This window comes from Sus scrofa, chromosome 9 (genome assembly GCF_000003025.6).
Source record: "Sus scrofa isolate TJ Tabasco breed Duroc chromosome 9, Sscrofa11.1, whole genome shotgun sequence".
Classification (NCBI taxonomy): Eukaryota; Metazoa; Chordata; class Mammalia; order Artiodactyla; family Suidae; genus Sus; species Sus scrofa.
The window spans coordinates 26,092,465-26,235,637 of NC_010451.4; the positions used below are offsets into that span (position 1 = coordinate 26,092,465).

At 41.4% G+C, this 143,173-nt stretch overlaps 5 protein-coding genes and 1 long non-coding RNA gene across 47 annotated transcripts in view; 3 read left to right on the forward strand and 3 right to left on the reverse strand.

Moving 5' to 3' along the window:
- LOC102157509 lies at positions 1,540–10,660 on the reverse strand. Of its 4 annotated transcripts, XR_002335585.1 has the most exons (5): positions 10,498–10,660; positions 10,317–10,393; positions 7,464–7,524; positions 4,698–4,792; positions 4,012–4,259 (listed from the first exon to the last, which is right to left on the reverse strand). It is a non-coding gene; the product is annotated as an uncharacterized LOC102157509 (long non-coding RNA). The 4 variants fall into 4 exon arrangements; XR_002335587.1 differs by lacking the exon at positions 4,012–4,259 and adding an exon at positions 1,540–3,981 and having other exon boundaries at positions 10,317–10,660; XR_002335586.1 differs by lacking the exon at positions 4,012–4,259 and adding an exon at positions 1,540–3,984 and having other exon boundaries at positions 10,317–10,660.
- Positions 10,803–62,603, forward strand: CEP295 (centrosomal protein 295). Its single transcript, XM_021062639.1, is given in 31 exon segments — positions 10,803–10,943; positions 15,784–15,920; positions 17,434–17,596; positions 17,599–17,633; positions 19,017–19,141; positions 20,089–20,182; positions 23,812–23,907; positions 26,240–26,380; positions 30,155–30,338; positions 31,127–31,294; positions 33,286–33,507; positions 37,350–37,442; positions 37,596–37,699; positions 39,436–39,573; positions 39,971–40,068; positions 40,346–43,817; positions 45,278–45,443; positions 45,837–45,980; positions 50,755–50,907; positions 54,924–55,027; positions 55,527–55,629; positions 56,064–56,312; positions 57,364–57,506; positions 58,242–58,419; positions 59,719–60,380; positions 61,108–61,245; positions 61,692–61,785; positions 61,876–62,040; positions 62,115–62,214; positions 62,293–62,392; positions 62,483–62,603. Coding segments are annotated over 31 exon segments (7,944 nt in total). The 5' UTR covers positions 10,803–10,807; the 3' UTR covers positions 62,522–62,603.
- Positions 62,446–74,818, reverse strand: TAF1D (TATA-box binding protein associated factor, RNA polymerase I subunit D). Of its 35 annotated transcripts, XM_021062652.1 has the most exons (14): positions 74,668–74,818; positions 72,751–72,910; positions 71,087–71,486; positions 69,212–69,387; positions 68,855–68,912; positions 68,331–68,513; positions 67,165–67,216; positions 66,135–66,184; positions 65,884–65,919; positions 64,749–64,799; positions 64,292–64,342; positions 63,295–63,364; positions 62,870–62,923; positions 62,446–62,662 (listed from the first exon to the last, which is right to left on the reverse strand). In XM_021062652.1, exons 2-6 carry the CDS (start codon positions 72,807–72,809, stop codon positions 68,343–68,345), a joined length of 864 nt encoding a protein of 287 aa, XP_020918311.1. In that variant the 5' UTR covers positions 72,810–72,910; positions 74,668–74,818; the 3' UTR covers positions 62,446–62,662; positions 62,870–62,923; positions 63,295–63,364; positions 64,292–64,342; positions 64,749–64,799; positions 65,884–65,919; positions 66,135–66,184; positions 67,165–67,216; positions 68,331–68,342. The 35 variants fall into 35 exon arrangements, with proteins under 35 accessions (XP_020918311.1, XP_020918325.1, XP_020918326.1 ...); XM_021062666.1 differs by lacking the exon at positions 65,884–65,919 and having other exon boundaries at positions 63,299–63,364; XM_021062667.1 differs by lacking the exon at positions 63,295–63,364.
- Positions 74,877–95,163, forward strand: C9H11orf54 (chromosome 9 open reading frame, human C11orf54). Of its 5 annotated transcripts, XM_021102022.1 has the most exons (10): positions 74,949–75,015; positions 77,139–77,233; positions 77,949–78,101; positions 80,495–80,593; positions 84,017–84,090; positions 84,271–84,372; positions 85,666–85,842; positions 87,876–88,025; positions 92,214–92,330; positions 93,730–95,163. In XM_021102022.1, the coding sequence occupies exons 3-10, from the start codon at positions 78,047–78,049 to the stop codon at positions 93,901–93,903; spliced, it is 948 nt and encodes a 315-aa protein (XP_020957681.1). In that variant the 5' UTR covers positions 74,949–75,015; positions 77,139–77,233; positions 77,949–78,046; the 3' UTR covers positions 93,904–95,163.
- Positions 99,742–121,713, forward strand: MED17 (mediator complex subunit 17). The gene is made up of 12 exons (XM_003129786.6): positions 99,742–100,182; positions 103,583–103,749; positions 104,909–105,128; positions 106,836–106,972; positions 107,065–107,149; positions 107,479–107,631; positions 110,117–110,247; positions 111,105–111,289; positions 114,432–114,569; positions 118,332–118,449; positions 119,887–120,046; positions 121,118–121,713. The coding sequence occupies exons 1-12, from the start codon at positions 99,933–99,935 to the stop codon at positions 121,327–121,329; spliced, it is 1,956 nt and encodes a 651-aa protein (XP_003129834.3). The 5' UTR covers positions 99,742–99,932; the 3' UTR covers positions 121,330–121,713.
- The window catches only part of VSTM5 (V-set and transmembrane domain containing 5), a 24,784-nt gene continuing 10,211 nt past the window's right edge, over positions 128,601–143,173 (reverse strand). The window contains exons 2-4 of the mRNA XM_003129787.4: positions 131,832–132,158; positions 131,583–131,723; positions 128,601–131,189 (exon numbers count right to left, since the gene is read on the reverse strand). Of these exons, the coding sequence (XP_003129835.1) occupies positions 131,146–131,189; positions 131,583–131,723; positions 131,832–132,158 (512 nt within the window). The 3' untranslated portion in view covers positions 128,601–131,145. The remainder of the gene's footprint in view (positions 131,190–131,582; positions 131,724–131,831; positions 132,159–143,173) is intronic.

The window sequence follows — 143,173 nt, forward strand, 5'->3', positions numbered from 1 at the left end:
GATGCTCCAAAATTTGGAGAACAGGAAGACAAGGAGAAACAAGCAAAACAGACTGTGGCCAATGAAGTAGGAGAAAACCCAAGAAAGAGGTTTCCTGGAAGACACATGAAGAATTCCAAGCAAGAAAGGAATGGCCAGTATGTCAAATGCTGCCAGAAAGATGGATGGAGGATGACCATAGGGTTTGACATGGTGGCGGTCACTGGTGACCTTGACAGGAATTGCCTGTGGAGCACTGTGGATGAAAATCTGATTGGAGTGAGTTTCAGAGAAAGCAGGAGAGAAAGCGAGGCTGGCAGGTCTAAACAACTCTTTCCAGAACTTTAGGTGTCTGGGGAAAACAAAGAAAAGGGGCTAAAGCTGGAGGTGGAGTGACATCAGGGAAAATTTTTGTTTAAGATGGGAGCTATTATCTGATATCTGTTTGCTATAGAAATGGCATAGCAGAGGGGAAGAAACGACAAAGGACTTTAGAGAGATGAGATGGGATCCAGCGAACAAAATGGGAATATGCCTTGAACAGAAGCAGACCTGCTAAAGAATTGGTCACACACTTGTTCCAAGGATAAAAAACTGGAAATTGATGAAAAGTTTATTAATAGGAACTTGATACAGGGATTTAAGTATAATAGAACAAAACAATCATTAAAATCAATAATGAAGAGTCTGTATTTATCTACATGGTAATATATTCATGTAGCTACATGGATACAAAAAAAGAAAAACCCATTCATAAAAGGGGCATTCCCACTGTGGCTCAGTGGGTTAAGAAACTGACATGGTATCCATGAGGTTGTAGGTTCAATCCCTGGCCTTGCTCAGTGGGCCATGGATCTGGCATGGCCATAAGCAGCAGTATAGATCGCAGATGCGGCTCAGATTTGGTGTTGCTGTGACTGCGGCATAGGCCTCAGCTACAGTTCCAATTTGTAGTTCCTACAGTTCCAGGAACTTTCACATGCCGCAGGTGCTGCTGTAAAAAGACAAACAAAAAAAGCCCAAAAAACCACTTAAAAGTAGTATCATAGGAACCTGACTAAAAATAGTTAGAAATGTTTTACCCAGATAAGATTTAAAGGTAGTTTTTGCTTTCTTCTTTAGATAGTCTGTGCTTTTTTTTTTTTTTTTTTTTTTTTACAGTGAAAATACATATAATTTCCTTAAAGGTATTTTTTCCTCTTAGAGCAGCAATCATAAGACAGTGCCCAGGCCTGAAGCCCTATTAGGGGCTTTGAATGGTAGTTTACCACTTAATTCCAGGCCCTTACAAGACTGCTTTTTCCCATCAACTCCCTCCTTCACAAACATCAATTCAAATCCCGTACCTGGGGTTCCCGTTGTGGGTTACGAACCTGATGTAGTATCCATGAGGATGTGGGTTCGACCCCTGGCCTTTCTCAGTGGGTTAAGGATCCAGCATTGCCATAAGCTGCAGCATAGGTAGCAGATGTGATTCAGATCTGGCATTGCTGTGGCCATGGTGTAGGCCGGCAGCTGCAGCTCCGATTTGACCCCTAGCCCGGAAAGTTCCATATGCTGCAGGTGCAACCCTAAAAAGAAAGCAAAAGCAAAAACAAGTCTCGCAGCTGCCACTTATTAGCTACTTGCATTTGAGCAATATATTCAACCTTAACAAGCTTGTCATCACCTGCAGAGTAATGATTTTAAAAATTTGCCTCAGAAGGCAGTTATGAGGATCAAAGAAGGTTATGTAGGTAAATGGCCTAGCATGCTGCCTGGCACATAACAGGCACTGGATACTAGGCTGTTAGTACCATGCTCCCGGTTTGCTTCCTTAGGGCAGGCCTAGTACACTGTATACACTGAGCAAAGATGAGGAGCACCTACACTTATCTATAGCAATGGAAACGCCTTTAATTTTTCTATTTCGGGTGACCCTGGTCTCTAGTCTCTTGTCTAATGGGGGGCATAGGGTGGAAGGGATATGAAAACAAAAAAATTCACAAGGCTTCCCAATTGCCAGCAAACATTCCAAAATTTGACTAATCTGCCCTCTAGTGGTAGACCTAATAATTTCCACCACTTTCCCCTCGATTGGAGTTGAAATGCCCCTAAAAGGCTGCCTCTGATGGATGTGCTTGCCTCACCTCCCACTACTGTTCCCGCCACCACCATGTAAAGGGAGCCAAGTGCCTAAAACGGCCCATTGCTCGATTCCTTGTGTTAGGCTGTGAAGGTCCTCCTGAAAATGCACACCTGTGCCTATGCCTCGGCGGAGTGGCCTGCCTGGGAATCCTTCAGCTTGAAGGAAGCCGGCCTGAGGACTGAGACTTGGGGATGAGGTCAGAAAACTCCACGGGAAGTGAGCTGAAAGGTAAGCTTTAAAGGGGCCCCCTGGCTACTCAGAGGGTAAAGAGCAGAAGACAAGATATGTAATACCAGGCATGCTATTTATCTTTCTGAGCGTGGGTTTTCCCACCCGTAGCATGGGCATGACGGCCATAAAGGCTGCCCTCAGTGAACCACTTGCTAACCCATAGACCATGCAATGGTTTTGTTCTTTTAAGTCTTCCTGAACGTGGTATGTTAGGACTTGTGTTGAAGGTGAAAGAGGAGCATGTACTGAAAAGGGACACCCCTCTTCTGACCTGGGCCCAGTGGCTTGGAGGCATCAGGGGATGCGTCATGAAGTCCGAAGGCGCTTTCGTAAATGCTGGGGAGAGAGAACACAGGAGGAGCAGATCTCTATTGGAAAACTGGAGGGAAATTCCACAGAGTTCCAAGAGTGAAGTCTTAGGAGCAAAGGTAGGAGGGAAGGGAGAGAAAAAGTGAAAAACAAGAGCACAGAAACATGAAAGCTGGGGAAAGCTATTGGAGATGAGACAACTCATGGAAATAGGAGAGGGGCTTTTTCTAAGGAGAAAAGTCAACAGGTGCCCAACTCTGGATCCCACCCTCAGGACCTAATCACCTTCTGAAGGCCCCACCTCCAAGCACCACCGCAGTGGAGATTAGGATTTAACATATGAATTTGGCATGGGGGCTGAGGGGGGGAACACCAACATTCAGTCTATAGCACCTCCCATTGTAACTGTCTGCTCGGTCACCTGTTCACAGATGGGAAATGATCATCTCCCCCCAGCCACACACCCCTCATGAGAGGACTCCGTGTCTTGTATCTATTTATTCTCCTGGTCTAGCAAAGAACCTGGTAACAGCAGGTGCTCATTATATGTTGAATTCATGCATCTAACCAAGTAGGACAATCACCTCATGAATAATAAACAGTTAACCTGTGTGACAGAAGCTCTAGGTACATTTTGTAGGTAGGAGAAAGCTAAGCAAGAAGACTTCATAGATGGGAGAGGACATGGACTAGAACTGAAAGACACGGTAGGATAAGAAAAGCACATGCTACTAGAGTGTCACAAGTGACGTGACGTGCAAGGCGCCATTCCAAGGGCTTTATGCCAGGAGCCCATTTAGTCCTTACTACTGCCTCGAGAGCAGGTACTGTTATCATCCAGACCCCGGGCAGCCTGGCCTCCGAATCTGCTCTCTGGGGGACTGGCCTGAGCCCCAGCTCAGAGATGGGAGTGATCCCAGCATGCTGTGGTCCAGCTGAAGAGCAGTGTGAAGGGTGTCATGAAATAAGGTTGGCTGAATCAGAGCACCACCATGAAAATAACCACATTTGCACAGCAACTTTGCACTGGTGGTTTGCAAAGTGCTTTCTGATGCCTCATTTGTTCACCCTCACGCAGTCCGGTGAGTTTGGCATGGTGGATATTATTATTCCGATATTACAAATAAAGAAGCTAAGGCTCAAAGCTATTAGTGATAAACTCAAACCCTGAGCTCTGCTCTTTTTATTGCCATATCTTGGAGGTTCTTGAAAGCTATTACGAGATACCTGGATTGACGGATTATGTAGAGAATCACTGTAGGTTTTAAACAAGGCAGGGATGCTTATAGATGGCTGTCTGGCTGAGAGACTGTCCCATGTCACCACTTTCTGGACTACTGAGGGAAAAGACAAGTCCAAACATATAGAGATTAAGGCAAGCATACATTTATTCTGTCAGCTGTGCTTGGCAGTATTCTAGAAGAGCAGAATTCCCTTCAATATGCCTGTTTCACCACATTACAAGCATTTAAATAAATACCTCAGCAACACACAATGACACCATATGCATACTGTTATCAAGACACTGCTTCCTTTAAATCTGCTGGAAGATCTTAGATTCCCACCTGTCTTCTTCCTGGTGCCAAAGATTTATAGCTCCACTTCCTCCTTTCTGGAAAGCATAGAGTGTTTACCATATGTGTTGGATTTCTAGTGTAGCAGACCTATCAATTGTCTCAATAGTCATTGCTTCCTTCTTTCTGCTAAGCTGAGCCCTGAAGAAGCTCAGACTTTTGATGGCCACTCAGTAGTTCACCAGTTAGGTGGTAACCCCACTTTAAGCTTGAACTGGGCACCGGCTGGGGATAAAGGTGTGCAAGGAATGAGCAGACTGCTGCACTTCACACTAGGCATTCTGAGAGCCTGTTCACATGTCCACACTGCCTTTTAGAGGACAAGACCATGTCTGTCGTGTGCATTTGTTATAGCCTCAATATCTGGTTCATCACGTATCCTCAGAAAAAGTACCTGGTACATAGTAGTTGCTCAATGAATAGTCAATGAATGAATGAATATAATGCAACCAAAATGCCTGTAAATGGATAATTACCTTCTTATTAAGATTCCCAATAGGTAGACATATCCCAGGTTTCTGGGTGAGAGCCGATCCATCATAAAGATAACACTGACCGTCATATAACCCTCCTGCACAAGGGAGATAAAAGGAAAAATGGGTTCTCAGTTCTGTGCTCCATGCGTCATGTAAATTATAGATGTTACAATTACAATCTCCCCTGCCTTTTTTTTTTTTTTTTTCTGACCGTGCCTGCAACAGACAAGGATGTTTTCTTTCTTTCCTTTTTTTTTTTCGGTCTTTTTAGGGCCGCACTCGTTGTATACGGACATTCCCAGTTGAATGAGAGCTGCAGCTGCAGGCCTATGCCACAACCACAGCAACGTGGGATCCGAGCTGTGTCTGTGACCTACAGCACAACTCACATCAACAGTGGACCCTTTAACCCAGTGGGTGAGGCCAGGGATTGAGCCTACATCCTCATGGATACCAGTCGGATTCTTAACCCATTGAGCCACAAGAAGAACTCTGCAACTTAACTTTTTAAACTGTCATCTTTACAACTGCTCTAAAAGATAGGAAGGGTGTTAACATTTCTTTTTTTTTTTTTTTCCATTTATAATGACTTTTATTTTTTCTACCATAGCTGGTTTTCAGGGGTATTCACATTTCTGGCACATGGAGTGCCCAATAAACGTTGGGTATTTTTATTCCTATTTTGTAGACAGAGACTGAGCCTCAGAGAGGTTAACTGTTGGTCAAGCAAATGCTCAAACCCACATCTTTTGACTCTGGCTACAAAACTCTTTCTCACTCCACCTATTCCTCCTCAACTGCCACGTACATGTCTGGTTGTAAACAATCTCCTTCCCCGCCTTTCCATTCAGACTTCCCTGTCTTTTTGAGTATGTAACTCACAGTCTACACCCTTATGGCCTGATAAATATTATCAATATTAATAAATATATATTAGCTGGAAAAGATTTAAAAGGTGAAACAAAATCAATTAATTTCCCATTGTCTCTTCTTACTTATCACTCTCCTTAAATGGCCCAAATTCTCTCCAGCTCTGGATCTAGCCACACACTTTAGAGAAAAAAAAATCACAGCTTTTAAAAGCCTTTCCCAGCCCATCTTTCCTCTCCTGCTGGGCACTCTTAATCTCGCTTCTGGTGGCAGCTGTAAATTACCCTGAGATACTATCACTTGTTAAGCTCTTGTGGCGTTTATGCCAGAGCCAGAGAAAGGCCAGTTGGCAGATGGTCAGATGGAAGTTTGATTACTTCTGTTCTTGCAGAGATTCCCTTTCTTCTGGATTTTTGTACATGGAAATTATTGAGGGCCCCCCCATCCCAGCTTTAATGCCAGTTTCTCATATTGAATGTGGATAAAGATGAAAGGATCTCAGAACAGTAAAACTGTTACCAGCAGAGAAACATCTTAAACTGCTCCAATCCTGAAAAGCTTCCACTGCATTTTGAGAGGCAGCATTATACCTCGACCAGTGGCACTAATGTCATTACAGCCTAGGGGAACTCTTCCTCTTGATCCTTGCTTGTTAATGATCATTCCTAGTGGGGTAACAATACCAGAGGCTAAACATCTACATCTCTCCTTAGGCCAATAAAGTACAAAAGGATCTAATTAAAAATTAAACCCCAAACACCAATAAACACATTTTAAAGGTTCTTTTGGTGTTTTTGTTTCATTTAGTTTGGTTTTGGTTTTACCTCCTGCAGTCTAAAACGAATATATCAAAACCAAAGCCAAAAAAGATAATATGTACGGCATATTTTGTGCTAGGCATTGCCTTAAGAGCTTTAAACCACACACGCCGTTTTGAGCACCTCTACTGTATCCCTTTTGAAGATGAGAAAACTGACTTTTCAGGAAGTTGAGGAAGCAGCTCAAGGTCACAGAGTTGTTAAGCCAGAAATTTAAATCCAGGCAGTCGAACTGTAGGTCCAAAATCTTAACTTTTATTCTGTGCTATTTCCCAAGATGCCCTGAGGTTGTCTTCCTGGGAAAATTTAAATGTAAACCTACAGCCTCTTTTAATTGGCAGGGAGAGAGGGACAGAGAATATCTCCCACTCAAAGCAGCTTCTGTAAAAGGAAGGATTTAATGGCTCCTATCAGTAAGCTACAGAGCTCACCGCAGGGATGGCTGGATCCACGGACTTGACCACTGTCAAGGTTCTGTGTTCCTGGCTGAGTGCCAGACTCACTCTTTCAGGCCAGCTTGTGTGTGACCACATGGTGGAGATTCTTGCTGGGAAAGCTCCAGCCTCATATCCTAACATGAGCCCAGAGGGGAAAATATTCATCCCTGCTGGCTGCAGTAAGAAAAATTCCTGTAAAAGAGCCTGATTGACCCAATTTAAATTATGTACGGGGAGTTCCCATTGTGACTCAGTAGGTTGAGAATCTGATGTAGTCTCTGTGAGGATGTGGGTTCAATCCCTGGCCTTGCTCAGTGGGTTAAAGAGCTGACATTGCTGCAAGCTGTGGTGCAGATCTGGTTGGCATCTGGTGCTGCTATGGCTGTGGTGTAGGCCAGCAGCTACAGCTCTGATTTGACCCCTAGCCTGGGAATTTCCATATGCCTCAAGTGTGGCCATAAGAAGAAAAAAAAGTATGTACCTATCCTTGGGTCCATTTCAATGGCAAGGGACTGAAATCCCATAGAAAACTGTGATTTGCCTAGTCTGGGTCACATGCCTACCCCTGTGGCCTGGAGGGCCAGGTCTGTATGAGAAGAGAGAAAGGAACTTACATATAACACAGCTGCTAAAATACCTACCGTGGCTTTGGAGTTTACAAATGCTCTTTTTGATGCATGCCTTTTGAGTCTCACAACCACCCTGTGAAGAGGACAGGTCAAGTATTACTAAGGAAATGGAGTATATTAAAGAGGACCACAAATTCTTTGTCATTCCATTGAGAGATGGCTTTTGTTTCCCCATCACTTGCATCTGGGCTGGCCCCATGATACTTCATCAGTACCATGTGGCAGAACGTATTAGAACTATTTCTCAGCCTCACCTCTAAGAGAACTGGCATTTTTCACTTTCTTGCCTGGAAACACTCATTCTTTGGATATGCTCTCTCGAAACTTAGCAAGTAAGAAGTCCAACCCATGTGGAGGGCACTTTAGTCAACAGTTCCAACTAAATTTTCAGCTGCCAGTCCGAATCAACTGCCAGACATAAGGAATAGCCATTCTGGACTTTCGAGGGTGGTTTGGTTGCAAAATAGAATCCAACCAGGAACTAAAGCTCATTGGTTTAGTGTCCTACAGCTGGAAAGTCTCAGGGTTATGAGGTTAAACCAGCTTTTTTTGATTCCTTAGTGCCTCCTACTAAAAACATAACAAGGGAGATCCCATTATGGCTCAGTGGATTAAGACCCCAACAGTGTCCCTGAGGATGCAGGTTCAATCCCTGGCCCCACTCAGTGAGTTAAGGATCCGGCGTTGCTGCAAGCTGCAGCATAGGTCACAGATGCGGCTCAGATCTAGCATTGCTGTGCTGTGGCGTAAGCCTCAGCTGCAGCTCTGATTCAACCCCTAGCCCAGGAACTTCCATATGTCATAGGTGAGGCCTTAAAAAGAAAATAAGTAAATAAATAAATTTTAAAAAAATAAAAACATAGAAGCCTTCATGCAAAATCTCCAATTGCAGGAGTTTCCGTCATGGTGCAGTGGAAATGAATCTGACTAGCCATGAGGTTGCGGGTTCGATCCCTGGCCTCGCTCAGTGGGTTAAGGATCCACGTTGCCATGAGCTGTGGTGTAGGCTGCAGACGTGGCTCGGATATGGTGTTGCTGTGGCTGTGCTGTAGGCCGGCAGCTTACAGCTCCAGTTAGACCCTTAGCCTGGAAACTCCATATGCTGCAGGTGTGGCCCTAAAAAAAAAATTTCTACCCCAAATGCAGGTTGGGGAAGTGATGCATGTATAACCCATTCGTTTATTCACTTATTCAACAAACATTTAAGAAGCTCTACGTGGCAGGCAACTGAACAAATTGCACTCTCAGTTCTTGAGGAATTCAGAGTCTAATCAAAGAGAACCCATAAAGAGATCATTTCAATAAGAACGGGTCTGTGCCACGATGGGGAAGGTGCAGGGTGCTTTTGGGAAACATGGTGGGCAGCAAACCTAGCCCAAGGCATCACATAATGGACATATCTTTTGCTGGATGTGTGAGATGTTGAGAAAGTTAAAGACTGTTTAGAACACACTCAATTATTCATTAAGATAAATGTGACAGGAAACAGGGAAGGAAGCAAGGAGGAAGAACCCCAGGATTTTTGAAAAATACATGAATTCTAGTCATGGTTCCACCCTTCCCTTAGATGTGCTCTTGGTCCAGTTACTGTAACTCAGCTTCCTTGTCTATAAAACTAAGGTGGGTCAAACTGTTTCTTCTGTGTTTCCTCTTCTCAATTCCTTTAAGTTTTGGTGTTCCTCAGTTTAGTCCTTATCACCCTTCCCACTCTGCAAATTCTCCCTAAGTGATCTCACCCACTTCTACAGCTTTGCTTATTACATAATACAGAAATGAAACCCAAGTCTATCTGCTAGCCCAGTTTGTGGGCTGTCTACCTCTGTATTCCTCTGCTTCTCTCACCTCAATGGATGTTTCACAGGCACATGAAGCCGAACATTTCCAGAGGTGAGCTCATCGCCTTGCCCACTAAACAGACTCCCATTTCTGATTTCTCCCTTGGTGATTTCTCCCATTAACGGTGCTCCTCAAGCCAGTGGCTGTGAGGTTAACTGTATTCTCCCTTTTCCTTCAACCTCAAATGCAATTGTTTTGTCAACTACTTCTAATTCTGCCTTCTAAATATTTCTGAAATTCATCCCTTGGCCAAGGTATCCCAGAAATAGCTCAAATTACAAACATTCAAAGTTTAACTCACTATTTTCCCCACCCTAACCTGATCCTTTCTGTGTGTTCTAGGAGAATGTTATGCTCATCCATTCAGTTGCCAAATAAGGAACTCAGGAATCACCATTCATTTCTCCCTCTTTTCCGCCTTCCACAACCAGGTAACCACTAACTCTTGATGCTTGGCCTCCTGTTTGCCCTTTTTTTTTTTTTTTTTTTCTTTTTTTTAAGGACCACACCCACAGCCCATGGAGGTTCCCAGGCTAGGGCTCCAATCAAGAGCGGTAGCCACGGGCCGACACCACAGCCATGCCAGATCTGAGCCGTATCTGCGACCTCCACAGCTTATGGCAATGCGGGATTCTTAACCCACTGAGCAAGACCAGGGATGGAACTTGGGATACTAATCAGATTCGTTTCCACTGAGCCATGACGGGAACTCCCTGCCTCTTAAACGGACCCATATCTCTCTATTTTTATTGTGATCATCTTTCACGTTCTGTAGGAGTATCCTAATTGGCTTCTCTACCTTCAATTTCAGTCTTAACTTTCTCTGCCCTCTTCTCCACATGAAGCTGTATCAGCTCATACCAGCGACTTCCTCTGCCTCTCTCTCCATTTTCTAATCCTTTGATTCCTGATATGTTTCACCACCCTGGACAATAAAATCTGGGATAGGTGCCATAATCCATTTACCCTTGTCTCCCCTGCACCAAGCACACTGTATCTGGCACAACATGATAGGTGCTCAATACGAACCTGCGCTCTTCCCCTTTCTGATTAAGAGGTTATTTACAGCAGATAAATCCTTGACACGTTCTAGGTATGTCGGACCTCTAGAAGCAACATGATAAAGAGTTCACTTGTACCAGTTGAAAGTTATCACAAAAATAACTGGAGCGTGAAAAATAATACCACACGAACTGTGTAGGTAACATACAAAAGGATGCATATTCAAAGGCATCTTCAGGTTGGCGCTTAAAACTAAAGTCACCCTCGTGGTTCTGGGGAAATACCTTCCCCTTTCTGGACCTCTGTCTCGCTACCTGTAAAACTGAGCCTGCAGACAGAGGTGAACTAACCTTCCGAGCCGCGGTATGAGAAATAATGGGGCCTACGTCAGAACGGCAAGTGCGCGTGCGCATGCGCCGGGGAGCAGGCTTTACTGCGCGGCTGTCCCGGCGGCCCCCGGGAGAGGCGGGACCAGGAGGATTCCCGCCGTTCGGCCGCGCCATTGGCGGGCGGTTTGAATGACGGAAGTGACGGAAGCTCGGCGATGGCAGCCCCGCAGGCGCACAAACGGCTGTGGGGAGGCTGATGTGTGCTGGCCTCGGGGGCCTTCTCTGCCTGAGCCGCGGTTCCAGCGTCCCGGCTCGCGTTTCCCAGGTGAGTGACGGACGCGCCGTTTCCCTGCGGCTCCGGGCGTGCACGGCTCCCCAAGGCCCTGGAGCAGGGAGTGTGCTTTGGAGGAAGAGGGTGCCGCGCACGCAGCACGGCCCGCGGCTCTCCGGCCTCGGCGGGCCGCGGGCCGCTGGGTTGGGATCGGTCAGGCGGCGGCGAGGAGCGCCAGGTCAGGTGGCACGCGCGTCCCTACCCAGGCCCGTCTGCTTCGTACGAGAGGTCGCTCTGGGGCCTTTTGCGCGTCCTCCCGGGGTCGGGTCTCTCGGGGTCCCTGAGCTTCCAAGTCGGGATGGCTTGGATGGCCTTCGCGATCGCTACTGCAGATACTTCTGGGTGCGTCCTGCTCACCTGCCCCCAGGTCACCCCGCGGACGTGGTCCCGATCCTGGTAGCGGTCCAAGAGCACTGCCCCAAATCGCCTCGTGCGGAGAGCATGCTCTTTCTCGGTGTCGCTCACACTTAATTTCTCAGATATGAAGTCCTGTCATAAACTTGAGGTTTTAAAACAACGGAGAATACTCGGATCTTTAATATTTAGAAAGTGTTTGGCAGTTTATGTTTATTAGGTCACATAACCATCAGAACAACCTGTTGGAGAAGATATGATTCTCGTATAGCTTAAACAAACAAGACCAAAGTGACTTAGGTGTCTTCCTGCTGTAAGCGGTAGTGTTGAGTCCTGAACCCAAATCTTCCAATTTTCGTATTTATGACTACGAAATGCCAGCTGCCATTTAATCCTTAGGACAAAATCTTACGAGATAAGTACTATCACGTCCATTATTGATCAGTAACAATACATATAATTTGAAAATCCATATTGATATAAATAAATATAACAAAGTGAGGGAATGGGGGAAACTCTTCCTTACAGCAGGATTCCAATTGATAAGTGTAGAAGGAACAATGGACCTAGAAAATACCTTTTGACAAATGCCACGGGAATTGTTTCAGACATAGGACATTAAACTTAAAGTATGATGAGGAACATGATATTTATATAGCCACAGCTATCTCTTCACTAGACGCTCAGAAAGGAAAAGTCGTATTTACAGTGGAGAAACCTGGTAGATATCACCTTAATCAAGTGACCAAAATTCACATGATGTTAACATCATTTAGCATCTGTGCCATGCACTGAGAAGGGTTGTCTCATCACTTGTGTGGTGTTCTTGCCAAAAAGGCATAACCTCATTCTAACCACAAGAAATGATTAAACAAATCCAAATTGAGGGTCATTCTGCAAAATAACTGGCTGAAAGGCTCTTACAGTGTCAAGACCTTGGGAGGAAAAAAAAGGACTGTGGAACTGTCTCAGATTAGAGTTGTCGAAGGAGACAAAACATCCTCAGCAGCCTTTAGGATGTAATTCACAGACTCTCAGCCCCTGTATTCTAAAATTCATTTGCATAGATGCTTTCCATGGGCACTCCTAGTTGATAACTGAGCACGACATGAGCAGTAAGGTAGGTTTGTTCCTGCCTTGAGACACAAGGAATTTTGGCATAAGGACTCCCCAGAAGTCTTGTTGAAGCTTCTAAGCAGTTTACAAGGCATCCACCCAACTTACCCTCCCTGCTTCCCTCAGTGTCAGATGGGCACAGAAGGAAGTCTAAAATGCTCCCAGCTTTACCAGCTCTGTCCCCATTTTCCCTCAAATAGGCATTTGCCCTAATAAAATCTTTTTGGGTTTAATCTCATCTTGGCATCAGTTCTTAGAGGACCTCAAGTAACACAGCAATCAAAGGAAATGTGTTGCTCTTTGCTTGGGTCTTAGTCCAGAAAATGGGCTTTTGTGGGTTATTTGATGAAAGGTCTGTAGGTTAATTAAAATTATTGTGCTAATGTTAATTTCCTGGTTTTTGGTCATTTACAGTAGATGACATTTAGAGAAGTTGGGGATTCTAAGTCAGATTATTTCCAAATAAGTTTAGAAATTGAGAAAATTATATACAAGGGAAAACAGTTATATTGTCACATTTTAGGAGGTAAAAATAACAAATGTACATGTTTTCCTATAATTTGTAGCAAATAAGATGATGGATACTGAAAACAGTGAAAAGTTAGTTTTTTTCTTTTTTACTGAGGTATAAGTTAGAATTAAATACACAAGGGGTGGGGGGAGGCAACCATGTGTGTAGGTAGGAGTTATGTGAGCATTCCCTGCATTTTCTGCTCAGTTTTGCTGTGAATCTAAAACTGCTCTGAAAAAATAAAGTCTTTTTAAAAAGTTTTAAAAAAAGAATTAAATACACCTGTCACATGTGTGTAAAACCATCACACAGATTAACGTATAGAGCATTTCCAGCACCCCTTCAATCTTCATGTGTGCTCCTACTCAGTAATCTCCAGAAAATTGACTTTCGTTTTAACTTACCTCATCAGGGATTGGTCTTGCTTGTTTTTGAGTTTCATGTAAATAGTATTTTATAGTATGTCTCTTTTATGCTCTTTTTTCCACTCGATACTGTATCTTCATGATTTATCAGGAATTACTTTTAATAATTTGAATGTGAGTGAATTTGCAAAGGCCTACAGACAAGTGAGTAAAGATAGATTGTGAAAACTAAATTTATTCTTGTTCAATTTTTTCTTCGTTTAATTCTTACCTGTTTGTCATTTCCTACTTGCAGCAAATACCAACTTTAACAGTTTTCCTCACTCCATGTATTCTGGCATTCCAGAAGGTTAGGAACCAGGAGTTCCTGGTGTGGTGCAGCGGATTAAGATCTGGCCTTGTCTCTGCATTAGCTCAGGTTTGATCTGTGGCATGGGGCAGTGCGTTAGGGATCCAGCATTTCCACAGCTGTGGTGTAAGTCGAAGCTGCAGCTCAGATTCAGTCCCTGGTGGGGGAACTTCCATATGCCAGGGGTGTGGCGAAATAAACAAAGAAAAAGGAGCCACATGGACTTATTCCAAAACCAGATTCTTCTCTTGGCACTGCAAGTAGATATTGTCACTTAGGTTGAGTCCTCTGACATAAGAGACCTTTGTTTCTTCATGTATGAAATAAGGAAAACAGTTGTCACTTAACCTACTGTTACTAAAGCCTTGTGAGTATCAGCTGAGTGGAATGTATTGGAAAAGATTTACAAATGCAAGTAATTATCTAGTTTTGACATTAGATAGTAATAGTGATTGCATATACCTACTTGCATGCAAGGCACTGTATTTAGGTTATGGACATAAAACCAAGAAGACCATTCCAGCCTTCACTGAGCATATGTTTTGATGGAAAATTCATTAAGAAAGTGTTAGTTCCAGAGTTCCCGTCATGGTGCAGTGGTTAACGAATCCGACTAGGAACCATGAGGTTGCGGGTTCGGTCCCTGCCCTTGCTCAGTGGGTTAAGGATCCAGCGTTGCTGTGAGCTGCGGTGTAGGTTGCAGACTCGGCTCGGATTCCCGAGTTGCTGTGGCTCTGGCGTAGGCCAGTGGCTATAGCTCTGATTCGACCCCTAGCCTGGGAACCTCCATATGCTGCAGGAGCGGCCCAAGAAATAGCAAAAAGACAAAAAAAAAAAAAAAGAAAGGAAAGTGTTAGTTCCCATTAAATGAACCCAAATCCTTCTGTGCACTGTTCTGTTTATACCTGAGTGAAAACTGTATCCATCTGTAGTATGTGAAATATTGCCTAGTAGTTGTTATTCATTGTTAATTTGAATATTAAACCTAGAGCCTCTGTCCTTTAATTGTTAGCTGTCTAGCTAGAAAGGGCAAGCTGTAATTGATGAAAAACTAGAGGAAGGTAATACCAAGACAGTGTAAGATTAGTTTCCATATGAATGTGATGGTAATATACATTTTAGGTGGGCAAGTTAGGAACGCATGGTAGGCAGGTGGAGGAAGAATCACTGGAGGACAGCTTCACATAGGCACTTGAGCTTCAGAAAGGTATAAACGTTCAGTTACCCTGTTTGTCTGCCTGGTCATTGTGAGGAGACTGAGGTAATACTAACTGGTCTTGGGTGACATGATCAGGTACTGATATGAAGTGTCTCTTTTTTAGAAATGGCAGTCATGGGAACAAGGAGGTGTCTCAATCACCTGGGGAGGGTTTTCAGATTGCAGAAACTGCAGATTCTCTCCTTTCCTCCCCACTAGACTTCCCCAAGTAGGGGTATGTCATAGTCTATGGAGGAGCCTGAACACCTGAGTGTAAGCAAGAGCTATAGAAGAATAGATCTGGGAATCTAAATTCCTGACTGAGGAGTTCTAACAGAATTGTTCTAAGAGAAATTTTTAAAATTATTATTCACTTAAAAATCATTGTAATTATTGAAGAGTTGTTTTATTGTAGAGGGATTGATGAGGTTCCATAGATGCAATGACACTTAGTGATCATGTTATATGTAACAGACTGGAGGTTGAAATAGGGACCAGGAGCCTTTGTGGTTACATCAGTCTTGCTCATTATAACAAGTTATCAAATTCTAGTGTTAAATTGTAATTGTGAAAACATTCATTCTATACTAACACATCTTTTCATTCTTTGTGGTTTTTTTACATTTAAGGTAGATAAATTCTGGAAATCCCAGTTAGGAGTAAGTCAGATCCCAAATACTAGAGGTAAACAATAACCTGCCATCGAGTAGGGAAAACTTTTTCAAGTAATTCTGATTCACTCTATTAAACCCCTTCCCACCTATCTGAAAACTACCATTTTAAGTGCTGAATTAACAATTGCTGTTTGTTAATAAGTTGGACCTAGTTTACCCAAACTATTTTATTTGCACTACACAGCTCTTTAAATGTTAAACGTAATAGGAATTTAAAAAATTAATCTTTGCTTCCATATTTTAATATGTATATATATTTTAATTTAGAACCCTCATACTTAAAGTACTACATGAAAATGAGAAGAAAAGTAGTGAATCCTGGCAAGCTGAGATTGAGTCCTAATGAGGAAGCTTTCATTTTAAAGGAAGATTATGAAAGAAGACGAAAACTCAGATTGCTGCAGGTATTTGAAATTCTTTGTCTTCCTCAAATTATTAATATTTTTTATAGTAGAGTGTTCTAAATAGGGAATTAAAAAAAATCTTTTCAGACTGTACGGGAGCCCTGGTTCTTGCATATGAACTAGCTTTGGAACATTTGAAAAGTAGGGTGAAGTGGTAAGTAAATTGAAGAAGAGTTTAAGGATAAGACTCAGTTATTATTAGAAAATAGTTCTTTTTTGAGATTATTAAATATTTAGCCATTCTTCCTTTCTTTTATTTATATACGCAGTGTTTATTTCCCAAGATCTTCCCCCAGGTAAATTCACAAAATACATTGTCTGACATAAAGGCAGCCCCCCCGCCCCCAAAACCTAGAAATCAATACAAAAACAGGCAAACACCCCAGCCCTCAACCCCATTGCCGAAAATATTTCATTTTTAAAATTATGTGTACTGGAGTTCCCATCTTGGCTTAGCAGTTAACGAACCCGACTAGCATCCATGAGGACACAGGTTTGATCCCTCACCTTGCTCAGTGGGTTAAGGATCTGTCATTGCCATGAGCTGTGGTGTAGGTCGCAGATACAGCTCAGATCTGGCGTTGCTGTGGCTCTGGTGTAGGCTGGTGGCTACAGCTCTGATTGGATCTCTAGCCTGGGAACCTCCATATGCCGCTGGTGGGGCCCTAAAAAAACAAACAAACAAACGAAAAGATTGTGTACTGATGAAGATTAGAGCAAGAATATTAGAATGACTTTGAAGAAGATTTACTGGAAAGATTAGCTAATAATACAAATTTATTCAGAAGTTGTAGATTATCCTCTAGAAGTATTTTTAGAGTAACATGGTGAAAAGCATATTTAGGTCCCATTTTGCCTAGATTTGGGGATGATGTATCAGAGATTGGGAATTCTCATCTAGATCTGTCTGTACTCACTTGGGCTATAAATTTTGTTGAATCATGCTTACCATTTTCGCCTCTTACATGTTATTAGAACCATAATGGCAGTCCTGTTATATCTGCGGGGAGGGAAGATGTCACAAATCAGGGAACTTTAGATGTAGTCTTGAGATTTTAATTTTTCCTACATCATTTAGATTTTCTGCTTTAAATACACCTCGGTATTCCCGTCATGGCACAGTGGAAACGAATCCGACTAGAAACCATGAGGTTGCAGGTTCGATCCCTAGCCTCGCTCAGTGGGTTAAGGATCTGGCGTTGCTATAAGCTGTGGTGTAGGTCGCATATGTGGCTCAGATCCCGAGTTGCTGTGGCTCTGGTGTAGGCCTGCAGCTACAGCTCCAATTCAACCCCTAGCCTGGGAACCTCCACATGCCGCAGGTGTGGCCCTAAAAGGACAAAAGACAAAAAAATAAATAAATACATCTTATCTAGTATAATGTGAATATTCAGGAGAATTAATGTATCTAATACCTAAAGAGAATTCATTTAAGTTCCTGTTTTCCAAATAGCTTTTGAAAAAGTTGAAGTAAGCCTCTTTTCATATAATCTGTTAAATATTCATCCTTTAGGTTCGAGAACAAGAAAGAGATATTGCTTTACAGATAAGAGAAGATATAAAACAGAGGAGAAATAAGCAATTCACTCGTTTGGCAGAAGAACTAAGGGCAGAATGGGAGGAATCACAAACTCAGAAAATAAAGAACTTGGAAAAACTATATTTGGCAAGTTTGAGAATATGGGAGAGGGGCATCAACAGGCCAAAGAAAATGTAAGTGAGCCCTTTCTGGACTCCTGTCTGCAGTAGTGGTGCCTGTCAGATTTGGGATTGGCACATATGACATATGCACACTATTTTATATGGAATGATGGTCAAGGGGGACCTGCTGTACAACACAGGGAGCGCTGCGCAACATACTGTGATAACCTATACGGGAAAAGAATCTGAAAATGAATGGATGTGTGTACATGTGTAACTGAATCACTTTGTTGCACAGCAGAAATTATGACAACATTTCTAAATAACTATACTTCAATAAAACTTTATTTTAAAATGTAGATTAGATTTGTTAGACCTTTGTGAAAATATTTTCCTATATAGGACTTGCTGTGGGCAGCCTGAACTTTTTTGTAAATTTAATATAATTTAAGAATGCTACTAGGTTCATTTCCTAGTAACAGTCATGTCAGGTAAAATCTATTTTCCAAGATGTTTAAGTTAGCATTATTCTCTTCCAGTCCTTAACTATCTAGGTAAATAAAATAGTAACCTTCAGAATTTGAAGTTGTTGTTCCTTTCAAGCATGTTGGACACTTTCATTGGGGTGAATTCAGATTTCACATTTCATTATCAGTATCATTAATGATACCTCTAGAACATGCAGTTGAATGTGTATATACTTGAGTGTATTCACAGGCAGTAAAAATTCTTTGATGACTTTCAGAAAGGCAAAGTAGAACTTAGTATTTAAGACTGCCCTATGACCTTATTTTGTTGTTTATTGTGGTTTATTTTTCAAAAATGTTAGATTTTATTCTCAAAGATAGTCACCCAAAATAAACAAGTTGGTTTCCAAAGAAAGCATGTCCTGGGAGTTCCTGTTGTGGCTCAGTGGGTTATGAACCCAGGTAGTATCCATGAGGATGTGGGCTTGATCCCTGGCCTCACTCAGTGGCCTAAGGATCTGGCTTTGCCACAAGCAGTGGCATAGGTCACAGATGTGGCTCGGATCTAGTGTTGCTGTGGCGTAGGCCTGCAGCTGCAGCTCCAGTTTGACCCCTAGCCTGGGAACTTCCAAATGCTGCTGGTGCAGCCCTTAAAAAAAAGAAAAGAAAAGAAAGCATGTCTTTTTTTTTTTTTTAAAAATCAAACTTTTAGTGAGGAAGAGATCTCTTTAAAGAATGTAGCATTCAAAATGTTCCTTAGTCTCTGTTTTAGTTTGTATTTTTAGTAATAGCTTTAAGTCCTTATGTCAGATTTTTGTAGCTTTATTTTTTCCACCATTAATTTTGTGCTTCAGTGACTGTTTCTTAAACCTCAGTCATTTGAATACACCTTCATGATTTTTGCCCTGACTGGGTACCACCCATATTGTTATATATGTGACATTTTAATCTTGTTTAACATGACATTTTAAGTAATATTTGTTTTTAGGAGCCTGATTTGAATGCTCTGGCACACCGGGCAGCAGAAAGGAAAAAAAAAGCAGAAGTGAGGCATAGAGAGGCCCTGAAAGTACAGAAAAATCAAAAAGAAATGTTAATGAAACAAAAAACCTGGTAAAGTAACAGTGATTTTTTTTTTTTTTTTTACCATGTTCTCCACTGAAACTGATATGGCTGAAAGTAAAGTCATGTAGTATGTCCATCGTGTCTGTTAAACTTAATTTAAAAATACTGCAGTGGGGGAGTGGTTTGCTTAGATGAACACAGTAATGAATGGGCTTTCTCTTTTAGTCTGCAATTACTAACTTAGTTTCTGGAGAAGTTCATTGCTAGTTCAAAATGCATGTCAACCAAAATATATCTTCCTCTGATATTAAAAAATAGAAAAAAAAATCAAAGCAATTAATATTATGGAGTTCCCGTTGTGGTTCAGTGTATTAAGAACCCAACTAGTATCCATGAGGATGCTGGTTGGATCCCTGGCCTTGCTCAGTGGGTTAAGGATCCAGCATTGCTATGAGCTGCAGCCTAGGTCTCAGATGTGGCTTGGATCCAGTGTTGGTGTAGTTATGGCATAGGCCAGCAGCAGCTGCAGCTCCACTTTTGATCCCTAGCCCAGAAACTTCATATGCTGCCGATGCGGCCCTAAAAAAAGAAGAAGAAGAAGAAGAAGAATATTATAAGAGGTTGTAGACCCTTTGCATGTCATCGATGAATATTTTTATGTATAGTAAAAATGAAGGCGCCTGTTACTAGTCACCAGTAGTCATTTTATACAGTGGCTCATCTTTCATTTCTAGTTGTTTTACTCTAAAGAGCATTAGGTGTCTGCTGGGTCAGTCCCCACTGTGGAGCTTTATGTCTTTAGATACAGCTCTTTCACTTGGTAAATGGTTTCTTACATGTGCACTGTGTCCAGACTATTAAGCAGCACATTGAGCATATGGGATCATACTGGAGGATTTCTTGAGGTTGTAATGGCTTTTAAATTTTTAACCCTGAGAATTGTAGTGTGATTGTTACCTGAGAGGTCAGTTTATGATATCTCTTTGTTTTTTAAGGCATATAAAAGCTCGAAAAGAAGCGCTGCTTGTGGAAAAGGAGAGATCTGCCAAAATTACAAGTCTGCCACCTCCTCCTCCAAGTCTTTTTGAGGTGAGCTACTTTGAGGGTTGGTTATGGCAGCTGACTGAATGTTGAAGATAGGTTATAATAATTCTTCTTTACTATTAGAATTCAGTGCAGGTCATTATACTGTTTGTTTAAGCTTAAATTTTAACCATACAAGTAATGCATGATTATATCTGGAATATTTAAAAGTAATCCTAGATATCATTTTACCCATAAATACTTTAGTATAAGTCTCTGATGTATAAGGACTTTTTTTTTTTTTTTTTTTTTGTTGTTGTTGTTGTTGCTATTTCTTGGGCCGCTCCCACGGCATATGGAGGTTCCCAGGCTAGGGTTGAATCGGAGCTGTAGCCACTGGCCTACGCCAGAGCCACAGCAACGTGGGATCCGAGCCACGTCTGCAACCTACACCACAGCTCACGGCAACGCCGGATCTTAACCCACTGAGCAAGGGCAGGGACCGAACCCGCAACCTCATTGTTCCTAGTCGGATTCGTTAACCACTGCACCACGACGGGAACTCCCTATAAGGACTTTTTTTAAAAAGCACAATACTGATATAATATTTTTCCCAGTATAATCTAATACCCAAGTCTGTGTTAAGTTTCCTCCCAATTGTCCCAAAATTATTAATGTTATTTTAAAGACTATAATGTTTTTCATTTTATTGGAAAAATATTGATTATTTGCCCTAAAGACTTTCCCACATTGTGAATTTGGCTACTATAAATAGTTTTACAGATAAAGAAACTAGGTTCAGATAAGTTAATAAATTTATATAGGATTATGTAAAGTGATGAGAGAAGCCTATTTATGGGGGATAAGATGTGTGATTTCTGTTTTGGAGATTATTGTTTTTTAAAAAAATTAACTTATTAAGTAAAGTGGAAATTAGTTTTAAAAAGTATTGTTTCTCTTGTTCAGATTATTTGTTGTGGTTGTTGAAATGGTTGTTTGGATGATCAAAGTTAGTTAGTTTTATCAAAAGAATTAGGTAGAATTGAAAAAAAATCCTTATATGGGGAGTTCCTATTGTGGTGCAGCGGAAACAAATTCTACTAGTATCCATGAGGATGCAGGTCTGATCCCTGGCCTCCCTCAGTGGGTTAAGGATCCGGTGTTGCCATGAGCTGTGGTGTAGGTCACAGATGTGGCTCGGATCCTGCGTGGCTGTGGCTGTGGTGTAGACCGGCAGCTACAGCTCCAATTCAGCCCTTAGCCTGGGAACTTCCAAATGCCACTGGTGGGGCCCTAAAAAGCAAAAAAAAAAAAAAAAAAAACCGAAAACCTTATACAGACACAAGGATATATAATTTAGTTGTATAGACAAGTGTATTTTATGTTATATGTGATCAGCCTAAGTACCAGATAATCTTTTTTTTTTTTTTTTTTTTTTTTTAATTTATTTTTGTCTTTTTGCTATTTCCTTGGGCCGCTCTCACGGCATATGGAGGTTCCCAGGCTAGGGGTCGAATCGGAGCTGTAGCCACTGGCCTACGCCAGAGCCACAGCAACACGGGATCCGAGCCGCGTCTGCAACCTACACCACAGCTCACGGCAACGCCAGATCATTAACCCACTGAGCAAGGGCAGGGACCGAACACACAACCTCATGGTTCCTAGTTGGATTCGTTAACCGCTGCGCCACAATGGGAACTCCCAGATAATCTTTTCTTAAGTCTCTGGTTTTTCAGCCTTCCTGTTTTTATGTTGAGCCATCTGCCCGTGTGACATATGATCCAACAAGATCCAAGTGGAAGAGTCAGATTTCAGCCACTCCCTTAGTACCTTATTAAAAGGGAGTATTTTATCCATGTTTTTGTGATACTTTTGTCATAATTCCCAATGTTCCTAACAATCCAATGTCAAAAATTGAAGGCAAGCAAAGTGATTTGGCAAATATGATTTATATATAAATGTGTGGTTGCATTTTTTCCTCCAACTTTTTATTATGAAAATTTTTAAAATACAGAGATGTTAAAAGCATACAAAGGAATAGTTGTTTGCATTGTGTGTAGATTTCAAAGTAATTGTGTATACATTTGAATCTGTACATTTGAATGTAGATTATAGAGATGACATTTCACCCTATATACTTGAGTATTCCTCTGATAAGAATAAGGACATTCTCTTATGCATCCAGAATATCACACTAAGAAAATGAACATTAATTGTTTAATACCATTTAATATATAATCCGTAATAAAAATTTTCCAGTTGTCTCTAAATTATCTTTTTTTTTTTTTACAACTTTTGCAACTAGGATCCAGTCAAGATTTACTCGTTACTTCTGCTTGCTTTGTCTCTTGGTCTTTTCAAAGTGAAGCATTATCTCCCCTACCCTAACCTACTTTTTTATTTCAGAATTTTTTTTATAAAATAAACTAGACTAGTTCCTTTTTTTTTTTTTTTTTTTTTTTTGCTTTTTAGGGCTGTACCGTTGGCATATGGAAGTTCCCAGGCTAGGGGTCGAATCAAAGCTACAGCTGCCAGCCTACACCACAGCCAGTCACAGCAATGCCAGATCCGAGCCGCATCTTTGATCTATAACACAGGTCATGGCAACACATTAACATACCTCATGGTTCCTAATTGGATTTGCTTCCGCTGCACCATAACAGGAACTTCTTTTTTTTTTTTTGGTCTTTTTGCCATTTCTTGGGCTGCTCCCGCGGCATGTGGAGGTTCCCAGGTTAGGGGTCCAATCGGAGCTGTAACGGCCGGCCTATGCCAGAGCCACAGCAACATGGGATCCGAGCCGTGTCTGCAACCTACACCACAGCTCACTGCAACACCGGATCCTTAACCCACTGAGCAAGGGCAGGGATCGAACCCGCAACCTCATGGTTCCTAGTCGGATTCGTTAACCACTGCGCCACGACGGGAACTCCGGAACTTCTAAACTAGTTTCTTATATTCTGTATTTATCTGATTTGGTTATGTGACTGCAAAAGCTCTCTATTATAAAAATAATTTTTTTTCTTTTTAATTTCTGATTAATCTGGGAGATGATAACTTTGACACCAAATAGGTATTTGATATCCTTTTACATTTATTCATTGGTTTATTTCTGTTAAACAAAAGGGAACTTTCTCTTATCAGTGGGCATGAATCACCACAACCGAATGATCAGGCTTAGAATCCATAGTACACTGTTGTGGTTTAGTGTAGGCTACAGCCAGCTAAATTCAACCCCTAGCTCAGGAACTTCCATATGCCACAAGTGCGGCCCTAAAAAGACAAAAAAAAGTTCCTGTTGTGGACCAGTGGAAATGAACCAAACTAGTATCCATGAGGACATGGGTTCGATCCCTGGCCTCGCTCTGTGGGTTAAGGATCCAGTGTTGATGTGCGCTGCAATCTAGGTCTCAGACACAGTTCAGATCCTGCATGGCTGTGACTGTGGCCAGCAACTGCAGCTCTCAATCGACCCCTAGCCTGGGAACTTTTATGTGCCTCATGAGATCATACAGTATTCTTGTTGAACTATAATCTGGCTTTTAAACCTAAATTCCACCTTCATGGGAATACAGTACCTGATCTCATGAAAAAAGAATAAAAATACAAATTTTTTTTTCCCCCATTGGATCCTGCTTTAAATGAAAATTAATGCTTTTAACCTAACAATCTATTTTCTGTGTTCCATTTTTCAGAACATGGAAGTAACGAGACAACCTAATGTGAAAACCAATAGTTCTACCTACCATCATCTTCGTACTTTTGTGAATAGAGAGGTGGACACAAAGCAGGTGACTTACTGTTTGTTCATGACAGTTACTTTATTATTTCTCTGTTCATTGAATTGAGTTATATCTTGGTTCTATGTGATTGCTCTCAGGTATCAGAACTTGAAAAACTCTGTCACCGTCTTAGGGTAATAGTGATAAAAAAAATTTAGATATGCTTTGAATTATGATGTCATGTTTAATATGAATGGAAGGAGTTTACTACTTAAATGGTTATAGTTTATATATTTATTTATTTGTGGTCACACCTGTGGCATATGGAAGTTCCCAGGCTAGGAATCAAATTGGAGCTGCAGCTGCAGACTTAGGCCACAGCCACAGCAACACCGGATCCAAGGTGCATCTGCAACATATACCCCGCTTGCAGCAATTCTGGATCCTTAACCCACTGAGTGAGGCCAGGGATTGAACCTTCATCTTCATGGACACTGTGTTGGGCTCTTAAGCCACTGAGCCACAATAGGAACTCCCAATCTCTGCATTTTCGTCTGCATCTGAGCTCATTTCACATGCACAGTAATATAGCATCTTGCGTGGAGTAGAATAATAGGATCTTTGCAGCAGGTATTATGTAAAAAGTTCTCGCACTCCTGGAATACATTTTAGTTATTCCTTCAGCTGCTTTCTCCAAATAAGCTATTTTCATTTTGTTCAGTCAGCCTTTTAACATTTAATAAAAGTTGCCTATTCTATTTTGTTTGAATATCTTGATAAAGTGGTTCTAAAACCTCTTATATGTTATAAAATTTGTCTTTGATCTAAGAAGATGATGAAAGTGACCTGCTATATTCCTCCTTAGAGCCAGTTAGTCTCTAAATTTGTTTTGTGCTACATTTATGTTCTATATATACAGCTAAACAAAGCTTTGCATGCTTGAAATTTCTAAATTACTCATGCCCTTCATCATGCTTCTTTTGTCACTGACAGTTACATAGCACTTGTTAAAATGGATTTTTCATTCCTAGAAATACTTTTCCAATCAGACTCTCTCTGTTGTTTGCTGTAAGACCCAAAAACTCTGCAGACAAATTCAACTTACTATGCTATCGCACTTTAAAAAGATTTCTGTCTGTATGGCTGATGGAGAAGATGCAGAAGTAGCATGTATAGTAGTGTCGCTTACTGTTCTGTGCACTGCAGATTATAATTCACAGAAAAGATTTTTCAGAAATATGTTTTCTGAAAAGAATTTTGCTTGGGATTTGCAGCTTTTGCAAATTTCACATACTGAGTTTAGATGCTGAAAATGGAATTAACAATTATTTCAACCAGATTTTTGTTTAAATTTTTAATTGCATTGACACAAATTTTTAAGGGATGGTCTTCTAAAGCATTCTTGTAAAGCAGTCAGCATAAAACTTGTTTGATGTACCTAATTTTTCTCTAACCCTTTATTTTCTTGATATTCAGTGTTATACATATTAATACACTAAGTAATTCTGTAGAGACTCTAATTTTGATTTAATTTAGTCTTTGTTATTTAGATTTGCATAAATATTAGCTCAAAAGGGATATAATATTTTCATACACTTGTTTGGCTAGGGTACTTTCTTATTTAATACATTAAACTGTCTGTCTCTACCTATTTTTCTTATTATTTAAGAGTTCTAAATAATTTTAGATATATAGTTAATAGCTTTCATGGTCATAATTGTTTCACTTGACTAATAGAATATCAGCACATAAAATATAAAAAAGTTTTACTTAATGTTACATTTAGAACGATTATAAATACTTGAAAGTGAATGTTTGGGAATAGTAAATCCAAGTTATGTCCCCCCTTCCCCCTGTTCAATACTGTTATGTTAATGAGATGATGGGTTACTATACAACATAATCATTGATTATGCAGAAGTTCTAGGAAGTCAGAAGTTATATTAACATAGGCATTGTGGTGATTTGGCATTCCTGAGACTGAAGCCAAGCAGCAGATTTTGGCTGATGTAGAAGATGCAAACCAAAGACAAATCTTAGTACCTCCCCAAATGGCTTACTTGACCTTCCATGTTTGTTGTTTCTTAACTTAGCTTTGTGAATGTTTACCTTTCAACAGTGTTGTTGGAATAGAATTTTTTTTTAACAAAAAATGATGGAGGAATGTATTTGGATGAGCATAGTGTACTCTGCTTTGAAATGAACAACTTGTAAAACTTGAGACTAACAATTTGACTTTTTTCCTACATATGCTGTTGCTGATTATGGGTGTTTAAAAATATAACTCTTGTTATCATTGGATTTCATAAGTAGAAAAACACGATTTTAAGGTTGTTTTGTCTTTTAGTTATCACTTTGTTTTGGACTCTGTTTGTCTAAAATGTTATTAATTGACTGCTAGCCAGATCCTCATTTGGCTGCTGAAGAAGAAGCTAAAAGATTGCAAGAACTACAGAAACAAGCAGCAGAAGAGAGAATGGAACAGTCTGAGAAAGCACATGTACGGGGCTTCCAGGCAATGAAAAAGATCCATTTGGCTCAAGTAAGAATTAAATTCAGGCTGTGACCACTACTTATAGCCTTAGCAATGACACTTTAGGACTAACCAATAGTGAGCAGGCTTAAAAGAGTGAGATGTGAAAAATGGGAAAATACTGTCTCTGATTCATGTCATCAGGTTTCCCTCTTGCTTTTGCCTCTTGTTTCAAATTCAGGTTGGGTAAATAAACTGTTCTCACTTTCCTTCTAAAATTTTTACTAATAATGAATGTATTAAAAGTTTAATATTTTAATCAGCCCCAAAATAGCCTAAGAAGAAATTAATCACTTTTCTAATTTAATTATTTGAAATGCATTTGCACTCTGCAAATTTTAAGATTTGAGTCATTAAATATTTATTGAGCAAAGCACTTGTTGGCTTTGCAGAATATTGATTCAAAGGTAGAGTCATGATCCTTTGCTGTCAGGGAGCTTTGAAAAAGTGATTGTTGCGGAGCTGTAACATATGTATCATGAAAATTGGCTTTGGAGTTAAGGCTTTACCTCTGTCATGCTTATTGTTCTCCGTTTATTCTTGAAGCATAGCATAAAAATGATGCATCTTTTTAGAAGTCTGATTTTATTTTCTGAATTTGACTAATGCATTTGGATTAAACACTCATCTGAAGAATGGGTTTTTAAGTACTTCTGTGGGAATTAAATGCCTTAAAGTTCATTTCTGGGAGTTTTTATTGTGGCGCAGTGGTTAACGAATCCGACTAGGAACCATGAGGTTGCAGGTTCCATCCCTGGCCTTGCTCAGTGGGTTAAGGATCCAGCGTTGCCGTGAGCTGTGGTATAGGTTGCAGACTTGGCTCAGATCCCTCATTGCTGTGGCTCTGGTGTAGGCTGGCGGCTACAGCTCTGATTAGACCCCTAGCCTGGGAGCCTCCATATGCCGTGGGAGTAGCCCTAGAAAAGGCAAAAAGACAAAAAAAAAAAAGTTCATTTCTAAAGCTTGACCTGTATTATGACCTTTAAGTTTTTAATAAACTAGGAGTAACTTATGACTAAAATAACTGAATCTATGGATTTTTTTTTGTCATTTACTTATATATATTTTTTTCTACTGTACAGCATGGTGACCCAGTTACACATACATGTATACATTCTTTTTTCTCACATTACGTGTTCCATCATAAGTGACTAGACAGAGTTCCCAGTGCTACATAGCAGGATCCCATTGCTGATTCATCCCGAAGGCAACATCCTGCATCTATTTACCCCAAGCTCCCAGTCGCTCCCACTCCCTCCCCTTCCCCCTCTGTAACCACAAGTCTATTCTCCAAGTCCATGATTTTCTTTTCTGTGGAAAGGTTCCTTTGTGCCATATATTAGATTCCAGATGTAAGTGATATCATATGGTATTTGTCTTTCTCGTTCTGACTTATTTCACTCAGAGTCTCTAGTTCCATCCAGAATGTCTGGATTATTACCAGTAATTTTCATCTAAGGTTTTAAACTTGAGGGAAAAAACATGTGAAAAAAGCAGGTGCAAACTAAGCACATTCTTCCATAAGTCATAGTATTTATTGGTTAAGAAAGTGTACTCCAGGTTGGAGTTCCCGTCGTGGCGCAGTGGTTAACGAATCCGACTAGGAACCGTGAGGTTGCGGGTTCGATCCCTGCCCTTGCTCAGTGGGTTAACGATCCGGCGTTACCCTGAGCTGTGGTGTAGGTTGCAGACGCAGCTCGGATCCCGAGTTGCTGTGGCTCTGGCGTAGGCCAGTGGCTATAGCTCCGATTGGACCCCTAGCCTGGGAACCTCCATATGCCACGAGAGCGGCCCTAGAAAAGGTAAAAAGACAAAAAAAAAGTGTACTCCAGGGTCAGTCTTCCTGGATTTTCTTCCCTTCTTCACTACTTAGCTCTTTGATCACAGGCAAGATACCTAACCCCTCTGAGCTCTGTTTCGTCATCTGTTTTATGAGAGTTAAATAAGTTTAGTAAAGGCCTTAGAGTTGCTAGAATTTCATAAGCTCACAGTAAATATCAGTGGTCATGGTAGTTGTTATAAATAATTCGGGTAGAGCCAGAAATAGTATGCTTATTCAACTAATTTTGAAGTTAATTTAGTGAGATGATTTGAATCTTAATATAAGTGCAATGAATTCGTTCACAATTTCTTTCTTTCTTTTATTTTTTATTTATTTATTTATTTATTTTTTTTTTGCTTTTTAGGGCCACATCTGCGGCATATGGAAGTTCCCAGGCTAGTGGTCGAATCAGAGCTATAGCTGCCAGCCTACGCCACAGCTACAGCAACGTGGCATCCAGGCCACATCTGTGACCTACACTGCAGCTCACAGCAACACTGGATCCCCAACCCACTGAGTGAGACCAAGGATCAAACCTGCATCCTCACGGATTCATTTCTGCTGCACTATAACAGGAACTCCATTTGATTATCTTTTAGGACCTGACAAAACATTTACAAATAAGTGGTGTATTATCCAGATGAGAAAACATTTACAAATAAGTGGTGTATTATCACTTGACAGAAACTTTCTATACAGGCTCTCTGCCTTTCTCTAGACTGTCTCTTACACACGAATGGTCAGCAAAACCATACAGAGCCTTTTTGCTCAGACCCTGTTGTGCCCTGGGATCGTTTTTCCTGCTAGTGTCTATTGTATTTGGCCTCTACCTGCCTCTCCACCTTGCTCTTTTTTCCCTGAGCATCCTTGCCCTCCATACCCTATCTGTAACAAACAGTGTACTCTCCCTGACTGCCCAGGCCATCATCTCCATACTTCTGTGCTGGAGTTGTTATTTCTTTCTTTTTTTTTTTTTTTTTTTTGTCTTTTTAGGGCCCCACCCACAGCATATGGAGGTTCCCAGGCAAGGGGTCCAGTCAGAGCTGTAGCTGCCAGCCTACACCACAGCCACAGCAACACCATATCCGAGCCACATCTGCAACCTACACCACAGCTCACGGCAATGCCAGCTCCTTAACCCACTGAGTGAGGCCAGGCATCGAACCCGCAACCTCATGTTTCCTAGTCAGATTCGTTAACCACTGCGCCATGACGGGAACTCCTGGAGCTGTTATTTCTTACTTGTATTCCTTCACCCACTTATCTTTGGCTGAGTCCTTATCCCAGGGGGAAAGAGGTCTTCCCTTATCCCCTCTCCTTATCCTCCTCCACCAAAATTAGGTTAGATAACCTCACTAAAACATTGCGCTTAAACTTTCATATTTGCCAGAGTCTTTAAGCTTAAAAGAGATGCGTACAGATCCCCTTTAATCTAGGGGACTCGTAAGAGTGTGAAGTTAAGCCATGGTCACTCTGGGTCGTGGTGCCTACCTGAGACAGGTATCTGCTGCTGGCTACGTGGAGAACTGTAACAAAGTACATTGCAGGAGCTGTGGCAGCTTACGTTGAAGGTAGCTTCATGACTTCCCAAAGAAGATCTGTGCCTGGCAGACACTTTTGAAGCTTTGTGGCCTAACCAGAACCATCTTCTCCTAGTACTGACTGCGTAATACAGTTGACCCTTGAACCACATGGGTTTGAGCTGTGTGAGTCCACTGATACCTGCATATTTTTCAGTAGCATGTACTATGGTACTGCGTGGGCCACGGTTAGTGGAATCCACGGTTGTGCGGGAACCACAGATACGGAAAGCCAGCTCTAATCACTGTCTTCTTACATTTGAACAAAGTGTAGAGGGAACTCCAGTCCCTATTCTTCATGATTTCTCCACTTTCCCTCACTATTAATGTTCTAGCCAAAGTTTGTGATCAGTTGTTAATTAATTGTCTTTATTCTTGAAGAATCAGGAGAAACTAATGAAAGAACTCAAACAGCTACAGCAAGAGGACCTGGCACGCAGGAGACAGACAGTAGCACGAATGCCACCACATCTAGTTGAACTTCCATACAAACGCAATGAGATGAAAGAAGACTGGCAGAGAGAGCTGGAATTTGCCTTTGAAGACATGTACAATGCAGACAGAAGTAAGATATTTTCAGTACACTTTCAAAAATGCTTTTAAATGTTTTGGTGGGGAAATACATTTGTCTTGATGAAGCAGTCTTTATTTTGGAATGAGTTCTTAGTTTTGGAGTTCCCGTCATGGCTCAGCAGTAATGAACCCGACTAGTATCCATGAGGATGTGGGTTCGTTCCCTGGCCTTGCTCAGTGAGTTAAGGATCCGGCGTTGCCGTGAGCTGTGTGTAGGTGGCAGACGCAGTTCAGATGCCATGTTGCTATGGCTGTGGTGTAGGCCAGCTGCTGAAGTTCCAATTTGACCCCTAGCCTGGGAACTTCCATATGCCGAGAGTTCGACCCTAAAAAGACAAACAAACAAAAAATAAATGAAAAGAGTTCTCAGTTTGAAAGAGGGTCTCATATTTTAGACTTAGAAACTGATGGTCCTTAAAATCTTACGCTCAAGTTAAAATCTCAAGTTAAAATCAGAGTTCCTGTCGTGGCACAGTGGTTAACAAATCTGACTAGGAACCATGAGGTTGCAGGTTCGATCCCTGGCCTCGCTCAGTGGGTTAAGGATCCGGTGTTGCTGTGGTGTAGGTCACAGACGCGACTTGGATCCCGCATGGCTGTGGCTCTGGCGTAGGCCGGCAGCTACAGCTCCGATTCGACCCCTAGCCTGGGAATCTCCATCTGCCGCAGGAGCAGCCCTAGAAAAGGCAAAAAAGACCCCCCAAAAAAAAAAAAAAAAATCGAGTTAAAATCTTATGCTTGTTTTGGAATGTAAACATGTCTCTTTATTTCTTTATTGAGAAGTGAAAGGAAACCTGATTTTGCACCTTGAACCAGAGCCTTTGCCCGTTGTGACTGATCAGATTCAAGATGAAGAACTGGACCTCTCAATGGAACAAGGAAGTTCAGCAGAGACTGAAAATATTCCAGTGACAAAAGCTGAAACAATATGTTCTAGTGAAGCAGACGGTAAAAACTCCTGAGCTGAACATGGGTTTAAACTGTGTATTTGAAATATTGCTGTATTTCATAGAAAAAAATGCTAATCGTTTGCCAACAGTTAGGAAAGTTTGTTTTTTTAAGAGCAAGCAATGACTAATTTAATGGGAGTATTGGGAGGAAGAAATTGTTTTCAGATTTCTGTCACTAAAAATCCTTTTCCATATACATAGGAGGAATGTTTTTTGTCTTTTTGGTTTTTTTTTTTTTTTTTTGCCATTTCTTGGGCCTATCTCGCTGCATGTGGAGGTTCCTAGGCTAGGGGTCGAATTGGAGCCATAGCTGCTGGCCTACACCAGAGCCACAGCAAGGAGGGATCCGAGCCGCGTCTGCAACCTACACCACAGCTCATGGCAACGCCAGATCCTTAACCCACTGAACAAGGCCAGGGATCAAACCCGCAACCTCATGGTTCCTAGTTGGATTCGTTAACCACTGAGCCACCACGGGAACTCCAGGAGGAATGTTATTTTATTTGTATATGCTTATAGTCTGAAGATTTTTAGGTTAAGTCAGATGCTCAATTTTAAATTCATTTGAATGTAGCTGTTTTTTTACTTTGATCACATCACTTGAAGAGATCCTATTGTGTTAATTATTGCGAGGCACTTCATGTACAGTGATGAATAGCACAAACTAAGATCTCTTTTAAACGTCATCTCTGTATCCACCATTCTGAACTTTTTCACTTAGCTGTCAAACAGGTATTTAAACTCAATGTCTAACAATAAATTTATCATCTTCTCTTGCCTACTGAAACCTTATCCCACACCAGCGCCATGAAAAGTACCTCTCAAAAGATAAAGGTGTCTCTTTTACCCCACATCTTCTTAGAGACCAACTCTTCATTTTGACCTCTTTTTTCCCCATACCTATGAGTATTGTCTTTGTTCAAAACCACTCAGTCTTTCTTTTCATCTTCACCCTACACTGGATAAGTAGCCCTTTGGGATTCCAATTTTTATGTAGGTCTCCTCTTAGACTCCTTGTAAGGACTCTAGGCTTTATCCCTGTCTCCTGTGCCCACACTGCTGTCCAAAGTATAAGGTTACTGTGGTTTGGCATAAACATCAGAAAATAGTTTCAGGCCTCACTTGCCCTGAATTCCCCTTTAAACTTCATTCTGGCCTCTGCAGAATCTTTTATTTTCTTGCAAACTTTACAGCACATATTTTGAATGTTAGTCTTACCCACACATTAATTCAGAGAGATGCCTTCTGTCATCATTTAGCAAGCAGAATAAACATCTTCTTGGTACATTTTTAAGCTTGAAGTTTATGTTGCATGCCTTTTATTGAAAAATAGAGTTGACCCATAGACACTGAGGGGTTAGGTGTGCCAACTCTCCGTGCATTTGAAAGTCTGCTTATAAATTACACTCGGTCCTCCGTGTCTGATGGTCCACATTTGTGGATTCAGGCAGCCTGGATCATGTAGTACTATGGTACGTATTTATTAGGAAAAATCCCCAAATAAGTGGACATGTGCTGTTCAAATGCACGTTGTTCAAGGGTCAGCTGTAGTTGAATTTTGGTGAATTTATTTAAGTTGAAAAAATTACTGATTTTAACCAGTGACTGTTGTGGTAACTAAGTGTAAAAGTAGAATAATTTACCTGGTATATAATAGATGCTGAGGAGTTCCTGTTGTGGTGCAGTGGAAACGAATTTGACTAAGAACCATGAGGTTGCGGGTTTGATCCCTGGTCTTGCTCAGTGGGTTAAGGATGCGGCGTTGCCATGAGTGGTGGTATAGGTTGCAGACGCTGCTCGGATCCCGCCTTGCTGTGGCTGTGGTGTAGGCTGGCAGCTGTTGCTCTGATTTGAATCCTAGCCTGGGAATCTCCATATGCCACGGGTTCAGCCCTAAAAAGCAAAATAATAATAATAATAATAATAATAAAATTAAAATTTTAAAAATATAATAGCTGCTGAATAAGTTTTTTTTTTTTTTCCTTTTAGTTCCTGTGGCAATGAAAACCCACCAGATTCCTTCAAAAATTCTTTTTAAAAAATTGTTAAATAAGATCCGAAGCCAAAAATCTCTCTGGACAATTAAATCCATGTCTGAGGAGGAAAGTGAAATGATTACAACTGTTAGTGAAACTGAAAGTAAAGCTCTGACAATTGAAACAGGAGCAACTGTGAGCGAAGACGGAACATTATCCTCTGGGCAGGAACAAGGTAGTTCTCTATAATTCTAAGTTCTTTAAAAGCATGCTCATTTCTGAAAAATCAAATAATACAAATCAAAAGAAAGAACATGTTGTAAAGCCCATAATGCTGCTACTTAAATGCAGTAAATGTTAGAAACCTCAGTGAATCTCCTTCCAAGGTGCTTATAGAGTAGTAGAATTATTCATACACACACACACCTATGAATGAATGAAAATATGTATATATTCCAATGAAACTGATGAATCAGAACTAACCAGTTCCCTACTGAGAGACATTTAAGCTGTTTCTAATTTTTCTTGTTATTTCTTGTGTTGCAGTGAACATCCTTTTAGCAAAGTCTTTGTGCACGTCTTTATAATCTTAGGAACAAAGAAAAGGATTCCTTAATCAAAGGATATGAACGTGTTAATAGCATTAGAGTGTATTGTGTGTTTATTTTACATTCACATCAGAGATTTTGTTTCTTTATTTATTTTTTTATTAACTTTTTTTTTCTTTTTATGGCTGCACCTGTGGCATATGGAAGTTCCCAGGCTAGGGGTTGAATTAGCTGCAGCTGCCAACCTGTGCCAAAGCCACAGCAACGCCAGATCTTTAACCCGCTGAGCAAGGCCAGGGATCAAACCTGTGTCCTCCAGGATACTAGTCAGATTCTTAACCGGCTGAGCCACAATAGGAACTCCTATTTGTTAATTTTAAAGAAATGTTTTTGGTCGATAAATAGGCTATTTATTTCTAGGAGTTCCCCAGTGACTCAGTGGGCTAAGGACTTGGCATTGTCATGGCCATGGCTTAGGTTTGATCCCTAGCCTAGGAACTTCCATGTACTGCAGGTGTAGGCAAAAAAAAGGACAAAACAAAAGATATTTCTAGGAGCTCTCGTCATGGCTCAGCAGTTAGTGAACCCAACTACCACCCATGAGGACGCGGGTTCGATCCCTGGCCTCTCATTGGGTTAAGGATCCAGTGTTGCCGTGAGCTGTGGAGTAGGTCCCAGATGCAGCTTGGATCCTGCGTTGCTGTGGCTCTGGCATAGGCTGGCGGCTACAGCTCCAGTTGGACCCCCAGCCTGGAAACCTCCATATGCTTCAGGTGTGGCCCTAAAAAGACAAAACAAACAAATAAACAAAAAAGATAATTCTAAAAGTTAAGAGATCAAACCAGTAGTATTCCTTTGAATTATATACTCACAAATGAGAATTTGATTTTTTTTTTCTTAGTTTTATCTTCTGGATTTTTTTAAAAAATGTAATTGGATTGTATGGAAATGTTTTGCTGTCAGGCTTCTGAAAGAAGTGACTTGTTCGTATTTAAATTTTGGATTTAATCCTAGTATAACAGGACACCTTCTGGAAATATTTTCTTCACTTGATCTCTTGACACCACCTTCTTTCGGTTTTCCTACCTCATTGACTCCTCCTTCATGGTTTTCTTTGCTTCATATTCTCATCTCTACAACCACTAGTTATTGTCCCCAGAACTTGTTTCTCAGATCTTATCTCTTTGTGTTAATACTTCCCAGTTGATCTCTAATGTCTGGACTTTTATATTACCATCCATATACTGATAACTTCCAAGTATGTCTTCTTAGGCTTGGCCTCTTCTTTGAACCCCACTTATCTCTGTTTGACGTCTTGCCTTGTATATCACATCTTAAACTTCTCGAGAACTGAATTCTTTTTTTCTTTATAGGGCCGCACTCACGGCATATGAAAGTTCCCAGGCTAGGGGTTGAATTGGAGCTACAGTGGCCGGCCTCTGCCACAGCCACAGCAATTGAGGCTGAACTGTGTCTGTGACCTACACTACAGCTGACAGTAACTCTAGGTCCCCAACCCACTGAGCAAGGCCAGGGATGGAACCTGCATCCTCATGGATACTAGTCAGATTCATTTCCGCTGCACTGCAATGGGAACTCCTGGAACTGAATTCTTGATATCTCCTCCAACCCTATACCTGCTTTTCCTATAATCGTCAACATTTCAATAAGTGGCAATAAAGTTCTCTTGCTTAAGCCAAAAAGCTTGTCATTCTTGTTCCTTTCTTCTATGTCCTACATCCAAACCATCAGCAAAAATCCTGTTGGTCCTTCCCTCAAAATGTATCCAGAGCACCATCATTTCTCAACCACCTACCATCCTGGTTTAAGTGGTGTTCATTCTCTAGTGTAGATTCTTGCAGTAGCCTTCTAACTGGTCTTCTGTCCACACTTTTGTTCCTTCCTGCCATAGTCTATTTACAGAATCATCCTGTTAAAACACATTAGCTCATGTCATTCCTCTCAGGGGATCCTGTCAACAATTAGTGATTTTCCTCGGTGAAAACCGAAGTGATTACAGTGGCATTAAAGCTTTACACGATCTGTGCACACACCCCTCCCCACTACTCCTCTCACCCTCATTTCTCTGGCTTCATTTTCTACCACGTATTCCTCCCCAACCACTGCGCCATAGGTATCGGCTTTCTCACTGTTCCTCAGACACAGCAAATATAAATCACATGGTCTTTGCAATTGCTGGTCCTTTGTGTGCATGTGGGTGAGCCAGAAAAATTTCTAAGAACGCAAGTGTATCTGAGCATATGACCCAGTGATCCCACTCTTGGGCATATGTCTGGACAAAACTTTCCTTGAAAAAGACACATACACCCGCATGTTCATTGCCGCACTATTCAGTTGCCAAGACATGGAAACAACCTAAATGTCCATTGACAGATGATTGGATTTGGAAGATGTGATACACACACACACACACACACACACACACACACACACAATGGAATACTACTCAGCCATAAAAAAGAATGAAATAATGCCATTTGCAGCAACATGGATGGAACTAGAAACTCTCATCCTGAGTGAAGTAAGTCAGAAAGAGAAAGAAAAACACCATATGATATCACTTATATCGAGAATCTAATATATGGCACAAATGAACCTTTCCACAGAAAAGAAACTCGTGGGCTTGGAGAACAGACTTGTGGTTGCCAAGGGGAAGAGGGAGGGAGTGGGATGGATTGGGAGTTTGGGGTTCATAGATTGAAACTATTGCCTTTGGAATGAATGAGCAATGAGATCCTGCTGTATAACACTGGGAACTATATCTAGTCACTTATGATGGCATGATAATGTGAGAAAAAAGAATGTATACATGTATGTGTAACTGGGTCACCTTGCTGTAGAGTAGAAAATTGACAGAACACTGTAAACCAGTTCTAATGGAAAAAATAAAAATCATTATAAAATTTAAAGAAATAAATAAATATGTCAGGAATATATTTAGGAGTTCCTGACGTGGCTCAGTGATAACAAACCCTGCTAGGATCCATGAGGATGCAGGTTCAGTCCCTGGCCTCGCTCAGTGGGTTAAGAATCTGGCATTGACCTGAGCTGTGGTGTGGGTCACAAACATGGCTTGGCTCCTGCGTTCCTGTGGCTGTGGTGTAGACTGGCCGCTGTAGTTCTGATTCAGTCCCTAGCCTGGGAATTTCTGTATGCCGCAAGTGTGGCCCTAAAAAGCTATTTTCTTTAGCTTCCTTTTTTACACTTTGTGCCTTGCGTATTCTTTTCATGCTTCCCATTGTGTTTGAAACTCTGTCAGCCTACCTTTTAAGTCACTTTTCCTTCATTTTTCCTTTTCGTTTACAATTTTAGTCTTAACATTTATCTTCTTATATTAGGCCTAAGTTTACTGGATAAAGTATGTGGTCTGGAAGGTAGCTGGATCTTAATTACAGAAGACATTCTGGTGGACCAAGATTGAATTGTTAATCCGAATGTAGATTTTTTTATTATGTTGTTCACTTTTAAGTTTGATGGTGGTAATATGTTCATAATATATCTATTACAGTTGTTGAAAGTGACATGCTTACGGTTGACTCTGGACCACTTACTAGTGAAGATAAACCACTTACTTCTAATACAGACTCTGAAAAGGAACAAGGTATTTCTTTTTATCACATCCTCAAATTAAACTTGCTTAACTCTTCAGATATTTTTCCTAATAAAATTAAACGTAAAAAATGAAAAGAGGGCATTACAGTGATATCAAATTCTGAATTATTGAAACTCATTTTTGCTTTGGGGATTCTTTTAGAAGTGAATGAAACTCGGCCTATCACAGCTGTAGCTCAGAGTTCAGTTCTACTTCATCCTCATGAAGAAGCAGCCAGAATTAGAATGGCAGCAAGGCAGAGACAGGTAATTTGAAATGTTTATTTTTAAAGGTTTCTTTCTTCCCTAGGTACTATAGTTTTGTTTGACCAGTGAAATTTGTCTTAACATCTGGCTACTTTTGATACCATTTCTTCTACCTTGTCTGACACATTCATTTTACAGAAAGCACTTTATCTTCAGTTGTAGTGCTCACATGACCCATATTGTGTTCTGCTTTGTATTTTGTACTCTGGTATGTAAATATCTTCCCTATAAAATTTATCAGTTTTTTTAAAGGCAAGACTGTCTTTTTTAAAATTTCATTTGTCCTACATAGTTTCTGGTACAAAGCCTTAGATACAGTAAGTACTCAAAAAATATATGTTGAATAATGAGTGCCTGTCATAATATTAAACATTCAGCTGGACTCCATAATCCCCAAAGTTTTTTGAAAAATAGTATTTCAGGAGAAAAATTTAAAATTTATCTTCCGTAACTAGAATATTGGTTCCTTCTACTTTAATGAAAGATTTTCTTAACACAAGTTACCTTGAAAGAGGCTAAGTATTACTAAGCCAGTCAGTTTATAGTCATAGTTTTATAAAAAGAACAGCTGGCAAGTGACAGTTCTATGAGCGAGTATTTCTTCTCAAATAAATGTTTCCCAATCAGTATTCTAAAGCAGTATTGTCCAATAGAACTTTCCGCAGTACTAGAAATGTTCCATGTCTCTGTCCAGTATGCTAGCTGCTAGCTGCATGGGCTGTTGAATATTGAAATATATTAAATATATTTATAGGAGCTGAATTTTAAATTTTGTTTGTTTTGGATTGATTTAAACTGTAGTAGTTACATGTAGCTAGTAACTACTATGCTAATAGTGTAAACAACTAACTGGTGAAATTCAGTGGCTCCTGTGAGTGAGGGAGAGGAAGGAAGAGGCGACAGGAACTCAGCTGTAGCCGCTTTTGCCTGATTAGGAACAGGTAATGCCATACCGAGACATAGTTTATTTTGAAAACAAGCTCATTCTTCGTTATTGCTAGTGAAAGTGTTCCTCTTAATAAAACTTCACATATATTCCCTTTTCTGTTTATTCAGTAAATGTTTATTATCTGTGTTCTAAGGACGAGTAGACGTCGGGTTTAGCAGGCAACCAGAAAGACTAGTCCCTGCCCTCATGAACCTTGCCGTTACTCTAACATATGTTCTTATTTCTTGGATGGGTGGGGGTATAATCTTAGAGTTGTGACACATACAATTTTATGTGTCTTCCCTCTGCCTTTGTCTTCCCATCTGTTTCATGCCTGACGGTAAAGACAGAGTGTTGTTCACTGTGCTATTATTTGGCTTCTAGATAACTGCACCCTTTTATGAGCATGCCTGAGAAATCAGAGTGTTGTGGGAGGCCTTGATATTTAATTTCTTAAGCATTATTCTTACTGAGAACAATGTACAATGAGAGATGGGAACACAAAATGTGCTACCTCTCTTGAAGTAGTTCTTCAGTGGTGTTCGAGGTTTCCCCGTGCTCCTAAGAAATGGAACAGTCAGTATGTTTGTTCCCCTCCTGCCCCGTTTTACTTCTCTCCCTTCTCCTTTTCCCATCTCTTGCTCCCTTCCTCCCTCTGGCAGGAGCAAGAACAATAAAACACCACCATTTTCTTCTGGATAATTGGTACTCTTGGTGATGAGACCTGTTTCTTTTCATTGTAATGCATGTAAACTTATCTTTTGTTTGAGTTTATTGTTAATAGAGCAATAGTATTTTTGTTACTTAGATAATGGAAATAGAAGAACAGAAGCAAAAGCAGTTGGAATTACTTGAAAAAATTGAACAACAGAAGTTAAGATTAGAAACTGATTGCTTCAGGGCTCAGCTGGAAGAAGAGAAAAGGAAAAAAACTCAACAGCCTGGGGTAGGATACAGAAATCTCATCCCTGCATAGATTGTTGGAGGATAAGGAAATAAGAGCAGCCTTAGCACCCAGAAAAGAAAAATGCATTTCTACTTTGATAATTTAAACAAATATTATGTGTGTGTATAATTTTATATATAAAGTAAGTTTATGCAAACCTAATGACTTTTCTTTCTAGAGGGTACTAATATATGTGGCCATGATTTGTATGCAGTGTGTATGTTGAGCTCTTGGACTTGACACTAAAGAAGGAGAGAGGTAGATTACTTCCTTTCTTAATAACGAAAGTGTCAGTCTTTTTTATAAAACATAAAGCTATATGGAAGTTGGCAATTATAGAACTTTTTGTAAAATACTTTAGTACTCGTTTCTGGATGTGCCATTTATCTTTTCTTAGGTTGGCACTGTTCCAGCATCATGCACCATAAGTTCTGATGAAGATAATCACAGGCAGATGATCCGTAATTATCAACAACAGCTTTTACAGCAAAACAGGTATTAGTCAGGCTGCAATTTATATGTGATGGTGTGTGTGCCTACATTTTCAGGATTTTTTTGTTTGGTTTATGTGGAGATCTCATCGGGATTCCCTTTAGAACTGTGGCCTGGAGATTTCTCATAGAGCAGTGTTAATAACACTGTTCCATTTCTGCCTTGATTGCGGCCACCCCCGATTGCTCTTTGTTGAATTGAATGTATAAACACTGGAGAATATGGGGCATCTTTTTTTTTTTTTTATCAAAAAAGAATAATGTTTCTTTGTTTCGGATAGGATTCACAAACAATCTGTTGAAACAGCCAGGAAACGATTACTCGAATATCAGACTATGTTAAAAGGAAAGTACCCATGTGTATCAGCTGCACCGTGGATACCTGGTTCTGTTACATCAGCACCACCACAGAAAGCTGAACCACCTGCTGTTGCATCAGAGCATGAGGATCAAGCTTGGAGACCCACGTTGAGTCCTAACAAACATCAACCCATGCAACCCGTACAGATCTCCAAATTAGAACCAGATTTTCAGGTTCTAAGACAACACTGCTTTCCACGAAGACAGGCAGAAACAACCGAAACAATCACTTCAGATGTTTTAGCCAAGCAAGCTTTGGAATCACGAGAACAGCCAAAGCAACTCTCACAGACTGAAACACAACAGAGAGACTCCAAACTGGTCCCTGAAGACTCTCATACACTTACAAGGGCTTTCGCCTATGATAAGCCACTGATATTACAGGAGGATAAAGAAAGAGCGGAAATACCTAAGGCAACAACTTTTCAAACTTTAGACTCCCAGCCAGTGTTCTCAGAGAGCAAGGAAAGAACAGCTTCCAAGGTAATTGAACCTTCTTCATTCCTACCACTGGTAGCTGAGCATTCTTTTAGTTCTCTACCTACTAAAGTTGAGTCTGGAAAAATCCAGGAACCCTTTTCAACTGTGAGCAAAAACACAGTTTCTGTAAGCCATTCTGTAATTGGCCAAATGCAAGATAAGTCTTTGCAATGCTTGGAGAATATCACAGCCCAGCAAGGTAAATTGAAAGCTCTCCAAGAACAGTTAGACCTACAGAAGGAAGTTCTTCGGTCAAGACAGGAAGCTCAGGAACAATTGCTTTTGTGCAAACAGAAAGAATTGGAAGGGCAAACTGGCCTCTCTATATTCCTTCCGTTGCTTCCTCTGGATTCGTTTGTTTCACTGCCTTCTACCAAAGCTGAATTAGGGAGATTCCAAGAATCTTCTCCAACCAAGAAAGAGACTGCAGCTTCCTCAGGGCATCCTGTGGTCCCACAACTTCAGGATGGGCTTAATTTTAAATTTCCGCAAGAACGGTTAAATATTCAGACGGACAGCCTTCAGGGGAGGCGGGAAGCCCAGGAAGTGTCATGTGTCCATAAGCAGAGTGAATTAGGTGGAAGAGTATGGGCTGAGCAGACTGAGTCCCCTTCTCCCCCATCTCAGCTAACTCAGCATACCTTTGCTTCACTGCCTTCTGCTGGGACTCAATCTGGAAAAATCCTGGAGCAGTATTCATCTAAGAGTGAGAAGGAATGTCTCTCAGGCCCGTCTGAAATCCCAAAATCTCAGGATGGGTCTTCGAGTTTCCTACAGCAGTTCCTACCTTTACGTGATAGTCTGAAGTTGCTCCAAGAACAGCTGACTGCACAGAGGGATGCTCTTCAGGCCAGGCATGAAGCCCAGGCGGAATTACTTTTCCATCAACAAAGGGATTTGGGAGACACTAAGTCTGCGCAGCTGAGTTCCTCATTCCCACCAATGGTCGCTCACCATTCAGTTGCTTCACAAGCTTCTGCTAGAACTGAGCCTAGAAGAGTTGAGAATTTCTGTTTCTCCGAGGAGAGTGTTATTCCCTCAAGTCATCCAGTAATACCAACATTTCAGACTGAGTCTCCCAGTTTTGCACAGCTGAGCTTGCCACAGAGAGAAAATTTAACAGCACTCCAAGATCAGTCACACATTCAGAGAGTAATACTTGGTGCCAGACAGGAAACTCAGGAATTTGTACACAAAGAAAGTGAATTAGAAAAAAACAGTTTTTCTGAACAGACTGGCCCCTCCATATCTCTGTCACAGGGAACTGAATCTGAAAGGTTCCGGGAATTTATGTCAATCAAGAGTGACCGTGCAGTTCCCTTAAGCCATTGGAAGATCCCAAGATTTCAGGAAAGACATCTGGGATTGTCACAACATATACAACCTCGCCAAGATAATTTGGAAGGATGCCAAGAATGGTTAGACACAGAAGACGAGGCCCATCATTTTAGCCAGAAAACACAAGGGGATGTGTCTTCTGAACACACCGGCCCCTCATTCCTCTCCCAGTTGGGACAGCTTTCCTTGACTTTGTTGCCTTCTGCTGAATCTCTTCCCACCCAGGAGCTTCTCTCAGCAGAGAGTGGAAGTAGAATTCCCTCCAGCCACTTTCAGATCCCACAGTTGCGGGATAGGCTTTTGAAGATATCACAGCTTATCCAGCCTCAACAAGATAACTTGAGGGCACTTCAAGAACAGTTAGCTACCCAGAGGGAAGCCATCATGCAAGCTCGACAGGAAGCTCGGGAGGAACTGCATGTGCATAAACAGAGTGAGTGGAAGGGAAGACTACCCCCAGAGCAGGCCGGCCCCTCTTCCTCCCTGTCCCTGGTCATACAGCATCCTTTTGCTCCATTACCTCTTCACGAAGCTGGAAGAATCCGAGAACCTTGTTCAGCTAAGAGTGATAATACAGTCTCCTCAAGTCATTCTGATAGGCCAAGATTGCTGGATAGGCTTTTAGGTTTACCACAGCCTGTTGAACCTCAGCAAGATCATCCAGCTACGTTTCAACAAGAACACTTGGCTGCACACACAGACTCCCTTCCATGTAGCAAGAAAACCCAGAAAGAGTTGGTTTTGCCCAGACAATATAAATTTGAGGAAGAGTCATCTGAGCCTTTCATCCAACCTCACCATGGTGATTTGAAGGAACTTCAGCAGCAGTTAGATTTACAGACGAAAGCCGCTCAATCTAGACAGGACCTCCGAGAAGAACTGCTTTTGCAAAGACTAAGCAAGTTGGAGAAAAGGGTCTCATCTGAGCAGGCCAGCGCCTCTTCATCCTTATCACAGGTTGCAGTGTCTGTTGCTGACTCTGAAAAAATCCAAAAGGCTTTTCTGACCGGAAGTGACAATACTCTTCCCTCAAGTCACCCTGAGATTCCAGGATCACAGGACAGGCTTTTGAGTTTAGCCCAGGCTAGTCTACCTTGGCAAGATCATGTGTCAGCACAGTTGGGTTTACGGAGGGAAGAGCTGCATGTTAATGAAAAAGCCCAGGAAGAACTGCTTTTAAACAAACAAACAAAGCTGACTGAAGGTGAATCTTCTGAGCACACTGTTCCCTCCTTGTTTCCACCCATGGGAAAAGAGCATTCATTTAGTCCACTACCTTTTGCTGAAGTAAAACCTAAAAACATTTGTGAATTCTATTCAGCAAAGAATGAACATGCAACTTCCTCAAGTGCTTCTATGAGCCCAAGACTTCAAGATAGATTTTTGAGTTTTTCACAACCTACCTTAGCTCAGCAAGATAGTTTGGGACTTCACAAGCAGTTAGAGCTACAAAGAGAAGTTCTGCATAATAGCCAAAAAGCCCAAGAAGAATTGCTTGTACAGAGACAGATAGCATTGCAGCAGCAGATACAGAAACATCAAGAGACTTTGAAGCATTTCTTTAAAGACAGTCAGGTATATATCAAAACTTGAAAAGAATTAAACATTGGTGATAAACCCAGCTGAGCCAAGCTAAATATTTGGTTTAATCCTAGACTGAAATAAGTTCTTAGTTATTGACAATAAGTGGTTTGTTTTGTTTTGGTTTTGGCATTGCCTGCGACATGTGGAAGTTCCTGGGCTAGGGACTGAACTCATGCCATAGCAGCGACTCAGGCCACTGCAGCAACAATACCAGATGCTTAACCTGCAGCACCACAAAGAGAACTCTGAGAATAAGTGGTTTGACCTTAACTGTGCTCGAATTTTCTACCTTAATGTAGAAATTGAAACATAAAAATTGATCTACCTTGCATGGTGTTTATGAGGATAATAATTATTTGAAGCCCAACTAATTTCAATCAGTAGTTTGATACAGCTAACTCAAATGTTATTAAAACTGTAGGCTATCATTTGAAGTTTGTCGTAAAGGGTTTTGAGCTTACCACAAGAAGATTAAATTGTAAATAACTAGTTAGCAAAATTTCCCTCTGGCAAATAGAAGACTTTGTGCTTTCTGTATAGCACTTTGTTGACATTTGTATAGAATCAAAATCAGTACCATCTTTTCAAGTGACAATATTAATACCTGTTCTAAAAGTGGTGTGATTTTAGCCTGATAGATAGCTGGACCTGCTGCTTGTCACTGAATTACTGAGAGGACTCTGGCATGGTCTAGTTTCTGTATATGGAAGACAGTTTATTTTCCAAAATATGAAAGTGTCCATTTATTTTAAAAGGCTATTTACTAAATTTACGTTAGCCTAGAGAGAATTCCACAAATCCTTTGATGGTCAGGAGAGAGAAGCTGGAGTTGAGTTCACAAGGAACTTGAGTTCTGGGGATTTACTGGTCATTTTAAGGAAAAATAATGGGGAAAGAAAAGCCAAGTGGGATACCGAAGTATAATCTCTTGTTGAAAAGTGGAGTGGAGGCTAAGTTTTTAGGTCCAAGGCTCTGATTGGTTGTACTTTTCAGTGGAATTATTACCCTTTCATTATTAGAAGCCTCATGTTTAATCCAGAGATAAGGTTGTAATAATGTGGTTGAAAGACCTCTTTATTTGGTTGAGGTTCTTTTTTTTGTCTTTTTGCCTTTGCTAGGGTTGCTTCCCGCAGCATATGGAGCTTCCCAGGCTAGGGGTTGAATCGGAGCTGTAGTCACCAGCCTACGCCAGAGCCACAGCAACGCGGGATCCGAGCCATGTCTGCAACCTACACCACAGCTCACAGCAATGCTGGATCCTTAACCCACTGAGCAAGGCCAGGGATCGAACCCGCAACCTCATGGTTCCTAGTCGGATTCGTTAACCGCTGAGCCACGACGGGAACTTCTGGTTGAGGTTCTAATATAAGAAGGGGGATATGAATCTAATGACACCTTCATTTGACCCTTCATCCTGTGTTTTCCCTGCCCATATCTGTCTACTTTTTCAGACAAGTAAGCCCACAGTTGAAAATGATTTCGAAAGCCAAAAACACAGAGAATGTTTTCCTCATCTCCAAGATCTAGCAAAAGATATTCAGGAAAACATTGATCCTACAGTTAGGAGCCCCTGTGATAATCAGCTCCTTTCAGAAGATAGTAATGCCAAGCAAAGTGGTAAGACAGTTGCATTTTATTGTTATTGTCCTGGTTATCCTTTTTTTTTTTCTTTTCCTCTCTCTCTAGTGCTGCACTCACAGCATGTGGAAGTTCCCAGGCTAGGGGTTGAATCAAAGCTGCAGCTGCTGGTCTCCGCCACAGCCACAGCAACCAGGATTTAAGCCACACACAGCTCACAGCAATGCCAGATCCTCAACCCACTGAGTGGGGCCAGGGATTGAACCTGCATCCTCATGGTTCCTAGTCGGGTTTGCTAACCACTGAGCCATGACAGGAACTCCTGTACTGGTATCCTGATGGTGATTCTTTGCTTTCACTTCCTGCAGCTTGCCAGTTAAAGAAAAGTTTGTTGTATGTTTATCGTGCCTAACTTTATCATTGACTTGATAGGTGAGCATCTGGACAGAGAACTGGGTAGGAGATCCTCAAAGCCACCTGTGGCGAAAGTTAAATGCGGATTGGACTTGAACCAACATGAACTTAGTGCCATACAAGAGGTAGAATCACCAGCAAGTGGCAGAATTTCTATACTAGGTAAACAGATGATTTGATAAAACATGATATATTTTTCTTTTTTTGTCTTTTTAGGGCTGCACCCATGGCATATGGAGGTTCCCAGGCTAAACAGAGGTCAAATTGGAGCTGTAGCCGCCAGCCTACACCACAGCTAACAGCAATGCCAGATCCTTAACCCATTGAAAAATGCCAGGGATCGAACCTGTGTCCTCATGGCTGCTAGTCAGATTCATCTCTGCTAAGACGTGATGGGAACTCGTAAAACATGATTTTTTAAGTTTGCCAGTTTTCTAAATTTTTTTTTTCAGGATACTAATTTTGTTGTTGTTGTTGAAGAAACTCAGACTGATTACTCATGAAAGGGAAAAAAATGGTTTACATAAACTATTCACATATAGACTTAAACGTGTCATTAGGTAACTAGTTTATCTTACATATGGGGAAGTGCAATTTACTGTAGACAAAAACCCGTTGCTAGTCCATATTCTGACATTCTTGCTTTCCTCTTCTTCCTTTCTAAATAGTTTCTTTAGGATATAACTGTTTTTTCCTCTTTTCCCTTGCTGTTCTTCCACTGCTCTTTTCCTGTATCTTTCACGGGATAATTATGATGCTTAAAATCTTGGCTTCAAGGACAATTAGAAGAGGTAAATTTCTTCATTGTATTTCTTCCCAGATCCAGTTATCTAGAAAAAATCCTCCCTGCGAGCCATAATAAATAGCCTTATTTTAATTTTATAATTATTTTTAGGTTTCAGACTCAACCAAGTAATTTTCTTGACCCACTTTATCAAAGCAAATCCTTTTTTAAGGGGGGAAATTAGCTTCGTCAATGGAAAGGTACATTGAAGTGTAATGTTAATGTTAGCTATTTTGGTCTTAAAACCATCAAATATTATACTTTTGTTTTTAGCTGAAAGAATTTAAGAAGGTAGAGATTCAGAATAACAAGAATCATTCCTCTTTCTGCTTTCTTCTCATGTCTTAGGGAAATGATAAAGTAGTGACTTTATGACTAGGCTTTTGGATGCTTGACTATTTGGCAAACCACAGTGTTTAGTAATTGATTGGTGCTTTTCCCTAATTCAGAGTGAGTATTGGGAAATTCTCACCATGGATTCCTGTAATTTAATGTGTCTTGTTTGGGATTGCATAGACATTGGCTTGTCTAAAAGGGGAAGCTGTGTATTCCCTCATCTCCACCTCCTTATTCTTTAGCCTTTTTTCAGTGGTAAGTACCCAGCCGTAAGTCTTGACACTTTCCTGTTTTTACCTCTCTGACACCCCACATATTACCAGTTCTTCTCACTTCTACTTGGTCAACTCTGGCCACTTGTTTTCATTCCTCCTATCACTTTTAATTAGGGCTGTCATTTCTTTCTTTTCTTTTTTTTTTAATAATTTTTATTTTTTCCATTAGAACTGGTTTACAGTGTTCTGTCAATTTTCTGCTCTACAGCAAGGTGACCCAGTTACACATACATGTATGCCTTCTTTTTTCTCACATTATCATGCGCCATCATAAGTGACTAGATATGGTTCCCAGTGCTGTACAACAGGATCTCATTGCTTATCCATTCCAAAGGCAATAGTTTGCATCTGTGAACCCCAAACTCTCAATCCATCCCACTCCCTCCCCACCCCCTTGGCAACCACAAGTCTGTTCTCCATGTCCATGAGTTTCTTTTCTGTGGAAAGGTTCATTTGTGCCCTATATTAGATTCCAGGTATAAGTGATATCATATGGTATTTGTGTTTCTTTTTCTGACTTACTTCACTTAGTATGAGAGTCTCTAGTTCCATCCATGTTGCTGCAAATGGCATTAGTTTGTTCTTTTTTATGGCTGAGTAGTATTCCATTGTGTATATATACATCTTCCTAATCCAGTCATCTCTCGAGGAACATTTAGGTTGTTTCCATGTCTTGGCGATAGTGAATTGTACTGTAATGAACAGCATTTTCTGGTGTCAGGAAATAGGGCTGTCATTTCTTTCTTGAAGACTTCTACAACTCCCTGTATCTCCCTATTCCTTAGTCTGACTTTACTCTCATCCATTTTCCCATGGTGTAGTCAGACTAATTTCTCTCTCTTGCTCCCTGTTTAAAACTCTTTAGTGGTTTCCCTCTGACTCAAGGAATAAGTCTAAAATCAGTTTAAGTCCCTGGCTTCACCCACCAGGCCCTTTGTGATCTTGCTTCCTCCTTTTGGGGTGAGGTAAGTGCTGCTTGTGTGGCGTAAACTTTGCCTGAACTGTCATGTATCCTCTCATGGGGGTTTTGGGAGCTTTCATCATAGCCTTTATAATACTTTTTGGGTAATACCTTTAACCAAAATATTATAGGCAAATAGTGCTAAAGGGATACAACATGAAGCATTTCTTCCTGCCCTTTTACACCCCTACCCCTTGATTGGCCTCACCAGACTCTGTTACTTTTCAAGTTGTTTCTCCTTCTAGTTACCTCTATAGTTGGCAATGTAGCGAAAATGAAACCAAATACTGACACTGATAAAATAATTTGAAATCACGCCATTTTTCTCTGTTTCTAATTTAGTTGGAAATTAGATGACTGGTGTCATGCATTCTTAACAGGTATTTCTGTCCTCAAAATGGGCAAAAATTGGTTCTTGAGGAGATAAAAAATTCTTATTCTTTATGTACCAGAGAATAAGTGTACCTTAAAAGGTACACAGTATATCTATACTTATTAAATATCATGGAGTTAGGAGACAATTAGAAAACAGGCCTAAAAAAGGCTCCTTAGGTGGGTGAAGATAATGTTGAGAAACACTGGTATATATTGTTCTAATTTTCTTTTCTTCTTTGTAGTTAATTTCTTTTTATTTTGGTTTTACTTTGTAGGAGAATTTTCTCAACTTTTTCTTCTAACTTTTCTTAGGAATTTATATTTTGGCTCTTAAAATGTAGTTTCTAAATGCTTGCTCTCTACTGATTTTTTCTTTCCCCCAGAGCTTTATGTCATGGATGCAAAATACTACTTAAATTGAAATGTTTTTGTTTGGGTTCCTGTATGTTTTTTTTTTTTTTTTTTTTTTTCTGTCTGAAGTTTTAGTGGTTTTTCTCTAATATCTTGCATATTTGAGCGGAACACCAAAAAGCTAATTGGAAATCCTACAGGTTTATTTATTTCTGGCCTTCATTGGAAAAGGTGGCTTTTTCATTGAGGTCCCTCAACTTAGTATCTGTGGGTTTTTTTCCCTGAACAATTTACAATTTAATTTCTTTCTTTTTTTTTGGTCTTTTTTGCTATTTCTTGGGCCGCTGCCATGGCATATGGAGGGTTCCAGGCTAGGGGTCAAATTGGAGCTGTAGCCACCAGCCTACACCAGAGCCACAGCAAAGTGGGATCCGAGCCATGTCTGCAACCTACACCACAGCTCACGGCAACGCCGGATCGTTAACCCACTGAGCAAGGGCAGGGACCGAACCTGCAACCTCATGGTTCCTAGTCGGATTCGTTAACCACTGCGCCACAGTGGGAATTCCCAACAATTTAATTTCTTAAAAGAAAGATCCTCCAAGCTTTATACAAGCCTGACCATTGCTGGAGCCAGACCTGGGGGATCTGAGTTGAGTGTGCAGACTTTCTTGTAAAACCCCTACTTTTCTTTTGGCATTCTTTTTCTTCCTTCCACCCTTGCTCCTTTCATTGCCTGATCTCCCTAAATTCCAAGTGTATTAGGTTCATGTAGTTGTGGCCAAGGTTAAGAGAGGGAACTAGAAATCTATTGGGGATTCTCCACAGAGGTTCGAATCCTATCAACTATGCCACCTTTCCCCTTGGAAAGGGAATCCTTTGACACTTTACCAGTTCAAGAGTCTGCTATGAATTTGATTGCAGAGTATATGGGATTTTCTGCAGACGATGGACCTTTAGTCTTCCCTGGGGATGATGTTGAGAGAAGGGATCTTAGGTGATGGGAGGGTTTTGTTCCAAGTACATATTTTTAAACCTTCTCCCTGGTTTCGGTTCCCTGATGGTAATACCTGGTGCCTTTAATTTCCAGGTTTTTCTAGGGTTCTGCACAGTAAATTAGCTTCTCTACTTTGGGCTGTTCCCACTCCTTTGTTTATTTGTTTTTCTTTTTGTGTCAAAGTGTGACATTCAGGGAAGTGCACAAATCCTAAGTGTTTATTGCAGTGATTATTACTTTGGTGGTCACCCAGAGGTAAACCCCATCAAGGTCAGGAACCAGAATGTTCGAGAACTCCATACACTCTTCCCTTAGACCCTCCCAATAGCTTCTCCTCCTCTTCTCTCCAGAGTAAACCCCTGTCTTGATCTCTTGTACCACAGATTAACTGTGGCCTTTTTTTTTTTTTTCCTAAGTTCTTCCCACCCAGAGATCGCCATTATTTATTTATTTTTGGCTGATGCCCACAGCATGCGGAAGTTCCCGGGCCAGGAATTGAACCAGACCCACAGCAGTGACAATATGGGATCACTAACTACTAGGTAGCTGTGGCTGTCTTTGAACTTTATATTAAGAGTACATGTTACACTTTTTAATACTTAATGGTTGGTAAATTCTCCAGGCATTTTTCTTGTGATTAGTCAGTACTGAAGCATTTTCTGGTATCAGAAAATAGGGGTATCATTAAAAATTTAGTAAAATAATTTAACGGCAAGTGAAATTTAAGCAGTTACTATTTTCTTGCTGCATAGATCAGATCTTTAAGAATTTAGATTTTTACCCATAGTCTAAATCGCCATTTTAGTTTTAACTGGAAACAGTGGAAATCCAGCGAGCCATTTTTTTTTCCTTCCCAGGTAAACCAGAATTTCATCAAGACAGAGACCCCCTGAGGGTCTCAATAAGCCGAGAACAGAGTTTTCTTGGGGGCCCCCTGGACCATGGTCCATTTGGTCATCTTCACCCAGTTGCCCAGGAGAACATCTGTGGTGATGACTCTGATAAAGCAGGTGAGAAAAAAACTGAAAGCAGAGGTGCAACACACAAGGATATGTGGACAAAAGATATTGTAGTGTTATTTGTAATGAAAATGGTATATAACTTTAGCGAAACGATTTAGTTTGGTGAAGGTGTTAAAGGGGGGAGAAAAGTCTGTGTTCGTGCATTTGAAAACCCTCTGAGAAGCACCAGTGTTGGTACAGTTAGTTTAACCTTTGTTGGAGATGGGGTTTCACTTTCTATGTCATATGTTCACATACTGTAAAGCTTTATTCCCGCAAGAAGCATGTATCATTTCTGTATGCAAAAAGTTGAATGAGGAGTTCCCGTCGTGGCGCAGCGGAAACGAATCCAACTAAGAACCATGAGGTTGCGGGTTCGATCCCTGGCCTCGATCAGTGGGTTAAGGATTCGGTGTTGCTGTGAGCTGTGGTGTAGGTCACAGACTTGGCTTGGATCTGGTGTTGCTGTGGCCGTGGTGTAGGCCAGCAGCTGTAGCTCCGATTCGACCCCTAGCCTGGGAACCTCCATACACCACGGGTGTGGTCCTATAAAGACAAAAGACGGAAAAAAAGAAAAAAAGGTTGAATGAGGGGAGTAAAGTTTATTTAGAAAATAAGTAATTTCTCTTAAATTGTTTCACCAAATACATGGCAGTATGTGAGGGTAGAGATTTTTACAGCTGGCAATCTCTACAAATTTTTTAAGTCTGTTTGTAACAAATCTTTTAAAAATTCTGTCTGTGGCATTCTAAATGAGCTGCTTTATGTTTACTTCTAAATATTTGGAAAGTACTGAGCAATAAGTTACAAGGGAAAAACTAAATGACATTGTTCTGCCACCCAAAGATAACTCATGTTAATTTACTCGCTTTTGAATTTGTGCATATTTATAGCTACCTGTTTTATGTGTACAATATTGACCCTATAAGTATAGTTCCAATATTGCTTCATTAGTTCTGTAGTCTGTTAAGTAGTTTTCTTTCTTACCAAATTTCTTTTTGTTTTAGGTGTCACTAATATAGTTGGATAATTTTTATCTTAGTTATATCTAGAGTTTAATAGAATGAGAGATGAAAGACCTGTTCTCTTGAGGGTTTATAGAAAAGTTGACCTCTTTTTTTTTTTTTTTTTTTAATTTAGCCACACCTGCAGCACGCAGAAATTTTCAGGCCAGGGATTGAACCCATGCCACAGCAGTAACAACACCAGATCCTTAACCGATTAGGCTACCAGGGAACCCCTGTGTTCTGTGAAAGTGTTAATGTTTACCAGGAGAACACCAAGGCCTGGCTGATGGTGCCACGTCTGATCCTGGCTCTCGGTGGCTTCTCGTTTCTTTCTCATAATCGTCCCAGGGTCGTATTGTTTCTATCTTAGAAGGGAGGATCTTAGTTTTGTTCCTCGCTATTCCTTCCCTATCACTTTATTCAGGTCCTCATCACCTCAGGAGCTTTTTAGGTGAAGTCACTGGTTTCTAGCTCTGTACCCTGTTTTTATAGCAAAGCAGGAAATGGTGCTTTGCTTCTGAAGGAGAGCAGAATAGGTTGCCTTCCTGCATAGCAGTTTGGGAAGATTATCTGTTTAAGGCATTGCTTTCCTGATGTTACTTCCCCTCTTTAGGAACCTTGTAATTGTCTCTGTTACTAGTTACCATTTCAAAACCAGCAGTACTTCACTTCCAGCTACTTTCAGGGACCTATGCATTGTATTTTTCAACATCTCAAATAACTGACCATACTTCTCATTTTTATTTTTCAATTCTTATCACTACCCAAATGCTACCCTGTTCACCCTTCTCTTGGGGAATCTTCTTGGGTTTGTTATAGATAACAGTTATAGAATTGTGATTATGAAAAGAAAAAACCCTTTCATCTCCCAACTAGCTTTTGAAATGAACTGCTTCAGAAGAAGTAACAACTCACTGTAAAATTTCACTTATTTTCTTCAGTTAAAATTTTAGTGTGTAAAGAAGCAACCAAATAACAATTTAATGGGAGTTCCCATTGTGGCTCAGCAGAAACAAATCTGACTAGTATCCATGAGGATGTAGGTTCAATCCCTGGCCTTGCTCAGTGGGTTAAGGATCCAGCATTGCCGTGAGCTGTGGTGTAGGTTACAGACATGGCTTGATCCTGCATTTCGGAGGCTGTGGTGTAGTCCAGCAGCTGTAGCTCCAATTTGACCCCTAGCCTGGGAACCTCCATATACCGCAGGTGCGGCCCTAAAAAAAAAAAAATTTAATGGTTAAATCAGTAATGTCAAAATAATGAATTTTTAACTGACCTAGAGTAGGAAAGAATAAAAAATTATATTTAAATATAATATTTGGTTTTACTGTTTCTACGTTATTATCCATAACATAGATATCATGGAGACACAACATGTCTCCAACACACATACAGATACGTGTGTGTTGTCCTGGGTTACATTTTAGAAAACATTTCTTAAACATTTAATATACTTTAAAAATTTTTTATTGAAGTGTGGTTGATTTAATTGTGTTAATTTAATTTGTTTATTTCTATTGGACAGCAATTTGTTGTGTTGATTTCTATTGGACAGCAAATTGATTCATTTATACGTATATACATTCTTTTCCATTATGATTTATCTCAGGATATTGAGTATAGTTCCCTGTGTCATGTAGTAGGATAGTGGTGTTTATCCATTCTAAATGTGATAGTTTTGCATATGCTGACGCCTAGCTCCCAGTTCATCACTCCCCATGCACCTCCCCCTTGGCCAGCACAAGTCTGTTCTCAATGTCTGTGAGTGTTTCTATTTCATAGATAGGTTCATTTGTGTAATAAACACACTTTTAGTGTGCATTATCTCTTTTAGTAATATCATAGTGATAGTGAAGCAGACGTTTAGTTTGGTAGAACAGTTTTAATTTTATTCTGTTTCAGAGCCACAGATGACTGTGTGCTTTGGCCAGCTTTCTCACAAATGTTGGCTGCTGGGAGTAAGAGAAAAACTAACTCAGAATACTTAAAGTACTAATAGTGAGACAGAAAGTATAACTTTTATATACTTTTAACATATCAAATAAATTAGGAATGGTAATTCATAATATAAAATCAATACATGGAAGTTCCCATTGTGGCTCAGCAATAACGAGCCCAACTCGTATTCATGAGGATGTGGGTTTGATCCCTGGCCTTGATTGGCGGGTTGGGGATCCGGTGTTGCCATGAGCCATAGTGTAGGTCTCAGACCTGGCTTGTGTCCCATGTGGCTGCGGCCGTGGCCAACAGCTATAGCTCTGCTTAGACCCCTAGCCTGGGAACTTCCATATGCCATGAGTGTGGCCCTAAAAAGCAAAAAATAAAAATTAAAAAAAAATAAAAGCAAAACATGCTCATCGTGGTTCTAGAAGTACTGTAAGTTATAAAGGAGTAAAATTCCTTGTCCTGTCATTCATAAGCAACCACGGGTTGCATTTTGGTGTTTTTCTTTGTCTCTTTTTTTCTTTTTTTGGCCACCCTGGGGCGTATGGAGTTCCCCGACCAGGGATCAAATTGAGCCGTCCTCACAACCTAAGCTACAGCTGCAACAACGCTGGATCCTTAACCCTCTGTGCTGGGCTGGGTATCAAACCTGTGTCCCAGCACTCCTAAGGTGCCACTGATCCCATTGTCCCACAGCGGGAACTCCGTCTTTGTCTTTTTTATGTGCATTTTTTTCAACTTAGAAATATACTGTGTTTATGGTTGAATTTCTTGCTTCTTTGTTTAAAATAATGACAAAAGCATTTCCCGTCACATTGGCTCTTTTCTCAAGGGTTTTATTCATAGAATAATAATGACAACCTCAGTTTTCCAGCAAAAAAAAATATATTATGCTGACCAGTAAATGTTTTTAATGAATAATAAAATGAAAATTTTTTTCTTTTTGGTCTAAGGTAAGGCAACTCTACTAAGCAGAATATGAGAGAAATTGTAAGAAGGCAGGAAATTATGCCCTCTAGTGCTTAGAAGTTTATTTGTCGTAATCCAAACCTTCCCCCTCCCTCCTCATTTTAGTCAAGGTCAAGGAGGCTGTGGTTGAGAATCACGCAGTATTCAGTCATGCTGTGGAGGAAGAAGAACGTACATATCAGAGTCCAAATGTGAAGCCAGATACTAAGGTTAGTAAAGTCTTGATGTGTATCCCGCGTTGTTAGGGCCAGCTGGCTTCATAGTGTCTTTTTAGTTTACGGATGTTGTGCAATATTAGAGTCTGTTCTCTGAGGTCTGCTCTTACAGAAGTGGATCAATGATGAAAATAGCCAAATCTGAGCATCAGAAGACCTTCTCGTCTACCTGATGCATGATCTCTGTAGTTCTGAGAAGCAAAAGCATAATTTATAAAATAGTAAGGGTGTGTGTGGGTGTGTGTGGGGGTGTGTGTGTGTGAAGGTGGTGGTGGATAACTGAGGAGGACTTGGTGAGTGAGAGTGGGGGCTCGGGGGGTGTGTGTGTGGAAGGCTAATCAGTTCTGAGCAGTGATGAAATGGTTTTACTCCTGACCTTTATGAAGGTTTCTACACTTGATCTGAGCTCAGAATTAATAACTGCTAATGTTGGCAGTTTGGGTTTTTCCTAGATATTACTTCCTAAATGCCCGATGTTTCCCTTAATTTTTAGACTGACACACAAGAAATTTATCATGAGCCATTATCTTCAATAACTATTTCTACTGGGAGCTTTTTAAGTTATGAAAACACAGATTTGAGCCTTACAGATCCAGGTAAGAACATGAAAATGTTTGTAAATAAATTGAAAGACAAGCACCAGTTGAGTTGTAATATAGTGGTGAGAACAAACGTTGCTTTTAACAGTGTGTGTGCTGAGAAGGAATGTTTTTTCAAATCTCAAAGTAAACTATTCATACAATACTTTATGATAGAATATTGGACAGTATGAAAGAATATTGGACAGCCTGATAGAATATTTGACAGTGTGAAATTCTAAACGTGGTTGAAGGCACAGGCCTGCAGAGCCACAGAGATGAGGCTCTGTGTATCTCCAATAGCGTGATGAGAAGGGTTTGCTGATGTCGGTGGGAATCTACCTGAGCATATTTCTTGGTTGCACTGATTCCTTATCAATGTATATTGCTTTTCCTGTCTACTGAAATGTGTCTCAAAGCCATTAAGTATTTTCATTAAACCCAATTTTCAGAGTCGTTTTCAGAGCATGTGGACTATAGGAAACAAGAATCTCCCACTGATAAAGAAGAGGAAACAAATATGTTAAGTTCTGTAGTTCCTTCAACACAAGTTATTTATCAAAGGCAGGACTCTCAGGACATCCATAAACCTCTTTTACCTGCAGTGGAAACATTTACATCTGGTCAAATACACATTCAGCAGATGATGGACAAATACATAAATGAAGCAAATTTGAAGACTGAAAAAACAGACTTGAGGGGTAAAAATTATTTTTGAACGCTTTTATGTAAACTAAGTGTCTTTGACTTTTTGTTTTTGTCTTGTCTTTTTAGGGCCACACCTGCAGCTTATGGCGCGTCCTGAGCTAGGGGTCTAATCGGAGCTATAGCCACCAGCCTACGCCCCAGCCACAGCAACGCCAGATGCGAGCTGTGTCTGTGACCTACACCACCGCTCACAGCAATGCCGGATCCTTAACCCACTGAGCAAGGCCAGGGATCGAACCTAAAACCTCATGGTTCCTAGTTGAATTCATTCCCACTGTGCCAGGACAGGAACTCCTAAGTGTTTTTAACTTGTAACCTTTCATCCTTTTTAGTTGGAAGCGGTGATTGAGCTCTGTGGTTTGGGTGCAGCATGGGAAATGCTGAGGAGGACATTTAGTGAGAGGGGCTCTGGAAGGAGACAGACTGAGGACCATGTAGGAGAGATTAGCAGATCTTCTTTACTTCTGCAGCATTAGCTGTAGCAGCTGAGGCAGTATTGCCAGAACTGAGCGTAGGAACTCAGAAACCAGACTGGGATTCGAATCCTCGTTCACAGTCGTTTCCTAACCGTGAGGCCACAGGCCACTTACTCTGCCATCGTCTGTGAAGCAGGGTGTTGGAGATGATGCCCATAAAGCATAATGTCTGGCCTGAGAAACACTTACACAGTGAGCCTTTGTTTTGTTTTGTTTTGTTTCATTTTTAAAATCACTGATCCAGAAAATGGGCTAATTGAGAACAACAAAGCAGTAACCATAATGGCATCTTCCTCCTAATTAACCCCATTAAAAAGACTCTGGTGCTAGTAGAAATGGAACCTACCTGCCATTTGTCAAAGGTATTGGTCAACATTCCCCCCACTTTTGGTACATCAGAAATAATGATAGGACTTAATTTGAAAGCATCTGTTGGTAATGAAAAAAAAAATGGAAATAATTTTGTTAAATTAGAGTTACCTTAAAATATCCTTTATAAATATGTTCTTAGTACTGCTTTTCTAGGCTTTATTTTTAAAATAAATATCTTTTTTTCTTACAATTCCAACAGTTGACTTTGACTTTCCAGAATTGGAACACACTTTTCCAAATTTGCATCGTCAGCTGTTTAAACCCTTAGAACCACATCCAGATTTTGATTTTTCATCATCATTCTCTGGAATTTCTCAAGACAGCAAAGATTTTTACCAGGTATAATAAAGTAAATGCTTCTTTTGCAGTGAATTTCTTAAAAAAGTTTATCTTCTGTTGGAACAGAAGAGTGATTCTTAGCCTTGACTGCCAGTTAAAATCATATGTTTGGAAAGCTTTTAAATCCAATGTCCAGATAGTACTTCAGACCAATTAAATCAGAATCTCTAGGAATGGACAGATCAAGTGATTATAATGTGGAACCAAGATTGAAAATAGGTGCATTTGCATTTTGTCTCAACAGCTTTATCTCCAGCTAGGATGACTCTTGAGAACATTTTTAGCTTTAATTTTCAGAGTTTGGTTTTTTGGTTTCTTGTTTTTGTTTTTTTGTTTGTTTGTTTGTTTGTTTTTCTCTTTAATAGAATTCAGCCTTAAACAGTCAGGTAAATATAAGTTTGCAAAATTTAAAAAGTCTCTTCCTACACAATAAAGGAGCTGAGATTCAAACCTGGGTCTTTCTGTTCCCCAGCAGCCCTACATAGTTCCTCTGTAGATGGCATATGGGTCCAAAAGACGATTGGTCATGTTCTGAACTCCTTCTGATTAATTCACAATTTGTTTTCCAATTGAAAAGTCTCTTTCATATTATTAAAAGGAAAGAATTGGGTTTGAATAAGCAAGGTGTTAATGTGATAGTAAAGTGGTAATTGAGGAAGAGTAATAGCAAAGAAACAAGGATTATTGATTCAACATGTATTAATATTTCAGCCTTTCCTTGTTGTTTTCCATCAGAAGTCAGATTCTCCCTGCGAAAGCCTCCGTGCTACTCCATCACCCAAAAGTACAGCTGCTTTTAGAGCACTGAGGAGGACGAGCCTGCATTCTTCTCTTAACAACAGCCCAAATCAGCAACTTGACCCTAACTTGCCTCATGCTGCAGCACAGAGTTTTGCTATGGAGAATATTGAGGGTATGTAGAAGTTAGAAAAAAGTTAAGTAAAACTCTTTTTCTTGGTTGTTTACACTAATTTTCCTTGGAAATTGTGCCTAGCAACTCTTGTTTTGTCTCCACTCCTATCCTCACCACTGTTTATTTAAATAACTGAAGTAATATTCTCAGTAAAATGCTCAGGCTGTATTTTATTTATTATTATTTTTGCTTTTTACAGCCGTACCTGTGGCATATGGAAGTTCCCAGGCTTGGGGTCGAATCAGAGCTGTAGCTGCTGGCCTACACCACAGCCACAGCCACATGGGATCCAAACCGCATCTGCTACCTACACCACAGCTAATGGCAGTGCCAGATCCTTAACCCAGGGATTGAACCTGTATCCTCATGGATACTAGTCAGGTTTGTAACCTGCTGAGCCACAACAGGAACACCTGTATTTTATTTTGATAAAAAGTACTGCTTCATGTTCAACTTACCTACCTCACCCCTTATAGTTACCAGTTTAAGTATCCTACTAAACTTTTTATACAAACTTTACATATATATATATGAGACACATGTATGTTTTAAAATCAATATTCTGTTATGGGGAGGTCCTCGTCATAGCTAATAGCCATATTTTCATTATTAAATATTATAGGAGAAAATACATGGTGTGAGCAGTAGAGTTATTTGAAAATCAGTAACCATCCTTTAGCTTTCTATTCCTGTCTGTGTACATCAGCTGTCATTCCTAAAATTGTAAGAAGTAACCTGACTTTTATTTTTAAGGCCACATCCGTGGCATATGAAGGTTCCCCTAGGGGTCTAATTGGAGCTACAGCTGCTGGCCTACACCACAGCCACAGCAACGCAGGATCCAAGCCATGTTTGCAGCCTACACCACAGCTCACAGCAACACCAGATCCTTAACCCACTGAGTGAGGCCAGGGATCGAAGCTGCTACTTCATGGTTCCTAGTCAGGTTCATTTCCACTGTGCCATAACGGGAATTCGGTGGATGTGTTTTTTGTTTTTTGAGTTTTTTTGCTTTTTAGGGCTGCACTTGCGGCATATATAAGTTCCTAGGCTAGGGGTTGAATCAGAGCTACAGCTGCTGGCCTACGCCACAGCCACAACAACGCCAGATCCGAGCCATGTTTGCAACCCACAGCACAGTTCACGGCTGGATCCTCAACCCACTGAGCAAGGCAGGGATCAAACCCACAACCTCATGAGAAGTAACCTGACCTTATTATTTGCCATTTACTCAGAAACTGAGACTGTACCTGGGTCCAAGTTTTACAAATTTAATTATGATTAACTGATTTCTTATAGGGTCTGGACAATCTTTCCAACAGCTTGTGCCAGAGTGTTCTTCACAGGAAGGGAGCCAACATGCTAATCTACCAAGTATTTTTAGCATTGAAGCAAGAGATTCTTCTCAGGGCATGGAAAATCAGAACTACTCCTCTAAACAGAATGAAATATTACAAAACAAGCAAAAAAGTGTTCATTTCCAGCTCTCTGTAGGGAATTTGCAAAGTTCAGTCTTCAGTTCATCTGGTGATGCTCATGTTTTTCATCATTTGAATCTACAGCATAGCACTCCATGTGGTTCTACCTCTAGTGAGTGCTCAATAAAAGACCAACTAGAAGGCAGAATAGAAAGACTGGGCTTTGAAGAACTATCACAAAGAGAGGCTGATGCAATGTTACGAGGTCAAGGATTCATCAAAGATGATAAAAATGAAACCTGTGGAGTTTTAAACATAGATCCACATGTAGAAGAGACTGATTCTCAATTATGTGTAAGAACAGCAGAGATGGGAACTTCAATTCAAACACCATATGCAGTAACTGTTGAGAATGAAAAATGTCTTAAGAATTCAACTAAAGCCGGAACTCCAGGAACCACAGGAAACCTATCTCAACTGGCACAATCAGAGCTCTTTGTAAGTTCTGGGTCATTCTCATTACAGAGCTCTGTTCCAGTCTGGGTAAGTGAAGTTGCAAGAGCTTCATTAATATTCTTGAGATAGTCATCTCATAATTGGAAATCTCCAGTGAAATGAGAAAGCTAGTTTTTAAGTTGAATTTAGCTTTTCATTTCCCTTCTCCAGCTTTCTTCAAAAATGGTGGCTCAGCCTATGCTTCTGTACTGATTGACTGGCCTAGTTTCAGCTTCACTTGAACATGGCTTTTACCTTTTAGTCCTGTTTCTCTCTCACAGTTAAGAGGGCATGATTTAGATGTTCTACTTGGCAAAGAAAATATGGTCTAGCCACTGTGGCTCCACTTGGCTAAGCCCCAGAGTTCAGTTCTGTATAGCCCCCAGTCAACCTGCATTTCTGTTACCTGCCTAGACATCTTGTCTTCTCCAGTATTCCTAAAAGTGGCTTTGGGTGTCAGGGACCACCGTGGCCTTTTTACTGTTACCCTTCCTCTGTAATGTACATTCTGAATGTTTTAAGGCTATCATTTTCAAATATGAGTTTCTTATCTTTGTAGGGTACACCCCCAGCATATGGAAGGTTCCCAGGCAAGGGATTGAATTGGAACTGTAGCTGCCGGCCTACACCACAGCCTCAGCAAAGTAGGATCCGAGCTGTGTCTGCGACCTGCATACACCAAGCTCATAGCCAAACCCTTAACCACTTAGCAAAGCCAGGGATTGAACTGCATCCTCACAGATACCTGGTGTCCTTTTTAAATTTTACTGCACAGGAGACAGAATCTGGCTTTGGTATAATGGAAGAACCAGAACTCACAATGATAAGCACCAGTGACATCAGCACTGCAGAAATGGGTTTTGCAGACTTAACCCTAGAAGAGAAAGAAAATGAGGCAAAGAACTGTTTTCAGGTAAGTTTCATAGCTCTCATTAATATACCTCATGTATACAGCAACTCATAGCTGAGAATTAGGGAATGGAAAAAGATAGTTTTAGCCCCTTGATCTTTTAAGACTTGAGAGGTAGCAGAGGTAAGCACATCACTTTTGCCTGGATCACCATTCTAGCTTTAGAAGGTAAGTCACTGAAGAGAATCCTGCTGGGAATTTAACTCTAGTTACTAACAAGAATAGTTAGGAGACAAAGGTCACCAAAAACTTTGGCTAGCTAGGCAGGGGAAGGATTAGTAATTGAATGAACCCACTTATCTGACCAGCACTACTAGAGAAGTGGATTCATTAAACGTGGTATGAGAATAGACATCTTTCTGTCCACCAAAAGGGACTAGGGTTTGGAGTAGGATATGGAACTTTGTTGCAGTGAGGTTGAGTGGTAAAGTCTTCTTTCTTGTAATTAGGTGAGTGAATTTCTGCCTCTTCCATCAGAAAGAGAAAATTCAGATCACCCAGCTGCATCAGAACATTCTGTGAAGAAACTAACCACATCCACAGGTATGTATACTTTGATCATCTAAAATGGTGAGCCCCGTGGAGTTCCTGCTACAGCTCTGAAGTGAAAAGCATTTTTTTTTTTTCCAACAGAAACCCTCTCAAAGTTTACAGCTACACCAGGGAGCTTACAAGACGCATTTATAAAAAGAAAAAAATCCTTTATTGAGAGATCGTCACAGAGACAGAAAGAAATAAAGAACAAAATTCGTGTCTCTGTAAATTCTCAAACTAAAATAGTCAAGGAGAAACCTACAGGTATGCTCCCCAACATCAGTTGTCAAAGGGAATCTGGCATTGTGTGTTTATTAAATGACTTGTTCTCTGCTTAGGTTCATTTGTGAGTCACCTAAAGGGTGTGACTAAGGTCAGAATGTCTTTTCCTGAAGACAGAAAGACTGCACAAACCCATATGCACCAAAGAGCTCTAAGGTATCTATGTAAAAGTGAATATATGAATTTACATAGTTTTAGTTGTCGAAAACATAAATTCATATAAGTTTCTTATAGATTATACCATCAGTTACCTGAAGTGAAACATCAAAAGGAAGAGAAAGCAAAGCAAGATGCGTATGCCCAAAACAGAGCAAGGGCAAAAGAATTTCATAAGGTGAGCAGATCCCACCCCCCAAAATTTAAATTTTTCATGTCTAAGACACACCATACCTACAACTGATAAATTTATTATTTCCTTCCACAGAAAACACTAGAGAAACTTCGAGCCAAAAATACATGCTGACTGTACAAAGTGTAAAGGTTTTTTTTTATGTGTAGCACAGACAAAATTATTTAAGTCAATAAACTTTTAAGGATTCTTTCCACTGCTTTCTCCAATGTTTGGGGTCCTTTCAATGTTTCAGTCATTATCTTCAAGGGAGCCCTAAAGAAAAGATTAGACATTAGTTAAACTCCCACATTGCCAATGAGTAGCTAATTCTGTATCTCCATCAGGAAAACATAGCACTATCAAGTGACTATTACATCCTATGGAGAATTCAATCTTTGGTCACAGCGTTAAGAGCTCCTGGATTTGGTCCCATCAGCCCTCCTTGAAATGACCTATAAAATTCTCTAGTTGTGTACATACCCTTTAAAAAGAATTTTTGCTCGGTGCATACATGAACCATTCGTCATATCAGTCCTGTATAACAGAAATATATTAGTAAGGTTTCATTTTCAGGGATGCTCTTCTAAAGCCACTCCCTGGGGAACCTGTAATGTCCATAACAGCCCCAAGCCATGTATGGGTATTATAAAAATCTAATTAGAAAAATCACATGGCTCATGTTATATGTTATATATTGGAACAGAATTGACCTAAACAATAAACATACAAGTAGTGCTAATAAAATGTTCCCAGTAGGCTGAATGCTAAACAAAGTAGCAGAAATAAGACCTAGCGGGAAATTTTTTTATGGTCATGTCCACAGCTAATGAGAAACTGCATTCTAAGAGCCTTGGTAATGACCATATACCCTGACAAATAAAATGGGAGTGGAAAAATAAAATTACTTGCCACAGTTGTTTAGTTCAGCTTTGCAAGTATCAATGAAATAATGGACTCACTTCAAAATTCCCCCACCTATGGAAAGTAAGATTTTAATGGTTACAAGGTACTACATTTTTCCAACTAGTTGAGACTGAGTTCCAAGTATCTCAGAAATGCATTTAACTCCCAAGTAGTATGTGTTAACATGACACAGTTTAAAATTGCAAATGGTTGTAATAAGCATCTTTTTTTTTTTTAATTGTCTTTTTGCCATTTCTTGGGCCACTCCTGCAGTATATGGAGGTTCCCAGGCTAGATAGAGGTCGAATCGGAGCTATAGCCGCTGGCCTATGCCAGAGCCACAGCGGCGCAGGATCTGAGCCACGTCTGCAACCTACACCACAGCTCACGGCAACGCTGGATTGTTAACCCACTAAGCAAGGGCAGGGACCGAACACACAACCTCATGGTTCCCAGTCAGATTCATTAACCACTGCGCCACCACGGGAACGCCCCATAATAAGCATCTTTTACTTCAGGTAACTTTTTTTTAAAACTTAGGGTCTTAACCTGTTTTAAAATAAAGCTTAATATGGAGTTCCCGTTGTGGTGCAGCGGAAACGAATCCAACGAGGAACCATGAGGTTGCGGGTTCAATCCCTGGCCTTGCTCAGTGGGTTAAGGTTCTGGCATTGCTGTGAGCTATAATGTAGGTTGAAGACGTGGCCCAGATCGTGTGTTGCTGTGGCTATGGTGTAGGCCAGCAGCTGTGGCTCCAATTTGACCCATAGCCTGCTAACCTCCATATGCTGCGGGTGCGGCCCTAAAAAGAAAATAAAAATAATTTTAAAAAAGGATTGATGTTCAGAAAGGCTATTTTCATTCAGCCCATTCAGAGCAGTTGAACATGTTGCCCATCATCATAACATCACACATCAGTGGTAAACAGAAGAGCACAAAATGGCCCTTTTAACATCTAGCCCCGCCCCCCTTCATTATTTTAACATAAAAGACTCTTACCTATAACTTTTGGGATACAATTTACTCAACCAGCTCACTTTAGGTAGGGTCCTAAAAGTTAAATATAGAACACTGCTATTTTGGCAAATGGTCTGAAATATATTACTCCATCATTCCTAATGTTGAAAGGTCTTGTTATACCTAATTTTTACTTGTGAGTCTAGCAAAAAAGTAAAAATAAAAAAATGTCACAGGTGTCATTGTCACCACTGTAATAAGATTACTGTGATGGAAGCAAAACCTGTATTCTCAATGTAGCCACATTAATGATTTTTGGACACCACAGACAACAGTGCCCACTTTCATCTAGAATGAGGCTTTACAGAAATTTCTTTCAAAATTACAGATACACTGTAAAAGGCTTCTTCTGCACCTGTACTGAAGTTCTACTGTTTTGCTATGCTTTCAATCAATAAAGAAAAGACTTACTAGAAGCAACAGAAATAGAAAGCCTTACATGTTTAGGGTCAGAAGAGATGTATCTGCCTGGTTGTGAATTTTAGACACCCTGGAAAAAAAGAAAATTATTAGTTCCTACCAAAGATTGGGTTAAACAATATGAGAAACTAGGAATACTGTATCAGTAGAAATACCAGGTCTTAACTTGCACAAAGCCAAGAAAACCAACGATGCCAGATACTGAATTTATATTGCACTGTTCTTTGAACACCCAGCAGAAACAAACTGCTGAATGCAGATACCATGCAGTGCAATTATGACTGAACTGGAAAAATCCCTCCAGTTCAAGTTTGCATTGGTACTGCCTGAGAAACTTACTTCTACAAATCTCTAAAAATTTAAGTTTTTTTTAAAAAAATGATTTTTATTTTTTCCATTATAGCTGGTTTACAATGTTCTGTCAATTTCCTACTGTACAATAAGGTGACCCAGTCACACATAATTTGCTTAGACAGCAAAATAATCTGGCCTTTATTCCTGTCATTCCAATAAGAAAATACATTAACTCAATTTTTTTTCTTTTTAGGGCTGCACCCACAGCATATTTAAGTTCCCAGGCTAGGGTTAGAATCGGAGCTGTAGTTGCCAGCCTACACCATGGCCATAGCCACATGGGAAGTGAGCAGAGTCCGCGACCTATTTCACAACCAGACCCCCAACCCACTTAAGAGATGCCAGGGATCTATCACGGATAGATCCTCATGAATACTCATCAGGCTTCTTTTTCGCTTCTTTTTTGCTGTAGGAATTCCTACATTAACTCAATTTTAAACTTATAAACCTAGTCGTTATCTTGACCTTCTCTATATCATACAAACTGTTAAATCACAGAAGCAATGCAGGGGAATCAGAAACAAAGATGGTGGTTGCTCAAATTGCTTACTCCTTTAACATACCTACATATACATTATGTTAGTTTAATAAAGGCATTTTCATTCGGTAGCCCTCAACATGCAATCTCTTCCTTTTCCCCCAGTTAGGTGAAGTACAATTATTTTTGGCCAAAATCTTGGTAATTGTCTTATACCTAAATAACTAGTAATCTCAACAAGATGCTATACTCAAAATTTACAATCTTTTCAGAACTTCTGAATCCTTAATAAATTTGAACAGAAATTAAATATTCCACTTACTTCTAAACATGCATTAAGTTCAAATCACATTCACTCCTGCAGATAAAATACCAAATAAAATTATGGAGAACTTAATGTGATTAAAAACTAAAACCTAATATAAGCTCAATATCTATTTTTTAGCTATGCTCAGCTCTGTCAGAATAAGTTTTTTAGTTCATTTCTGTTATCATTCAGCAGTTGAACAGTTAGATTCATCATTTGAACTGGAAAGCTACCAAGATTACACACCGTTACCAATTAAGACTTACCTAAACTATCACACCCTACAACAGTACAGATCCTTGGGATATGCCAATACCTAAGATAAAAAAGGTTTCCCTGTTAGGTTTTTCATAGTTTATTTAGCAGCTGTCTTGTAGTTCTTCCCCACAGATCTAACATGTAGTTCTATGAGTAAAGGAAACCACAGAGTTGCTCTATGAGGCGTTTCCAACGATGTAGGTTTATAGAAAAAGCCCCATCGGGATAGACCTCAACCACTGCTTATAAGTCCACAGGAAAGAGATCATTTGAAAAGAGCTGTGATCTGCTTCAGTCTCTTGTATGAGTTCAATATTGTAGAACATTCTGGAAGATGTTCAAGAAATTTAAAGAAACCTTGCCATGAACTATTTACAAGGTAAGAGATTTTTAACAACCTTAGCAATGATGGAATGCAACACCATATCTGAACCTTCTCTGCAACCTAGACCAAAGCTCACAGTAACACTGGATCCTTATCCAATGAGTTGGGCCAGGGATCAAACCCACATTCTCAGATACTAGCTGGGTTTGCTAATGCTGAGCCACAACGCAACTTTCCAAATCTTGATTTTTATGAATACTGCAATGTGTTTTGCCTATGCACTTATTTTAATGTAATTTTTGCCTTAATTTTAAGAATACATGAGACATTTTTATTAGTTTTTTGATATGATATAGGCTATAAAAATACATAAGATAATTAACATGGCTGACCATTAAGGAATCATTGATTTAGGAAATCTTATCTCCTGTGCAGTCATGCATACATACACACTATATAGTACAGGGTAATGAGAGGTTTAAAAATGCTGTATATGCTTCAAGTGGGAATATCCAAGATTCTAACAGTCTAATTTATGTTCTGGGACCCTTTCCTGCAGGCAGTGTGAAGCTGGCACAGTATCACCATAAAGCATCTTGAGACATCATAAGCAGAAATTTATAACTGGCAAAAACACTTTTCATTAATGAGACCTGTGGACATTTTAAATTATCTGACAGTATACCACATTTAGACAAATCTGACCCACTCACCTGAAGCACAAGACATACCCATAGTCCATTCACTTGTGTTCAAGATAAAAGCCTAAAAACAAGAAGCCATCTTTGTTTCATGTCAACAAGAGCAACATCAAAACTATAGTGCTAACCTAACAATGTTGCTAATTTCTCTTCTATCTTAAGCTTTAATATTTTCAATTCTGTAGCCGTAGAAGGCAAGCCTTTATGTTTATCAATACCCTCTGCACCCCTCCCCTCTCCCTGCAACCACTTAAATCTGCTCTAGCCTTCATGTTCCTTCTTATCTGTATCAAAACTCATACTGAACAATGAGTTCTGGGTTGCAAAAGAGGATTTATTTTTTGCACTTGTATCTAAGTCTTTGTCCACAAATGAAACAAAAACAAACACAAGTGCTATCAAAAATGCAGAACAGGAGTTCCCGTCGTGGCGCAGTGGTTGGCGAATCCGACTAGGAACCATGAGGTTGCAGGATCGGTCCCTGGGCTTGCTCAGTGGGTTAACGACCCGACGTTGCCGTGAGCTGTGGTGTAGGTCATAGACACGGCTCGGATCCTGCGTTGCTGTGGCTCTGGCGTAGGCTGGCAGCTACAGCTCCGATTAGACCCCTAGCCTGGGAACCTCCATATGCCGCAGGAGCGGCCCAAAGAAATAGCAAAAAGACCAAAAAAAAAAAGCAGAACAGAGAGCAGCATAATCTTCAACATACTGTATAATGAAAATGGCAGCTGAAGTATTAAAGTTAGGAAAGGAATCTTACTAAGTTATTACAGTACTATGCATCACACTAAATTTGAACAAAACAAAAACAAGGCTTTCAGGTACCCTGAGGGTGGCTGGTTGTCAATCAGTAATTATTGCAAACAAGATATTCTTTTCAGGGTTATTAATGTTATTTCCTTGATTCAATACTCAAATGACGCCTTTAAGTTCACTTACCCAAAAATAAATCACCATAGGCCAAAACAGGACTTTATTATTTATTATTAAGCAAGTGATTATTTCCTACAAATATATTCTCACTGTAGTTTCCTAAAAGTTACTACTTCAGGAGTGGCACAACTTTGTTCAAAGTTTTTATTTTCTTACAAGGTTCTTTATCATTAGGCTGGCAATATACATTCTCATTTTTCATTTTTACTTCCTATAAAAAGTTGCCTTTTCTTGATTCTGTTTACCTTGTCAGGAATTCACATTCCTATTTCCTTTTCAAGGCATTCTGTCCTCTGTCCACTGTTTTGTTTTTTGGATTTTGATGCTTTCTTTTTAGGCAAAGCAGCTTCTTCGGTATACTCCTCTTGTTTCAAATACACATTCTTCTTCTTTGGTAATTCAGAACTTATTATGAAATAATTATTCTCCTGCATAAAACATCAAGCAATAATTCAATCTTTACTTCGGTTTTTAAATTATACATAAAAACCGAATGCCAGAATACTTAAAATAACCTGGAGACTACATCTGGATATTAAAAATCCAAATTAACTCCTGCTGATTTGATTTACTAGTAGCAATACCACATATTAAAACTCACAATAGGTTTGAAAAATCCTTATTCTGTTATCCATAAAACCCTTGTTTTTATTTATTTCCTGCACCAAAAGCATTGAGCCTTTCAAAAGCTAGACAGTAACGCTCCAAGATAAAATTCTCCTTTATCAACTGCCGTTCTCCCAAAAGGACATGAGGTAATGTCACTTACCACTAATTTAATATCACATTCATCATGTTCAAGATTTGTTGCATTTTCCTCCTCTGCTCTGTAATATTAAAAACATAATCACTCAGATGACAAAATCTTCTATAACCCAAGTATGCTGTCGTGATATACAACTGAAATGTCATTATCAGTCAAGAAGAAAATCACGTCTAACACGCCCAAATGGAATACAAAGCTCACAGCGACTGTGATGACCCAAATGGCATGTTTTATCTGTGCTCACATCACTATTATATCAAAAATTTATATGATAGCACAATATGGACAAATTAACATTAAAATTTAAAGACATTTAACTTTACAACCTATGTTCCAAATTATTCCCATGATTGCACTTACGTTAACTCTTCAATAGGAGAGATAGATCCATCATCATCCAAGTATTTGTACCTACGACTATCAAGGTCTTCTCTTTCTAAATCTTCACCAACATTCATTTGTTTCAAGGATTCTTTGAGGTGGTATTCATACTTCAATTTTTCAAGGTAGTTAAAAAATCCTCTTGCCACTGCTTGCTACGTACCAAAAACACCATTATTTTATAAGTCAGACTTAAAATATTAAGATTCTTCCACAACTCAGCGCCAAGATGACAAGGATCCTCTTACCAAGAACTATGCAGTCACTTTAACTACTGTGCCACACACAGACCACATTATCAAATGCTGAATGTAAAAGCAAACTGTTCTACCAAGCAAGTTATCAAAGTTGGTACCAAGAGAAGTGCAAAACTTTTATTGTTTGGGCCTTATAAATATATTTTTAAATAGAGAGAAATGTTTAATCACCTTAAAACACAAAAGGTTAATGAGCATCAGTCTTTTCAGCTATCAGATGCCAGAACAGAGGCCTACAAATTTTGCAATCTTCCACACCCAACTTTTTTTGGGCTGCACCAGTGGCATATGGAAGTTCCTGGGCCAGGGACCAAATCCCACCCCCACCTGCCACAGAGAAGCGCTCAATCACCAATCCACTATGCTACAGTGGGAACTCCAAATTATGCAGTCACTTAACTTAAATATCGAAAGCCTACTGCTAAGTATTGGAGCATCTGTCAGGTAATTCTGTTAGAAATTGAGTGTCTTGGGGTTCCCAGCATGGCTTATGGTAATGAACTCGACTAGTATCCATGAGGATGTGTATTTGATACCTGGCCTCACTCAGTGAGTTAAGGATCTGACCGGCTGTGGTGTAGGTCAGACACGTTTCTGATCCTGCGTTGCTGTGACTGTGGCTAGGCCAACTGCAGCCCCAATTCAACCCCTAGCCTGGCAACTTTCATGTGCCACATGTAGCCCTAAAAAGCCTAAAATAAAATAAAATAAAAAATTGATTAAGTCTGTAAGAAAAAGAAACCTACTAAAGCCACTGAAAGGCACGTTACTGTAAAACAACTGGGCATCATTTAGAGTTCCTCTTATGGCTCAGCGGTAACAAAACAGACCAGTATACTTGAAGACACAACACAGGTTCTATCTCTAGCCTTGCTCAGTGAATTATGGATCTGGCATTGCCGTGAGCTGTCCAGACATGGTACAGATCCCACATTGCTGTGGCTGTGGGGTAGGTCAGCAGCTGCAGCTCCAATTCAACCCCTAGCCTGGGAAATTCCATGTGCTACAGGTGTGGCCCTAAAAAGAAAAAAAAGGTAGGGTATCATTTGAGTTTTAGGGATAGGATGGATGATGTGTTTCAAGACCTGGTAAAAATCAAGGTATTAAAACAGCCTTGGAGTTCCTGTCGTGACTCAGAGGAAACAAATGTGAGTAGCATCCATGAGGAAGCATTCAATCCCTGGCCTAGCTCAGCAGATTAAGGATCAGGCATTGCCATGAGCTGTGGTGTAGGCTGCAGATGCAGCTTGGATCTGGCATTGCTGTGGCTGGGGCGTAGGCCAGTGGCTACAGCTCAATTCAACCCCTAGCCTGGATACCTCCATATGCCAGGGTGTGGCCCTAAAAAGACAAAAAGACAAAAACAAAACAAACAAAAAAATCCAAAAAAACAGCCTTGAAGCACTTCACATTCAGTATATTCAACTAACATACCAGTGAAGGTTCCACCCAGAAGCATAAGTGAACTTAATTGGCAGTACAGCCAAATATAGAAAAGTATCATCAAAGTTACAGATTCTATGTCCCAGGTTTATCCAAACAACTCATTTCAGACATTTTAAACTATGTTATCAGCATATATGAAATGACAACTCACCTCAAAGGTTAAAATTTTTCTCCAAGGTAATGGTTTTCTTCCATTTTCTGCTTCTAAAAATGGGAAACCAGGCCCTTTGTCTTTAAATTTTATCTTATTTATTTGTGAGACTCTAGTGTTTTTCCTTCCTTTTGGTCTTCCCCTTGATCTTCCAGTTGGCTTGTATTTCTTCTTCTTCTTCTTCTTCTTACGTTTCTTTCTTTTGAATCTTTCAAAAATAGCTTTTAAAGTCAATGGTCTTGGTTCTATAGATGAGTCACTAGATGAATCTTCTGTATCAATACTTACAGGTGAGTAAATATATTTTCTAATAGGGTTTCTTTGCCTCTGTTTAGGTGGATTAGGTGGATTAGGAACACACTGAGTTTTAAATAAGCTGCTTCCAGAGGAAGAGCTGTCACTAGGGGAAAAAAAAAAAAGGAAAAGTTTTTTTGGGGTTGTACCTGCAGCATGCACAAAAGTTCCAGTGCCAAGGACCAGATCTTTACCTGCTAAGATAAGGGAACACCGGGGAACTCCCCCCCTCAAAAGGGCGGGGGGGAATTGCACTCATATATTACCAATGCTTATTATGAGTATTTTTACAAATCAAAGCAGGAAAACATACTCCAGATGAAAAAATGGTCTCAGTAGCAGCCAACCACTTAATTCTGACCACTCTACCTCAAATGGCCCATGCCATGTGGCATAATGCCAAGCACTTACCAAAAAATGATCTTCTAAGTTCCAAAGGCAGCCTTGTTGACTGCTAGAGCCTCCACTAAATAAGACAAAGTCTCCTCTAAGTAAAAAGAGTAGCCCTAGTAGATACCTGATGTGAATATACTAGAAATGCTGATTTGATTTCCCAGTGAGATCAATGGATTAGGTAACTGGTTATCTCCATCATACATAAACCAGCATCCTTAATAATGTGAAATATCAGAATATCCATTCTCTTGTTACACAACAGAATGATTTAGTCAGGAAAATACCAATTTGGCCCAGAGAATACACTCCTGATTTGATTCCCTGGGTTACAAACACGTCCCACTATTCCAAAGTAGTTAAAGCGAAAGTCTGTGGAAACTGGGTTTTCCTTTTTTTCCAATTCTTAAAAATTACCTTACAAACTATTCATTATCTACAATGATGCATGCTATCACAGCAATTCCAATACAGTAAACATTATCACCTAGTCTGTTCCCAGGAAAACCTGGTGGTAGTTAACTGAGAAATAAAAACACTGCCTGCTCTATCAGTAAGCAAAGGATGTCAGTCATCAGTGATTTCAGCCACCTCCGATGGTGAGCTGGTGAGCCCTGAGCGAACACAGGCAAGAAACACCTGCCAGCCAGCAGCCACACCATATAGTGAGCCCTGAGGAAACTCAGGATGGAAAAACAGGGGATACTGGCTAGAGACAGCTGAGGTGCACATCAAAGACGTTATTTCAGTGAACCCAGACCTTGGCATCTTCTCATACAAAGACATGTGCTGAATTCCTTAACTTGAGGTTATCTGCCCTTCGTTACAGGACCCTCCCCTTGTCACCCTGCAAGAGTTCTCTCTGGGTTACTTGAGATGCTGCCTCCTAGACTTAAATCCTCATTTTGCCCCAAATAAAACTTAACTCACAGTTGTGCATATTTTTTATGTAGACATTTTTTTAGAAAAACACTTACCTTTGATTCTCAATTTCCAAAGCTGAATCAGAAACTGTTGTACAATTGTGAGAATCCATCTTGATATATAGTCTTCAAGCTCCTCTCAAAATTGTCACTTGTCCTTTGCTTTAAACAGACTTCTGACCATATGAAATCTGGTAGATGTGATGTAGTTTCCCTGAACAAATAAATGCCAACAAAACAGCTAGGATCAGAGTAATGCAGATATTGATGTAGTCAATTACGAAAATTAAGACAAAAATGAATGTAAGGCCTTTAATATTCTCATATACAACTGTCTAATTCTAACATCTAAAGATTTTATTCATGGGTTCTTTCAGTTGTGCCTACTTAATCCATCCTATAGAACAAGATTCCAGATTTCCTACAGGAGTGTCAAACTTCTTTTCCCTAACAGTAAAAATGTAATTTTTACCCTTAGCCATACAGTCATGTAGTTACAAATAGTAATGTTCAATTAATGGCCAAAAAGCCATTTGCCAACAGTGGTGGGAACCAAGAAATCTCTTGCATAACAAAGATTAAGTCCCACAAAGGCAGCCTTTGGCCTCAGTATACCCAGAAAAATTATTTGGACTTACCTAAACCTAACCTTCAGGTCTGCAATTTTCATTTATGGCCTCTTTCCCTCACTAGATTTTAAGTTACTGTGAAACCCCTTCCTTGATAAATTACTTCTTTGCTACTATGGGTGTTAACCCAAAGTTCTGAATTCTCACTTTTCAATGTACAGACTACAATAAATGGTGCCCTTTGTCTCCTTTAAAAAAAAATCTCCTTGGAAGATTTTACAGTAGTTTGGGAAAAGTATTAAAGATGTCTTATTTTGTTCTGTTTCATTTCCTTATGAGGATGTCATCATTCTTCATTTTTTTGTGGTGTTCTTAGTCTAACATTCTTAGTAATGACACATGAGTAATGATGAAAGAAATCCTTCAGCAGCAGTATTTGAAATCTAAGAAATCAATAAGATCACCTAGATCTTAAATTCACAATGTCTCATGGACTCGTGTGATAATTTCATAGTGTTTTATTGCAGTTTTCAAAACTGCGTTAACCTAAGAAATAAATCATGAAAACAGCCTAAAAAAGAAATTCAACAAAAACTGGATCCAATGGCAATGATGGAATACCTGACATTAAGTTTAAAATAATTACAGAGCACACTATCAAAATTAAGTAAGCTTAACTCAAAAATGTTTTTCAAGAGTTTCTATTGTGGCTCAGTGGGTTAAGGACGGGACGCTGTCTCCGTGAGGATGCGGGTTCAATCCCTGGCCTCACTCAACGATCCCGCGTTGCTGCAAGCTGCTTGGGTCACAGATCCAAATCGGATTCTGCATGGCTGTAGTGTAGGCCGGCAGCTGTAGCTCCGGTTCAACCTCTAGCCTGGGAACTTCCATATGCTGCGGGTGTGGGGATAAAAATAAGAAAAAAAAACTTTCGGGAACTAGAAAGCATTCCTATCGCTTCCTGTTCCGGGATTCTGCAACAAGGGGCCACGGAGCCAGGCAGTGCTCTTTAGCAGCTTTAACAAAATCCCTTCAACTCTTACTTAGTGCGACCTTGGGGCGAATGTCTCCAGAAGTGCCTAACCTCGTGCAAGGAAAATGGCGTCGGTAACGGTTACCTCGCACTTAACCACCACTAATTGAGAAAACGTGCACTCGCTTCAATACACTTGCACTTCAACACCCACAACTCCGATAACGGCCCACGCGCTTAGCCTGTACCTGTGAGTCCTGCCGCCCAGAGCAGAGCCCACAATCACCGCGAGCCCTCCGCTCCCGCTGAGCCGCGCAGGCGTCCCGGGAAAAGTGAAAAGCGCCAGGCCCTCCCCCTCCTTCGCCCACAAGGCCCCGGCGCCCAAGTCCTCTTTCCTATCCGTCCAGACCGCGGACGGCTTATACCAACCTGTGCCCGCTCTGCGCACGGGTCTCCGTTGGCGTCCTCGGTTGCAGCCCCGGCCTCAGAAACCCGCGTTGGGCGCGCAGGCCCAGAAAACACCCAACCTCCACAAACGCGCGGAAGAAAAGGCTGGGCTAGTCCCGCGTCCCAGCTAATAGTGGCCCCGAAGTCTCGCGATAACAATTTGACTGCAGGAAATAACAGAGAGATAGGAGAAAACCAGACGCGGCGCTCCATATTGGCTGCCGCGAGGGGCGGGGCGATTTAGAGTGGGCGGGACCTGAGCTTTTTAACCCAGGGGAGGCGGACTTGACTGAGGCCAGGCCAGGCTTCTGGTGTACGCGTCCTGAACCGGTAAGGTAAATGGAATAGTCAAGAACGTTTGGGCAAACTATGAAAAAGAAATTGTGGGGGCAGGGGAACGGAATGAATGTGAACTGCGAGGAAGAGCCACTTCTCCTGCTTTGACTCCAGTGGTCTCCCTTTGCTGAGCTGTCCTCCGACTTTCCAAAGTCTGATTCCGGGTGTGTGTGTTTGTGTGTGTGTCTACTTTTGCCTTCAAAAATCTCTTCTGTGTAAAATTGTGAGAGGATCATGCTGTGACTGAGAATCGAAATGTGTAACCTTTGTACTAGAAGCCATTGTTATCCAGTTACGCACTCAGTTCCCTCTCCACCTTCGGACTTGTTTTGTTAACTCAGTCTTTCTTTTGGAACTAAGGGTCAGCCTCCCAGGAGGTGGTTAACACATCGCAAGAGATGCCAGCGGGGGCCTTTTTTTTTTTTCTTTTTAGCCCTCTTAGTTCCCTGAGCGGTAAATGAGTGTTAAGGTAGAAGTTAAACTAGTTTAGTTTTGGTGGCAATTTTTTCCCCCGAAGTAGTTACAAAAAAGGAATGAGCTGTCCTGATTTGTCTACTTTCAGACCTCTTGTATCATATAATAAAACCAGGAAAGCTGTCTCGTGTTAATTTGTGGTTAGTGTCATCTCGGGATAGGACAGACCTGGAAGGTAATCAGGTTTCTTTACTCAATTTTTCTCTAAATGTTGTTCTAAATTCCAGGCGCAGAAAGTCTGGTTTTCTAGGCATTATGAAGTACTGTCAGCTCCAGGACAGGTATCACATGTCTTAGTCACTGCTATATTCCTAGGCAGGCCTGCATATGCAGTTTGTGAAGCTCAGTACAAAATGAAAATGCATGTATTTTATATGCATAACTGATTCACTTTGCTGTAAACCTGAAGCTAATAAACATGGTAAATCACATATACCCCAATAAAATTTTATTCTATTTTATTTATGTTTTTTAGGGCTGCAGGTGCAGCATATGTAAGTTCCCAAGCTAGGGATCCAATCAGAGCTACAGCTGCCAGCCTACACCACAGCTGCAGCAACATGGGATCCAAGCCACATCTGCTGGATCCCCAACCCACTGAGTGAGGCCAGGGATCAAAACCTGAGTCCTCATGGATACTAGTCGGGTTCATTTCCACTGCACCACAACAGGAACTCCATAAAATTTTAAGAAAGAAAGAAAATGCAGGGTCTTGTTCAAAAATCTGGGGGAAAATGCCGTTAAAGTTACTGAAGTACAAGCTGTCCCCTTTCTTCTGTAGCATCTCTTTTGACTTGTCATGGTGTTTTAATTAATAGCATTAATTTGCTATTTATTGTCATTCTAGGTAAAGAAAAATTAAACATTTGAATCAATAGCATGAGTTTTACCACTCTTTATATTGTCCAATGCTAGCTTTAAATACAGACATCAGAATGTTTGAGTCATCTGCAGAAGCATTGCACATACTCCACGGTCCTTTCCATCTTAAAGGGTTCAAATGTAAAGTTAGGAATTGAAAGATGGTGACAACAGAGCATAAACCAAGTGCTACTCTGAGCACATGGTCCTGTGTGACTATAGGAGTTGCACATGCATGAAGCCAGCCCTGTCCTAGAACCTGCTGCGTGTGGAATATTGTAAATGCTCAATAAAAAAAATTAAGGCTGAGCTGGTATCCAGTCCTATCTTCAAAGAAATCGTAGTCTAAGGGAAGGAAACAAAGCAAACAGATGATGACAGTTATACTGAGTGCTATAGGATCCTTCTGTACAATTCTCCCTCATGGTGAGCTGCAATGTGTCTTTCCTTTATCAGTTCATGATATGGCATAATGTGTTGGTTCTGACTTTACACCGGACTAGAGGTGGTTTTGAATTCTGTTTCTGCCACTTAATAGCTGAGTGATCTGAAGTAAATAATATATTCTCTCTGGCCTATTTCCTCTTGTAAAATGAGAAGGATAATACCTTGTTGTGAGAGGTCTTGAGAGAGTGTAAAGTGTCTAACGTAGTGTCTGGTTTATTGAATACAGTTAATAAATAGTTCTCAGTTTGGTTGTCATTGTTGGTCTGCCCCATAGGCATTGTCTCTGCAGCTTCGTTTTTCCAACTGCCTCCTATTTTCTTTCTTCCCTTCTCTAGACCCTGCTTCTAGACCACTGAGTCCCAGCTACGGAATCTACAAAATATTGTTTGCCTCCATGTGGCCCAAAGCTGTCCTTCCGGAGCCACTCTGGGTTTATATTAAGACTTTTCTAACCCCTTTCTTTCATCACTCCAACTCCAACTTCCTCCTCCTACCTCCCACTCACACAGAAACACACTTATACACACACTACATCTCTGTCTTCTGTGGCTGGGTGCTTTCTGGGTTGTGAGCTTGCATTTCTAAACCAGTTATTCAGATTGTAGCCTCCCAGGATTGGAATTCATTTCTATTTTGATGAGGAAAGAAAATAAAATCCTGACATTCTTTGAAAGCTTGTAAAGGGTGTAAAATTAGGACTGTATTTAATTTAAACTTGAGCCTTTATTATTCCTACTTTAAGTAGAAATGTCTAGAGTGCTTTTATTATCCTCATTTTAAATAAACATGGTATTTACTGAGCAGATTTTGACATGTTCTTAATTAGTACTTCCTGGTTTCTGATAAAGGAAATATAAATTGTTAACATTTGGAAAATATGAATGAAGAATATAGAGGAATTATTTGTATGTATTTACTGTCCATCTGCAATTATTTCAAAAGAAAAAGTTAAAATGGCTCATTCCTGAACAATTATAGCTATTTCAATTCAAAAATATTTTTGAGGGCATTTCCATCGTGGCTCAGTGGTAAAGGCATTTCTCCCTTGAAATATTAAACACTAGAAGCTGTGGTTGCCTTTCTATGAGGCAGACACCTAAATGCCCTTTTGCCCGCTTTATATAACTGAATTCTTTGATTTCCAGAGCAGCAGCTGTTGATGCTTGGTGCACTGTGAACTCTTGTGATAATTAGCCAACAACTGCTTTACTTTGTATATCCTCGCACCTAAGGAAGAAAGAAGATGGCTTGTGCTGAGTATTCTTTTCATGTGCCAAGTCTAGAGGAACTTGTTGGAGGTAAATACAATACTAACTCTGAGCTTTCTAAATTATTCAAAGGAAAAAAATTTTAAATACAAACATTCTAAGATTTATACAACAGCACTTTCAATACGGAACTCATTTTCCTTTTTTTAGTATCTATTCTGTACTCTAATTAATGAGAGTCCAAAATTCTGCCCCTCAAAAAAAAAAAAAAAAAAACAAAACCCTAAATTCACCACTGAAAGATTCTTGATGAGATACCAACTTCACAGAATGAAAACGAATTTGGTAATTCAAGATTTAAGTAGGTATGGTGCCCAAAGACTTGCACAGTTTTGCTTTAACTTTTTATCAGTTGCAATAGTCTTTAAATATATAACCTACTGTGGTGTATTAATCATGTTCCCAATATGCTACTTTTCCCTTCTGATGTAACAGACTGCCAGTGAACTTGCTTAGATTTCTCTGTCTAGGTCTCTTTAGTTATTTCACCTCGTTTGAACAAGAATTTAAGGCAGTTCCCAAGATTAATTAGAAGGAGGGCTAAGGTAAGAATAAAATAAGAATATCAAATGAAGCCAGGAATAGTACTAAAAGAACAGTACTAATCCAAAAAACTTTTAGAATGCTAACATTCATCTGACAGCCTTTCAGTTCTATTCTGAGGGTAACTATGAAGCTGACCCTTACCTCATAGTGGTAGGTCACCAGTCCTTCTGAGAGGTTGCAGTCAAGACGTATACTCCTGTTTTGCTTGGTTGTGGCTCTCCTAACTTTCCTATTTTTTTTCCCAAATCGAATGGAAGTTAGTAAACAGTCTTTGAGGAATCTTGTCTTTCTTTAAGTGCCTTCCTAAAACCTATCTTCTCTTGTGTGTTTATGTTTCTATTTTCTTTCTGTGTATACAGAATATATTCAGTGTAAAATAGAGATGTAATCCAAGTTTTTGGCTTAAATTTTATTTTTAATTTTTTATCCCTTCATGATTGGTAAGAAAATAGATTTTACTACATTTCCATATGTTGAATCTTAATTTGTATATTCATAAATATGTGGTCATTAGTCTAGGTAGGGGGATTTTCCAGTCAGTTTGGTTTCTGTTTTCATAGTTAAAAGATCTGGAGTTCCCATTGTGGCACAGCGGAAACGAATCTGACTAGTATCCATGAGGATGTGGGTTCAATCCCTGGCCTTGCTCAGTGGGTCAGGGATCCCACATTGCTGTGGCTCTGGCTGTGGCTGGCAGCTGGAGCTCTGATTCGACCCCTAGACTGAGAACTCCATATGGAATGGGTGCAGTCCTAAAAAGCAAAAAAAAAAAAAAAAAAAAAAAAATCAATCAATAAATAAAATATCTGGTATGGAAGAGCTATATGACTAGATTTAGGATGACTTCCTGTTTTTAGAGAGTCTGAGTCTATAAGACTTAAAACTAATGGCTGACACTACTCTCAGGGAAATTTTTTTATAAACTTTTCATCCTTAAAATTACATTGCTTCTAGATTTCTAACTTTGAGACATCTGTGTTTGCTTTTTTACCTTTTAATTGGGTTATAACATATGTAAACTACACTAATACTAATTTTAACATTTACACCCGTATCACTTCCATCCAAATCAAGTTATGAAATATTCCCAGCATCCCAGAAAACTCCTTCTCACACTTTCTCATCAATATCTCTACCCCAAGAGGTAACCACTGTTCTGACTTCCACTACCTTGGATTAGTTGTCTATCTTTGAAATACAAATAAGTGAAGTCATGTAGGCTCGTGTCTTCTTTTGCTCAACGTTTTGTCCGTAAGCATTAATGAAGTTATTTTATATAACTGCTTACTTTCCAGCAGTTTAAATACTTATATTTCAATATTTGGAATCCTCTCCCCAAAAGAAAGGGATTCCTCATCTGAGTACAGTGTTTATCTTCAATGCTTGATATTCACTACAATTTATGTGGTATTTATGAAGTATTTAGGTATCTTAATATACGTATCTTATGATTAATTATGTGTCTAGTGTCTAATTACATTCATTAATAAGACCCCCTCTTTCTTTTTTTTTTTGTCTTTTTAGGGTCACCCGAGGCATATGGAGATTCCCAGACTAGGGGTCTAATCAGAGCTGTAGCCACCAGCCTACGCCACAGCCACAGCAAACCAGATCCAAGCCATATCTGCAACCTACACCATAGCTCATGGCAACGCTGGATCCTTAGCCCACTGAGCGAGGCCAGGGATTGAACTTGCATCCTCATGGATACTAGTCAGATTTGTTTCCACTGAGCCATGCTAGGAACTACGACTCCTCTTTTTTAATTATACAAGTTTAGGTTGCTGGTGTGTTGCACAAAAAGTTGAGGGAAGATTTGCTATGTGATGGCAAACTGCTACCTAATGTTAAATAACACTTTTTCTTGTCTTTATTAGTTCTGCAGAAGGGGCTGAAAGATAACTTTGCTGATGTCCAGGTCTCTGTAGTTGATTGCCCTGATTTGACTAAGGAGCCATTTACCTTTCCTGTAAAAGGTAAGCAATTTTTGCAGTTAGCATTTGTTTTTCAGTCCTAATCTCTTTCTGAAATCAGAATTATTTTTATGGATTATCTCAAATTATCTCCACATAAAGGATATTGCACCACCTTTTAGAGTAAATTATGCTTAATTTCTGTTTTCTAATACTGATTAAATTTCATTTTGTACCCTTGAAGGTGTTTTATGTACTTTTATAAGTTTCACAGTTTATGTAATATTCAATAGGCTAGAATCCTAGAGATCACATGAGAGTTTTGTTTTGAATTCTTCAGGTGACTGTTATGGAAGCTTAAATTTTCATGTTTTTATTTATTTATTCAAGACCAGAAGGGATCTTAAAATCCTTGTATTTGAATCATCCATTAAATACTTACATCCCTTCAACAATTTTTCAAGTGATCAGCCAGCCAATGTTTAAAGTGAGAAGAAAGGGAAATTAATATTAAGTAAATATAATTTGGCACATGGTATGTTGAGCTGCATTTGATGTCTTATTTTATAACACTACAAGGTAAGTACTAGCACCAGTTTATAGATGAGAAAACTGAGGTTCAGAGAGAATAAGTAAGCTCAGTGTGAATCATAATCAGATTTCAAATCCAGATCTGCCTGTTTCCAGAGGCCAGCATGCTCCCATTCTGCTCTACTGTGATGAGGAGCTTGGAGATAAGCACTCACACTCACCACTTTTTTATTACATAATTGACATCTTTGTTAAAAAGAAAAACAGTTTTACATAGAAATCCTGGACTCTAGTTCTTTCTCTGCCATGTATAGATTTCATTATCCTGGGTAAGCCAAGAGTATATCTGGTGGGCTTCAGATACATTAAATGGGGTGGGGGATTGGGGTTAAATGTTTTTTTAGGTCTTTACAGTTTAAACAGTCTTTGATTTTAAGTAGACTCGTAAATTTTTAGAAGTTTATAGAAGGTACCATCTATAAACACCTTGAAAGCGCCTATCCTGATATTTTTTTTCTTTTTTTTTTCTGATATATTTTTGTTGTTGTTGTTGTTGTCTTTTTGCCATTTCTTGGGCCACTGCCACGGCATATGGAGGTTCCCAGGCAAGGGGTCGAATCGGAGCTGTAGCCACCATCCTACGCCAGAGCCACAGCAACGTGGGATCTGAGCCGCGTCTTCGGCCTACACCACAGCTCACAGCAATGCTGGATCCTTAACCCACTGAGCAAGGCCAGGGATCGAACCTGCAACCTCATGGTTCCTAGTGGATTCGTTAACTGCTGAGCCACAATGGGAACTCCATATCCTGATATTTTTTATAGTATGTTTCTTCCAGTTACAAGCATAATATATTTTCCCTGGCAAATAAATAATCAATTAAATAAATAAAATAAAAATAAAAAAATACAGACCAGTACAAGGAAAAAGGAAAAATGGCTAATCTTAATTTTGTCATCCAAAGGACTGTTTTGAAAAAGAGTTTTGTAGATTCTGACCAATAATTTGTGAGTCTTTTAATTACAGTACTAAGAAAGCCAGATATGTATGTGTATGTAATATATGCAATCTTTCATAAACATGGTTAGGCACTTTCTTTGTGAACTGGTCTTGCTCAAGTCACCAATGACCTTGGTGTGTCTTCCAGTATCTTTTGGTCTCTACACATTTCCTACTGGTTGGCCACTGCTGCCTGCCATTTATTCCTCCTCTTGGTTCTCCTTTCTCCTTGATTCTTCTGCTGCTTCTTCTTTGGTGCCTTTCCTTCCTCCATGATGTTCTTTCTTCCTCATTATTTTTTCTGGCTCCTTTCTCTTTCTGGCAGGCCTTAAATTTTGATTTTTCAAGAATTCTCTCCTCATCCTCTTATTCTGTACAGTCTCTCTGGGCTTTTCAATTACTCCTGTAGTTTTCATTCTGCTTGGGTACAACTTGGAAATCTGTGGATCTCCCATAACTCTCTTTTCCTTAGCTATAGATGAGTAGCCCCAGCTGTCTCCAGGGCATTTCCACCTCGATATGCTAAGGACAACTTGAGGCCAATGTTGCTACAATTTAACTCATTCCATTCCTATAGTTGCCTATTCTCCTTTCTTTGTTCTTTTTCTTAATTTCTTCTCTAATTTTAGCTCATTACTTGACTGGTCCCTGAACTACTAAAAATAGTCCTTCTAATGGTTTCTTTAAACTTCAGGGTTACTTTCACTTATGAGTAATTTCTGCTGATCCCATGGAAAACATTTCCCAAATCCCCAATTATGAAGGGAACCTCCGAGAATTTTGTACATCTTCCCTCTGCATAGCTGAATAGAGCAAATATATCTACATTTACTGTGGAATGATATTAGTATAAAACTTACAAAACTACTTTTTCCTCAGACAAAAGGTAATTATTTTCCAGTCTACATTTAAAAAAAAAAAAAAGTGCCTTTTCCCAAATTGTGTCTAGCTATACCTGTGATGTTAATAAAAAATGTATATAGAAAGTTCCTAGCATCTGGAATGTCCTGGTGGCTCAGTGTTGTCATTGCTGTGGCTGTGGTTACTGCTGTGGTGTGGGTTTGATGTGGGCCCAGGAACTTCTGCATGCCATGAGGGTGGCAAAGAAAGAAAAGTTTGTAGCATCTGAAGTTACTTCTGATTACTTGTCATTTTTATAAACAACCTTGGGAACAAACAACTTTGACAATATGGATTTTTTTTTTTTTGCTTTTTAGGGCTGCACCCACAGCACATGGAAGTTCCTGGGCCAGGGGTCGAATTGGAGCTGCAGCTGCTGACCTACACCACAGGACAATATGGATTTTAAAAAGAACTGATATTATATTTTACCAGAGCAAAATATTTTATTTTATTTATTTTTGCTTTTTAGGCCTATACCTGAGGCTAGGGGCCAAATAGGAGCTGCAGCTGCTGGCCTACACCACAGCCACAGCAATTTGGGATCTGAGCTGCATCTGCGACCTACACCATAGCTCACGGCAACGCCAGATCCTTAACCTACTGAGCGAGGTCTGGGATTGAACCCTCGTCCTCATGGATAATAGTTGGTTTCATTACCCACTGAGCCACAATGGGAATTACTACAGCAAAATATTTTAAATTAAAATAGAATTTTAGCTTAGCCCCCCAAAAAAATATTTTTAAAGGAATATGTCATTATAGACTAATTCTAGAAACCTCATCCAACCCAAACTTTGGCCTCAATTCTGGCCTTGCCCTATCATCAACTTTCTGTTGTCTTCATGCTACTAACTATATCAAGACATGCTTGGGACAGTATTAGAAGCACAAGTAGTTAGGAGAGGAGAACTAGCTACTTACATCTTCCTACCCCTGCTATTTGAGAATGGTAAAGTTATATACTCTTAAAAAATTGGTGTCTTCTGGCATTTTACACTTAAATTTAGATGTTTTCCTATTCTTAAGACAGATTTTTTTTTTTTTTTTTTTAAGGCATCTGTGGGAAACCTAGAATTGCAGAAGTAGGAGGTGTGCCTTACCTACTGCCTCTTGTAAATAAAAAAAAAGTAAGTGTACTTTTACTTTTCACATTCACATGAAGGTTATGGAAGTTGGGTTGATTCCTCTTTTTATTATTAGAAGACCCATTGACCAAGGTGACAAGGAAGTGATAATGGACTCAGTAATAAAAAGTAAACCTGGCAATTTATGTAAGATTTAAATAATATGCTTTTTCTCTTGTATAGGTTTATGATCTAAATAAGATTGCAAAAGAAATTCAGCTTCCTGGAGCTTTTATTCTTGGGGCAGGAGCAGGCCCGTTTCAGACTCTGGGATTCAGTTCTGAGGTCAGCATATATTTAATTATTTGTTTATTGATTTGACATTTAGTTTGCCTTTTTCCTTTTACTGCCCTATCAGAAATCCTGTCTTCTGAATGAATTATAAGTGGTTGTTTTCATCTCTTTCTACAGATTTGACACTGCTTGACCCAGCTTTAGAGTACAGCATATGTTCCAGTTAGTCCAACTGAAATGGAGCACTAATCTCTAATTTCAGATTTTCTTAAGGCATATACTTAGTCTTAGGTGAGTCCATCAAAGGTCCTAATGTAGTTTGTGAAGGACTCTGGACTCTGAAAGATTTTATTCCTGACACATCAGAGGATTCCTAGCTTCTCTGTGATCTTTGCTGGTTAAGAGGGCAGCTTTCAATCAGAAGGTGAATGGAATATTTAACAGTCTAGTCAACTCACTCTTTTAGACCAGACAGTAGGGACCTACCCTAGTACTATGATTATTGTTTGCAAAATGTACTATCTATTACTGCATATGTCGACATAGTTCCTACATAAAAAAAAAAAATCACTTTTTTTCACATCTCATGAACAGAAGAGTGAATAACCTCCTCTGTTTGTTCATTCTCTCATCTCCTCTTACAGATGTGACCATCAGTCAGTAATCAGACATTAGTCAGTACTTTCACGGAAACCTTAATATACATTGCCTAGTGTTAAAAATAGAAAATGCTGGAGTCCCCATTGTGGCTCAGTGGTAATGAACCCAACTAGTATCCATGAGGACATGGCTTCTGTCCCTGGCCTTGCTCAATCAGTTAAGGATCCGGCGTTGCCATGAACTACAGTGTAGGTCAGTGTGGGATGGGGCTCGGATCTGGTGTTGCTGTGGCTGTGGTGTAGGCTGGCAGCTGCAGCTCCAATTCCGTCCCTAGCCTGAGAACTTCCATATGTCGTAGGGGCAGCCCTAAAAAGGGGAAAAAAAAAAAATAGAAAAAAAAAAAAAAAAAAAAAAAAAAAAAAAAAAAAAAAAAAAAACAAAAAAAAAAAAAAAAAAAAAAAAAAAAGAAAAAGTTTAAAATTGAACATGAGACATTTTAAAGCATATGCTACAGTGTCACAGAAACACTATAATACTGTAAACATTTTATAAAATAAGTTACTTGATAATTGTAAATCTTTTAACATTTTGGGTCTAAAATTATTTTATTTTTCATATTTTCTTATTTGCTCTTGAAGTAAAGTATCTTAAAGTTTAGGACAAAATATTTTGTTGCATTATTCAAGATAACCTTCTTTGCACAGAGATACCGGGATTGACTACTTCCCTTACTTTTCTTTTCAGTTTATGCCAGTTATTCAAACAGAATGTGAACACAAACCTCCTGTGAATGGAAGTTACTTTGCTCGTGTTAACCCTGAAGATGGAGGGTGCCTACTAGAGAAATACAGTGAGAAATACCATGATTTTGGGTGTGCATTACTGGCTAATCTTTTCGCCAGTGAGGGCCAACCTGGAAAGGTGACTATATCCATAAAAATACAGTATTATACAAAAGTTCTCAGATAGCTAATTTGATGTTTATTGCTACTATTATAGTTTTCTTAAGAAAATCCAAAGCTACCTGTCAAATCTTTTTTTTTTTTTTTTTTTTTTTTTGGTTGCACCTGCTTCCCCATGCCACAACAGTGACAACATAGATCCTTAACCCACTGAGCCACCAGAGAATTCCCTCAAATCTTTTTAAGTAACCCAGTTATGAAAGTTTCAGAGGGTACTACAGGCAGAGTGAAAGTCTCATTTAAAACTTAGGTTAAGAATAATACTTAGCAAGCAATACCCTTTTTTTTCAAGGAACTAAAATGTAGTAAGAGGAATTCCCATTGTGGCTCAGTGGAAATGAACCTGATGAGTATACATGAGGATGCAGGTTTGATCCCCAGCCTCGTTCAGTGGGTTAAGGATCCTGCATTACCGTGAGCTCTGGTGTAGGTTGCAGGAGGCTCATATCCTGCATTGCTGTGGCTGTGGTGTAGGCAGGCAGCTGCGGCTTGATTCGACCCTTAGCCTAGAAACCTCCACCTGCTTCAGTGTTCTTTCAAGAGCAAAAAATTTTTTAAAAAATTAAAAAATAAAAGGTAAAAAGATATTAATGTGGGCGGTGAGTTACTCAAATAGATGAACTATGAGGCTGAAATAGATAATATCTACCTGTAGTTAGTATATATGTAACTTGCTCATTCTTGACTGATCAGACACTGATTTAGATAGAACCGATGGTAGCAGAAATTATAAAAAGAGAACATAAGGAGAATTAATGCCTCACTTCATATTTATTTCCTCTTAGTACAAAAAAAAGATGATTTCATGTTCTAAAATTGTAATGCTAGTTGCACAATTCTATAAATATACTGGAACCCGTTGAATTGTGTACACTTTAAATTGGTGGATTGGGAGTTCCCATCATGACTCAGCAGAAATGAATCTGACTAGCATCCATGAGGGCACAAGTTCTCTGGCCTTGCTCAGTGGTTAAGGATCCAGCGTTGCCTTGAGCTGTGGTGGAGGTTGCAGATGTGGCTTGGATCCTGAGTTGCAGTGGCTGTGGCATAGGCGGGCAGCTACAGCTCTGATTCGACCCCTAGCCTGGGAACCTCCATATGCCATGGGTGTGGTCCTAAAAAGACTAAAATAAAATAAATAAATAAATCAGTGCATTGTATGGAATGTGAATTATATCCCTAATAAAATGGTTATCTTTTTTAAAAAAGATGATTGTACTTTTGGCAGTTGTGAGAACGCTCAGATTTTTGTAAAGAGATGGCTACTTTAGCCACTTTGAGATATGAGATAGTGAAGCAAAAATAATGTAGTAAAGTGGAGGTGACGTAAGTGCAGAACTTTAAAGGAAATGAGAAAATGTAGTCATTTCCCCTCCCCTCCAGCTATCAGAAATTAATCCCTTTAAACGAAGGAATTCTCAGTCTTTTACCACCCTGGCATATAATAAGAATCTCTGGGGAGTTCCTGTTGTGGCACAAAGGGATTGGTGGCATCTTGGGAGTGGTGGGACTCAGGTTCGATCCCCAGCCAATACAGTGGGTTGAGGATCTGATGTTGCCACAGCTTAGGTCGAAACTGTGGCTCAGATCTGATTCCTGGCCCAGGAACTCCACATGTCACCAAGCAGCCAAAAAAGGAAAAAAAAAGAGAGAGAGAATCTCTGGAGTTCAGTGTAGAATTTAGTTAATTTTATAAAATTTAGCTAAATTTATGCAATTTACCTATAACTCTTTTTCAGTCCAAGAAAGCACAAATAAGACTAATTATTACAGTAAATGATGTACAATTCATACACACATGTATCTAATACTGTACATATTATTGATCAAGACTTAAGAGGATTGGGATACTTCTGTTTATGTCTGGGTGCTCTGCACAAACAAGTGAATATTTACTTGATGGCACTGATTATATAATGTTTCACTTTAGTAGTTATTTACATAATGTTTTGCAGCTTGGAACAATGGTATACATATTTATGTCCTCTCTAGGTCATTGAGGTAAAAGCCAAAAGAAGAACTGGAGATCTTAACTTTGTGACTTGTATGAGACAGACTCTTGAAAACCATTATGGAGATAAGCCTGTAGGGATGGGAGGTACTTTCATAATTCAGAAGGGAAAAGTGAAGACTCACATTATGGTAAGGGCCTATGTGCGTTTTGTGTGTGTCTGTGTGTGTCTGTATGCATAAGCGCAGGTGCTTAAGATCTTAGGTTTTTTTTTTTTTTTTTTTTGCTTTCTCAGCGCCACACCTGCAGCATATGGAGGTTTCCAGGGTAGGAGTCAAATCGGAGCTGCAGCTACTGGCCTACACCACAGCTCATGGCAATGCCAGATCCTTAACCACTGAGCAAGGCCAGGGATCAAACCTACAACCTCAAGGTTCCTAGTTGGATTTGTTTCCACTGCACCATGACAAAACTGGTTGATTTCATTGACAGAATCCAAACCTCAGTACAAAGGCTTTGCTATTAAGATAGCTGTGGTTCTAGGCAAAGAACTCATTTTGAAAATTATAATCTGGGAGTTCCCATTGTGGCTTGGCACGTTACAAACCTGACTAGTACCCATGAGGATATGGGTTTGATCCCTGGCCTCATTCAGTGGGTTAAGGATCCCATGTTGCTGTGGCTGTGGTATAGGCCTGCAACTGCTGCTCCGAATTTGACCCCTAGCCTGGGAACTTCCACATGCCTCAAATACAGCCCTAAGAAGCAATAATAATCATAATAATAATAATCTTATGGGCTAAATATAGTAAGTTTATAAGACATTAATGATGGAATACTATATGAAGACAGACGGGATCTCCTGGGAATTTAAGACTTAAAATAATTTTTAGTAGGTGAGGGAATGAACAAATGAAGTGTAAAAGTGGTTACAACTCGGAGTTCCCATTGTGCCTCAGTAGTAACGAACCTGACTAGTATCCATGAGGATGCAGGTTCAATCCCTGGCTTCATTTAATGGGTTAAGGACCTAGCGTTGCTGTGAGCTGTGGTGTAGGTCACAGGTGCAGCTAGGATCCCAAGCTGCTATGGCTGTGGCATAGGCCAGCAGCTGCAGCTCTGATCCTACCTTTAGCTGGGAACTTGCGTAAGCTGTGGGCGCAGCCCTAAAAAGACAAAAAAAGAAGTGATTACAACTTAATTTCTTTTTTAATAATATAGCTATCAGAAAATATATTCTTTTTTTTTTTTTTTTTGTCTCTTTTTGTTGTTGTTGTTGTTGCTATTTCTTGGGCCGCTCCCGCGGCATATGGAGGTTCCCAGACTAGGGGTTGAATTGGAGCTGTAGCCACCGGCCTACGCCAGAGCCACAGCAACACGAGATCCGAGCTGCGTCTGCAACCTCCACCACAGCTCACGGCAACGCCAGATCGTTAACCCACTGAGCAAGGGCAGGGACCGAACCCGCAACCTCATGGTTCCTAGTCAGATTCGTTAACCACTGCGCCACGACGGGAACTCCAGAAAATATATTCTTTTAATGTTTTGTTTGTCATGATAATTTTAAATGGCAGGCCAGCTGATTCTTCATAGAAAGATACAACATTTGTGAAACAACTCATTCTTCCAAGTTATTTAGAACAAAATTATGGATAAATCTGTTGGTAAGCACCAAAGGATTATAGGATTTGTTAAAATTCAGGTACCCAACACTTTATGATTAACCATTGTTACCATAATGTATATTAGGTCTCTAGAACTTATTCATTTTATAACTAAAAGTCTGCACCCTTTGATCAACATGTCATTATCCCTATTCCCCACCCCCGCCCTCAGCTTCTGGCAACCATTGTTCTACTGTTTCTCTAAATTGGACTTTTTTAGATTCCATATAGCAGTGATGTCATGCAATATTTGTCTGTGACTGGCTTGATTCACTTAGTATAATATCCTCCACATTCACCGACATGGTTGCAAATACAGGGTTTCCTTCTTTTTAAGCCTGTATAAGATTCATGTTTATAATTTCTTTATCCATTCATCCGCTGATGGACACAGGTTGTTTTCCTGTCTTGGCTATTGTGAATAGTGCTGCAATGAACATAGGAATGCCGCTATCTCTTTATGATGGTCATTTCTTTTCCTTTGGATATATACCCAGATGTAGAATTACTGGAACATATAGTAGTTTTATTTGTAATTTTTTGAGGAGCCTCCAGTTTACATCCCCACCAACGAGTGGACAAGGTTCCCCTTTTCTCCACATCCTCGCCAACACTTTGTATCCCGTTATTTTGGTAATAGCCATCTTCGTTAGCGTGAGATGACAGCTCATGGCTTTGATTTGCATTTCCCTGATGAATAGTCATATTGAGTGCTTTTTTCATATACCTGTTGACCATCTATACGTCTTCTTTGGAGAAATATCTAATTCAGTCCTTTGATCGTTTAAAAATTTTTTTTTGTTATTGAGTTGTATGAGTTCCTTACATATTTTGGATATTAACTCCTTATCAGCTATATGGTTTGAAAATATTTCCTCCCATTCCATAGTTGCCCTTTCTTTTTGTTGACTGTTTCCTTTGCTGTGCAGAAGATTTTTAGTTCGGAGTTCCAGTCGTGGCGCAGTGGTTAACGAATCCGACTAGGAACCATGAAGTTGCGGGTTCGGTCCCTGCCCTTGCTCAGTGGGTTAATGATCCGGCGTTGCCATGAGCTGTGGTGTAGGTTGCAGACGCGGCTCGGATCCTGCGTTGCTGTGGCTCTGGCGTAGGCTGGCAGCTACAGCTCCGATTGGACCCCTAGCCTGGGAACCTCCATATGCCGCGGGAGCGGCCTAAGAAATAGCAAAAAGACAAAAAAAAAAAAAAGATTTTTAGTTTGATGTAGTCCCACTTTTATTTTTCTTTTTGTTTCCTGTACTCACAATGTCATATCCAAAAAGTCAAATCCAATGTCGAAACCTTTTCCCTATGTTTTCCTTCTAAGAGTTTTATGGTTTTAGCAGTTATATTTAGGTATTTGATCCATTTTTTGTATACAGTGTAAAGTAAGAGTCTAACTTCCTTCTTTTGCATGTGGATATCGTTTTCCCAGCACAGTTTGTTGAAAAGACAGCCCTTCCTCACTGAATAGTCTTGGCACTCTTGTTGAAGATCATTTGACCCATGTAGGTTTACTTCTGGGATCTCCATTCTATTCCATTGATCTGTGTACTTGACTTTATGACAGTAGCCACTGTTTTTTTTATTACTATAGCTTTGTAATAAGCTTGATATCAGTAAGTGTGAGACCTCCAACTTTTTTCTTTTTCAAGATTGTTTTGGCTTTCAGGGTCCCTTGAGATTCCATATGAATTTTGGGATGGATTTTTCTGTTTTTGCAAAAAATATCATTAGGATTTTGATAAGAATTGCATTGAATTTTTTTTTGGCGGGGGGGGGGGACATGCCCACAGCATGGAAAAGTTCCTGGGCCAGGGATCAAATCTGCACCACAACACTGAGCCAAACCATAGCAGTAACAATGCTGGATCCTTAACCTGCTGAGCTACCAGGGAACTCCAGGAATTGCAGTGAATCTTTAGATCACTTTTGGCAGTACTGACATCCTAACAATATTAAGTTGTCCAATCCACAAACACAAGATGTTTTTACATTTTTGGAGTCTCTTAAAAATTCTTTTCAGCAGTGCTTTTGTACTTTTCAGTGTACAAGTTGTTTGTCCTCTTAAACTTATTCCTTAGTATTTTATTCCTTTTGATACTTCTATCCTATTTTTTTTTTTTTTTTTTTTTTTTTGGCATTTCTTGGGCCACTCCCACAGCATATGGAAGTTCCCAGGCTAGGGGTCGAATCGGAGCTGTAGCCACCAGCCTATGCCAGAGGCACAGCAACGCAGGATCCGAGCCGCATCTGCAACCTACACCACAGCTCACGGCAACGCCGGATCATTAACCCACTGAGCAAGGGCAGGGACCGAACCCGCAACCTCATGGCTCCTAGTCAGATTCGTTAACCACTGCGCCATGATGGGAACTCCTCTACCCTACTTTAATTGCCCTTTTTCCCCCATCTACCAGTAACAATAATGACATTTAAGTTTAGGATGAGGATTTACTCACAGGAAAACTGAGAGGCTAAAAAAATAAAAATATAGCAATAGACTCCTTCATTATTCATCCATATCTTTTAGTGTATACACATTGATTGTTGGTCCTGTTGAAAACTAGGGAGTATAAATTTTTTTGATGCCAAAAATAGCAGCAGAATATATAAGAAGGCTTAAAGGTTTTAACTTAATGAAATTATGTATAATTTAAAATTTTAACTATCAATAATATTCAGTATGTTTACTTGTTTGATGGCCTTTTATTGCAGCCTGCAGAATTTTCTGTCTGCCCCTTGAACTCTGATGAAGAGGTGAATAACTGGTTGCGTTTTTATGAGATGAAGGCTCCTTTGGTTTGTTTGCCAGTTTTTGTCTCCAGGGACCCAGTAAGTCTATGTCTGTCTTTTATACTGCAATAAATTACAATGATATTGCTTGATTTTTAGAATTAGACACTTTTTGTGTGCTTATATAGAACTAAGATGGTCTCTAAAGCTATCTTTGAAGGTAAGGGAGCAAGTAGCCGACCACCTATGATTTAGGCAGAGCAGATTTTACCTCTGGAGAATTGAAGGCACAGGCATTTTAAATAACACTCAACACCATGTTATTAAATAGTAGAATCAGGACAGGATTCAGATCTCCTATCATTTTATTTGCTATTCTTTATACTGTTTATTTTATTCTAATATTCTACCCCAGAAAATGTAATATAGGCTAATTCGAAGCAAATATTTACCAAAATACTGACTAGTTATATCTTTTGATCCAGGGATTACATGTCTAGAAAATTATCGTTAAATATATGCTTAAGTGTGTAAAATGATTAGTTAAAAGGTTTATTCATGACAACAATGTGCTAATAGCATAAGCATTGGAAATAGGAGTTCCCATTATGGCGCAGTGGAAACGAATCCGACGAGGAACCATGAGGTTGCGGGTTTGGTCCCTGCCCTCGCTCAGTGGGTTAATGATCCGGTGTTGCCGTGAGCTGTGGTGTAGGTTGCAGACGCGGCTCGGATCCTGCATTGCTGTGGCTCTGGCATAGGCTGGCGGCTACAGTTCCGATTAGACCCCTAGCCTGGGAACCTCCATATGCCGCGGGAGCGGCCCAAAGAAAATAGCAAAAAGACAAAAAAAAAAAAAAAAAAAAAAAAAAGCTCATTTATGATCTGATACACTGTAGTGTTAAATGAAGAAAGGCAACACACAGCACAGGAGGAGCAGAGTGCTACCATATGAGTAATTTAAAAAAATAAATAAATCTGGAAGGATATAGAAGAAACTGCTTACTTTGATTGCCTTCAAAGAAAGGAAGTGAGTGGTGAGGGCAGGAGGTGGAAAGATATATTTTACTAAATATATCTTTTTGTACCCTCTGATACACACACACACACACATATTTGTCTTTTTAGGGCTGCACCACAGCATATGGAAGCTCCTAGGCTAGGGGTCGAATTGGAACTGTAGCTGCCAGCCTATACCACAGCCCCAGCAATGCAGGATTGGAGCCGCATCTGCAACCTACACCACAGCTCACAGCAACACTGAATGGGCCAGGCAAGGGATAGAACCCGAGTCCTCATGCATACTAGTCAGGTTGGTTACCACTGAGCCATGATGGGAACTCCTGTACCCTCTTATTTTTGAATCATGTGAATGTGTTACCTACCAAAAAATAAAATAAAATTGATTGTAACATAAATAAAAAGGTCTCCCATCCCCTTACACAAGTTCTGTGCAGAATAATTGGAATAGTAACAGCCAGCTTCTCTGTTGTCCTAGGGGTTTGATTTGCGGTTGGAGCACACTCATTGTTTCAGTCACCATGGAGAAGGTGGACACTACCACTATGACACCACCCCAGATACAGTGGAATATCTTGGATACTTCTTACCTGCAGAGTTTCTCTATCGCATTGATCAACCAAAAGAGACCCATTTATTTGGGCGAGATTAAATCAACTAATACTCATTTAGAAGAAGAAATAATTAACTAAGGTTAATTGATTGATTACCTCATTGATACTAATATAAAATTCAATAGAAATGATCTATCTCACTACTTGCGCCCTATTTCTTAGGGCCGCTCCCATGGCATATGGAGGTTCCCAGGCTAGGGGTCCAGTTGGAGCCGTAGCCACCAGTCTACGCCACAGCCACAGCAACGAAGGATCCAAGCCATGTCTGCAACCTACACCACAGCTCATGGCAACGGCATATCCCTAACCCACTGAGCGAGGCCAGGGGTTGAACCCGCATCCTCATGAATACTAATCAGATTCATTCACAGAGGAACAAATTTTTTTTTGCCTTCGAAATGAGAGGAATGTTGACATTGTATTCTGTGTTATTTCAAGGATCTATATGAAAGGGATTATTGGGAACAAAGACACATGATGGAGATGTTCCTCATTAATTTCTTTATTCTAAAAATCAGTCTTATATTTATGCTTTAAATATAAACAGGATCAAGAATCAAGTGAGTATTCCTACTGGCTAATGGTAATAACTTACATTTGTGTAATATTCGGTTTTTCAAATTAGTCTCAGAACCCCTAAATGGGTGTTCCTGGATACTAGAAAGTTCAGTGTTGGAAATGTAAACACTTGTTACTTCTTTCTACTGAATTTTAAAAATCCATTTTAGAAGTCAGAGCACACTATTTTCATGGAATAAGGTAGTCAGAGGGGGCAACTTCACTCCCTTTAGTGAAGTTGAACCATATTCAGGAGTTTGCAATTTGCCTTTCACAAATATTGGCAACTATATGGTTAGCCATGATTCCTCCTTTGTTTGGATTGTCAACTGGAAGCAATTTGTACCTCCTTGGTTATTTGCAGAAAGAGAAGAGAAAAGAAACAGCATCGAAATACTGCCTTGAAGTGAGAATGCTTTCATTTATAAGTGAGGCTATTGCTAAATATGACTAACTGTCCTTCATGAAATATAAAATTATACTCTTACTGATTGTCCTGGTTGAAATTTTCCTGTTTTTCTATAATAATCATTAGCCAAAACAACTTCCTAATCTTGTAATGCCAACAATGTGCAGATTTAGGAGCTTTTTAGTACTAAGCATATAATAAATCTTCAGTAAATATTTTTGTCTTTGGATGCTAACTATAATATGTATAAGAAGTATAAATTCTTAAGTATTATTTAAAAATAAACACTAGTTTGTAGCAAAAAATGAATAAAAATGTTACTTTCATAATATGATTCTGTTTCTTTTTTTTTTTTCCCATGGCATGCAGAAGTTCCCTGGACAGGGACTGAACCTGAGCCTCAGCAGTGACAATGCGAAATCCTTAACTGCTAGGCCACCAGGGAACTCCTGTCTTTCTTTTTAATATTCAGAGAAAATATCAGTAATCATTTGTTTTAAAAAATACCTATTGCGCACTTACCCTGCCCCCTGGAATGTAAACTCTGCGACAAGGGCTTTGATCATCACTATAGCACTAGTGCCTTTAATAGAACCTGGCCAAAGCAGGCACTCAATAAATATCTGTCTTATGAATGAATGGGTGAATGATTGTGACAGATACTTCACTAGATGCTGGGATCTGTCACTGAGTCATTTATATAGTAGTAGAGGAAGACAATAAACAAAACTGACTACCTGGAGACTAAATAACATGCTACTAAAAAACCAATGGGTCAATGAGTAAATCAAAAATGAATTTAAAAATACCCTGAGACAAACAACAAATGCAAGCACAACCAAACAAAATCTTATGGGATGCTGCAAAAGCAGTTCTTAGAAGGAAGTTCATAACGATACAGGCCTTCCTCAAAAAATAAGAAAAAAATCTCAAATCAGCAAACTAACCTACCACCTAAAAGAATTAGAAAAAGAAAAAACCTAACATAAGCAGAAGGAAGGAAATAATAAAGTCTAGAGGGAATAAAATAGAGATTTCAAAAAAAATAGAAAAAAAAATCAATAAAACCAAAAGCTGGTTCTTTGAAAGGGTAAACAAAATTGATAAGCCTCTAGCCAGATTCACAAAGAAGAGAGAGAACCCAAATAAACAAAATCAGAAATGAAAACGGAGAAATCCAAACAGATACTACAGAAATACAAAAAACCATATAAGAATACTATGAACAATTACACGCCAACGAATTTGACAACCTAGAAGAAATGGATAACTTTCTAGAAACATACAGCCCACCCAAATTGAATCAGGAAGAGACAGATCATTTGATCACTAGAAATGAAATTATGTAATTAAAAAAAAATTTTTTTTTAACTTCCTACAAACTAAAGTCCAAGACCAGATGGCTTCATAGGCAAATTATGCCAGACATACAAAGAAGAGCTTAGGAGTTCCCGTCGTGGCGCAGTGGTTAACGAATCCGACTAGGAACCACGAGGTTGCGGGTTTGGTCCCTGCCCTTGCTCAGTGGGTTAAGGATCCGGCGTTGCCATGAGCTGTGGTGTAGGTTGCAGACGCGGCTCGGATCCCGCGTTGCTGTGGCTCTGGCGTAGGCCGGTGGCTACAGCTCCGATTCAACCCCTAGCCTGGGAATCTCCATATGCCACGGGAGCAGCCCAAGAAATAGCTAAAAAGACAAAAAAAAACCCCAAAAAACAAAGAAGAGGTTATACCAATCCTTAAATTCTTCCAAAAGATTGAAGAGGAGACACTCCCAAAGACATTTGCTAAAGCCACCATAATCCTAATACCAAAACTAGACAAAGATACTACCAAAAAAGAAATTTATAGGCCAATATCTTTGATGAATATAGATGCAAAAATTCTCAACAAAATTTTAGCCAACTGAACCCCAAAATACATTAAGATCATACACTATGACCAAGTGGGATTCACTCCAAGTTCACCAGGATGGTTCAACATAGACAAATCAATGAAATACACTATATCAACAAAAGAAAAGAAAAATCACATGGTCATCTCAATAGATGCAGAAAAAACATATATCTAGACAAAACTGTAATTCAAAAAGATACATGCACCCTCTTCACTGCAGCACTATTCACAGTAGCCAAGACAGGGAAACCACCTAAATGTCCATCAACACATGAATGTATTAAGAAGATGTGGTAAAAAAAATAAATGTCCAGAGATATGAATTATCTGTCTATATCAACATTATTGTTCTTATTATCATATCACTAATAAATTAGACTTGAATTAGACTTTAAAAAAAAAAAGATGGAGTTCCCGTCGTGGCACAGTGGTTAACAAATCTGACTAGGAACCATGAGGTTGCAGGTTGGATCCCTGGCCTTGCTCAGTGGGTTAAGGATCCAGCGTTGCCATGAGCTGTGGTGTAGGTTGCAGACATGGCTCGGATCCTGCATTGCTGTGGCTCTGGCTCTGGTGTAGGCCAGCGGCTACAGCTCTGATTCGATCCCTAGCCTGGGAAACTCCATATGCTGCAGGAGGGGCCCAAGAAATGGCAAAAAGACAAAAAAAAAAAGATGTGGTATGCATACACAACGGAATACTCAGCCATAAAAAAGAACAAAATAATGCCATACACAGCAATGAGAATGCAACTAGAGATTATCCTACTAAGGGAAGTCAGAAAGAGACAAAAACCATATGGTATCACTTATAAATGGAATCCAAAATATGGCACAAATGAACCTATCTATAAAACAGAAACAGACAGACATGGAGAAGAGACGTGGTTGCCAAGGGGGAGGAGGGAGAGAGTGGGATGGATTCAGAGTTTGGGTTTAGCACATGCAAACTATTACATTTAGAATGGCTAGACAATACGGTTAGACTGTATAGCACTGGGAACGACAATTTCCTAGAATAGACCATGATGGAAATTTTATATATATATATATATAAATAAAGAATATAGGAGTTCCCGTCGTGGCGCAGTGGTTAACGAATCCGACTAGGAACCATGAGGTCACGGGTTCGGTCCCTGCCCTTGCTCAGTGGGTTAACGATCCGGCGTTGCCGTTGCTGTGGCTCTGGTGTAGGCCGGTGGCTACAGCTCCGATTCAACCCCTAGCCTGGGAACCTCCATATGCCGCGGGAGCGGCCCAAGAAATAGCATCAACAACAACAACAACAACAACAAAAAAAAGACAAAAGACAAAAAAAAAAAAAAAAAAAGAATATACATATATGGAGTTCCCGTCGTGGCGCAGTGGTTAACGAATCCGACTAGGAACCATGAGGTTGCGGGTTCGGTCCCTGCCCTTGCTCAGTGGGTTAATGATCCGGCGTTGCCGTGAGCTGTGGTGTAGGTTGCAGACGCGGCTCGGATCCTGCGTTGCTGTGGCTCTGGCGTAGGTCGGTGGCTACAGCTCTGATTCAACCCCTAGCCTGGGAACACCATATGCCGCGGGAGCGGCCCAAGAAATAGCAACAACAACAACAACAACAACAACAAAAAAAAAGAATATACATATGTGACTGAGTCACCCTCTGTACAGCAAAAATTGGCACAATGTTATAAATCGCTATACTTTAATTAAAAAATAAAATAATAGAAAAAAGAAAAAGATGTAGTAGACATACATACACACACAGTGGAATATTACCCAGCAATAAAAAAGAATCAAATAATGCCATTTGCAGCAACGTGATGGACCTAGAGATCATCATACTAAGTGAAATAAATCAGAGACATACAAATACCATATATCACTTGTTGGTGGAATCTAAAAAAGTGATACAAATGAACTTATTTACAAAACACAAAGAAATTCAGAAAACACACTTATGGTTACCAAAGGGGAAGGAAGGAGGGTAGAGATAAATTAGGAGTCTGGGGAGTTAATTCAGAAAACACACTTATGATTACCAAAGGGGAAGGAGGGTAGAGATAAATTAGGAGTCTGGGGAGTTATCACTGTGGTTAAGAATCCAACTACTATCCATGAGGATGTGGGTTTGACTCCTGGCCTTACTCAGTGGGTCAAGGATCTTGTGTTGCAGCAAGCTGCAGTGTAGATCCCAGATGTGGCTTTGATCTGGTGTTGCTGTGGCGCAGGCCGGTAGCTGTGGCTCTAATTTGACCCCTACCCTAGGAACCTCCATATGCTACAGGTGTGGCCCTATTTAAAAAAAAAAAAAAAAAAAAAAAAAAGCATTATTGTTTTGCCAGGCAAAGGAGAGTCAAAGCAGGCTGCGCCCCCATACCAATGCTTCTTAACCTTGTAAATACTATTTATTCTCAGCCACTCAGGCATAAAATAAATATTATAGCACATATTACGTGCCAGTGTCTATTATGCTTACGGGAGAGTTGCCGTCATGGAGTTGAAAAGGAATGGAAACTAGCTAATTATGCAGTATAACTTTAAGTAGTGATATGCACCATTCATTGTTTTCCTTACACTAAGCTCTTATTTTATAACTCTTTATAACTCTTCAGACACACTTCTACTTTAGGTGTAAACTCTCTAATCTCAGCATTCTCAGAAGGTCTCTGGATAATAAGATCCAGGAACCCATTCATCTTGTATTCCCTACCTCTTTACCACCTTCTTCATCCCTCCTACGTCACTTCACAAGTAACACTTGAGAAACGTAGGCGGCCACCCGCCTCCCTACCTTTTTTGTTAAAGCGGCCACCCGCCTCCCTACCCTTTCTTTTTAAGGCGGCCACCCGCCTCCCTACCCTTTGGGTACCTGGGTCCATCCCGCCCACTACAGGCCACGCCTCTTCCTTACAGACCAGGAAGCTTTTCCGGAGGCCGAAGTGGGATTCACCGGAAGCGCTCGGCCGGAAGTGTGGAACTCCCGCGCCCTCCAGGTTCCCTCCGCGAGATTCCGAGAGGGGCGGGGGGACTGGATGAGTGGAGGGGGAGGGCCCTGCAGTGCACTCTGGGAAGGTCTCAGAGTTCTCTTTGTTTGCGGCTCTAGATCTGTGTTTGGTTTCTCCAGGGTTCTCCGAGGCTCTCCGATTTCCGGCCTCCAGCCGAGGTGCCCCTACTGCCTCCCTGGGTTTTCAGTTGGCGCAGGGGTCCTGCGGACGCCGCCAGCATGTCTGGGGTGCGAGCTGTGCGGATCAGCATCGAGTCGGCCTGCGAGAAGCAGGTCCAGGAGGTGGGCCTGGATGGCACTGAGACGTACCTGCAGCCACTGTCCATGTCGCAGAACCTGGCGCGTCTGGCACAGCGAATTGACTTCAGCCAAGGTTCGGGCTCCGAGGAGGAGGAGGCGGCGGGGGCCGACGGCGATGCGCAGGACTGGGCGGGCGCCGGGTCTAGCGCGGACCAGGACGACGAGGAAGGTAAGTCTCGAATCCACTGGGCCGGTCTCCGGGTCCCGGTACCAGCGGGTTAATGTCACTGCCTCTCCTGTACCAGGTAAGATGCTGTGTGTAGGAGTATTTTGAACGTAACCGCGCGAAACAGTAATTGAGCTCATAGTCGTCTTTTTTCTAATCGCTGGAAAATTGAGGGCACCACCTGACTCTTAATACTCCTTATTCTTCTGCAGGTTTCCTTGAGTGGGAGCTCTTGAAAAACACGGTCACTATGAAGTGTTTTCATAGAATGTCTGTAATGTGGCACATCCTGGTTAAGAGTCCTAGTTCAAATATCTGCCGCGTATTAGTTTTGTTTCCCTCTGCCAGGTGGATGATGATAGTAACACCTGCTGAAAAGACATTCTTATTGGTTGGAATGTGTGATGAGGTCCAGGAGGGAGGCAGGAGCCAAATCATGTAGAGGCAGAAGGCCAGGAGAAACATTTGGCTTTTCTTTCTTTCTTTTTTTTTTTTTTTTTTTTTTTTTTTTAAATTTCGTGGCTGCACCGGTGGCATATGGAGGTTCCTGGGGCCAGGGATTGAATAAGAGCTACAGCTGCGTCAGTGTGGGATCTTTTTTCAGCAGAAGATTGAATGCACACCTCCCAGCAACCCAGACTGCAGTCAAGATTATTTATTGCTTTTTAGGGCCGCACCTGCAGCAAATTGAAGTTCCCCAGCCTAGAGGCTGAATCAGAGCTGCAGCTGCTGGCCTGCCCCACAGCCACAACAAAGCCAGATCCCAGCTGTGTCTTCCACCTACACCACAGCTCACCGCAACGCCAGATCCTTAACCCACTGAGCGAGGCCTGGGATCGAACCGAATCGATGAGGATCGGGTTCTAGTCGGGTTCATTAACTGCTGAGCCACGCGGAAACTCCTATGCAGTCAGATTCTTAACCCACTGCACCAGGCAGGAACTCCCAATTTGGCTTTTATTACAAAGACAATGGAAAGCTTTTGAAGGATTTTTAAGCAGACAGATGATTTGTTTACAAAAGGTTACCCTGGATGTTACATAGTAAATGGATTAAAAGGAAAACAAAACTAGTTAGGAAAGGATTATGGAAAAAGTATGAATGGTTTTTTGCATTCTTATTGTCAAGAATGAAAAGTACCAGAGTTCCCACTGCGGCACAGTGGAGACGAATCTGACTAGTATCTTTGAGGATGCAGGCTTGATCCCTGGCCTCCCTCAGTGGGTCAGGGCTCCGGTGTTGTGGTGAGCTGTGGTGTAGGTTGCAGACGCGGCTGGGATCTGGCATTGCTGTGGGTATGCTGGCAGCAGTAACTCTGATTGGACCTCTAGCCTGGGAACTTCCTTCTTATGCCCCAGGTGCAGCCCTAAAAAGCAAAAGCAATAAATAAATAAATAAATAAAAAATACTGACAATTCTTTGTTTAGTTACGTGTAACATACCCTATGTAAATGAAAATTTAAAGACATTTCAATCCACTGATGTTAGGACAATTAGGGATCCATTCAGAAATGAAAGGTAAATACTACCTCAAACCTCACATAGAAATATTTAGACAAGGATTGAACGGGAAATGAGAATAAAATATTGGAAAGAAGTTAAAATTACCTAACTTCGAAATTAGGAGAGGCTTCCATAAGCAGGATAGGAAACCCAGAAGTTATAAAGGAAAAGATAGGTATATTAATTACATAAAAGTTATTTATTTATTTAATTTTCTTTTTAGGGCTGCACCTGTGGCACATGGAAATTCCCAGGCTAGGGATTGAATTGGAGCCGCAGCTGCAGCATACACCTCAGCCACAGCAACACTAAATCCAAGCCGCATCCACGACCTGTGCCACAGCTTGTGGCAACACCAGATCCTTAACTCACTGAGTGAGGCCACGGAGGGAACCCGCATCCTCAGGGAGACTACATCAGGTCCTTAACCCATTGAGCCACAGTGGGAACTCCATTTACATACAATTTTAAAGTAATAATGGGAAAAAAGGGTAGCATAAACAAAGTAAAAAGATAAATGACAGACTGGGAGAGGTATATGCAGGACACATGACATACAAGTGGTTGATATTCAAAGAGTCCCTTCAAACTGAAAAGAAAAAGACAATTCATTGGAAAAACAGGCCAAAGACATAAACAGTCAGCTCACAGAGGAAAGATTTAAGTTCTTGCTAATAGGGAGATGCAAATACCGCATTAAGATGCTATTTTCATGCCTAAGGGTTGTAGCGTTTTAAGAGTTAATGCCCAGTGTTGAGAATGTGAATTTGTAGAGCCTTATTTGTGAGAACCTTTGGCAGTTCAGTATGTGTCAGAATCTTTAAATGTGCCTCTCTTTTGAGCCACTAATATCATGACTGAGAATTGAAGCTACAGACGAAGTTGACGTATACAGAGATGTGTTAAAGATGTTTACACCGCTAGCATTGTTGCAACCAGTCCATTACACAGAAATGGTTAAATCGACTGTACCTCTGTGCTCCACAGTATCGTAGAAGGTGAAAAGAATGAAGTAAATCCATATGTGCTAACCTGGAAGTGTCTCTAGGACATAACTAAGTGGGGCGGAAGCAAGTAATAGAAAAGTGGGAATGTATTTATGAAAAACATTTGCATGGATTTGCCCCAACAGTTAATGGTGATTGTCCCCCTCAGGAGGACAGAGAATTAGGGGTGGGGAATAAAACACTTTCACTTTTTACTCAGTATAAGTTGTACTGTTTGAATTCTATACTGTGAGCATATATTTATGAAATTTAATTTTTTAAGATGATTAATACGTTGGAGGATGTATTAATAGTGTTTACTATCTGAATGCTGCCGTTAAGATCATTTTTATTTTTGTACTTTTCTGTATATTGGAAATTCTCTACAATCACTCAGATTTTAAATGCTAGAAGATAAAGGTTATTAAGAAGGCTTGAGGTGTTCCAGTTGTGGCGCAGCAGAAGCAAATCTGACTGGGAACCATGAGGTTGCGGGTTCGATCCCTGGCCTTGCTCAGTGGGTTGAGGATCCGGCGTTGCTGTGGCTGTGGTGTAAGCTGGTGGCAACAGCTCCGATTAGACCCCTAGCCTGGGAACTTCCATATGCCGCATGTGTGGCCCTAAAAAGACAAAAGATAGAAAAAAAAAAAAAAAAAAGAAAGAAAGGCTTGCATACATTTAAAACGCTATTTGTCCACTTAACATATTGTAAAGTTATCTTTAACTTAGAAAATTGTATATGTTTGTTTTGCCACTGTAGGAATGGCTAACTGAAATGTTAAAGGTTCAAGGAGGGGGAAGGGGATGAGAAAAAAGAGGGACTAGTTTGAAATAGAATTCATTATTTCTTCTTTTGGAGAAGCTTTCTGGAACTGATACCTATATCTTTCTTTCTTCCCCCCCCTCCTTTTTAGGGTTGGTGAAATTTCAGCCTTCCCTTTGGCCTTGGGATTCAGTGAGGAACAATTTGAGAAGTGCCCTGACAGAGATGTGTGTTCTCTATGATGTTCTCAGTATTGTTAGGGAGAAAAAATTTATGACTCTTGATCCTGTTTCTCAGGATGCACTTCCTCCAAAACAGGTATTCTAGGCTTTGATCGAGTAATGGTGCCATTTTATTAAGTTCCAGGACCATCTTTTAGGCTCTGTGCCTACTGTTTCCTTTTTCTTAAATGCAAACTTAAGTCCAGATGAAGATTTAAAGGCTGACGGTCATAAGCTTCCCAAAACCTCAGAATTAGTTTCCATCATATCATCAAAAAATTGTGACATTTTTATGAAACTTTATTATTTTGACTTTTAGGTAGCCAGAAAACTTTTTTTTCCCTTAGGGCTTTACTGGCAGCACATGGTAGTTTCCAGGCTAGGGGTTGAGTTGGACCTGCAGCTGCCAGCCTATGCCACAGCCACATCAGATCCGAGCCATGTCTCGACCCATGCTGCAGCTTGCAGCTGATGCCAGATGCCCAGCCCACTGATCGGGGCCAGGGATCCGGACCTATGTTCTCATGGATACTAATCAGGTTCATTACTGCCGAGCCACAATGGGAACTCCCCAGAAAATTTTATTAAACTTGGCTTTTCAGAAGTATGTCTACATGACATAGCGATTATGGATATTTATGTATGTGTGTATATATAACACATAGATTTCGATTTCCCATCAGTTTTCAAATTATGGTGTTTGATCATAAGTTTGAGTGCCTTTAAAGGTACAAACAGGTGGGGTGGAGAGTGGTACACATAAGGAGGGGGAGGAATGGCCACACAAAGTGGGGGAGCCCGACCTGGATTGGGCAGAATTGGTGCCATGATAAGTTGTGATTTACAGTCCACGGTGGTGTTTTGGTTTAACACAAGTCTTTGAGTTGACCAAAGAAATAGGTTAAGGTTTTCTTTAAAAAAAAAAAAAAATTATTTGTACTTTCCCACCTTCTCCTTGCTTTTCTTTAATTTTTAAATTTTCTCTTGCGTATTTTATTATTGAGAAAATGTATCATTTGAAAATCATTTTTAAATGATCTGTCTTGTCTCTGTGGAGGCACTGGTTCACTCCTCGGCCTGTTGCAGTGGGTTTAAAGGTCCAGTGTTGCTGCAGCTGTGGTATAGGTCGCAGCTGCAGCTCGGATCCAGCCCCTGGCCTGGGATCTTCCATATGCAGCGGGGGTGGCTGAAAAAGAAAAATGAATAAAATCATTTAAAAGTAATTCAGAGCTATACTTTCGGATTATTTTTGGTAGAATCCTCAGACGTTGCAGTTGATATCTAAAAAGAAGTCACTTGCTGGAGCAGCACAAATCCTACTGAAGGGGGCAGAAAGACTGACTAAATCAGTCACTGAAAACCAAGAAAATAAGCTTCAAAGAGACTTCAACTCTGAGCTTTTGAGGTTGAGGCAACACTGGAAACTTAGAAAAGTTGGAGACAAAATTCTTGGCGATCTGAGCTACAGAAGTGCAGGTATAGATAATTGTTCAAAACTCTGCTTCTTAACTGTAGTTGTCAAAAACTATAAAGAGTAGATTCTAATGTTACATATTCTTCTATCATAATACTGTTTCTCAGTTATGTTACATTTGGAAGTTTAAATCTCTGTGCATGTAAGCCCGAGAAAGCTAAAATTACTTTTATCATAGTGTTACATAAACATGTATAAATAGTTTATATTCAATTTGAAAACATTTTAGGTTCACTTGACAGAAAGTTCAGAGATAAGGTTTATGTGCTAACACACTAAACTATACTTGACATCTTAAGTTTGATCAGAGATAATGAAGTAGAAATAGACTCCTCAATTGGAGGCTTACCTGTGACCCTTAAAAACTGGGCATAAAAGGAGAAAAAGAACATTTCTATTCTTCCTTGTTCTATTACTCTCCTTTCAGTCTGCTATGCTTTTCACATTCTGTGTGAAGAAAGAGAACGGTGAAAACACTTCACCTTCCTTTTTCCATTCAGCCAAGGCTGCGGCACTAACTCACTACTTTGTTGGCATATACTATAAATTTAATATCTTGAATTCACATCTTTTGGTATAAATTCCTGTTGAGCTATAATATATAATAGCAAGTTTCTCCAGGTAATTTCAGTTATATCTTGAAGCTGCCGAAATATATAGCTCAGAGGAGCTATACACAGAAAGTTTATAAGATTCACAGCTCAATGGGGTAAGAACTTTGAATATCAAGGGATAAAAAAGTAAGGCACCCTGGCTATGGTCATTAGGGTAACAATAGCAGCGTGATATTTTAAAAGGATTCATTTTCCAGAGCAGGCCGTCATTATCCTAAAATTATAGGAAGGTAGGTCGAGGTGGTTAGGTCCAGTACTGGAGGACCTACGTGCCTCAGCATCGATGTGAATTTGGAAATTTTGAATTCTGAAGGTTATGTTCCATCACAAAGATATATTCAAGATGATGAAGACATTTTTACATTTTGATGATACGCTACAGAACGGCACTTTCTGGCTCTGGACATTGTTCTTCCCAACAAATAATTATGTGTAAGATCTGCTAATTTCTCTCTATGGGACAGTCACCTATCTTATAAAAGGGTTTGATTACATTGTTTTTAATTGCAAGAATATCTTGAATATCTTCCCCTGTTATAAAAAAGCTGGTACATTTAGCTACCCATGCCTCAGTTAATTCAGCAGCCCAGAACAACTGTCTCAATTTCTTCGATACACACACAAAAAAATCACACGAAAGTCTAGGTTGAAAAGAGGGCGGTGTATACAACTATCCTTTTGTCTATCCCTTGTTGAATTCAGAACCTTTCAATTGCAGCCTTATTACAGAGGCCGAGCTCCACAAGTATTTAATCTCCAAAATTAAATCTGTGGAATTATTTTCTAGAATTATATTTATTTTGTCAAAACTCCATTGGAATGAAACAGTTTGGATGGACTGTGGAGTTTGTATTATAATGATAGTGTGAGACTAAGGCCTGTTTTGGTTTGGTTTTTTTAGGTAAATAACTCTTTGTCCTGCTTCCTTCTTTTTGCTTACCATGCCTCTCCCTTCCTCTGAAACATATTTTCCATGGGAACTCAACTTATGCTGCAGTGATGTATATGTGAAAGAGCATTTATATATACCCAATAATTGGTGTTAAACTAATGTGGTCACTGTTCTCAATTTTCCTGTTTTTAATAATCCATTAGGATCTCTGTTTCCCCATCATGGTACCTTTGAAGTAATAAAGAATACAGATATTGATCTGGATAAGAAGATACCCGAAGATTATTGTCCCCTTGATGTCCAGATTCCTAGTGATTTAGAGGGGTCTGCATATATCAAGGTATTTGTCAGGTTTTTTTTTCAGTTAATTTCTTGTTAATAGCTCAGTAGCTAATTTGCTAACATTTTTTGTATGTTACTATTATCACATAGGTTTCGATTCAAAAACAGGCTCCAGACATAGGTGATCTCGGCACAGTTAACCTCTTCAAACGACCTTTGCCTAAATCCAAACCAGGTATAGTTAGGTTCTGTCCTCTAACGTCTCGTTTTATCTGAGTTTACATTTACAAATAAACTGAAGACAAACAGGTACTTCAGAAGAAGAGCAATTGGAAATATAATTATTTATAATTTATTAATAGTAGCTATGCAATCTTTTTTAAAGATTGAACTCATTTACCAGTTTTCTCTGTGTAAAAGAAGTAAAAAGTTTTATATTTTGCAAAGGATGTGCTGTAATACAGGGTTTTCTGAACTGTTGTATGTATTCAGATCATGATTTAAGCTAGTTAATGCCTAATATAATTAGGTAATTTATATATACATATATCCTCTGTCTTTCAGGTTCCCCACATTGGCAGACAAAACTGGAAGCAGCACAAAATGTTCTCTTATGTAAAGAAATTTTTGCACAGCTCTCTCGGGAAGCTGTTCAAATTAAATCACAGATCCCTCACATTGTGGTGAAAAATCAGATTATCTCTCAGCCCTTTCCAAGTAAGAGCAGTCTGTCTACTCTTTTGAGATTTATAATTAAGACGCTACTCTTACTGTTCCTTCAACTCACCCAAGATATTTGGTGAGTTGAAGGAACAGTAAGAGCAGAGAGGTAGTATGCGGTCCATAATAACCGCCAGTGAAGTGGCTTGCAACACAGGCTACACTGCTCTATTCTGTGTCCTCAGCAGTGTCATTCTTGAGCTTTAAACAGTATAAGTTAAAAATTTGCACTAGTGGAGTTCCCTGATGGCTCAGCAGGTTAAGGATCTGGCTTTGGGACTGCCGTGGCTTGGGTCACTGCCATTCTGTGGTCGGATCCCTGGCTGGGCTGCCCTGGGCGCAGTCAAAAACAAAAACAAAAAATTTGCACTGGCAAGGCCGTTATTCAGCAACAGTTGCTTTGAGGTGTCTATGCTAACACCATTTCTGGAGGATTTTTCAGGGATCCTATCTTAACTGCTAAATGAGATCAATTAGAGAATGCTTAATTTTTAAAGTTTTTTTATTGAGGTATAGTCTATAATACATGTTTCAGGTGTATAACACAGCCGTAGTTTTTAAAATTTATATTCCATTTATGGTTATAAAGTGGCTGCAATCCCTCTGCTATACGGTATATCCTTGTAACTTATTTATTTTATACTTAGTGGTTTGTACCTCCTAATCCATAGGAAGGTAGGCCCTACTTTGCCCCTCCTCACTTTCCTTTCTCTAGTTTTCCTCTCCACTAGCTTGTTCTTTATATCTTTGAGTCTTCCTTTTCTTTTCAAGGCCACACCTTCGGCATATGGAGGTTCCCAGGCTAGGGGTCAAATTGAATCGGAGCTGCAGCTGGGGCCGACACCACAGCCATGGCAACACCAGATCTGAGCCATATCTGTGACCTGTGCTGCAGCTTGTAGCAGCGTTGGATTCCTAACCCACTGATAGGCCAGGGATTGAACACACATCCTCCTGGATACTAGTCAGGTTCTTAACCCACTGAGCCCCAACAGGAGCTCCTGAGTCTGTTTCTTTTTTGTTCACTGTTATTTTAGATTCTCCATATAAGTCAGATCATACAGAATTTGTCTTTCTCTGTCCGACTTACTTTACTTAGCATGATACGCTCCAAGTCCACCCATGTTGTTACAGATGGCAAAATTTTATTGTTTTTATGGCCGAGCAGTATTCCATTGTGTATATGCATGAATGTACGTATATATACATATATGTACCACTTTTCCTTATCCATTCATCTGGTTTTTTTTTTGGGGGGGTTGTCTCTTTAGGGCCATAGTCACGGCATATGGAGGTTCCCAGGCTACGTGTTGAATCAGAGCTGTAGCCACTGGCCTATGCCACAGCCACAGCAATGTGAGATCCAAGCCGTGTTTACAACCTACACCACAGCTCATGGCAACACCTGATCCTTAACCCACTAAGCGAGGCCAGGGATCCAACCTGCATCCTCATGGATCCTAATCCAGTTCCTTAACCACTGAGCCATGATGAGAACTCCTCATTCATCTGTTGACGGACACTTAGCTTGCTTCTGTAACTTGTCTGTTGTAAATAACGCTGCTATGAACATTGGGGTAGATTTATCTTTTCGAATTAGTGTTTCTGTGTATAAAATGCTTAATTAAATGTCCATAATATTTCTAAATTTTGAATTTGAAGTTAAGAAGAAACAAATTCATAGCTTAAAAATGTATAGCTTCTGTTCACCTGTCTTTATTTTATTTTGTCTTTTTAGGGCTGCGCCCATAGCATATGGAGGTTCCCAATCTAGGGGTCTAATCAGAGCTGTTGCTGCCAGCCTACGCCAGAGCCATAGCAACACCAGATCCAAGCTGCATCTGCGACCTACACCACAGCTCACAGCAACGCCAGATCCTTATCCCACTGAGCGAGGCCAGAGATCGAACCCACAACCTCATGGTTCCTAGTCGGATTAGTTTCCTCTGCACCATGGCAGGAACTCCTGTTCACCTGTCTTTAGCCACATTCAAGCTCAGCAGCCACATGGTAGGTCAACAGAATTTGAATTGTTGAAGTACACAGTAGTTTATTACATTCATAAGTCATCATTTTGGTGTAGAAATTTTTTAAATGAAGCATCCTCTTCCAGTACAGAATATATCTTTTGAGGAGTTCCCATCCTGGTGCAGCAGAAATGACTCCGACTAGGAACCATGAGGTTTCGGGTTCGATCCCTGGCCTTGTTCAGTGGGTTAAGGATCCTGTGTTGCCGTGAGCTGTGGTGTAGGTTGCAGACGCAGCATCTCTTGTTGCTGTGGCATAGGCTGGCAGCTGTAGCTCTGATTCGACCCCTAGCCCAGGAAACTCCGTATGCCATGGGTGCAGCCCTAAAAAGACCAAAAAAAAAAAAAAAGAATGTATCTTTGGAAAATAGGCTTTCATTATACTTTATGAAGACACTTTGTGCTTTTCCATATTTTAGGTTATTTATATCTGTTCTTCTTGTTTTTATAAATAGGCTTGCAGTTATCTATTTCTTTGTGCCATTCCTCAAATGATAAGAAATCCCAAAAATCTTCTACTGAGAAGCAAAGTCCAGAGGACCATCTTTATGTCCTAGAGCATAACTTGCATCTCCTGATTAGAGAGGTAATGAAATAAGTGTTTTTCCTTGTGTTGCGGTGAGCATATCAGGGCGGTGAATGTGCACACCCTCCTCTCGGCTGAGTCCTCGTTACTCACATAGCAATGACATTCGCTGTCTGTGCTGTGCAAGATCCTGGCCATGGGCTCGGGGAATATAGAGACCAGCAGAATACAGTTTCTCTACCCCAAGCATAGCTTCTAGTGGTAGAAATAGACCACAAGTTTATAGAGAGGGGTAGAGACGCATGCTAAAGGGTGCCTCTGAACAGGTGATCAGGGAAAATGTCTTGCTGGAGCCTGTGGACAGGAACCCTGAGTTGTTTCTGGGTATATTCTCCCTGCAGGTCATCTAGAATTGTGTTTCCAGAGTGTTTGTTCACAATTTACGCTAATTTGAAAAGAATCCCCTGAGATCTTGTAATAGGCGTGTATGTTCCACCTCCCCTGCCTCACCCCAAAGTCTGGTTCTGTTACTTGTGATGATGCAGTAGTCAGTATTTTTTTATGTTCCTCCAGTGGTTCTGTCGTCGCCAGGCTTGGAAGCCTCTCATCTGGGCTACGGTGGAATAACTGTCTACTGATTGCATGTGTTCTGTCCGTGAGGCTTAGCGAAGAGTATTTGGTTTTTGTACCTTAAAACTTTTAAAATAAAAACGGCAGCTTGAGAGGGACTCTTCTCTTTACAGACTCGCATTAAGCATGGCCTCGTAGATACTAACGTTTATCTCTGTGCCAAGACTGCCTTTTTATGTGGTTCAGGTCCATTGCTTTCATGTTTCCAAAATGTGAGCCATGTTCTGATTGAATACTGTAATTACCATCCGGGTGTTGGCTGTTGACAACGGCTCTTCTTGTTACAGTTTCATAAACAGACCTTGAGCTCCATCATGATGCCTCATCCAGCAAGTGCACCTTTTGGCCACAAGAGAATGAGACTTTCGGGTCCTCAAGCTTTTGATAAAAATGAAATTAATTCAATACAGTCAAGTGAAGGGCTTCTGGAAAAAATAATTAAACAAGCAAAGCACATATTTCTGAGGAGTAGGTAAGGACAGACAAAGTGAGTCTTTTCTCCAGGGAGAGGGAGGTGGCTGCAGTATAAGAGTTTATAGTCGTTGGGGAGTTCCCGTCGTGGCGCAGTGGTTAACAAATCTGACTAGGAACCATGAGTTTGCGGGTTCAGTCCCTGCCCTTGCTCATTGGGTTAACGATCTGGCATTGCCGTGAGCTGTGGTGTAGGTCGCAGATGCGGCTCGGATCCCGCGTTGCTGTGGCTCTAGCGTAGGCTGGCAGCTACAGCTCTGATTAGACCCTAGCCTGGGAACCTCCATATGCCATGGGAGTGGCCCAAGAAATGGCAAAAAGACCAAAAAAAAAAAAAAAAAAAGAGTTTATAGTCGTAGATGGCCCTGTCAAGTCTGGGGAAGACGTAGAGCCATTGCCCATATAATGTAATATACTGCTTCTAACCTGGCATTAAAATTTTGAATGTACCATACAGCACCATACTGTCTTGACTAACCCATCCGTGAGATGCTTATTCCTGAACTAATTGAAGCCCTTTTTTTTTTCTTTTTTGGACACCCCGCAGCATATGGAGTTCCCAGGCCAGGGGGTCAGATCTGAGCCTTGGTTGCGGCCTAAGCTGCAACTGTGGCTACGCTGGATCCTTAACCCACTATTCCAGGCCGGGGATCGAACGTGTGTCCTTGTGCCACAATGACAACTCCACATTTAAACCCTTTTTAAGCTTTCCATATTTTTGATTGTTGCACATTTTAGGACTTTGGAAGGCATTTTCCCATATGTTAACTTATTTAATCCTTAGCTCTGGGGCAGATCATGTTAACCCATTTTTATTGATGAGAAGATTGAGGTTTAGAAAAGTACAACTTACTCAAAGTTCCACAACTTGGGTTAGCAAAATCAGGATTTATGGCCGGGTCTGTTTAACCCCAGAGCTCATTTTCTTTCTTCCATACACAGTTTACAAAAGAACTTGGCATGACCAAACCTAAATAAGTGTCCCTTTTCCAAATGCTGAAGGTGCACTTCTGTTTTATTATTGTCGTTTGGTGAAGAGCTCTATTTTTACTTAATTCATAGTTGTACCTTAATGGTACTCAATAGGCCAGGGATCGAACCTGTGTCCTTGGCACTGCAAAAAAGCTGCCGATCCCATTGCACCACAGAAGGAATGCCATGTGTATCTTTTTTTTTTAAATTACAAATCTGTTATCATAAAATTTTATATTTTGCCTTCAAAAATATTTTAATATAATGTCTTATTGTATGAATATTCCATGATTTCTTCTTACCAATTCTCATTGCTACTTTTTCATTATCAGTTTGTTGATAGATGTAATGCTGAAATGAATAGTCTTACATACATATTGATACCTATTGTAGAAATTTTTAAAGCACTGCCAGGGAAACAAATCACAGGAAAAAAAAGAATGTTAAAAATGGTAGTTCCCACTGTGGTCCATTGTGTTAAGGATCCAGCATTGTCTCTGGTGGCACAGGTTCAGTCCCCGGGGCCAGGAACTTCCATGTGCCATGGGTGCAGCCAAAAAAAATAAAAATAAGGAAGAGAAAGTTAGAAATGGACTGAAAGAAACCAGTACTAGAGCAAAAGGAGGATAAGAGAGCAAACCCAGGCTTCTGATGTAAAAGCCCCTTGTCCTCAGTGGCTGTTCTCATTTCCTCCTGGCTTTTCTTTCTCTTTCTGATGAAGTACCAGAGTCAGGAGAAACTGAGGAGCTCCAGTTGTTTGGTTAACTTAGTAATTTATGCTTGCGTTCTAGGCTGTTGTTGGTGTGTATAAAATATAAAGGAAAGATTTTTGGCTCTGGAGTTAGATTTCCAGGTTTTGTGCTCCAAACAGCTATGTTATCTTGGGCAAGTTACTACACATTGCTAAACTGCTTTTTTTTTCTTTCTGAAAAATGGAGATAGTAGTGTCCAGAGGAATTCCCTTGTGGTCCACCTTTGTCACTGCAGCCACTTGGATCACTGCCATGGGTTCGATCCCTGCCCTGGAACTCCATGCTGTGGGCACGACCAAAATAATAATAGTGGCTACTATTGTTGTTAGTGAGATGAAATGATAGAATGCATGAAAGCACTTATTACAGTATTTGATACCTGATTAGGATTTGATGAATCTTATTTATACTCACCATATTTGTCTTTCTTGAAGTATAGGTTTTATTTTTTTTATTACTCAGTGAGTTTATTACATTAATAGTTGTACAATGATCATCGTAATCCAGTTTTATAGGATTTCCATCCCACACCCCTAGCGCATCCCTCTACCCCCCAAACTGTCTTCTTTGGAAACCGTAGTTTTTCAAAGTCTGTGACTCAGTATCTGCTCTGCAAAGAAGTTCACTGTGTCCTTTTTTTCTGAAACCTGAAGTAAAGGTTTTAATTGTACAGTTAAGTCTCCAGCTTCTCTTCAAAATAAGTATAGTTCCCTTATAGTAATGGGTCTCAGGTGTGAGTACCTCCCAGGTCATTTGTTACCAGGGATTAGGTACTGATGTTTATAAACAACTGATTTTTTTTTTTTTTTTTTTTTTTTTTGTCTTTTTGCCTTTTCTAGGGCCGCTTCCCATGGCATATGGAGGTTCCCAAGCTAGGGGTCAAATCAGAGCTGTAGACGCTGGCCTCTGCCAGAGCCACAGCAGTGTGGGATCCAAGCCATGTCTGTGACCTACACCACAGCTCACGGCAATGCTGGATCCTTAACCCACTGAGCGAGGCCAGGGATCGAACCCACATCCTCATGGTTCCTAGTCGGATTCATTAACCACTACGCCATGACGGGAACTCCAACAATTGATGTTCTTTCTAGAGCTGAGGTTAGTACCCTTAGACATATCCTTCCCACTTGTGTTCTGATAAGACTTTCTGAGTGAGTGGCAAACACAAATGGAGTGGCAAGGAAATCCACCTGGCACGAGAACGTGTCATGATGTGAAGCTGGGAACCAGCACATCGGAGCCGCATGAAGGAGGGTCTCAGAACTTCAGCTGACCCTTCTTTAAAGTCTAGCTTTTCAAATGGTGGTGTTTTCCAAAAGGAGTTAATCTGGTTTTAAATATCCATAAAATTGATAAGTGATTTGTCATATTGTTTTATATGGTGACTTTATAACAATTGTAACTCCTTTTCTTGAAAAGGACTGCAGCAACTATTGACAGCTTAGCAAGTCGCATTGAGGATCCTCAGATACAGGCTCACTGGTCAAATATTAATGATGTGTATGAATCTAGTGTGAAAGTCTTAATCACATCACAAGGCTATGAACAAATATGCAAGTGAGTATCAAAGAGAAGTTGTTTACTATGTTAAGTTCCCTTTTAAGCATTGCTATTTGCTGAGTGATTATATCAAGATTTTGTTTTTATTTCCTAGAGTGGCATAACTTTCCAGGAAATTACATCAGCCATAGAGTGTTTTTAAGAATGAGAGGCAAGGGAGTTCCCATTGTGGCTCAGCAGTAATGAACCCGACTAGTATCCATGAGGATGCGGGTTTGATCCCTGGCCTCTCAGTGGGTTAAGGATCCAGCACTGCTGTGGCTGTGGTGTAGGCTGGCAGCTGCAGTTCCAATTTGACCCCTAGCTTGGGAACTTTCATATGCCATGGGTGTGGCCGTAAAAAAAGCAAAAAAAAAAAAAAGAGAGAGGTAAGAATGTCTAAAATGGACTCTTAGGTAAATGTCACGTATTGAGCTATGGAAAAAATGGATCCCACATTAAGCGGAAAGTTGCCGTGCTTCCTCAGAGTCTGTTCCGCTTCGGTTCCTGCCTAGAGGCAGTGGCCAGTCTGATGTATTTGAAGTGAGGAGGGCCGTGTATATTAGACCCCATACTTTCCACGGTGTGCCGAAAACAGCCTAAGTTTGGTAGCTCTCTCCTGCCCTGAGGTTGTTCTTGTGTCTAATCCAGTTCATGGTTCTGCCCTTAACGACTTTTGTCCTCAGCATTCCTAGAAAGCCGTCTCCTTGATTTATATCCAGAAATCACACGTTAATATGTGGGTGGTTGCCACTGGTGAGCGGGCTGGTAAAGTGGTCAGAGGATACAGACTTCTGGTTATAATTAAGTTCTGGAGAAGTAATGTACAGCATGGTAACTATAGTTAAGTAGTAGTCTCTACTTAAAAATTGCTCAAAGAGTAGATCTTGAAAGTTCTCATCACACGATAATGCGTAATGAAGTGAGGTGATGTTAACTTATGGTGGTGATCATTTTGCAGTATCTACAAATACCAAACCGTTGTATTATGTACCTTAAATGCATCCAATCACATTGTCAGTTATATTTCACTAAATCATGGGAGAATGGGGCAGAGCAAGTTAATATAATTAGCCAAGGGCCATGCATGGCATTTTTGGCCTCCATTTTAGCCTCTTTTAAATTTAACAACTGGAAAGATGGATCTGAGTCCCCTTCCCCAGATCCTTCTGAGAGAGCCACTAGCAAACATTTATCAGGGTTGGTGAGTACATTTTATTTTTTAGGCTTTAATTGCTTGATTTCAGGCAGACTTAACTAGCCGCAGTGGTCTCTCCAGTGAGCAAAACATGCCTGGAAACAAAATCACAACCCTCAGGAGTAGGGGAATATCACTCATTTATAATGCTGTATTTTATAGCATAGTAGATGAGTGTGATTAAGAGATAAAATACACAAGATAAAAGAGTATATATACAGTGCAAAGGAAATCAGCCTTGAAACTTCTAGGAAAAGATGTTGGAGTAGATCATGGTGTTTGCTTCCCTTTCTACCTAAAGAAATCATGAAATAATGGGGGGGCTTGGGGATGTGGTGGGAGAGGAAGTACTGAATAGATCACTATTGGTAGCAGCACACGCCACTGGCTGATGGGGTCATTGGCTTTCATCATACTATACTTTTGTGTTTAAAATCTTCTGTAAGAAGGGAGTTCCCGTCGTGGCACAGTGGTTAACGAATCCGACTAGGAACCATGAGGTTGTGGGTTCGGTCCCTGCCCCTGCTCAGTGGGTTAATGATCCGGCGTTGCCATGAGCTGTGGTGTAGGTCGCAGACGTGGCTCGGATCCCGCGTTGCTGTGGCTCTGGCGTAGGCCGGTGGCTACAGCTCCGATTCAACCCCTAGCCTGGGAACCTCCATATGCCGCGGGAGCGGCCCAAGAAATAGCAAAAGGAAAAAAAAAAAAAGACAAAAAAATAAATAAATAAATAAAATCTTCTGTAATAAAAAGAGGAAAAGAAAAAAATCGTTCAGCATTGAATTGTCTACATGTACAACTAAGACCAAGCAACTGTGAGATTATGGTTCTAGAATCCAGTGTAAACGTTTTATAACTTTAGTTAGTGATAATGTAGCCTTGATGGAGTCAGGATAGGAGAGAAAGTAGGAGGAAGTGGAGAATGCCCTTTTCCTCATATTCTCTTGCTGGTGGGGTCATCTTAATACTAGTTGAAGTTAAAAATAATTCTCTTTCTTAAAACTCTCCAACTTTCTGGTGTTGATATTTTCGTTGGATGCCAGCAAAATAATTTGCATATGTGCAGGTATATCTGTAGGATAAAGTCCTGCAAGTGTGCATGCTGGGTCAAAAAATACACTTAAAAATTTGATTAATCTTGGAGTTCCCATCATGGCGCAGTGGTTAACGAATCCGACTAGGAACCATGAGGTTGCGGGTTCAATCCCTGGCCTCGCTCAGTGGGTTAAGGATCCAGCATTGCCATGAGCTGTGATGTAGGTCGCAGACTCGGCAGACTTGGCTCCGATCCCTCGTTGCTGTGGCTCTGGCGTAGGCCGGCGGCTACAGCTCCAATTCGACCCCTAGCCTGGGAACCTCCATATGCCGCGGGTGCAGCCCTAGAAAAGGCAAAAAGACCAAAAAAAAAAAAATTTGTTTAATGTTACCAGTTTGCTTTTCAAAGTGGGAGCCATGAGTTTGCCCCAACCAGTAGTGATATGAATTCTTTTTCCGTCACATCTTTGTTTAAAAATGGAGAATTACAAAATTTGCTTACATTTGTAAGTCTTTTCCTTTAAGCCTTCTGAATTTTGTGTTTTTCTTGGAAAGAAATTCATAAACTTTAATTCATCAAAATTACAATTTTATATAGACAGTTGCCAAAAGGTTTTGTTCTTAAATATTCACCGTAGAACCAAGTTAAATAGAGGTAGTATCTGATGTGGAAAGATATAATGCTCTTTTTTTCTGCATTTGTTCGTCTAGATGATTTGATTCAGGGAGTTTTGTGTTTCTTTTACATGTCATATACTGAAAATTTATAAATTGGTTTGGAAGAGTTTTGTAACCTGCTTATATATTCATTGGCTATTTTATGAGTTTCTGTGACCTAAGACAAGTGACTAGAGTGTACGTATTGTAATTTCTTTGCTGATTTTTTCAGGAGAGGGTGAAGAGTTGACAAAATCCTTTCCTTTCTGTAGGAGAATTTGACTTTGGTTAACTCTAGCTCTAGTGCCCCGGTAACTGGATAAGGAAAGACGCCCTGTGTGTTACTAGGCAACACTGCTTACGGCGAAAATGATCCCAAGTTGGTAAAATGGATCTGAACTGGGAGAAATTATAACTCTTTGGTGGGGATGGCTTTGGATTTCCCAGTGTGACTTTGACACTGGGTATGGTTCTTGTAGGGACCCTGGAAACCATGCCTGTGGAGCTGTAACAGGAGTGGGTGGCTCCAGTGAGGACGAAGTTTCTAAGTCAGGGCAGGTCCCACATATTCTCAGTGTGGATCTCAGTTCATTGCGACAAAAGCTGTATTGACAGCTGCAGGGCCTGCTGTATGAGAGGAGCAGATGCTGCTGGCTGGCTGGCATGCTGTGCTGGCTCCCCGTGCCTCCTGGGTAGCCCGGTGCTACTCCTGTGGTAGTTTGGTGGCGGTCTCACAGATTCATTGCAGCTGAGAAAACTCCCCTCGTGGGTGTTGGTGTAGGTTATCAAAACTGTTATATTCTTGTTCTTTGATGTTAGGGTGTAATGTTTTTGGCATTGTATAAGGTAATTTTGAACATTTCTGATTTTTGGTCTGTGTGTCTATAAAGGTCCATTCAGCTGCAGTTGAATATTGGAGTTGAGCAGATCCGAGTTGTCCACAGAGATGGAAGGGTCATTACACTGTCTCACCAGGAGCAGGAGCTGCAGGATTTCCTTCTGTCTCAGGTAATAACTGCAGGCTACAAGGCCCGAGCCCCTTCCTTTCACAACCGTTGAAAGAACATAGTGGGTAAGAAGTAAAATTATTTTAAAAAGCCGTTTTTTCTCCTGTCGTCTAGTTTCTAGGGCATATTTTCAAACCTATTGACTAATTGAAAATGTTGATAAACTATCCTAGATGTGTTTCTACTCTTAGTTTGTATTTAAGATGAAGGACCAGTTCTGAGACTATCAGAATTTTAAAATTTTATCACACTTGCTGATTTACAGCCTCTTCAGGACCACGTGAAAGTGGAGCAGTATTAACCCAGGGAAACCAGAGCAAAGGAGATCAGATACAAAACTCTGGTGTCCGTTCTCCATGATGATAAGGGGGATGCTTTACTCTTAAGCTCTAAGACAGAGATCCTCAGATTAAGGGGCAGGATGGAAAGTGCTAGGTTCCAGTACCCGCTCTGTGACACTGGGCAGATTTCTGGACTTTTCTTTGCTCATCTGTAAAGTAAGAACAGTATTTCTCCTGCCTTCTTCATGGAATTGTGATAATCCATTAAAATACTGAGTTATGGAAGAAGGGTAGGTTTTGAAATGCTAATGAATCTTTCATATAAAACACATATTTATATTTCACATAAAATTTAAAAAAATACTGACACTCTTCATCCTAGAGGCAGTAAACTTTTACGTGGATGTGCATGTGTGGTGCCAGGTAAATACAATGCATTTATGAGGCATGGCAGCTCTTGGTTGATTGCACCTACGATGGCCTTGGTCGGCTTAAGCACACACACAGAAAACATGGAAAGGCTACTGGATAGCTTCCAGAATTGATGAGCAGTCTAGAGAATAAGGCTTGCAGTAGAATCAGGATCAAAGGAAGCTAGATAGTGAGAACCACAGCCAGGGCCGTGGCACTACTCTTGCCATCCCAACACTACTGCCTTCATCGCTGGTGGCAGAGTGCATTCTTGCCCCTGTGTATCAGTCGGGGTCTTAACCAGAAATAGGTGGCACATTCAGGATCGTTTCAAGAGTGTTTGCTGGGGATCTAGTTACAAAAGCTGTTAGTGTAACCACATGGATCAGCCTCGCAGGACAGCATGCGCTTGAGGGGGTAAATGGAAGATAACTCTGCGCACGCTGCTACTGTTCTGCATGCAGAGACCCCGGTGGGCAGCTCTAGTTGGCCACGTTAGGTCACGTGCCTGTGCTCGAGCTGACAGTGGACAGGAAAGCAGGTATCAGGCTATTTTAGCTCTGGAGTGGAAGGTGGGGTCCTGTCCCTTGCCCCAGTATGTCACACAGAGGAGAATTCCCCAAAGAGGAAATGGGCTTCCTGCGCCAGGCAGTGAAAACCCCAACAAAACTATAGTCGTGATGGCAAGTCACCGCAAAATAAATCCCCTTGCTGATTGTCAGTGAAGTGTCCTTTTTCATTCACAGATGTCACAGCATCAGGTGCACGCAGTTCAGCAGCTAGCCAAGGTCATGGGCTGGCAGGTCCTGAGCTTCAGTAATCACGTGGGACTTGGGCCCATAGAAAGCATTGGCAATGCCTCTGCCATCACAGTGGCCTCTCCGAGCGGTGACTATGCTATTTCAGGTACTTTCTGCTTCTCTGAATGTGAAGAGACCTTTGGGGGTTTGGCCTTAACATTTAGCTTTAATAATTACAAATACTTAAGAATAATTTGTATATGCAGTAGGTGAGCTCATTTGGTAATTATGCAGAGCTTTTATCTGAGCAAAGCTATTATTCAGTGCAACAGATATTTACTTCTCTAATAGTTATAAAAAATGTTTTGCTTGGCAGCACATTTTCCTAGGAGATTATCTGAAAAATGCTATCAGAATTGTTACTCCTGCAGTTCAAAACTTTTTTTTTTTTTTTTTTTGGTCTTTTTAAGGCCGTACCTGCAGCACATGGAGGTTCCCAGGCTAGCGGTCAAATCAGAGGATCAAAACACAGGATCCGAGCTGCATCTGCAGCCTACACCCAAGCTCACGGCAACACCAGATCCTTAACTCACTGAGCAAGGCCAGGGAGCGAACCTGCGTCCTCATGAATGCTAGTCAGATTCATTTCCACAGAGGCACAATGCGAACTCCTCCTGCAGTTCAAAACTCTTAATGGATAAAACTTTTTAAAAATATAGACTCTGCAAATAGGCAAGAATAACATCTGATCCTAAAGATGATCAGTGGATGGAACAGAGGGATGTTTTATGAAACGCCTACTGTAGGTAGGGCACTTTGATAGGCAGGAATACATATTATCTTGGGGAAAGTTATACTTGAAGCACTTGGTTTTAGTGGGGTCTTTTCTAATACCTGCTCTAAATACTTGAAAGAGTGGCTAATTAGAAATCCTTCCCCACTGGATCACATCTTGTGAATCGGTACCCTTGATCATTGCTAGATCTTTATTGATAAGAATTTCTAAATACCCTTTTCTTTTTTCCTGAGTAATGAAGCCTCATTAAAACCTGAAGTTCATATTCAGAATAATCTTTCCTCTATCCCTTCCTATCCTGATTTTGAGTACTTTTAAATAAGCGCTTTCAAGTTGGTGGACAAAGAAGGTTTTTGTATTTGTGGAAAAATGAAGTTGTGTGGTCTTTGTATTTTCTAGCTTGGAAAATGAGTATGTTGATATTTTGGTTTTGCTCCACAGTTCGTAATGGCCCGGAAAGTGGCAGCAAGGTTATGGTTCAGTTTCCCCGTAACCAGTGTAAAGACCTTCCAAAAAGTGACGTTTTACAAGATAGCAAATGGAATCATCTTCGTGGGCCATTCAGAGAAGTTCAGTGGAATAAAATGGAAGGCCGAAACTTTGTTTATAAAATGGAACTGCTTATGTCTGCACTTAGCCCTTGTCTGCTGTGATTCTTTTTTCCAGACCATTTTCCAGATTTTTTTTTTTTCCATGAGAAGTTTCCAGAAACTTTTGACTTGAGAAACTTCTGCCCTTCATCCCTAAGCGCAAGGAAGAGGAATCTTCCAAAGGAGTATTGTTTTTTAAGTGTAATAATTAGCACATGTTTACCTAGCATTTTGAAACCTTTCACTTTATAAGTGAGAAGTGCTCTGAAATGCAAAAATTTATGTACAGGTATGGGGTATATAATTAGGGAGCGATGTAAAGTACTGTTTTTTATGCAGTTAACTTGAAATGTTACTAACTTATGGATTTGAGTTTGCTTTTGAAAATATTCCTTTGATGTTGACATTAAATAAAGCATATGGTTAAAAATCTGAGATCCTCTAGAACTCATAGCCTAAATGAATTGTGTCTTTAATTGACCCATCTCATTTCACCATTTGTTATGACCTAAGGAACGTTTAAACACTCTCGAGACCCAGCTTTCCTACAGGAATTCCCTCACATTGAGAGAAGCAGATCTTTCCCTGAAGTGCAACCGAAGGAGCCTGTCCGCAGCTGCTGACCAGAGCTGGCGAAGGGAGCTCTTGCGTTAGTTAGTGGATAAGGTACCGCTGCCTCTGACTGCCTTTGTTATGCATGCCTGGGTCTAGTACTTTGAGACGAAGTCCTTAGAGAAATTCTCAAAGTACTGAAGGCTTAGAAGGCAAATTGTACCTTTAATGTCTCCCCAGGCCCCTCCTTGGGCTCGTTTCCCCTTTGACTGGCCTCACTCTCCTTGCCGCTCTGGCCTTGCCCTGCCCCCTTGCCCTGCCCCCGGCAGTCCCCAGCCTCTGCCAGCAACCCTGGATTGCTTCTTCCAGTGAAAGAGTTGGCCTATCTTATTCCATTAGCTCTCTGCTCTTTCCCAGGGAAAATACTAATGGAATATGTTTTGCAAAGAACAAGTAATAGGAACTTCTTGGAAATGGTGTCCCAGCCCTAAAACGTGTCTGAGGAACAAGTCTTAATAAGAGTTTTAGGTTTGTGGGCCATTTGGTGCCATTATAATTTATGAATAATCTATGTGGTTCCCTTATGAGTAAGGCTTTCAAAAATTTTAAAATACACCCTTTTAATAATTGATAAGACTATGAAGTAACTTTCTAAAAGTCCTTTGTGTTTATCTACCATTTTTCTTTTAAAAGATAGGCGGAGATTGTAAGCCATAAAATACCATAACTCCTTTGTGTTTTTGTTTGCTTTTTTCCTCCTCTGATTAGGTATAAGATCTTTTTATCCATGGAAATTAAAAGATTGGTATGAATCCGTAATTACTTTTAAAATTTCTAGTGCTGCTTAAGTTATGGTGGCCCAAAAGTTGCCTTAGCTAACGTTACTCAGCTCACCTGGATACTTCTATTCACATAAGTGTCTTTCGTGAAGGCTCTCACTGCAGCACAGTGAATCTTAAACCTTCGTCAAAGGTCTTTTTTTTATTATTATTTACATCCATTGAAGATGGACACTTTGGTAAAATACAGTAAAAATGAATTACTAGAAAAATTTTAAGAGATACATTTAAAGCCCCATTTACATTTAAACGGTGTTTGAATGTTTTCTTTTGTTTGTGATGATCTTGCCCTGAGCCGGTAACAGGAGCACACAAAGAGATGTCACCACCCGCTCGTTTACACTTCATCTGCGCGGACCTGGATAACCCAAGAGCGACCTGGTCTTCGTAGGCCTTCCTCTCCCTGTTATTTTAAATCACTGTTTAGAGAACAGTGGCTTCCCACCTAAAGAACACTGGAAACTAAGATGTGGGGGAAATGGCAGCTCAGTAGTTGTGGCAGCAACTCACATGCCTTATGTTTATTTCCATTTTCCAGCTTAATGTTTCAACCTGAATTACCTGTGTGCTGTGGAATTTGGGAGAGAGGTCGGAGAAAACAAGTTAGGCCCCCTCACCAAGTATGTGAAGAGGTTGGCAGAAGAGCTATGTCGAAATGTTGGCTCTTCTACTGCTGAGCTGTGTCCGGTTGGCAGGGTTACCCTTTCGGAACCTGTTGCCATGTGTATAAAACGGGGACAAGAATGCCTTTGGGGTGGTTCAGAGGTTTCAAAATGGTTGGTAATGGATATTAAATTCTAAAGTGTTGTGCAAATAGAAGGCACTAAGCAACTGTTTTCTAAAAGTCAAGCCAGTTAGAAGTTGGGAAATTGGCTAGGACATCAGTTTTACTTTCATTAGAAGAAAGTGTGTAGAATGTCCTACATCAAGTTCACGTATGGTAAAGACAGTGCCTTTGTAGGTGGAATGTTGTTTTTGCCAGTTCATTTTTAAAGCCACGCTCTGCTTTCTCCATACCCTCTCAACATACTCTGCCTTTGTCTTTCATCTGTTCACTTACTTTCCTACTTCTGTTCTTCTTGATGCCTTCCAGACTTGGAGCTCAAGTCTCTGAATCTCACTTTAGGATGGGAACTGATAGGCAACTCACCACGGAGAAGCCTGTCTCTTCCAAACAACAAGCCCGGTGACGCACGTGCTGTTCAAAAACCAGTGATCAGGAGTTCCCTTCGTGGCTCAGCAGATAAGGAACCCGACTAGCATCCAGGAGGATGTGGGTTCAATCCCTGGCCTTGCTCAGTGGGTTAAGGATCCAGCGTTGCCTGGTGTAGGTTGCAGATGCAGCTCAGATCCCATGTTGCTGTGGTTGTGGTGTAGGCTGGTGGCTAACAGCTCCAATTGTACCCCAAGCCTGGGAACCTCCATATGTCACGGGTGTGGCCCTAAAAAGACAAAAAAAGTCAATGACCAGATCTTGGTCTTTGTTCTAAAGTTTGCTGTTTCCTACCTGCAAGTTCACGTCTAGGAATTTATCTTGTAGACATACTTCACAAAGATTGCTGTATAAGGATTATTGAGGAAGTCTATAAAAGTGAAAAATTGAGACCAAGCTAAACATCCTAAAGAATGACTTAAAGGGGAGTTCTGCTGTGGCTCAGCGGGTTAAGAATACGACTGGTATCCATGAGGATGTGGGTTTGATCCCTGGCCTTAATCCAGCGTGGCTGTGGCTGTGGCTGTGGCTGTGGCGTAGGCCAGCAGCTGTAGCTCTGATTCAACCCCTAGCCTGAGAACCTCCATATGCTGCAGGTGTGGCCCTAAAAAAGCAAAAACAAAAAACAAAAAACAAAAAAAACCCTAAACCTAAAATTGTGGTAGTCAAGGGGCCCCAGATACAGGCACCCATCTTCACTTCTCTAAAAGTTCAGCTGAGGAGCTCCCGTCGTGGCTCAGTGGTTAACGAATCTGACTAGGAACCATGAGGTTTCGGGTTCGATCCCTGGCCTTGCTCAGTGGGGTAAGGATCCAGCGTTGCCGTGAGCTGTGGTGTAGGTTGCAGACGAGGCTCGGATCCCGAGTTGCTGTGGCTCTGGCGTAGGCCGGTGGCCACAACTCCGATTAGACCCCTAGCCTGGGAACCTCCATGTGCCGCAGGAAGCGGCCCTAGAAAAGGCAAAATAAAAGTTCAGCTGAGACAGCTGAGGAGTTCTTCTACTCCCATCATTCTGACTCCCCTCCCTTAGGTACCAGAAAATTTCCCATATTGTACTGTCTCTGTTTCTATATTTACTGGTTGATTGTGAGCTGCTGTAGAACAGACTGTTGGTCCTGAATCTTGGTAGATGACAGAAGTTCGAGATTGAAAAATAACACAATCTGAAAAACTTGCTGATAATTGAGCGAGTGTACCAAGGAGGTGATTCCACGGGTAGCATCTCCTCTTCCACCCAAATCTGGTCCTGGCTCCTCCTTTACAAGTAGTCCCAATCTGAGCCCCTTGGGACCCAAAGGAGCAGTGAGAGCTGTGATCTGTGTTGGGTGACAAGCCTAACGGAAATGATAATTTCCTCTCTAAAGCTTCACTATCAGATTTCTTTGCCAGAGCATCATGATAGCAGAGTGATACTCCGATAATCTCATGATGACCAGGAACTCTAGTTGGTTGTTGATGAATAAAACCAGGAAATGAATTATTTAATAAGTTCCCTTTGTGTAGTAATAAAAAAATCCTTTCACATCATGAGGTACCTGAAGGAAAAATACTTTTTAGCATATTTAGGGCCAGAACTAGACTATTACATCAAAGGAATTTAAACTATCTGTGGGTGTGCTTGATAAGGTCAAACCTGAAGCTAAACCTTTAGATTTTATATTATCAATGCTCTTTCTCCCTCCCCTAAACTTTCAGCTTTTGAGAAACTTTACATAAAACCCACCAGTATGATAAAACATTCAAAATAACAACCCCATCAAAAAATGGGCAGAGAACCTACACAGACATTTCTCCAAAGGAGACATACAGAAAACCAACAGGCACATGAAAAGATGCTCAGCACTAATTATTAGAGAAACAAATCAAAACCATAGGAGGTACCGCCTTACATCAGTCAGGATGCCCACCATTGAGGCTACATACAACAAAGGCTAGAGAGGGTGTGGAGAAAAGGGAACCCTCATCCACTGTTGGCGGGAATATAAATTGGTTCAGCCACTATGGAAAACAGTATGAGATTTCCTTAAAAAGACAAAAATTACTGTATGATCCAGCAATCCCACTCCTGGGTATATATCCAAAAAAGATGAAAACTCTAATTAGAAAGATACATGCACCTCAGTGTTCATAGCAGCACTATTTACAATAGCCAAGATAGGAAAGCAACATAGGTGTCCACCGACAAATGAATGGATGGAGAAGATACAGTATGCATATACATATATGATGGACTATTACTCAGCCATAAAAAAGAATGAAAGAATGCCATTTGCAGTAACATGGATGGACCTAGAGATTACCACATTAAGTGAAGTAAGTCAGAGACAGACAAATATATATCACTTATTTGTGGAATCTAAGAGAATACAAATAAACTTATTTACAAAACAGAAATAGACTCACAGAGAAAACAATCTTGCAGTTGCCAAAGGGGAAAAGCAGGGATGGCGGGAGGAGTAAATTAGGAGTCTGGGATTAACAGATACACACTATTATATATAAAATAGATAAACAACAAGGACCTACTGTATAGCACAGGGGACTATATTCAATATCTTATAATAACCTATTGTGGAAAAGAATCTGAAAAAATACACATGCGTATAACTGAGTCACTTTGCTGTACCCTTGAAACACAAAGTTGTAAATCAACTACAATTAAAATTTTTTAAAATGTTATAAATATTGACTCAGAATTTCCTGCAAGAGGAAGAGATTCATAGGTGATAGAGTTGAACACGTTAATTAACAAGAGGAAGACATTTTGGTTGAAGGAACAAGTCTGAAGTGATAGATTACCCAGAATATTTTTTATATACCATTTGAAATAATTTTCAGTGAACAATTATAATATAGTCTGCTTCGTACAGGCAATAAGAAGAATGTTCAGGAACAGGTAGAGACGAGAAGTAACACCCAAAAAACATTAAGGGAAAACAAGCAAGTTGTAGGGTGATGCGTATCACAGAATCCCATTTGCCTTTAAAAAAAAAAATAGATTAAATACGTATTTTGGGAGGTCCCATTGTGGTGCAGAGGAAATGAATCAGACTGGTATCCAATAAGGATGCAGGTTCGATCCCTGCCCTTGCTCGGTAGATCGGGGATCCAGTGTTGCCATGAGCTGTGGTGTAGGTCGAAGATTCGGCTCAGATTCCGAGTTGCTATGGCTTTGATGTAGGCCAGTAGCTGTAGCTCCAATATAACCCCTAGCTTGAGAACCTCCATATGCCACAGGTACGGCCTTAAAAATCGAAAAATAAAAAATACGTATTTTGTGGTACATGCTAGATAGGTATATTCATGTATGAGCCAGTCTAGAAAGATACACACCAAAGAAAACTATTGATAGGACTGAGGAAGAATTTTTACTTTCTATGTAGACTGCAATGTCATTTTAATTTTAAAGAAGGATTAATCAGTAATTAAACCAAAACACCCACCTAATTTTTAAAAGGCAGTGGAATTAGACTCTGCAACCATGTTCTCAAGAGTTGGAAAGCTGCCACGGGGGCTGGGTCTGACTGCGAGAGAGGCCCCCTGTGCTGGAGACACAGCATCACTTAGCAGAAGCTGACCTTCGGACAGACACCATGTCAATAACCACAGGGTTATTTGCTTTGCGTTCCACAACCCAGAGGCGTCGGAGGCTCCCCTAGAAACTAGGCAGAAGAAACATGTTGTATGTAAGAGTCGATGATCGATGATCGAGAAAGGGCTTCCCTTCCCCCCTGGTCTCCCCTCCCCTGGTGTCAAGGCGATTGCGCCTGGGCCCTGGGATTTCTCCCCATCGTGCGTGGTTCCCCATGGTTCCATCTCCCAGCATTCTATTCTGCCACCTCTTCTCTGCCCTGTTAGAGGGACCCAGCCCTTTGGAACCGAATCCTCCCTCAGGGCTTGTCTCTGCATCCCCTCCCTGAACAAGATACCCTGATAACCTCCTTATCTCTCCCTGCCCAGGCTCCTCAGCTTTGTGTGGTAGGATTTCAAACTGGAGCGAGCGTGAAGTCCCATAGGGCGTTTGGCATCTCACTGGGGCTCCAGAGGACAGGGGTGCCCTGCTTCAGCAATCCTTGCACAGCCGGAACACCGTGAGATGAGAAAGAACAATATGTCCCTTTGGGGTTTCTTAGATCACAGTCCGAGAGGACACTCTGTTGACAAAGTGTGGCCGTTCTGTCTGGCATCTTGTGCGCTGTTGAACGAGGTCGTACAAACACCCTATCCTTGTTTCTGCCCTTTCCAGAAGCAGGAAGGATGCTATTGAATTCAAATACACATACTTCAAATCAGTCATCAAGAGTTCCCTCGTAGCTCAATGGAAATGAATCCGACTAGTATCCATGAGGATGTGGGTTCAATCCCTGGCCTCGATCAGTGGGTTAAGGATCCAGCATTGCCGTGAGCTGTGGTGTAGGTTGGCAGCTGTAGCTCTGATTCGACCCCTAGCTGAGGAACCTCCATATGCCGCAGGTGCGGCCCTAAAAAGAAAAAAAACAAAAAGTCTTCTGGTTGGAATCCAGGGGAGTTAAAATGCTGCTGATAAGTGTTGTTTTCCTGAATGGCTAAAGAAGGCTTACATTAGAATCAATATGATTAATTCCACTGTCATTTAAAACTCCTCCAGGCCCCTGGCTGTGGCTAAGGGCCTTGCTTCTGCACACGGCTGATGGGAATCTCTCCCAGAGCCTCCTGCATCTCCGAAGGGACGGACTCGCACACAGAGGACCCAGGCTTGATTTTCACTTTTTATTTCAGCTTTTAAAACATTTTTTTTTTCACAGTTTGAAACATAACTGATAGTTTAACATTTACAACGGCTAAAGCTTATGATTTAGTATTTTCTTTTTTGGAAAATAGACAAATACCTCAGACTCAAGATCCAAGATCTTTCTGGAGTTCTCTTGTGGTGCAGTGGGTTAAGGCTCCAGCGTTGTCACTGCAGCAGCTCTGGTCGCTGCTGTGCTGTGGGTTCCACCCTGGCCTAGGAACTTCCACATGCCTTGGGTACAGCCAAAAAAGAAAAAAAAAAAAAACTTTCCACAGGAATATTCAAAATGAGGGGGGAGCTTCAAAAGTGCAAAATCAAAAATGGAAAGCTGAGGAAGGAATTCCTGTCCTGGCACAGTGGAGATGAATCCAACTAGGAACCATGAGGTTTCGGGTTCGATCCCTGGCCTTGCTCAGTGGGTTAAGGATCCAGTGTTGCTGTGAGCTGTGGTGTAGATCACAGAGGCAGCTTGGATCTGGCGTTGTTGTAGCTCTGGCGTGGATTAAGACCCCTAGCCTGGGAATCTCCATATGCCGTGAGTGCGGCCCTAAAAAGACAAAAAGACCAAAAAAAAAAAAGAGAGAGAGCTGAGGGAATAACCTTTCATGAAAATGGGGGGGGGGGGGGGCAATTTAACTGCCATCTGGGCCTCTCCCTGGGTATTCGTCTCCATTTCTCCTTTTCTTATGAAGATGACCACCCCTGACTAATGAGCAGCTGAGAGGCAGAGTTCTAGAAGGCAGGTAAAGACAACAGAGATCCTAGCAGCTGCCCAGAGCCATCAGTTTCCCGCTGATGGCCTTAGCTGGGTGAAAAAGGAGGAAGGAATCACCCAATTACTCTTGACCCCTTTGCTTCTCTCGGCCCCCCTCCCCCTGCTTCTTCGTGGCACTGGAGACCAGAACTCATCCTGCAGGGCAGGGGCCTGGGAAAGGTGCAGGTGCGCATGCTTACAGTTGTGCCCAGGAAGTGGCCTGAGGTGAGACCGTTCTGGGTGCAAGTCCAGTCACGTCGATCCGCCGCTCTCTCGCCTTTGGAGTCCACCAGGGCCTTCGGGGCTCTGCTTTCGATCACCGACAGCTCCAGGCTGAATACCCCAACCATCCCTTCCTGTAGCTCTGCGTTCACTACTTAGGGAAAAGCCTCATACTAACCTCTCCAGGCCCACTTCTAGAAAAGATGTGGACATTAGGGACTTGAAGGGAGGCAGGAGAGAATGTTCTAGCTCTCCCTCACGCCTGCATGGGTGAATCTGCAGCTGAGGGCTGGGGACACAGCTACTCAGCTCAGCCTCCGCCAATAATCACTGTGGGACCTCTGATCGGTAGCTAAGAACGCTGGAGAGAGAAAAGCCAATGGAAAATCAATTCATGCCTGCTCTAGAGCTTGCCAAATGAAAGCTGGGATGGAGAAACCCAAGGAAACCTGGTGGCCAATAACTTGAGAGAAGGGCCGAGACCGCCTGTGATCCAGGCCCCAGTTTCACCGGGAGCTCCAATACCCCAGGGCATTTTACCCATTTCCAGGACTCAGAAAGTACAGGGCTGACTGCTTTCTAGGCTCTTGAAGATTCCTCATGCTTTCCTTGAATTGCACAGAGGGCTCTGTGCCACTGTGGGCTTGACCCGCTGACGGTGAGGTAGGTTAGGCCGAGGGCTCCTCAGCCCAGCTGGGAGGGAGCAAGGCATGAGTCAGGGAGCGTGAGGGACGGAAGGGCACAGATTCAAAGGCCACACCGACTGACTGGCCAGGTGTCCCACCCATGATGCAGACCCAGCCTTCGCACAGGTAGCGTCACCCAGCTTGTCAGGGGGCCACTGGGAAGCCAGACGCTGCCCACGGTGCAGATGAAGCGGGTCTCACACTGGCCCGACCGGGGCCATTGAAGGGAACATGCGACTGATGCTGGAGGAGGAGAGGAAGACAAAGGTCATCTTCGCCCTCCCTTGCTCCTGACGCTGGTCCCGCCAGAACCAACTGAGCTCTTCTTGGCCCTAAAGCTCCAGGGCAGGCGGGGTGATCCTCTCCCTGCTCTGACAGGTGGTCTAAAGCCTCAGGCGCTCACGACAGCTCCCACAGCAGAAGGCTGGACGGAGGCACAGGCAGAGGGGCCCGGAGCACAGAGAGCTTGGGCCAGCGGTGGCTGGGCACGGACACGGAAATACCCTGGCCTCTGATCAAAGGCCAGATGCTGAGTGAGGAAGCAGCCAGGGCCTGCACTGGGCCACAGCTCGTGGGTCAACATGGCCCTGAAGCCACAGCCGAGCAAAGCTCTGGCTCACAGCCTCCATTCTCCTCTTTGACCCCCAGGCCACTAGAACTGACTCTGTCCCATCCAGAGACCTCGGCTCCAGGCCGTCAACCTTGTCAGCATCCAGCTGTCCCATCAGGAATGGGTGGCTGTGGCAACAGGAGGCTCCAGGGAGGACTGGCTGTGTTTGCTCCTTTCACTGGCAAATAAGGTTTTCCTCTTGAGGTAGGAAGGTAACTGGACCCAGCCTTGGCTAACACTCCACGTCTTGCAGCTCAATCTCCTCAGTTGTGCTTTCTGCAAAGCAAACGACACACCCATCGGTTGCCAATCAGCCAAGAGTGGTTTCTTTTCTTTTTTTTTCCATCTTTTTTTTAGGCCTCCACCTGCGACATATGATGGAGGTTCCCAGAGTAGGGGTCACAACGGAGCTGCAGCTGCCAGCCTACACCCCAGCCACAGCGATGCCAGATCCCAGCCGCATCTCTGACCTACACACCACGCCAGGTCCTTAACCCACTGAGCGAGGCCAGGCTTCAAAGCCGCATCCTCATGGATACTAGTCGGGTTCTTTACCCACTGAGCCACAAGGGGAACTCCCCAAAGGTGGTTTCTTGGCGAGAACAAGATAACAGAGTCACTTCCGGCCATACAAGCATGAAGTGATTATCACAAGGCCCAGGGGCTTACCTTTGAGCTTGTGTCTCCTCTTCCTCTGGAACTTATACGCACACTTATTACACACCCACATGAGGCTGATTAACACCGCGGCCACAGCAGCGAGCAAAGCAAGGAAGACGGCGACGAAGTGCAGGTCTTCATAGAGGATCTCTGCGGGGTGGCGGGAGGGGAGGGGCGGTAAGGTCTCTTGTAGTACCAGCAAGTCGGCCTCCCTCTTCCCTCTCGGGGAGGGCGGTGGGGGAAGCGGGGGTGTCTTACCCGACACGTGCAGCACAATGGTGCCAAACTGGCTGCTCCCCAGGCGCTCGGTCACCGTGATGACGTAGTAGCCGGAATCCCTCACGCCCACGCTGAAGAGCTGGATGGAGCCGTTGTCGAAGGTGCAGACTCTGTCCTTGTGGCTTTGGGAGATGTTGGCCTGAGTGCCCGGCCTCCACTCCACGATCTTCTGCACGCCCCAGGTGGACGTATACTTCCACTCGATGGTGGGGACGCCGGGGCAGGAGTACTCAACCGAGAGCAGGATGTCCTCTTCCACCGTGGCATTGATGGCCGACTGGGGAATGTACAGGGACACGCCCTGACCTGCAGGATGGAGAGTTCGACACGGGGTGACGTCTGTGGACTCACAGCGAGGTGAACTGCTAGAACGTATTGCGTGCTGGGCAAGTATGTTTTGAGTGCCCGCTACATCCAGGCTCTCCCCTGGGTTCTGATGCTGCTGCTCCAATGTTATGGGCTGCGTGGCTGTATTCGGGGATGGGGTCTCTACGGAAGCAGTTATGGTTAAATGAGGTCGCAAGGGTGGGGTCCTGCTCCAGCGGGATGAGTGTCTTTGTGAGACTCTCTCTCTCTTTTCCCCATGGGCGCGTATGGAGGAAGGGCGATGTGAGGTCACAGCAAGAAGGCAGCCGTCTACAAACCAGGAAAGTGGAGCTCTCCCTGGAAATCAAGCCCTGCCAGAACATTGATCTTGGACTTTCTAGCCTCTAAAGGGTGCAAAAATAAACTTCTGTTACTTAAGCCCCCCTGTCTACGGTATTTTGTTATGGCAGCCCAAGCTAGAAGAGTAAACAGGTTACTATTTTCTGTGCCCTAGGGCTCCCGATGTATAGGGGAGCCATGAGGGTTGAATAAGCACACGAAATCATTTTAGGTAACAAGTGCTTTAACAAAATAGGGCACAGGTGCCGGGTGGGGATGGAGGTGGTACCCAACGTTAGACAGGATGGTCAGAGAGGACCTCGCTGAGGCCAGGAACCGAGACCTGAGGGACAGAAGAAGAGGAGGCAGCCATCTGAAGGCATGCGTTTAGGCAGAGCGAACGACTTCAAAGACTGAGGCGTGATGAGCTGGTATGTTTGAGGGACCGAAAGAAGGCCAGGGAGCCAGGAGCACGTTCAGGAGACAAGGCTGGAGAGCTTGGCAGGACCCGGGTGGTGACATGAGGGTTTTACTCAAGGGTGATGGGCCGCCATAGGGGGGCTGAGGGGAAGGTAACATTCTCTGTTAAGCCTGAGAAAGCCCTCTGCAGAGAAGAGCTGGGGGTGAGCGGGCCAGAGTGGCAGCAGGAAGAGCCGTCAGGTGGCTGTCACGTGGACTAGATGAGAGATGGAAACGGGGCCTCGCAGACAGTGAAAGGCGGGCGCTTTAGGATGTCTTTGCAAGCACAGAGGACAGGACAGGCTGACAACAAGAGGGGGGTGGGCGAGGCTGAGAGGCCTCAGCAGAGATTTCTGCATGCGTGTGTAAAGGAAGAGTAGAGCCACTGGCTAAGATGATGGATGTCCTTATATATTAAGGGAGTACCACGTGCAGGTCCTGTGCAAACTGCGTTCCACCCGCCACGCTGGTCAAGTGTCACACAACCCACTGCACTTCCACCCAGGACGGACACATAAGAAACTTCAGTGTCAACGGGATTAACTCGCTGGTCCAAGTTCACCCTGCAAGGCTGAGAGTCACACAAGGGCTGCTGACTCCAAAGCTCACATGTTTAATCTCTATGCTCAAATCAAAGGTCAGTAGTTGGCAGTAGAGGGCAGAGGATGTGACACATCCGCCCCACCCCTGGTCCACAGCACACACAGAGGAACAGTCAGGCTGGAGACTGGAGAGTGAACAGAGCAGGACTCAAACTTGGAGACCACAGCTGGGTTTCCACCTCCACCCTGGTTTAGGCCCCTCACTGGGTGCCCCGTCTCCCCGGGGCCCCTCTGTGTGGCTCCAGGTAACCGTGCCTTTTACTTTTCCAGGCCTTTCTCCTTGCCCTCTCCCACCCCCAGCATATCCCATTAGCATCCCTCTCCTAAGGCGTGGCTAAATGGCTGGACATGATGCAATAAGTTCCAGGCAAAAAAAACAGCAGGTACTAATGCCTTTCAAGATCTGTGCACTGTGGTACATGGACTGATGGGCTAACGGGGACCTGCCGTATAGCCCAGAGAACTCTACCCAGTATTCTGGGATAAGCTATGTGGGAAAAGGATCTGCATGAGAATAGATATGTGTATGTGTATGACTCGGGCCCTTTTGGTACAGAATTATCACAACCTTGCAAATTAACTATACTTCAATAAAACTTAAAAAGTTAGAAATCCCTGTTGTGACTCAGCAGTTACAAGTCCAACTAGGATCCATGACGATGCAGGTTTGATCCCTGGCCTCACTCAGTGGGTTAACGATCCGGCGTTGCCGTGAGCTGTGGTGTAGGTTGCAGATGTGGCTCGGATCCTGCATTGCTGTGGCTGTGGTGTAGGCTGGCAGCTACAGCTCTGATTTAACACCTAGCCTGGGAACTTTCATATGCCACAGGTGTGGCCCTAAAAAAGGCAGAGACGAAAAGTTAGGGCTGCTGGAGTTCCTGCTGTGGTGCCACAGGCTCAGCAGCGTCTCTGCTGTGCCAGGATGCAGGTTTGATCCCTGGCCTGGCACAGGGAGTTATAGGATCCAGTGTTGCCACAGCTGCAGTGAAGGTCAGAACTGTGGCTCAGATCTGATCCCTGGGAACTCCATATATTTCGCAGGGCAACCAAAAAAAAAAAAAAAAAAAAAAAAAAAGACTTACGGCTGCCAAGGAACAGAAAAATATTTCTCCCAACTCTATTTTTTTAAATGTTAAACTCACTGAAAGGTTGAAAGACAAGACCAATTAACTTGAATACACCCTCTCCTAAATTCACCAAGTATTATTTAACATTTTGCCACATTTGCGTTTTGTTTCTCTCTCTCAGGAAAAAAACAGAGGTTAAATTCCAGGTCAGCCCTTAGAGGGCAAGAATTATGGGTTTTCTTCATCTCAGTGTCTCCTCGTACCCAGCCCAATTCCTGACACACAGTGAGTGATTGGTCAATGTATGTTTGTTGAATGAATAAGTGAATGACTAATAATTATAGCAGCAAGAAGGTGAGCTGTTCTAAAAGAAATGTTGCTGCTTGGGTGGTTTGAAAAATTAGGCAATCTAAAAGTTTATATACACATAACAAAGAGAACTATAATTTTGCCAAGGTTTTATGAGCCTGTAACTTTGTTATACATTTGTTATATGTTTTATCATCCTTGCCTTTTATTTTTTAATAAAAGGAGTCAGGAGTCTGCCCATGTACCCAGGAAATGGCAAAGGTGGAGTTTGAATGCAGTTCTGTCCAATTCAAAAGCCATGAATGTTCTTTAATAACTTATATGGGAAAAAGAATGGATACATGTATAACTGATTCACTTTGCTGTGCACCTGAAACGAACATTGTAAATCAACAAAGTCCAACAAAATTTTTTTTAAAAACATGGTTTTTCCACTCGACTTGGTGACTCTCCATCTATCATCTAGTTTTCTGTTTTCTGGTTTCCCTGATCTCAAATATGAGCAGTTGGGATCGTGTTTACTGTAAGATTTGGAGAACCACATTTAAAACTGATGACAAATCTGGATTATCAGCTATGTGTATTACATGTACATCCTGTGATAACCATGCTGGTTAAATTTACTGACAGACCAGTGCCCTGCGAGAGGACCGGCCCTTGTAATAGCCTTAGAGACCTTCATTCTGAGCCTTTCAATTACTCTGGCCCAAGCAAGAGCAAAACTGAAAAACAACAATAAAAGCCCAAGTTTCTCTGATGCTGACACAGCTGGAAACTGCCCAACTGGTCCTTGTTCGTTTCAATATCTTTTGATCAGAAAAACCTCCTCTTAAACTAACTAGGCATCTAACTAGGTTTTTGGAACAAAGAGTTCTTCTTCCAGACACACAGACTTAGGAATAAATTGAAAGATGGAAAATGAACAGTTCTAAGAGTTTAAGGGCAAACTGCTCGTCAGTTGTTAAAAAGTTGAATTAATGAGTAACCACCTCGGCATCTCAGGCTAAAATCATTCAGAGCAAGTCCAGAGGAACTTACTGGTAGACCAACATTCAGACTTGGCTACTCAAATGTTCTCCTCAAGGAGGCTGGTTCAATAAATCAGATTTTACTTGTAAAATGGATGCCAGGCAGCCACAGGAATGAGTTTTGTATGGACAAGCATAGATGTATGACATGCTGTTCAGTTAAAAAATAAATTTAAAAAATATGCTATGATCTTACTTACATTTATGTAAATATGTGCTTTATATATACATATATGTATATATTTTTGGTATAGAAAAATGTTGGAGTTCTCTTGTGACACAGCGGGTTAAGGACCGGGTGTTATAACTGCAGTGGCTTGGGTCACTGCCATGGCATGGGTTCAGCCCCCGGCCTGGGACTGTCCATAAACCATGGGCCTGGCCAAAAGAAAAAAACGTTGGAGTAATCTGTGCTATATTAACCGGGATTATCTGTTAGAGTTAGATGGCAACAGAAATTTTCCAAGTTAAATTTTATATTATTTTGAATTTTTCACATTTAGTAAATTGATAATAAAAAATGTTTTAGGAGTTCCCTAGTCGGATTCGTTTCCACTGAGCCACAACAGGAACTCCCTGGTAAGCAAAACTTAAAGTTTTAAAAGTTTACCTTGCTTTTCATCTTTACTTGAATTCTATGTGGAATGACGAGAACTAATTCTACCTATTTCCCAGATAGATATAGATACCTCCTTTAAGGAAGAGGTCATGAACTAAAGACTTTAGCAGGGAACTTGAACCTGAGAGCTTCCTAAAAGCCTGATTTCTTGGAGCAGGTGAAACCCACCGGGAACTAATCAAGAGAAAGTACTAGGCAGGTGAAACTAGCTTCGGGGCAACGGGCTGGAATGCAATACTCTGAGTGCTTCCTTACTCCTTTTCTTACAAGTAAATTACAGAAGTGGTGCTTCGGTGCTTTTAAGAATGGATTATTGAAGAAGGATACATTTCCTGAAGTCACAATCAAGGTCAATACTGTTAAGACCACAATTTCGGTGGACAGGAGCATTGGTTAATGGGGAGACAGGTACTGCCGGTCATGGAGGATACACCTTAATCAAGGCAAGTCAATTTGGAACTCCTGTTGAGCTCACTGGTTTACGAACCCAACTAGTATTCATGAGGACACAGGTTCGATCCCTGGCCTTGCTTAGTGGGTTAAGGATCTGGTGTTGCCATGAGATGTGGTGTAGGTCGAAGATGTGGTTCGGATCTGGTGTTGCTGTGGCTGTGGTATAGGCCAGCAGCTGTAGCTCCAATCTGACCTCTAGTCTGGGAACTTCCATAGGCCACAGGCGTGGCCCTAAAAAAGCACACACACACAAAAAGGACAACTCTTTTTCACCTCATTTATCCGGAAAGCCACTCAACAAGCCAGTGCGATCATCAGATGAGAACCAGGAAGCAAGCTTCATTGTCAAGCCTGTAAACAGCTAGACCAGAAGTCAGAAAGCCTAGTTCAGGAGTTCCCGTCGTGGCGCAGTGGTTAACGAATCCGACTAGGAACCATGAGGTTGCGGGTTCTGTCCCTGCCCTTGCTCAGTGGGTTAACGATCTGGCATTGCCGTGAGCTGTGGTGTAGGTTGCAGATGCGGCTCGGATCCCGCGTTGCTGTGGCTCTGGCGTAGGCCGGTGGCTACAGCTCCGATTCAGCCCCTAGCCTGGGAACCTCCATATGCCGCAGGAGCGGCCCAAGAAATAGCAACAACAACAAAAAGACAAAAGACAAAAAAAAAAAAAAAAAAAAATTAAAAAAAAAAGAAAGCCTAGTTCAGGACTCCTAGTTCAGAACTGGAGCAAGGCGATGGGGTGATGACTCACATCACAAAAGGGCTACTCCAGGTGCAGTGGGGACACCAGATGTGGGAGGAGCCATATGGAGTCACCCTGGGACCTCCTAACTGTGGGGCCTAGAGATGGTGCCTTCACGGCCGAGAGCCTCACTTCCTCTCCCGTGGAACCAGGGCTGGAGAACCTCGGGAGGAGGGCTGGGAGGATGAGGTGACGTGAGACGTGCAAGGCCCAGCAGCGCTCCGCACTTGGTACCCATCCAGGAGCTGCAGCCCCCACTGCCCACCCTTCTCCCTCAGTGCGTCACTGACCTCAGGTGACCAGCCATCCTGGTTTGCCCAGGGCTTCAGGTTGCCCCAGGATTCGAGTGTTTCAGTACAAAATCAGAACAGTCATGGGCCAAACAGGACAGGTGACCACCTCACCTGAGCCTCAAACGCTGAAGAGCAGAGAGAAGACTCTAAAAGAGACAATAGCTGATTTCTTAGGTGCACGAGGGGGCTCTGCTGGGGAACACAGAAGTAGCCAGCTCTGGGTAAACAGAAAGCACCAAAGCCATCCTTCCCTTAACCCTCTGGCTCCCAAACACATCTCTCCTGGGCCAGCCATCTCACCGCACCCCCTTTTTAGTGGGGACCTCCCACCAGTGACTGAGCCCAGCCCACACCTGCCACACTCACTCCCTCTGCAGCAGGGTGCGCTGGCTCGTGGGTGCTGGCCTGGTGGAAAGTACATCATTCTCAAATTTTTTTTGGCTGCACCCACATCATGTGTAAGTTCCCAGGCCAGGGATCAGAACCTGTACCACAGCAGTGACAACACCAGATCGTTAACTGCTAGGCCCCCAGGGAACTCTGCCATAATCCCCATCTTATTTATTTTTTAAAAAAATATCTATTCAGCATATCTGCCCTATTTTTTTTTTTTTTTTTTTTTTTTTGGCTGTCCTGCGGCATATGGAGTTCCCAGGCCAGGCATCAGATCCAAGCTGCAGACATGACCTAAGCCATAGCTGTGGCAATGCCAGATCCTTAACCCACTGTGCCGGGGATCAAACCTGCGTCCCAGAGCTCCCAAGACACCTCCAATCCCATTGCACCACAGTGGGAACTCATTACCCCCATTTTAGAGAGAAGAAATGTCAAGTCACTGAGCTTAGGCAATTTGTTGTCACAGTAAGTGGCTGAGCAGAGATGGAAATCTGGGGTACTCTTCAACTGTCCTGGCAATAAGCCCTGGCGTTTGCAGGAGCTGGGGAAGGGGAAAATACCCCTGGAGCTGAAGCTTGCAGAATTAGATTTTGAAAGGGAGGAAGGCCATCCCAGCAGAGAGAACAGAGAGCCCACCTGGAAGGGTGGGGTGGAGCCTCCTGCTTGGGACCCGGTGAGGTAAGAAGCACAGGTGGGGTGGGCCACGGGGACTCTGTCACAAGCTGGGGATCACTGGAAGGAGTTATCTGCAAGCAGTGAGGACCCAGGATGGTAGTCAAATAGAAGCATGGCATGACCTAAACTGGGCTTCAGGAAGGGCAACCTGGCAGCAGCGTTCATGATCTTATCATCAGCCCACCGAACCTGCGCTGCCCTGGGCGCATCATGTGCCCCTGTCCCATACACGTCTAGAGAACTCATGGTTGGAGCCCAAAGAGTTGGGAACAGCTCCAGGTGCCCAGAGCGGCCAGACTTGGGCCAGCCTCTGGCCTGGACTGCAGAGAAGGGGTGGGAGGCAGCAGGAAGCGCACACTGGGACTGCGAGACCTTTGCTGGCAGAACGCATTTCTCATTCATCTCAGAGGCACCAGTGCCCAATACAGGGTCTGGCACTTTGTAGCTCAAAATATACTCGTCTGAAAAGACAATAAATAATAAGAATAAACAAACATGTGCGCCCTGCTTATTGAACTGCTACCCGTTTGGAGAGATCAGGAGAGTCGGTGGAGGATCTGTGCTGAGCTGAAGGGGCAGCAGGTCCGGCTGACGGAGGTGCTGGCAAGACCCTTTCCCAGCCCCAAGTCTGCTGAGAGGCAAATAGCTAGGAAGGCAAAGGGGCACGGTTTTCAGCTGCAACTGATGTAGCCCAGCCTCAGCCTAACTCCTGCCATTCTCAAAACAAGTGAGCCTGGACTTTCAGAAACACAGCGTCATGAGGGGCCCGCACGGCACCCCCAAATAATGGCTTTCAGGCTTAGATGTGGCTGACTGACACCTGCACACCATTTACAGGATACCCATCCCTCCAGCTGGCTCACTGGTAGTCCCGGCTCTTGGTGCCTCAGAGACCAAAGCTCAGCTCCTCCCCGAGGGAGCTCCTCCCGTCCCCCAGTCTTGTTGTGTAATGGTTTTGGGACGTCATCCAGATGTCAGCCAAACCCAAACAACAAAATAGCGTTGGTGGAAGAGTGGTGAGCATAGCTGTCTTCCAAACCCAAACAACATGGAGAGCTGCAGCTTTATTTCTTGTTTTAGGGCCACACCCGCAGCATATGGAGCTTCCCAGGCTAGCAGTTGAATCCAAGCTGCAGCGGCTGGCCTACGCCCTAGCCCCAGCAATGCAGAATCGGAGCAGCACCTGAGACCTACACCGCAGCTCACGGCAACTCCAGATCCTTAACCCACTGAGCAAGGCCAGGGATCAAACCCTCGTCCTCGTGGTTACTAGTCAGGTTTGATACCACTGAGCCACCATGGGAACTCCTAGCTGAAGGTTTAGATCAAGGCTGGCAGGCTACTCCCTTCATCAGGTTCCTATATTTATATTCCACAGAAAAATCACTCCACAATAGCAAGAGCCACCATTTCCTTTTTTTTCCGGCCTCACCCACAGCATATGGAAGTTCCTGGGCCAGGGAATCAAATCTGAGCCACAGCTGTAACCTATGCTAAGGTCACAGCTGCGGCAACCTGGATCCTTAACCCACGGCACCTGGCCAGGGATCGAAGCCACACCTCCACAGAGATAATGCCGGATCCTTAACCTGCTGCACCACAGGGGGAACTCCCACAAGCCACCATTTCTACTGGTAACACCTGTTAGGTACCAGCCATCATATACATTTTTCACAGCCCAATAAAACCAGGCTGGGAAAGTTGAATGACTTGGCTGCTCTCAGACTGGGAACAATGAGAAAGTTTGATAACATAATGTGGTCAGGAGGGTGCAGAAGTTACACGCAATCATTACTGGGGAGATTAGAAGTGGGTGTAACCTGCCCGAAGGGCAATGTGGTAAAATCCATAGAAATATTAAATAGTGCCTACCTCTTGACCCAGAAATTCCACTTTTAGGAATTTATCCTACAAGCAATAAGGGCACATAGATGCAAAGACATACATGAACACATTGTCACTGAAGCACAGCACAGTCAAATGCAGTAGCAAAAGGCTAGAGACAACCTGCGTGTTCACTGGTGAGGGACCAGTACAGGAGAACAGCCCACAAAGAACACGGCTGACACTTAGCACCGGAAGTCAGGGCAGGCCCCGTGGTTTAAGGGCTCCGTCTTCCAAGACTGCACCCTACTTCATTCACCGACCACAAGTCCAGGTCTCTTGTACTTCTGACCAACCAGCTAGAAATCGGGGGTCCCCAAGCCTCCCCTCTCCCACCGTCAGCGTTTATAATTTGCTAGAACAGCTCACAGAACTCAGGAAAGCACTTGAGTCACTATTATCAGTCTATGATAAAGGCTACAACCCAGGAACAGCCCTCTGGAAGAGCTGCCACAGGAAAGGAGTGCGGGAAGGGGCACAGGGCTCCCAGACCCTCTCCAGGCACACCCCCTGGCACCTCCATGTGCTCACCAGCCCAGAAGCTCTCTGAACTCCTTCAGTTAGGGTTTGGGGGGGAGGTTCCATTACTTAGGCATGATTGATGAAATCATTGGTCATTGGTATTAGCTCAAACCCCAGGCCTTCCCCCTTCCCTGGAGGTCAGGCCCGAGGTTAAAAGCTCCAGCCCTCTAATCACACTGAGTGGTTCCTCTGCCAACGAGCCCTCATCTTCCAAGAGTCACCTCATTAGCAAACCAAAAACTACTTATCACTTAGGAGAATCCAAGGGTCTTAGAAGCTTATGTGTTAGGAACTGAGAACTAAGACCAAAATACCTAGGAATAGACCTACTTAAAGAGGTAGAAGACCTGTACTTGGAAAAGTGTAAGACACCAATGAAAGAAACTGAAGATGACATAGAATGATAGTGTTCATTGATTGGAAGGATTTAATTGTTAATTCTATGATACTACCCAAGGCAAGCTACAGATTCAGTGAAATCCCTATCAAAATACCATGGGCATTTTTCACAGAACAAGTAATTTTAAACTTTGTGTGGAACCACAAAAGACTCTGAATAGCCAAAACAATCTTGGAGAAGAAGAACAGAACCGGAGGTATCACGCTCCCTGACTTCAGACTCTACTACAAAGCTACAGTAAACAAAAGAGTGTGATACTGGCACAAAAACAGACACATGGAGCAGAACAGAGAGCTCAGAAGTTCCCAGACCAGGTATGAACCTGCACCACAGCAGTAACCAGAGCCACAGCAGTGATCAGCAGTACATCTTTAACCCACTGAGCCACCAGAGAATTCCTTCACTTCTTTTGTCACCCAAAACAGCATGTTGCTCAGTGCTGGTAAAGACTTGAGAGATGGATGTGACAAGAAGCAAGAGTGTACCCCTGGGCTTTCCGATGGGGTGGCTTTAGGCCATAAGTAGCTATTGAGCACTTGAAATTAGCTAGTCCAAATGAAGATGTGCCCTAAATGTAAAAGATTTAGTATGTTAAACAGAATGTAAAATATTTCAATAATTTTTTTTTTTATGCCATATGGAAGTTCCCAAGCTAGGGATTGAATTAGAGCTGTAGCTGCTGGCCTATACTACAGCCACAGCAACACTGGATCCTTAACCCTCTGAGCAAGGCCAGGGATCAAACCCGAGTCCTAATGGATACTAGTTGGGTTTGTTAACCACTGGGCCATGGTGGGAACTCCCTCAGTAATTTTTTATATTGATTACATGTTGAAAAAATAATTTAGCTATATTGGGTAAAACAAAATGTATTATTAAAATTGATTTTGCCTGTTTCTTTTTACTTTTTTAATGCAGCCACTAGATATAATTACATATACGGCTGGCATGCGTGGCCTGGCTTATATTTCTATTGGGTAGCATTGGTTGAGACCATCGCTCTTCCACTCTCTGGCAACATATCATGTTCCCTTGAGGTTCCACCCTCTCCCCTCTTCACCACTGTGAGTGCTCTGATCACCACCATACACACACTTCCACCCCCACTCCCAGTCTTTCCTCTTCATTCTTTAAACGCATCAGCAACTCTACTGCAAGGCGTGGCATCACCCTACCTCCCTCCAGCATCCCCACCGACACACCACCCAGCATCCTCATCTTCGAGAACA

Excerpts from the sequence above, each read along its gene's own strand:
- TAF1D (XM_021062674.1), bottom strand. The coding sequence starts at position 72,809 with ATGGATTCTCACAATTGTACAACAGTTTCTGATTCAGCTTTGGAAATT. Across the intron at positions 71,487-72,750 it reads TTGGAAATTGAGAATCAAAG|TGACAGCTCTTCCTCTGGAA; the intron begins GTAAGTGTTTTT and ends TTTTTCCCCTAG. Across the intron at positions 69,388-71,086 it reads GAAAAATTTTAACCTTTGAG|CAAGCAGTGGCAAGAGGATT; the intron begins GTGAGTTGTCAT and ends TTTGGTACGTAG.
- C9H11orf54 (XM_021102020.1), top strand. The coding sequence starts at position 78,047 with ATGGCTTGTGCTGAGTATTCTTTTCATGTGCCAAGTCTAGAGGAACTT. Across the intron at positions 80,594-84,016 it reads ATTTACCTTTCCTGTAAAAG|GCATCTGTGGGAAACCTAGA; the intron begins GTAAGCAATTTT and ends TTTTTTTTTAAG. Across the intron at positions 84,373-85,665 it reads CTCTGGGATTCAGTTCTGAG|TTTATGCCAGTTATTCAAAC; the intron begins GTCAGCATATAT and ends TTTTCTTTTCAG.
- MED17 (XM_003129786.6), top strand. The coding sequence starts at position 99,933 with ATGTCTGGGGTGCGAGCTGTGCGGATCAGCATCGAGTCGGCCTGCGAG. Across the intron at positions 105,129-106,835 it reads TCTGAGCTACAGAAGTGCAG|GATCTCTGTTTCCCCATCAT; the intron begins GTATAGATAATT and ends ATAATCCATTAG. Across the intron at positions 120,047-121,117 it reads CGGTGACTATGCTATTTCAG|TTCGTAATGGCCCGGAAAGT; the intron begins GTACTTTCTGCT and ends TTTGCTCCACAG.